This window comes from Leptosomus discolor, chromosome 5, assembly GCF_034619465.1.
Source record: "Leptosomus discolor isolate bLepDis1 chromosome 5, bLepDis1.hap2, whole genome shotgun sequence".
Lineage (NCBI taxonomy): Eukaryota > Metazoa > Chordata > Aves > Leptosomiformes > Leptosomidae > Leptosomus > Leptosomus discolor.
The window spans coordinates 2,973,800-3,114,669 of record NC_141395.1 but is presented as its reverse complement, the minus strand read 5'-3'; the positions used below and the strand labels follow the sequence as shown (position 1 = coordinate 3,114,669).

The 140,870-nt window shown below is 42.9% G+C and overlaps 1 protein-coding gene and 1 long non-coding RNA gene across 6 annotated transcripts; both read left to right on the top strand.

The window, feature by feature from the left end:
* The first annotated feature begins 72,378 nt into the window (after positions 1–72,378).
* Positions 72,379–85,601, top strand: LOC147415443 (uncharacterized). Its single transcript, XR_015183498.1, has 3 exons — positions 72,379–72,564; positions 77,176–77,233; positions 85,576–85,601. It is a non-coding gene; the product is annotated as an uncharacterized LOC147415443 (long non-coding RNA).
* Positions 85,602–85,681: 80 nt separating this feature from the next.
* MBD5 (methyl-CpG binding domain protein 5) lies at positions 85,682–131,954 on the top strand. Of its 5 annotated transcripts, XM_086465330.1 has the most exons (11): positions 85,682–85,693; positions 86,123–86,257; positions 90,987–91,089; positions 91,759–91,939; positions 95,008–97,146; positions 112,039–113,070; positions 114,774–114,985; positions 116,693–117,901; positions 123,254–123,366; positions 128,853–128,928; positions 131,048–131,954. In XM_086465330.1, the coding sequence occupies exons 2-11, from the start codon at positions 86,145–86,147 to the stop codon at positions 131,117–131,119; spliced, it is 5,250 nt and encodes a 1,749-aa protein (XP_086321456.1). In that variant the 5' UTR covers positions 85,682–85,693; positions 86,123–86,144; the 3' UTR covers positions 131,120–131,954. The 5 variants fall into 5 exon arrangements, with proteins under 5 accessions (XP_086321456.1, XP_009946493.1, XP_086321459.1 ...); XM_009948191.2 differs by lacking the exon at positions 85,682–85,693 and having other exon boundaries at positions 86,105–86,257; positions 112,039–112,365; positions 123,293–123,366; XM_086465333.1 differs by lacking the exon at positions 85,682–85,693 and having other exon boundaries at positions 86,105–86,257; positions 112,039–112,365.
* Positions 131,955–140,870: the final 8,916 nt, after the last annotated feature.

Genomic DNA, 140,870 nt, shown 5'->3' with positions numbered 1-140,870 from the left:
TTAGGCTACAAATAGGGCACAGAAGAAAGTTGTAGATTATTAAATCTTTTCAAGGAGAAAAGGAAGTAGTTCAATGTGCTCACAGAGGTTCCTGTGTCAGCATTTGAGAAGCCTGGAAGAGATTATCTTCAGCCAACAGTAGGTAAGGAAGGACAGGATGTGAAGGGAACACCGAACGACCAGCGTGAAGGAAATTTGAGATATTAGCCTGTTTCAGAACTGGTTTTGCTTTAGGTGTCGTCTTGAGTTCTTGAGCTACAGTGTGAGAGAGAGTTTTGAGCACACAGATTAGAAAGTGAATGCTAATGTCTTGAAATAGACATTTTAATAGGCTTTTGGCTTTTTTTTGGTGTGAATTTATCATTAAGGAGAAATGACAGCAACGGAACAGATAAATGGGACCAATTTAACACTTCACTCACCTGTTTGGTTTGGAGGCTGTTTTCCCTCTCCGTACTGCTATCCACCTCCAGGTGCATTTAACTGAGAATTGGCCCCTCTCTCGAAGGCACGGGCAGTATTAACAGAATTAGTGAAGGGTCATTTGGCCAAAGGGTTCATGTCCTAATCTGTCAGCTCAGTTCTCTCTGGCAGGTGAGTTGGGTGTTGAGGCGTGCGTATCGCCCCACCTGTGGCGCTGGTGTTCTGCTCTGCACCCCACTGAGATTTCCCAGCTGGATTTTACTTCATCTCCAGCTGTGAATTTGTCAACATTTTTAAAAAAAAAAAAAAAAATAGATTTTCGCTGTCCTCCCAGCCCTGTGAGTTGGTAAGGCTTGTGGAACGTACCCCGGCCAACGTGGGGTGTGTGCGTGTTGCCAAGCAGAGCAGGTGGAGCCAGGTAAGCCGCGCTGAAGCCGTCAAGTCTGTCAGAACAGTCGTGTCCTCGCCAGTCGAGGCTTGTGTTGGACTCGCACGTATTGTGAGCCTAATCCTCTCCTCTGATGTCATTCTCACAGAAAATGACTCGTTGTTTTTTGTGGATGGGATTGGCCTGGCTGGGTGCTCGAGTGGTACCGACCCTCTCTGATCATGGGGGCCGGTATCAGCCTATACTAACGTTACGGAAAGTGCCCCGTGCAAGGACTTGCACAAGTGTGAGCGCGGATGGAGCCTGCCTGCAGAGCCCAACGCCTTAGCAGGGCTGTCTGTAGCCCGGATGCCTGTAGCTGGATCTTGCAGTTGTGCTTTATTGTTGCTGCCTTTCCAAAGCAGCCAGCCTCTGGATCGTTAGGCTGTGAGAGAGTGTGTTTGTCCTCCTCGAGCCCTCTTGCGCGACTGCCGTCGCCTTTTTTAGGCTGAGGTACAGCTGATTCGATTGTGTTCTTCGCTTCTGCCTTCTCCCAGCCAGTGCCCAGCCCTGCTTCTGCCACCGTGGGCTGGGCTGCAGCGCTTGGGGCTGAACTGTTGTCTCAGCCGAGATTTTGAGAGAATGACGGACAGCTTTCCACCGACCCCTTCTGGCTTCTGGGAGGCACTGGCTTCTCTCAGAGGGCAGTTGATCTGGCAGGCTGGAGAGCTGTGTAGTTTCTGTAGCTGGCTTCTGATGCACGGCAGTTGAAACAAGATGAAATCATACAGGTAGGAGTACTTGAGAACTTTTTATAAAGTCAGACAGTCGTATGTGGGACTTTTCCAAGAGTATGCCACTTGTCCTTTGTCTAGCCAGGGAAATGAGAAATATTACAACAGCCTGAACGCAGGTGAACGTTATCCCGACTGCAATAGCTTGGGAAGCGGACGTGTGTTTTGGGAACTTGTCTGCAGTCGTGGAGATGCTCATTAAATATGTCATTTGAGATGCAATTTGTTGAGCAGTTTGCTGATAAATGATGAAGAAAACAAATGTATCTTGAGTGATAGCTGGTTTTGGAGAGGGTGGTCTTCCCTGGATTAATCGTGTTCATATCTGTTCATGGAGATTTCACTTGTGAAGATTACTGCCTGATAGCACAGGTCTTGGTTAGCCATAGTAACTCTTCCAGTACACAGCTGGGAAGAGCTGCCGTTGATTTCTTTAGGCAAGGGTGGGCCTATAGTTTCTGTCCAAGGTGATTTTTAAGAGGAATAATGGAATCGGCGGTGTCGCAGAAGATTTTGCCCGCTTAACGCTCACAGGAGTACCACAGAATTCCTGGTGTGGCCGTGCTGTAGTTGCAAACCCAGCAGTTACAGGACTTGAAGGTAAAAACCTGCCATTTGGCGCTCGTCGGTGTGGCCGTGTCATGCTGTGCTCTGCACCACGGAAAGGGGGGGTGTGATTGTTTGAAGTGGACAGAAGATGCTGCTGTAGGCAGGCACGTTTCAAAGGGGTGCAGCTGTCCCAGTACGAGCTAGGTCCAGGTGAGCAAGGAACACTGCTCTAGGATAGTGTCTTTGCCTTGTGTGAAGATGTAGAAGGAGAACTCCCAGTGTGGTGATGAGGGGAATGTGCTGTTCTCCAGTATAGAGTTTGGTTTATTTTTTTTATGCACTGGTATTACAAACCCTTAGACCTTTCAGTAATGACATGAGAAGTTTGGGTGCAGTTTGCTGATTCTTCTTCCAAAACTTAAAATGACATTGTATTTTCCAAAAAGCCAACTGAAATATACCAAAGCATTAAACTTGCCAAAAGTACACAGAAGAGTATTCCGGTTTCTCGTCCACTGGTAAGTTCATAATTAGAACAGCGTAGTAAAACAGAAATGGATGTAAAATTGTGCCCTTGGAGAAATTCTACAAGGAGTCCAGAATAGTGACTTTTCTGCACTGAGACTTCCACTAGATTTATATATTCTACAGCTTTTCTAACACAGATAAAAGGGCCCAGATCAATGATACAATCTACCGATTTAGACCTTAGTTTCTATTTTTAAGTAAGTGATATCTTAAATTTTTGCCATAGGGGTTTGGGAGCGTCTTGTGAAGGAACATTTGTCCTCTGACCAATTTTGATTATAAGGCCAGAATAAATACGGAAGGGAGAGCATACCGAATTTATAAAAAAATCAATCTGAGCAGAACAAAAGGATTCTTTTTATCTCCTAACTGAAAAATACTCGGATTCTTCCCCACCCCCACCAGAAGGAATAAATGAACAAAGAGTTCAACTGAACTAAGACATCAACAGAGGCAGAAAAGGTGAAAAGCCACAACCAGTGAGGGAAGACGAAAAGGAGGGTCATAAATGATCTGTTGTGTGGTACACTGGTTGTTAATGCTGTTAATGATTGAACTGTTTATTGGGGATTACAAAGGGTTAGTAAACTGCTCAGGAATTTCACTGAATCTGACAGAAATGAGCAAAACTGAGGTTAGCAGGATGCTGAACTCTAGGACTCGGAGGTTTGCCAGCAGAAGTCGTTCTCCCTGCTGAAGCTTCCCCCAGCCTGGCGAGGCCGCCCAGGGTGAGGAGCCCAAACACAGGCGGCTTCAGGGTCCTTCTTCGCTTAATTCGGTGACTGGCCGTATTCAGACCGAGGTGCTCCTCCAACACTAATAACTATATAGCACTGTTAAGTTGCCAGCGTGATAGAGTTGCAAGGAGCGTGGAAGTTTACAGAAATATGCAGTAATACTCGCTAGACCTGTAAATCTAGTTTGGGGGTTGGGTATTTTTGGGTTTTGTTTTCTAGGGCTTTTTAATAAGTGCGAACTTCCGAAAATCAACTGGTAGTTACGCACTTGGTATTTGCCCTTGCTTGGGTTGCTACAGAGAGGATCAGGAAAATAGTGTGCAAATACCTTTGCAGTTAAGGACATCCGACTGGTTACTTATACAGTCCCTCATAACCGTAACGTTAGGGTTTAAAAACTGGAAGTCGCTTCCCCTATCTCACCCCGTCGTAATAAAGATTACAGCTACCACTGACTCAGTTGCAGCGCTGGCTGCTTCTCTTCTGGTTGTTCTTTAGGCTCACTGACTCAGATTCTTGGGTTGTGTCCCCACGGGTGGTGACCTTAAAGACGACTCGGAGGAGTACTGTGACTTGTTCTGTGGTTTGTTTTGCTATTCCAGTCTGAAATCATACTGCTTCGGTTCATAAACCTATCATGCAGAATCTGATCATGAGGTCTATATTTAGAAAACAAGGAGGAACCTTTCAAACTCCCTGTAGTAGAGATGGGAAGAGGAGGAACATCCAGACTTGTCATTTCCCCACAGAAGCAGCTCTTCAGTTTCTGGAAACGTTTCTGGTGTCATACAGCAGTGTGATCAGCCTGTACCTGTGTTTGTGTTTGAAGTAAACAAATATGTATTTCTGATGTTTCTCCCAAAGTCATAGACTTTACTCTTAATAGCTCTTGGACGTGATATTCTCTGACTGGCTGTAGAATAGACAGTTGGGTTCAGCTGGCGCGTATAGACCATGCAAAATGGTGAAAAGGAGCGTTGAAGCAGTGCTAGTTTTCAGCGTTAGATTTAGGGGAATAATGAGCAGATAGGAAAGCTGGAACATCTTGGCCATTGTAGGAATACTTTAACGTATCAGGTTACACACTCGCCCCGTTTGTGCAAAAATCCTTAATCCAAACCACGTGTTTGTACGTGATTTCGTTTTACCTATTGGTGGTGGGAAGTCTGGGACAAAACGTGCCTACGAGTAAAACGATTGGCATATTCTGAGTGGGAATTCAACCACGGGTGATGTAGCGGGTTAGGATAATCTACATTAATTAGCAAAATTCATCGACTGCAAATCAAACTACCTGGAGCTCCACTTTTGGCTGTAAATTCGTGCTTACTGGGGCTAACCCGAGTGCCGTAACTCGAGTGGAGGGACTGCGAGCCGCTGCTCAGCGTTGCAGTCATTTGAGCTGACTCTTGCTGTGAAGGTAAGCGGTTGCTTGCAAGGAAGCTCCCGACACCTGGAAGTTGTTCCTGCAGCAAACTGGGACCGTACTTGGTATGCGTGCTCGCTGCTCTTGACATCTTCTGGGGCTGCTTTGCTCTTCTTAATATAATGTGCAGTATAGTAAATACAGAAGTGCAGGGATACAGCGATGAATCCGTCAGTTAAGGTTAGATGTCACTTGGTTTGGTTTTTTTCCTCACAAGTTGTTCAAAAATTGCATTAAAATGTACGAAAGCAGAGATCAGCGTGCCACTTTGCTGTGTAAGTTTAGATTCATCTGTAAACGGGATTTTGGAGAAAGGATACTTACCTTCTCCCTTCCCCCAGAGGGGGGGAAAAAAAAAAACAACCAAAAAACCAGAAATCTGCTTCTAAAAACTTTTGAATTTTTGCAGCTGGTTTTGGACACTGGGAAGAAGGGGAAGTGAATGTGGTTGAATTATATCTAGTTTTTCGAGGTATCGTTTAGGAGTATTTGTTCTGCGAAAGTCATGGTGTCCATACTTGTAAATAATTTGTGCTTTTTCTGAACCGTCCTGCTTCGGAGCCTGCCTTGTTAGCAGCAAGGTCGGAGTGAAACCTCACGTGATAAACTTGGGTTTAGCAGTTGGTTGAGGAGCAGCTGGGTTAGGAGCTGTGTCCTCCCTGAACCAGCCTTTCTCCATCCACCAGCTCCTAGGGAAAGCGGTCTCCACGTTGCGGCCATGCGTCTCAAACCAGGCACTGCAGGAACCTCCCTGGTACTTCTCCCTGCAGCTGCTCTGTACTGCTGGACATCCTTAGCCTGCTTCAGAAGACAGCCAACGCTTTTGGCCTGTCTCACCACTCAGCGGGGTGCAAGGAAGGTGCCCTGGGCTGCTTTGGACCGAGAAGAACGTGCTGTGTTAGCAGGTACCCAGAATAACAGACCTTACCAGGGTCACCCAAACACCTCCTGGGCTTCAGCAATCAAGCTGGAGAGTGTCTGTACTGTCCGAGTCATGGAGGAGATGAGTGAGAGTATCACGTTTTCATGCTTTATGGGTATTTACAGGCAGTAGATTACTCAGCTCTGCCTTTTTTTTTGTGCACTGAAGGAAGTTTTTTCTGGCATTGAAGTAAGTTGTCTTAATTTGGGTTTTTTCCTTCTAAAACCAAAGCTTTTTACTGCAAAAGAAATGTTAGGGAAAAGTTTTCTTAAATGGGGTTGCATGTACAAAATGATGGCTGGGAACCCGCCCACAGCTTAAAAGATTGCTACCGATGGTAGTACTGTTCGGGTACAGCAGAATAGTTGTGTAGATATTGCAAGGGGCACAAAGTTGCTGTTGCTTCTCCTGGGAAAGTGCAGAGGAGAACGAATGCCTGACTTCAGATTAGAACTTGAACTGCAAACTACTGAGGAAGCAGGATGGAAGTTCTCGAGGCTACACTGGTATTTGTTGCCCAGGGTACGTGTTTGTGTTATTCTCTTGAGGAGGCTCTGCAAGACTGAAGTTCACCTGCCGATTAGAAGTTTTTAGTGCTCTCTGTAGAGGACGAAGTAGGTTCTTCTGACTCATGATGGCTGTAAATTCAGGGGTAAAGAAGGCTTAGCTTTCTGTCTCGGTCGGGCTTGCATAAGGAGTTTGAAAAGCGCGTCTCGGTGAAGGCTGACGTTGCAGAGGACACGCCAGCGGGCTGTGCTCCGGCTCCGTGAGGAGCACGGACACGTTACGGGTGCCGCACGGTATCCTGCGTGCGTCGCCTTTTCTTCAGGCACTGTGGGTGCCACAGGGCTGCCATCCAGCCACCCGAGCCCCCTCCCGGCCTTTCCCCAGCAAAGCCTGGATCCAAACATGGCACGGTGTTGTTGCGGTTGGTAACTAACTTCACCTTTATGACCACCTCGAGTCAGAAAGTCATGTCACTGCCTGACAAGATCCACGGAGATCCTGACAAGACTTTTCAGTTGCCAGTCGCGCGTTCAGTACTCTGTAACGCACAAATGTGAGTTTGTCATGAAGCCCCAACAGTTTGGAAAGGAAACGAACGTTGCAAGTGTGTCTGGAAGATGAGTTTGTAAAGCCAGGGAAGTTTTGTGCCAGAACCTTTCCGAAACTGAAGGTACGGCAGCTGCTTTTTGTTACCTGGTGTGTCTGACTCTCAGCCATAGCCACCCTTCTAGTTAAAAAAACTAAGAAGTAGTTGCTTGGTATCATGCTGGGGTCCCTTATTAAGCTGGAAACCTGCCACTGGGTGAACGACTGAATGCGGACTTTTTGCAAGTAGAGCTGACGCTGAGATTAGGTATAACTGGGCAGGTTTCCCTTGTCTCTGTAAGGACTGTCGTTGGAGGGGGTTTGCTGTTTGGTAGTTTGTTTCTTTTCCTTTTGGAGGAAGAGTTCAGACATGTTGATGAAGTAATCCTCATGGATCCACCTTCTGGGTTTTGTTAAATACCTTACGAAAATTCCTCTGGATGACTTATTTACCTAGAGCTGTCTTTTTTAGGCTGCTCAAATGGATTCTGCCATCGTTACTGGAGTCGAGTGTCCTTTCTCTCGTGTGCTGCTACGGCAAGTGCTTCTTCAGACCATGGGGACAAGAATCGGTCCTGGTTTTATGAAGCATTTACTTGAAACCGGGCGTGTTCCCCTAGTTCTGCATATTGCCAGCTGGTTAACGTGGCTGTTCCCTGTCAGTCGATCGCGCAACTGTAATCTCAGATTTGGCCCACGTGAAATTTCTTCTGGCTGTCGTAACCTGAGAGAGAGATGCCCCAGACAGACACAATCCTCAAGGCTTCGGTGTAAAAGCACAGCAGCCCGTTCGGGGGTTTTTCCATGGGAGTGTTAAGATGACAGAACATGTAAACTGGGAGAGCTTTGTCCCAGCCAACCAACAACGTCTTCGGCAACAGAGAAGTTTGCGTTGTGCTAATTTTAATTTTCCCTGTATAAACTTACAAACTTTCAAGGGAGAAGAGGGCTTTTTCCTTCCCTGTTACCTTTCCTTCTCTTAGTTGCTTGACTTCCCTGGCCCAGAAACTTTGACGTTGTGCTAATACTTTAAAGAAAGGGCTTAAGCACCTTGGCCTTGTTTAACGCCTGTCAGTACACAGCTCATCAGTAGGAGACAGCAATTACATGTTTCGTGCATGGGATCATTGCTGGGGATGGGGGAGAAGAAGGAAATAAAAAAGCTGCCAGTTGCTTTCTGCTTTTGTCAGTGCTCTTGCTAGTTCGTGGAGAGCAGAGCCACGTCTTGAAAGGAGATAGGAAGAGAAGAGCTCTGACACGAGCCCTTGGGAGACAGCTCTCTATTTTCAGCCGAGTGCTCAAGTGACTCTGTGAGCAGCATGCCGGCTTGGGCACGTGTGGCTTGCCAGAAGTCCACCTCTGCTGCCTTTCTGTGGGGTGTTTCTTTCTTCAATGGTCACCTGGTTCTCGGGAGGAGAGACGGCACCAGGTATTCAGTTGTGGGCCTTGAAGGTGTGAGCGCGGCGTATTTAGGCGGACACGAACTAGCTCGGGTACAGAAAGCAGTAAACCTGCGGCAGAACAGGCTTCAACACGCTCCGGCAGCTCTCACGGGCGCTTTGGCTTCTGCCTTTTTCGTTGCAGTTTGTACCCAAGCTCGTGAGATGAAAACTAGGTCATGTCTGTCCGTCTGTCTGCAGTTACACCCTTGTGCTAGCAGCGGAGGCACACCTGAAGTTTGATCTCCTCTCCCCAGCGCGTCGTCCCTCTTCGCCTTCCCCACCCCGCCCCAAAGAAGGGAGAGTAAACGTGGAGCCGGAGCGTTAGATCAGAGGAAGAGGCTTTTTGCTGCTTTGTCTGGTAGCGCTAGGAATTTATTGCTGTGATTCTTTCTCCAGTTTAGCAAGTAGACAAAATTCCTGGTTTTAGTAAACTGGAAAATTAGCACGAATGCTAAATTTCATAAAATATTTCATTACAAGCTGTCAATGATGCCATTGCTTTAGCCTAGGTAGATTTGTCTGAAAGCCTCAGCTGTCCTGGGTTACATGGTCAGGATCGTTCTATCCCCACATGGACTTCTCTGAAGGCAAGTCCCAAGCCTAAGAATGCATTTCTCATGCTCACGTGTATAATCCAGAGTAATTCTAAGCTATGGTAATTATGTCCTAAAAAGAAAAAAACATTTCTAGGCAAAAATAACTTAAGTTTTACTGAAGTCCATTCATATTCACAGTGGCAAATATCCAGTCATCCTTCTTTTTGCCTACTTCCTTTCCCATCCTCCAGCCTGCACAGTTGGTTTTTTTTCCCTTAAAGAAAATAAACTTTCACTTCCAGATTCAAATGCATTTCTATTGCTGTAAATCTCAAAATAAACGAATGGGAAGGGGAGACCTTCAGGTAAAAATCATAACCTGAAACCTAACTCTGTCCTGTTTGGGGCATTCATTGCTTGTTTGCATCTGCAGTTTAAAATGCAGAAATATATCCTTTTTTCTGCTAAAGCTGCTTCACGGAGGAACTGTCTGAGCAGAGGTGTTTTTTACCTGTATAGGGTTTTTTATGTGGAACTCAGTATAGCTGTAAGATGTTTTAAACAGATAGGAATTTTGAAAATGTATAGGTCTTTCAGGAATGCATAATTCATGTTGTCATAATTTTTCAACTTACCACTATCCAAACTTTGCTTTACGTAATGCAAGCCAGATGGGTTATTGTTAGTTTTGTACTCTTATATTTGTATTTAAGAGTTTTTAATGATTTGTCCTAATACTGCTGAGGCAGTATGCATTATATAATAATGATTAAGGATTTTTTTGTTGTTACTTGTGGTTTTGTTTGTTTTTCAATGTTAGTTAAGGATCAGGTGTTAAACTTGATTATTTTGTGGTTTTTTAGGAAAAAGGTTGCTTAAAAGAGGGTTTCTGGTATGCTTTGGAAGAAAGAGGAGTAGCAGTTTACAGAAATGCAATAAATAAATAAATAAATCTAGAAAAATGTATGCGAGTACAATACTGCAGGAAACATGAGACAGCATAAAACCAGCCTTCTTTGCAGAAATATTTGATCGAGTATGCTTCCTCCCTGGGAAGTCAAATTCGGATTAATAATTGTGACAGTTGTCAGCTTCTAAATATGATCAATTCTATAAGCTCAGTTACAATTTATTTTCTTTGTAGATCATAATTTCAGATAAATATCTCTGAAAGGTAACTCTGAGCTGAAGAGACAAAGGCAATGAAATTCTACATTAATTTGTTTACCAGTGTCACATGGAGTAAATCGCCTGGAAGTTTTTATAGATTGTCTAGATGTGCCAGTATGGGAATAATTTTGTAGAATATTGGAATGGGGAAATCTGGATTCTTTTCTATAGTCATGTGTTTAATGAAACATTATGTAAATGATACTTTATATGACAAAAATCATATTGGCCAAATTATATTGGGATGCCACGGCTGTCTTGTCCATCCAGAAGCAAGACATGGGGCAAGGGAAGCAGGGGCAGGTGAGTAGAAGCTCTGTGAGCAGAAGCTCAAAACCAGTGCTTGCTTATTCCCCGTTTTCAAACAGCGGAACTTCTCGTGATCACAAGCCCCATCCGTGAAGGCGTGCAGATTAGCTTGAAAAGATCCGTTTTCAACTCTTTTGCTTTTAAAGGTAACCGTTAAAATGGTGAGCCAAGGCAATGTGGAGTTTCCAGGAGTACAAACAGAATCATTGCTTCTGCTTCAAACCTCACTGAAAGGAAAAGCAACAGCAGAAGAAAAGAATTGTAACAGTTTTGGGGGTTTTCTGTCTTCATCAGGGCACTGCAGGCAGCATGAGATCTAAGACAAACATCTCAAATTTATACTGTTTGGAAAATCTATGAGCAGGAATAGCAGCTTCACTGCCTCAGCGCTTGATGCCTTTTCTAGATTTCGTTATTTTTGCTAGTATTTTAAGACAGATGATAGAATTGTAGAATATCCTGAGTTGGAAGGGATACACGAGGATTGTAGAGTCCAACTCCTGACTCCACTCAGGGCAACCCAAAAGTTAAACCGTGTGTCTGAGAGTGTTCTTGAGCACAGGCAGACTTGGGGCCACGACCATTTCCCTGAGGAGCTTGCTCCAGTGCTTCACTGGACCAGGTCGGGTGTTAGTTGCTAGTGTTGCCCGTAATACCTTGCTTGTAAGTATTTCTTACGCTTAACTCTTTAGATCTTTTGTCTTCTATACTATATTTTTGGCCGAAATGAGAAGCAGCTTCCATGTTTTCTGTCATTTATAATGGGTTTCTCTTTGTTACCTGGAAAAATATAGATAAAGGTTTGTCCCTAGTGTTAGCTGTGATGGCCAAACATGCTCACTTGGGTCTTTTTTTTTTATTTTTAAGCACAAATACAAGGTGGCAACAGCGATTCAAGTCTGGTTTATGCATTTTCTTCCAGTTCTGTCCTGATATGCTTAGGTTGTTATCCTTTGCTGTAATTCTTTTATTTTATGATACCTTCAAAGCACCTAATTTGTTTATCTTTTATAGTTTGGTGGGTTTTTTTTAATGAATTCAAAGCTGAATCTATTGCTGCATGCTCATAGTGTCTTAAGAGTCAAAGAAACATATAATATGACAAGTGGCAGCTGAGAGAGGTTAAATAACTCGCTCAAGTCAGTGTCAGAGTTGGGATTAGAAGTCTGTTCCTGGTGTAGTCTCTGAACAGTAGATTATGTTGTTATTTCTGTCCCGAATTATAGTCTAATAAAAGAGATTTTAGAAGGTACTGTGGTAAGTGTCCTCTTGCCGTTATTCTAATTTGATTTTTGAAGAGCGGTATTTAACACCCGTGTCTAGCCTCTGAATAATCACCCTTGGTTGTTCATCAATTAAACACTCTTTTTTGGTGTATGTAGCAACTGTATAAAGATAGCAGCTTAAAAAAATATTTAAATAATTGCCATATACCTATTTTCACTTTGGGATTGGTTACCTGACTGAAGGAGTGGATGTTGTCTGCGTGCAGTGAGAAATAATGTACTCAAGAGAGGGAGCAAATGGTCTGAGCTCTCTTAAAACTTTCCGTTGATATTCTCGTACTGATACGGACAGGGAGCACAACCAGGCTGCGCTCCCGGGGAGCTATCAGTGAGCATGGCCTAACCACAGCTAGAAGATAAATTGGAAAGAATACGAGCGTGTGGCTTGGAGAAGCATTTCCAACTTTATTAGCAGTAGCAGCTCTCCCGCTGTGCCACGGTCATGGAAGAGATTCCTGCTCTTTTGGTAGGGATTCGTGCGTGCCGGGAAGAGGACGTTGGCAGAAGAAAGAAACAGGAACATGTAGATTAATTCAGTGGGAATTTTGAAATGGATTTAGGAGGTAGCAGGATCATACCCGTGTTGTTTGGTGGGTTTATCGTATATTCCGGTCGTGGATGAAATGGTGAACTTAGCACATGGAAACTACCTTGTCGGAGCTGAAAGGGCAAACGTGAATTGGGCTCATAAAGGTGAGGGTGAATTTTTGTTGCCATTCTTTATGTAGAGCCATGAACTTGGGCTCAACACCATTTTAAATGAAGATGTTAGGCAAGTACCTACACCGTAATTCTGCACGTCCCTGTGTTCATGAGAGGTATTAACAGCAGAAAATCGGAAGGGTAACTTTGCTGCTCTGTCATTTGTGTGCTACAAATAGAATAAAGAAGGACAATGCAGGAGACTTTTTATTTTTTTTAACGAACAGGATCTAAATCTAAGGAAAATAATTTTACAGCAGAATGTGTTTCTCATGGTTATCGTTGTGCTGCCTAAATAATATCAGATATCAACATAGTTTGGAAAAAAAAAAAACTCTCAAAGATTATTTAGCATCTCTGGAAATGAATGATTTAATGAATACTACTTTTTTTTTGATACTTAGAACACTGAATTAGACTGCTGGGTTTTGATGTATTTTAAATGCTGGTCTTCACCGTGTAGAACTAAGCTTGTAGGCAAACAAGTACAGCTCCGTGAAAAAGACGAAAGTATGAAATCAACACTCTTCAATTAAAAAATTAAAAAAAAACCCAAACCAAACAAACCAAAAGCCAAACCCAACTCAAATGCCTGTTGTTTTAAGTTTTCAATGGATAGAGAATTGGTAATTTCTTGAATGGACTTTGGGTTTGTCAGAAGAGAGAATGGTCATCAGATGAAGAACTTCAGTCTCCGCGGGTTTGCCTGCCTGCCTTTCAGAGCAGTGCTAATCGTTACCCTCCGTTAGATAATAAAACACATCTGTTCTTTAAAAGGAAAAAAATAAAATTCTGCCGTTTCTTCAAGTCTTCAGAGTCGACTCATCCTTTACAAATACCTTTTATTATTTGGGTTCCCTGTTCTGTACAGGTGAGTGTTACGCATGCTTATCCTAGCATGAGAATAACTTTTGTAAAAACCCAAAAACTTATCGCCTGAATGTCTGGTGGCTGCACCTCACCTAGAGGGCAATGGATCCCTGTCATCTCCAGGAGTTTCTAGGAGTAACAGAGCCATCAGCCGTCCTTTGGAGAGGGACGGAAATTCTTTTTCTGTGATTCTTCGTGAAAGCCTTCCCGATGGCCCAGGGGGCAAGAGCACGCCAGCGGTCCTGAGCAGAGGGCAGCGTGCAAGAGGAACGGTGTTTCGTGGTGTTGAAGGTCCGGAGGAGTTAATGCGAGAGATAACGATGCAAATTCCGTCTGAACATTTTCCCCCATGTTAGAATCACAGAATCAGAATCCTTTTGGTTGGGAAAGACTGTTAAGATCATCAAGTCCAACTGTTAACCCAGCACTGCCAAGCCCACCACTAAACCATGTCCCCAAGTGCTGTATCTCCACATCTTTTAAATACCTCCAGGGCTGGGGACTCAACCCCTTCCCTGGGCAGCCTGTTCCAGCGCTTGCCAGCCCTTTTGGTGAAGAAATCCTTCCTAATGTCCAATCTAAACCTCCCCTGGTGTTGCTGCAACCCACAGGCTTGACTGGATCTTCCAGAGGGAAGAGCTGTTTTTTGAGCTTTCAGTCTTTTTCTTCAGTGCGTCATTAACAGCCATCAGGGGTCTGTGACCACTTTTCTCATGTTTGTGTGGCTAATTGAAGGAAAAAAAAAAAAAAAAGGAGGTGTGTTTGGAGCAGTCTGGCTAAACAAAATTAGTGTGGGAAAAGGTTGTCTGGTTGTTAAAGACGTGTTGGGATGCCAGGGGAGCATATGGTCTATGGTGAAAGGTCCGGGGCTCAAATGGCTGAGCTGTATTCTCAGCGCTGTCACTTGCTTCCTCTGTGCTGTTGTATTGATCACACTCCTCTGCATCTGTGCTTTAAAAAGTGACTGATGGTAGCCTTGCGTCACTCTTAATATAATGTTAAATTTATTCATGTTGGTAGAGGGCTCAGGATTACAGTAACTGAATGCATGAGGAAGCTGAAAACAAGTATTCCTGACAAGGTTTATGGTAGTATAATTTCGAAGTTATTTAGTGAAATTTCAGCCATGTAAATGCTGCCTGACTCATGCTCACAGTATTCAAAGTCAGCTTTTAAAATACACTTTTCAAAGTTTTCCGTGTTGCATATGCACTGTTGAGGCAAAGAGGAGAACATACGAGTAATAAACAGAAGATTAGCAGGCTTGGAGCATTCTTGGCAGTTGTGTAACTCCAATATAAATTTGCATGCCTTTATTTTGTTTTGCTTTTAAGTGGTCTTTTCATGGTATCTTTACTTTGCCCATTTATAATGAGGGGAAAATTGACTGCTATCGGAGCTAAAATGTGCCAAAAAGGGTAGAAGCTTATCGCTTTTGAACTTGCATAATGATTTTTCCATCATATTCTGTGTGTATTGCAGAAGTTCATCATTGCAAATACCAAAAATGTCACAGGAAAAATTTTGTGTTTGATTATGTAGTTAGAGAAGCCCCAACATGATTTGTTTGGGGTGTGTTGGGGATGGTTTGGGTTTTTTTTTAGATTCGAGGAAGACAAGGTTCAATGATGATCTGACTTTGAGAAGAACGATTTGTCCTCCAGCTCTGGATATAAAATAGATATGATTATTTGCAAATAGTAAATTGTCTCCATGTTAGCGTGCAGCAGTCCCCTGTCACGTTTGTTCAGAGGACCAGTAACCTGGTAGCCGAGACCTGCGCAACGCTGGGAAGAACGGAGAGAAGGAAGGAGATATTTCACTGCTGTCAGCCTCACATCTACCGAAAACTCGGCTGCCTTCCCCCAGCCTGTCCCCGGCGTCGGGTGCCGCTCGGCCCCGTGACAGGTGGCCTCTGAATCTGCTCGTGGCAGCCTAGCACAGCATGTGCAAAACGCTTCCTGCCTTCTGGCCTGCCTGTGTGGGAGCCCTTTTGGTGCTACCCTGTCAGAAGCCGCGGCAACAGATGTGTGCAGAAAAGGCAAGAGCTTGCGTTTCATTCAGTGCCGTTCCACGTTTTCACAGGACCATATGGTTTCTATAGATGTTTTGTATACATCTGATCTAGCAGATGATTAGAAGTTAAGGATTAAATGCGGAATCTGTGTAAAGTGACGTTATCAAAAACACGATCGAGCCCTAAAAGTGGCTGACCTGCCCAGACATCTTTGTGGGGGAGAATACAGAGGTAAATGCCCATTCAGACGTACTTTAATACGGTATTTAAGATGATTTAGCTCTTGCACGCCACTTTGAGTTTCTATCACCGAAATATTAGCTTTTCTTTTCAAAATTATTGTGGCACACAAAGGGGAAAAAAAAGACGTTTTGCTTAGGTAGCGGGATACAGAATTGCAAGATGGATGCAGGTGCCGGGTTGTAGGCAGGTAGTGCTTTCTGATGGCTGTCTCCTGCCTGGCCTCCAGTTGCTGCTCCGTGTGGGTTTTGATGGGTATTTGTGAGGCAGGCGCAGCAGAGATCCTTACATTTAGGCTGAACCCCACCCTGAGCACTTGTGATACGCTTAAAGGTGAGAAGGAATGGTTATCACCGCTGGGATACTGAACTGGGCCTTGTCCAGCACTGAAAGTTGTTTCTTGAATGCAGGATTCAGGGCTTTGTCTAAGATGTCTCCATTATCATAGTATGTTGTAATTTTAGAGAAGACTGGTGGGTTAAAAAAAAAAAAAAAAGGGAGCAAAGTATGAATATACTGAATTTCTGTAATTTTATATGCACTCTAGTTGAATTGAGAAAAAGGCTTAAGAAACCAAACTATTCCAGGTGCAAATATAGAACAGAAAAGTTTACTCAAATTGAGTGTACAGCCCAAACAGTTATTTTTGTAGTTTCACTTAGTGCTAATGATAAAGCATCATTAAAAATAGCGCTTTTTTCCCTTCCATTTTGAGAACGTTCAGCTTTCTGTGCAGTTTTAATTGAGCAGATATAAAAGGGATGTGGGAACTTAGTATGGGAAATTGAAATGGGATCCTATTTAGATTGAGTAGCTTCAGAATTGAGCAGCCCTTAGAATTTAGAAAGCATGTTTGTATCTTGAAATAAATGATACATGTGTAAGTCAAATTTCCTTAAAAAAACATTAGTGTCTTCATGCAGGCAGCAATCACAGGACCGTGGAATACCAGTTAAAGGCCTCTCTGTTTCAGGTGTCTGAAATGGGCCGCCTCAAGTCTGAAACCATGGCCTGGAGGGGACAAAATAGAAAATGTTGTTTGAGTCTGTTAACATTTAGCATTATCTGAGTGTCCAACCAATAGGACAGAATAAAATAAAGGGAGATAGAAACCCAAGTAGAACCCAGGAGTATTCAGATTATGGGGTTTGTTGCTAGGTTTACCCATGGTAAAGGTAGAAACGCCACCCGTGTGTGTGATGATGTGGTCGTCGGTTGTGGAACCCAAGTTGCAGTGATGTGTGGTGTTGAGGGGTTTTACCTCCCGTTTGTCAGAGGCGGAGCACAGGACCGGTGTCCGGGAGGGTGACGTTGCGTAGCTGCGGCAGCCGAGCTGCAGAGACAGCAGCAGAAAGAAGCGTGCCGTCCACGGCCCTTTCTTACCCCGCGTTGTCCGAAGACTGCGTTTTCCTTCCAGCTCCTCCTCAGGATGCTCGGACAATTAAAATGGGGCATGTTCCAGAACTCATTGGTGATTTAATCAAACCTGTTAAGCTATACCTTTATATAATGAGTGTCCATCCCAGCTCAGGGCAGAAAGCCCAGTCAGCACTCAGCAGGCCAAGAGAGATTTAGCCTACAGATACCACCTCACTTCTCCTGCTTAACATGCTGTTAAAAGTAATTAAAATAGTCAATGATAAAAGAAAAATCTGTAATTAAAATCATAGGGCTGCATCCAGCCATCGACGAGGCAGAACCACTCATGTCCTTCCATTGCCTGATACAAAACCACGGTACTTCGGGGGGAGGGAGTCTTGGGCAGTGGTTGAGTTTTGACCCATAGTATTACGATGGGATATATTTTTAGTTCCACAGGAGCTGCATCCTTTTCTGGAAAAACTAAAATGTGAGCCTTCATATTTTTATGTGAATGCTGTTCTGCTTCGGAATTGAATGATTTTGAACTGTGGTTTAATATCAAAGTAAATGGTATATGATGCATCTGTGTAAACGTCATTTCCATTTTTATAGATATGAATCAGTGTTTCTTTCATGTTTATAGTAACTGTGCCCTTAATTTCTCACATACGATGACATTTGAAAAGTGGCAACGTTCAAGAGTATAGGAGCAATTTAGTTAAAGACATTTGAGGTATATAAATATGGTCAAATGACTTTGTTCATACACTTTAAAAAAAAAAAAAAAAGGCAAAACAAAAACGAAACCAAAAACCCCAAACCAACCCTTTGACTGCCTTTTTTTTGTATTTGAGACTGAACATTGGGAAGTTAAACAGAATATTGTGTTCACAGAATTGAAGGTGTATTGATGCAGAAAAGAGTATATCTGGGTTAGTTTCTAAGTGGCTTTTGAAAGCGAGATTGTTTTCCTGCAGAATGGAAATAATGTTTTGCCAATCACGAATTAATTACGAATAAATTTCAAATATTTACTTAGAAGAAGTTTATTTGTTAATTCATTGAATTTCTCGTTGACTAAAGTCAAGAATTCTTGTATAACCGAAGCATTTTTAGATTAATTTTTAAATTTTATAATTTAATAAGCTTTAGAAACAAGATAATTCCCTATATTATGATATTTCTGGTATTAGGTTATGAATATGCTAATATAAATTAGTATATTCTGACATTTGCAAATGTGAGAGATTGCATTTAAATAAAGTACAAGGAGTCACTCCATCTGCATTCTCTACAAACTTGCCTTCTCAGGGTAATGAGCTCTCTTTATACTTCCCTCCACGTGTAAATGATGCTGAGATTGCTGATAGGAGATCCTTCAGACGGTCTCATAAAATCTTCTGCAAATAAGGAATAGCTGCCAATTACTGCTACTAGCAGTCTTGGTTTTCGTTAAAAGTTTCAGATTTTTTTTCAGAACAACTAGGGACTCTGACGACGTAGATCAAAAGTTCTCCGAGTGCTCTCTCTTGCACAAAACTATTACGGTACTGAATAATAGGAATGTTGATGAATGAAAATTCCCCGTCTCCTGTAGGCGCATAGGCTCTTGCCCAGATATATCTGCTTTCCCTTCATGCAGAACCGCTTCGGATGCGCTGTTGTGCAGCTTCCAGCCGCCTTAGCCTGGTCGAAGCTATAATTTATTTAAATGCTATGAAAGTGATGTTCTGCTCCTCCCGAGAGCTTGCAGTGACTGATCTCTCGGTGTGATCTCGAAGTGGCACAAACCGCAGCTCAAGGTGGAACTACAGTTACCAGCGTTCACTTGGTGGCACCGGAGGGTTTCTGAGTGAAAGGATCTCCAAGGTGCACGGGGTGGGTCATCGTCAGTCGAAATCCCCGCCCGTCAGACAGCAGTTCTGCCATCCCGTGTGCCCATCTAGGGTCAGCAGCAGATGGTAGAAGTTCGCTGCATATTCTCTGGTTTCTTTTGATGCAATCGTCATGGACTGTGACTTCAGGAGTTTAACTCCTGTTGAAAACCAGCAGTAGTGGAAGTGCAATGGAAGTTGCACTGTCATCCCTTGGAAGTTGTCTTAACAGAGACTAGTGGTTCTTTGTGTGTGACATCCCATGGGGGTTTATCCCTGGAGCTCATGTTTTGGCGTTTTCTTAGGAAACTCTTCTGAAGAGCAGTTCTGTTTCTAAGGTTTCAGCTGTTTTTCAGCCGTTCATGAATGATCTGTGATTTTTTGGTTTGGGGAATGTTTGCCTTTTTCCTGATGCCTTCTTTCCTGCCGTGCATGTTCTTGCAGCCTTTTGTGAAACTTCTTTGTTCGTTTTGGTACTACAGCTTCTTCTCGTTGAAAAGCCCTTTTTTAAGGTATCTCGTGCTTGTGCAGCATCTGCGTGTAGTCTCTGAAGTTTTTGTAAATATAATAAATACTTACTCTGCCTAGCCTTGTAAGTCACTTGTGCTTCTGCGCTCTCCAGTCAGTATCACTACTAGATAATCTGTCTTGTTGCCTGTTTGTAACTTTTCTCCTCATTTATCCACTGTGTTACACTCACTTTATGTTCAAAGCCATGACATTGAACGTACTTCCCAATGTTTTCAACAGCTCAGTTACATTTATTTTTTCACCTATTCTTTGCTATACCAGGTAATACTAATAAATATATTTGTCTTTGTTTCCATTAATCTGCTTTCTTATTTACAAGTTCAAGCACACATTTACAGTGTACATATTTGCATATTTTAAAAAACTCTTAAGATGTGTTATCACTCAAAATACTAATTAATGCAATTATTAGCCCACATAATTACCCTAAAAGTTGTAACAAGTCCTTTCTTTACCATTTTTTAATCTTGTGGACTGTAATTTATGTTTACACCAGAATTTATTTTAGCATTTACTATTTACACTGATTTTAAACAGTGATGGAAATGGAGATTCTTTTCTCAAATGCGGCAGTAGTTTCTGGTAACCACACTGTCAGATATCGCTGAAAGAGGGATTCTGGAAGCGTTAATCAACTTTAAAATAGTACTTGTGGGATCTAAACTTTGCGTCTACTTTTCTCTAGTCTTTGGTTTTTTGCTTCCCTTAAAACTGTTTGAGTTTAACTGAGGGAATAGTTCAGACTGAGGTTGAAGTTTGTGTCTCCATCTTGAGATGAATGAAACTTGTTAAGTGACAGTAGTAACTATGCTGTGCTCTGCACAGGAGTGATTTTGACCTGCGAGTGTTTCACTTGTGTTGAATGGTTTTACACTTTACGCACATAATGTGTAGCTGTAAAGTTTTCATTTCAGCTTTTATTATTCTGTGTCTTGTTTGTTTCTCTGGGATTTAGTCAGCCTTACGGGAATGCTGGTGTTGATTGAAGGATGACTGTCAAATTTTGAGGTGGAACAGAACCTTCAAAGCGCTATGACATTCTTGGGCTTGCTGTCTCAAAACTTCTTCTGTTCTATCAGGGAGTAGGGGGTAATTCATGAGCTAAGCTTCTGCCTATTAAAACTTTAAAAATAGCCCGCTGTTTCTTGAACATTAACATTTTTTCCTTTTTAGAGTATTTTCTGTTCTTTGTTTATAGCTGGGGTCAAGGCTTTCTTTCATCATCCATCAATCTCAGCTTCGCAGAATTTCTGCCAGCTAGCGTACAGACCTGCGACTAAGCAGTGCTGAAGTTACCACTGAAAGAGTTTTATTCTTCTGAGCAATATTTGCCAAACGCTTTGCCTCAGAGATTAAAATAAGCGTGTGAAGGAACATTTGGCTGAAAGATTTGCAGGCAGGCAATCTTACGGGCTTGAACTGTACCGGCCGTTCGGGCTTTGTCCCTGCGGTGGACTGAGTGTGTCACATTCTTTGGTTTGGTCTTTCGCAGTTGCTTGTCACACTTTCTGCGAGAACCCGGTGCCTGTTGGATGCGAGCTTGCCCACAATTTTGGGGAAGAAAATAAATATCGTACCTATTATGTTGATGTGCAAGAGTAGGGATGGAGCGTACTTCAGCTTTTCCACCGGTGGCACAACAGGTGAAGCGTAGAGAAGATGAAAGTCAGAAGATATAATCACATCGGACATGAGAACTGAAAGTGCATTAGGCCAAGAGGTTCCTAATGTGAGGAACTATTACCAGACTAAAATGAGATAGTCCTATTTTTAGTTTATGAGATTGTTATTGATGTAAAATAAGAAAATAAGGGATGATGAGGAGCACTCGCATCAGTAGAGAGAATACACAGGTGGATATGGATGTGATTTAATTTGGGGGATGAGCGGATGAAGAAATTGCAGGAGCCCCAACAACTGCGGTCAGAGATGAGAGATCAGCTTGGGGCTGCAGTGGCAGAAAAGCAAAGCTTGCAGAAGTGGGAGGAGCCTAGGGAGAAAAGTCCTAAAAATTAATTAATAACGCTTCTAGTTTTTTAAACATAAACAAAAATTTCAGTCTCACGTTGTCGGCCTTTGTGGCTGAACTCAGGTTCGTGTGGAGGAGAGGAGGCAGCAGCCTGTGTTTCTCCTTGCTCTCCTGTGGCCTGAAGAGGTCGGTTATTCCCTCCGGGAGAGCCGTGCAGGGTCGGTTCTGTGGCCCTTCTGTGGCTCTTACCGTATCCCGTCCATGGCAACGGGTGGCGCAGGGGCATAGCAAAAGTGGGTGCACAGAGATAGATTTCACTGGTGAGCAGAACGTCAGATACCGTCAGGCATCTAGAGATGAAGCTTGGACTCGCACCGTGTGTTTTTAACGGTTACTGATGGATCTGTAGTCCGTAACTATTTCCTCTTCCAAGGCATTTGTGCTTCGGTCCTCCACAGCCTCCTGTGGCAGCATTAGGGATGCTCTGATCACTCAGTGCATTGCTAGGAACATCTTCCTCTTTATATTCCATAGGTGACACGGGAGGTTTTGGGTACACAGACACGTGTGTCCGAAAACCCTTCGTACAGGAGGCCAAGCCTGGCAGGCTCTGTGCTTGTGGTTGCTCCTGCCTTCTCCTGCCTCCCACCGTCACACACAGCCCTGCGTGATATCCTGCTAGAGCCACCACACGGTCTGGAAGGATAAATCGATATCCTTGAGACAGTCAGGATTTACCCACTGGGAAGTGCTGGGGAGAGAGGCATTCCGGGAACCTGGAGCGGGTTCAGTATGTGCTGGTGATGTAGAAGGAAGCAGATGAGAGCACCCAGGGAGAGAAGTGAGGGATTTACATCTTGGAGCTATTTTAGACCCTGGTATTCTCCGTGGGGAATTCCCATTCAGCTAAGAATGGTGCCATTCTTGTAAAGTGTTTCAGTGAAGCTTTGTGATACAATTTTGTATTAGAAACTATAGTTAAGCTGCAGAATGTAGAAAATACTACAAGAATTATCCACCTCATCAAGGCTTTTAAAAATAAATGACTGTTAGTATTGCAGAAAGGGGAGCTGTCAAGGTAGCATGAAGTTAACACAGGAGTTTAACGACAGCCTTAACACTTGATTTTAAGCGTTTGTATTAATGATTTTGAATGGCAGCTCATCCAAAGGTGTTTGAATGAGACTCTGTCAGGCCAGCTGCCCTTTGAGAGGGAGAGAGGTGCCCAAACCAGGTCTGGATGCCCAAACCAGGTCTGGATGCCCAAACCAGGTCTGGATGCCCAAACCAGGTCTGGATGCCCAAACCAGGTCTGGATGCCCAAACCAGGTCTGGATGCCCAAACCAGGTCTGGATGCCCAAACCAGGTCTGGATGCCCAAACCAGGTCTGGATGCCCAAACCAGGTCTGGTGCCCAGCTGGCTGGCGATCACTAGAGACCAGCTAAGTACGATAACTGGCAAGAGCCTCGTAATACGGAGGAAATCAAGGTGGTGATTTGCGGTTGCAGGGTAAGTGGAGAGGGAGAGAAAAAGAATATTGTTTTCTGTTGCTGCAGTCTGCTGCAAAGCAGCCGATATTTGGGAACATATGTACTTCTGTAGGGTTTTTTTTTTCCCCTCCCTAGTAAGGAAGCAACTTCACCTCTAATCATATTAAAAACAAAGATTATGATGAAATTATAACATTATTTACAGTAAGTGGCAGAAGACCTAAGAAATCCATAGCATCTCTACCTTTTGCTAATGACAACAACAAATTGACATTGTAACCTCGGCTGCCTAAAAGGACCCAACTTACTTTCCAAAATATTTCCTTATGTTTCAAAAGAAAACAATGGAAAACTTGCTGAGGTATTGAGATTTGTAGGCAGTATCTCTTGCTCTTACAGTACACAGAATTCAGAGTATCTCAGACCTTGACAACCAAGAAATGAAAAGTTATGGTGCAAGAAAATCCGGATTTAAATCTTCCCCTGCTGAGCTGGCAGTAGCAACTGAAAATTATTTGCATGCTAAGGTGTAGTTGCACTCAATAGTGGAAGGAGCAGTTGAAATATCAGAATGGAGCTGTTGATTGGATTTAAGGAGATTTATTAAAATTTCCCTGTTCACCTCATGTACAGTCTTTCTCTGTGTTTATGCTTCATTTCTGCAGTAAGTGGGGCCCATTTTCTGTCTGTGAGATGAACAGGAGATAGACTTGTGGGTTTACTGGTATTTAGTCAAAGTACAGAGTTGGTTGTCATCCAGGGAGGGGGAATGATAAAAGTGCATTTCTACCTGTTGGAGGGTATGGAGAAGGCAGAGGCAGACTTGTCCTGGAGGTGCACAGCGAGAGGCAATGGACACAAGTTGGAGAAAAGCAGATGTAAGGAACATTAAATCACCGTGAAGGTGGCTGGTTACTGGAGAGGTTGTAGAATCTGTGTCTTCAGAGGAATGTCAAACTTGATTGCTCGATGCCGTGAGCATCCTGATCTTGTTGGACCTCCTCTGAGCAAGAGGTTGAACCAAAGACCTCCTGAAGTCCTTTCCAACCGGCTCTAACCTAGAGTAAGCGTGGGTTTTTCTGTGAAATAAGTGAAACGTGAGGTTACAGGCCAGGTCAACATACATTGAGTGTGGGTAACTCTGGCTTGTGACCATGATGAGTCCAGTATTTACAGGCATATACCTCTGTTCTGCAGTGCTCCATGTGGTCTTACCTCTGTGTGGCCATCTTCTTGTGCTCTGCTTGTGATAAACTACTAAAAGAAGCTCATTTCTAGTACCATGTTGTCACAGCCTGCCTTTTGCCGGCACAAGTGTTTGTAGGATTAGTTATATCAAGACATTAATTCAAATTATAATACTACAGGAAGAAAACAGTTTTTTTTCTGTCAGCTCCTGGTGCAGTTGGTTGTGTTAGTGCTAGGGGAAGGGTGAGGTCTAGGGCAGAAACAGATAAAAGGGCAGAAAAAGTAGGACTGCTTCCTTCAGCAGTTGAAAGTGCAGAAATCTGGTATCAATTTCTGATAGATCATAAAGTTACATTTACTCCGTGTAAATTATTTTTTTTTTTCTTGATCCAAAACATTGGGTTTATTGCTGTAACGCCGTTTTCAAAATGGTAAATATATGAACATACAGACGTTTATCTAGGTTGATTTCATCTAAAACCATGTCACTGTATATTTACTTTGCACAGCAAAAATGGTTAGAATTTCTGTGAATAGGGTTTTGGTTTGGGGTTTTTTTTTGTTTGATTATATTATTTTGTGTATATTTTGATGTTTGCATATGTTTTCTGTACATGGGTTACCAAAATTGGGGTGATTTCAGGAAATACCTCGTTTCTTAGAAGTTGAGTACCAGAGGCTCATAGATCATGATGTGAGAGAACTAGACACAAATATCAAATTTTAGGACCTCGGTGCAATCCGCTGAAAAGGATGTGGCTGGTTGCTTGACTTACAGCCGTGTCTGCATGGACACTCACTCCAAGGGATTCCAGCCAGATGATTTAGTGTTACTTCTTCTGGGCTAAAATGGTGGTTTGCCTTATTTATGGAAGACACCTGAACGTGCCTTTGCCTGATCTCTTAAGAAAGTGACGTTATGGAAAGACTAAGAGAAGAGAACAGGCAAGACAAGGCTTAACAGCCTACGTATATCTAAAATTGTAAACAACTGAAGATAAAAAGGAAATACTCGGGCTAGCGTAGGGGCTTATGGCTAGAAATAAAGCAGTGGAATGAAGAAAGAGAAGATTAAGGCTAAATGTCATGAAAGAGCATTCTGCAACAGTAGTGGTTTTTTAGATGACTCTTCCAAAGAAAGCAAAGAGAAAAATCTGAGGACAAAGGCCCCCTTTTTTTTTTCTTCTTTTTTTTTTTTAAATTTCTTTTCCTGTTTCTTTCCTTCAGCTTAACCGCTCAATGTAAAAGAATCTCATATGAGTATATAAAAGAATGTATTAAATTTTTGAGGCATGAATGTGAATCTCTGCCTCCTTGGGAGCTGCTGTGATGATGCCTGAACGCTGCACAGCTTTACAGAGCTGAAGGCGCCGTCTTTGCCGTCGGGGTTCTGATCTTGTGAACGAGTCGATGGTGGTAGGTCTGCGCACAGGGCACGTCCCTGCCTTCCTGGGACTGTAGGAACGGAGGGATCCCGGTAGCGGAGGTTTGAGTTTTAGATACGTTGAAAAAAGGGAGTAGAAGCTGTTTGGGGTGAAGTGGGTAGAGATGAAAGGGGGAAGATAGGAAGAAAACGTGAAACTTTTATAGGGTTTTTTTGAGTTCTTTTTGGGCTCACATGAACGCTGCTGCTTTCTTTACAGTCACTAGGACCTAGATGGCAATTCTACTAGTAAGTTGTAGTATTTAATTTGAGGTTAGAATCAATCTAAAAGAGCAAAAAGGGGGTATCTATTTGTGGTCCATTAACCACCAACGGGAGGTAAAGAACTAACAAACCAAAATCTTGAATTTAAATTGTTAAATGGGTTCAATAGATGGCAGTTTATAACAATACCATTATTTTGACATAGGTAAGCTTTTGAAAGCTGGTGATGTCTTTCCTTAAAACACTTCTGGTGTTATCTCCAGTGTCTTAAAATTCTTGCAGATCAGAATTGCTTTGGTGGTTTAAACTGGTGCTTTAAACTGGCATTAGCAACACCGCCACGAAAAGGGTACTTTGCAGTTTTCTCCAGCTTCCTCTCGGCCAGGCATTCCTTCTCCACATGAAGGTTTTCTCCCGTTTTTCACTTGCACCAGTGAGAGTGCTTGTGGTGGTGTACCTGTGGGCTAATGACATGGTGCAGAGAAATTATTTATGTGTTTTTATGGGGAGGGGGGAAGGTGGTTAGCTGGATTCTGCAACATTTCCTCCAATAGGTTCAATTTTTGTTTCTTTGGGTTGGTTTGTTTGTTTGTTTTATTTGTGTGTTGTTTGCTGTAAGCCCAAATAATGTCAGTGCTGTGGTTTTCAGTGTGGCTCTGCAAATGTTTGTCTCGGCGGTTGTAGCGCTGTAAGGGCCGGGTGGGAAACATGCAGCCAAGGACCAAGCGGTGACTCTGTAACAGGCTTGATTCTAGAGAAGATACACGTACAAAAGTGCCCTTGGATTCTTCTTTTTCCTACATTTATGTTTCCAGTCTTCTGCATATCCCATATAACCGTTAGAAACTGATTAAGAAATCTGTTGAAATACACAGTGCTTCAAAGAAACTTCTAAGTGCTGCAGCTGAAGATGAAAGTTGTTTCTAAAATGGTTTGAAATTATTAGAGCTATCAACATCACCTTATTCTCATTTTCAATGATGTAACTTGGGTGTTTTTCCTTTACTTTCTGCTCTTCTCCGAATTGGAGCGGTGTTCCAGCTGAGGGCTGAAATCTGACAGCCGTCGCTTCCAACCTCGTCATGAAGCGTCGCCTGGGTGAAACTGGAGACTAGCCTGGCTCCAGACCTCTCACAGATCTGCTCCGTATTTAAAGAAGAGTTGTTATGTGATATTTTGTCCAATGTAGCACAAATAGTTAAATCTCTCCTTAAGATTTAAAACACAACTTTTCCTTGGGCTCCAATACTTCCTTGCTGCCCCAAGAGGGTCTTCTTGAAATGCAGACACTCCATCTTTCCCTTTCTTAGGGAGCAACCTGTCTTATCAATTACTTCCATAAAAGAGCATTTACTACAAATACCGTTTCTGCTGTTAGACTGTGAAGAGACAAGCTGCATACCTGATACGTCTGGATACTAAGGAAGTTCAGCAACACAATCCTTGTAATTCCTCCTGACGACTGTGAAGCAGGCATGTGATGATGATGGTTCTCCTGGGAAATGCCTTAAAAAATTAACAGGGTCATTTTCTTAACAAAAATTTCCAAACCTCATTTCAACCGAGTAGAAAGGGAATACTGCTTTTATCTGCTTCTGACTTAATTGTCCATGCGCCTGTTGTGGAGATGTCATCGTGAGATAGTGGTGCTGCTAACGCAGAGAGGTGCCTCTCAAACCCCTGGGAGGAAGAAGGCAGTTTCCTTGAAAGATTTTCTTTTAGGGAAGATAAGATGCGAGGAGTAATGATGGAGACAAAACTGATAAAGGCAGAAATATCAGAAGGAATGGCAGGCTACAGCCAGAATTTTTAAAGCTGCGTTAGATGCGTCTTCAGAGCTGGGAAGGCTGTTCAGAAGTTCCCTGCATCACCAAGTCCTTTAAGAGCAGATGATCTTTTCTCTGCAGAAGAATAAAGCACTGAGTTCTTAACTGCATGTGTCTTAAACGGTGATGTCTGGCACCGAGTCGGGTTGGCCCCCTGAGCTCTGGAGAAGCTCTGGATACAGGAGAACCGCTGAGGCTGGATACAGGATTCGAGAGCCGTACGGAAAGAAGCGCTCCCTCCCCGACGCCCAAGTCCACTTGGTTAATAGCACAAAATTACAATTGGACTAAGATGATTAAATGGCACAGTAGATTTGTCACACAGAAACAATGTTGTTAATCTGGTAGCCAAATATATTGGAGGGGAAATGAGGTAGGAAAAAAATTACAAAGTCCATCCAGAATTACAGTTTTCCTTTTTTAAAAAAAAAAACTAAAAAATTAAAAGGCAAGAACCTACCAGGGCTTTTCTTTTTTTCACCTAGAAAGTCTGCTTTTCAAGACGGGAGCGCAGTGAACTGGGAGGAAATAGGGTTTTATTTTTTATTTAACCTTGGAAGGAATACAGGCGTAACTTCAACAAAATTTGCTGGTTAAAGAAAAAAAAAAAATTACAGGATTACAGTTGAGGAGTATTCTGAAGTTTCTTGGAGTGATTTGCAGGTTCCACGGGCCTGATCTGTATGTACTGTGCACGTAGTTGAAAAGGGAGATAAATTCCTGTCTGTTAGCAATACAGTCATCTCGCAAGGTATTTTTTTTATTAAATTAGACTTGCATAGCTAAATTGCTTCTGATGCCTTTTGTGGATGCTCCTAAATCATCAGCTAAATGGCTACTCTAAGTTTGGCAAAAGGCAGAAATGAAGTTTTGGAAGATTATATTCATTGTTCTGGATGGTAATCAATCAGAATTTGATACTTGTATATGGTCTTGGTTTAAAAGCATCGTAATTGTGGCAGTGCTACAAATCTTACGTTAATGGAGGAGGGGGAAAAAAAAAGTAAATATGACCCATACTTGGAGCTTAAACATTCTGTGGATGTTACTTGCAGAACGAGTGCCGTTTCCCTTGAGGTAGACAGCAGGATTAAAAAGATCCGTTTCCCCACTGTTTTCTAGTATCATTAGGAGCAAAAGCAAAGCATGTACTGGTTTACCTGACCGGTTGTTTTCTTCTGTTAGTTCCTGTTTAATTCATGCTTTGGATAATGTCTTTAGAAAAACCTTTCCTGTGTTCTAGGGGTCTTCTTCAAAGCAATGCTCAGACAATGAGACATGTTGGTATTTAGGGCATGTCCCCAGCTTTCATCTGCTTTTCCTTATCTTTCATGTTTGTTTTTTCCCACTGTCAGAACCTGCGGTGCCTCCTCTTCGGTATCCCTAGCAGCGGCCGGCTGGGGAGTTGTGTCAGGAGGTGGGTGGCCCTTCTGTCCTGCTCTTCCTCCAGGCACCAGGGCGAGGGAAGGCAGGTCGAGCAATAGATATACGTGAATGTAGAGCCTGAAGAAGTGGGTGTCAGGCTTGTGTATTCAGATACATGCATTAAAAACATTTTAATCTTCCATAAGAAATTTTACTAGGTTTCAGTTTGGTGGTGAACATGGACTGCTAATATAAAGAGATATTCCTCTGTTAAATCTTGTGGGATTTGGGGGCCCTTGTGAATTAATTTGTTTCTAGGAGTTCCATCAAAAGAGAAATCCTTTGTAAAACTACAGACGTTAAAGTGCAAAAAAAAAAAATGCCTCTTGTTCTGGGAAGTTATATGCGGTTATTAGCGGTTGAATATTGAAATGAAAATGCAGAAAAGACCCCTGAAACCGAACAACTATGATTTTAAGATTTCAGAGAAACTCTTTTCCTAGACCTTTTTTCTGGTTCCTTTCCTTAAAAATAAATAAGATATTTGTGAATTCACGGAAATACCCATATAGTTTTACTTACAGTTTCACCAAGACTTATTACTTAAACATAAATAGAAGCAAATCACAGCGACCAGGAGAACATGGACTAGTGCAGCCCCAGGGGAAGCCCCCAGCCCTGGTAGAACCCGTAACCAGGCAGAACAGCTCGCCCTTTCCTACTGCTATTACACTTGGAAATCCAGCTGTGCCATAGGAGTCTTCGTTTTCAGTCTTCTCCCTAAAATGACTTTTGAGGATTTAGCGCTCTTCCGAATCCCCTGCCGCCCGTCAGGAGCTCTGTACCCACGCAGACATTCCCACCCTGCCCCAGCATCCCATTTCTTGCAGCACCACGACCCCGTATGCCTGTGTGTGGGTTTTTGGTGGTGTTTGGGTTTTTTTTTCCATCAGGTGGGAACGTCATCTGGCACAACAGGATATTGAACTCTCCTGAGGGTCTGGCCAGAGGATAAAAAAAAAAGACTATTGCTGTACCGAATGGCACACGTAATTGGTGCTGCCGGGCACGTGGGTAACCTGGTACCTGATGTGGAGGTACGGGTCGTTGGACAGGTAGCAGGCTCTGGTGGTGGCCCTGTGTCCTTCCTCTTTTGGTACCGGTTTTCTCCAAAGCAGGAGCAGCCTGCCTACTGGTATTTGAAACGGGGTATAAAACTATGCGGTTTGTGCTGAATAATTACGCTTTTCGCTAAATGAATGGAAAAATTCCGTTGAATGGAAACCGTCACAAGATCAGGCAATTAATACAGTTTTTCTGTTGCATTTGATTGCCTTTTCTGTTCTTTAAAGAAGACAGAAAATAAACCAAGAGGCGTGTCTGAAGAGATGTATTTTTTTCTTTTGCTGTGTAATCATCACAAATTCATACGTTTTTAAACTTACAGCATTTGGTGCTTCCTAAATGTTTCTAATTTAATTTTGGAGGAGACGAATATTTCCTCAAACAATTGAGGCTCAACGCTGCCATTTTTTTCCATTTTAAAAGAAAGTCTCTGAAGAGATACCAGTGTTTTATCTGCTGTGTAGTGTCCTCTTTTCAGTTTTTGATTCAGCATCATGATTTCTGGTATTCGGTGTTTGAACGCACAAGAACACTTAATTATTTTGTAATAGTAAATGTCAGCGTGCAGTTTTCTCAAAATCATCCAAAAATAGAACTTTAGTCCAACTTGTAACATCCTTGCTGGTCTTCAAGGCAAGTGTTGATAGGAAATAGCCATTCAGAAACTCAAGCTTTGCATCTACAGTTCTGTAATGCAGTTCCTTTAGTCTTTAGTTCTATGTTTAGAAAAATGATTACTATGAAATCAGCTCTCTACAGATTTGTTATAGATGTAGACTGCCCTGGAGCTATAAAATGCTGTTAGGGTGATAGCAACTGCCACAAATCAGAGGTGAGTATTTTTGGAGCCATCTAAACATAAGAGGAAGAATATCGTGTTATAAAGCACAGTGATACGTGCACAGTTACAAAAATATCTTTCTTTTTTCTTTCTTCAATCCCAAAATAACCAATAGGTAGTATTGCTAAACTTTTCATTCATTTTTCCCGATGTACACATTTTTACGTTTTCAAAAGAATTTCAACGATCTTTGCAGTGTTGTAACCACGAGATCACAGTGGACAGAAATTTTGTATTTTGTTTCCAACTGTGTCGCCAAGATACCAAGAATTTGAGAAGGTCACTACAAATCGCTCGGCCGCAGTTTTCTCTTAGTAGAGTAAGAACTCTGTCATTGTCACGTGACTTTGGAAATTTAATTACATTTGAGAGTGTGTTTTTAGCTACATTAGATGTTTGGATGAATGGCAGTATAGATGCAAAGTGTTTTCTTTTGTATATGGAGATTTTTAAAAGGTCAAAACCATCTTTTTTTTGAGACAGATTGTTCAAATTTGCTGATGCATCATCTTCACTGAAAGGTGAGGTATGTGTGACTGGTCATTTAGTGGTTATTTTAATTAGTCTGAATTCAAAAGAGTAGTTGGCTGAAATGTCAGTAAATCTCATTACTTTGACAGTGGTTGCTTAACTGCAAAGAAAGTATATATTTAGTAAACCCTGCTCACTTGTATGACCTAGTTTGCTGTGGATAATAAGTTTCTTAGGACAGCACTGGGCTTACTCCCCCCCCTTTCCCCTGTTTAATTTACCTGAATGAGGGATTCTTCCCATCTCTCATCTTAATTTCTGGGCTGCTCCTAGCAAGGCAAGGCTCTTCCCACTGATGTCCGTAACAACTCCTGGTTCCATGGAAGCGCTCAGAGTTTCCCGGTTCATCGTTCCTCTCTGATAAACTACTAGCAGAGTTTCAAACTCAAAATTAGAGTTCGAACCCCGCGTTCTTCAGCCTCCTGTGGCGGCAGGCGGGAGAGATACCGGTGGGGCAGCCGGATTCAAAGACCACCTGAGATGTGAAAGAAATTGATGCAAAAGCTTGGTTGAAGGAGCCGTGACTTCTGTCCTCGGGTGAAGCGCTCTGGCTTGACGAGCGTGCTGTAGGACCGAGGGGGCATCAAGGATGGGAGGATGAGAAAGAAGAGTTTAGGTGCCGAGTTCACGTGTCGGTGAGTGACGTTGGGGCAGAACGTAATGCGTGGTGGGGACTGGAGTGAGGGGAGCACCCGCCTTTAGTGGCTGGGTTGATCGGGGATTTTGGGGGAGGTTTAGGGGGTGGGGGTGTTTGTCTTGGGTTTTTTTTTCTCTTTTGCTTTGTTCTACCCCTTATGTAGGCTCACGTATAGTTTTAATTTCCTGAGGTGTACAGCCTGAAGTCCTTCCCATCACACTCCAAGAGATGCTTGCACGTTAGACCATCTCCGTGGAGAATTTTGCTTTTGCTAATTGTAGGGGTTAGGCTGTTCAGCTTTAGCTGCCACAAAAGTGTTTAGAAGTAACCCAGAAAGGAAGGAAATGTAGATATTCAGGTTTGGAAGAGAAATGGGATTTCTTTATGATGTAGTTTGTGGCATATTGAGGGCTGGTTTTTTAATTCCAGAACTATTGTTTTGTTTCTCAGGACTTTTAATAGTACTGGGATTTTGATTATATTAAAAAATAAAGTATCAGTTCTCTATATACATAAAGAAAATACATTTTTGTGTCTTATGTATGCTTATAAATACAGTATTTATATGTGTGCACATATGGTTTAGACTTAAACATTGCAAAAAAAAAAAAAAATTCTATCTAGGCAAGTATCTGTTACAGAACCACTGCCCAAATCGAAGCAGCCCCACACCCCAGCGTTCTGCCCCGAGGACTGCGGTGAGCTGCTTCACCACGTCCCGCTTTGCCGAGGGGAGGTTCGCTAACGCCCCGGGCCCGAGTGCCGCTGGAGGGTGCCTGAGATCCACAGGGACTGGCCTTCACCAGCGTTCCAGTGATAAAAATCAGCGAGGCTTCCATACTTTTAGTTAAAACGTCGTCTTTTTTCTTAATGCTGATTAGGAAGTTCCGTGGTGTTGGTGTCAATAAAATGGCAAGTAGCAGTTAAAAGCCGGGTGAAGTTCTTCCTTAGAAAAGTATCGGAGCAGAGTCATCTGTCATGCGAGCTCATTAGCTCTTGCTTGCTCGTCTGACAAAAACAAGACAGACCTGGTTTCTTTATTTCTCACTTAAAACTATTAATTTAAAAAAAATACTGAGGCTGCCTTTTCCGCATTGTTGCGGAACTGAAAAAAGAAAACCACGGGTTTTTTCTCCTAATTCTTTTTCCAGCGGTAGCCTTTGCAACCGAGTTGAATCATCTGGTGGATTCTAAAGCCAGAGGAGAACGTAGCCGTGGCACGGGTCGCGGTGTGTTCTGGGCAGCGCTGAGAACTGCTGCTTCCTTCCTCTGCCGCTGCGAGCGGCGGGTGTGATCACCAGGACGCGACGTAGGTGTGCGCTTGTGGGTGTGAAAATAGCAGGCTGGAAAACAAAGATTCCCCTCAGTGTTTTTCAAATCTCCTTGTCCTTTAAATTTGTCACTAAAAAAACATTCAGAAAAGACTTTGTTACCCTTGTGTAGCTGCACGCAGATATCCTGTTACGCGAACTCACATTTCTCACGTTTTCCGGGTACATTTATCTTAGTGTGAAATAATCTTCATACGACCGTAAGGTTTTTTTCTGTGGTTTTTTTTTTTTTCTCACAACTAAGACAAACATACCTCCCGGAGGCAAATGACTGATGGAGATTGCAAAGGCTTTGTAGTATTTCTGCCTCTAACGTACATTCCCTTATCTCAAAGAAAATGGTCTGAGATTTTGCACCTGTCCAAGCTAATGGGTTTCTCTTAGTACCTAAACGTCCCTCTGAAGCTCAGGCGTGTTTTTCACCCGTGTGATTTAACGTAACACGTGTAACTTCATCCGAGTTACTTTTGATTTAGGCCTGTGCAGAAGCTGGCTCTTTCAGGAAGCTAATTTGCTGAAACTAATGCAAATATTTAATTCCTGAGGTTGGAGTGTCTTTTGTTTGCGTTTGTGATATTCTAATGGAAAGCGAACGCCCAGGGTGGGGTGGATGAGGACAGTTGCCACAGCTCCCGGAGAAGCCGGGTTTCACCATCGGAGCTCTGGACTGGAGACTCCAGTCGTGGGTCAGGGTGGTCTGTGCTGCATCATTTTCCACATTCGAGTTGTTTTTGTGACATTTTTGACCAATACTTTGTGCTGTTGGGTCAGTAACAGCGGAAAATCTACATTATCCCAAATAATAGAAAAATAACAGCACAAGAGCTATTTACAGTGGGAACAAATGGAAAGCTAATGACATTGGAAAAACGTATTGATGTTTTTGCATAGCTATGCAATAAAATATTTAGATTAAAAATAAATCTGATGGGTTTAAGATTTAGTAGCACCCACGAGCATAAAAAATAATGTCTAAAACCAATTTATTATTTTTCCCCAATGATTTTTTTGAGCATTTACTTTGAATGATTATTGTCATGTGTTCAGACAGTTTAGCTTCTTCAAAGTTGCTGTTTGGGAATAAATTAACAAAAATATATTTGGGATTTAGAAAGTTTCACATTTCAGAAGATACTAAATGTTGAGTTGTATCTAAATAAATGTTTTGTCCCCAGTCCAGGAAGAAATTTAAAAAATCAAAACAGATTCTTACATTTGAGCAGAGACATATGTTTTGTGGGTTGGCACCAGACTAGGATGCAGAATCTTGTAGAACCAACTCTTCATACTCTGGGATATTTAGAGGAACAACATTCAAAACAAGGTGCTAGAGAATTTTTTAAAAAAAAGGAAAAAAAAAAAAAAACAAAACAGAAAATATAGATTTTCTGTAAGACGGAAGATGTCTGTTTTGAGTCCCTTTATGACTGTCCCTTTTTTCCCAGTGGCATGTAACAGTGTCGTTTTGGTGTCAGAGTCAAATGACGTCCTGGAATCAGAGATTGTAAATAAGAAAATGTGTTAGTAGAAAGAAAACATTTTAATTTTATTGGGAAATTCACGTTAATTGAAGATGAGCTCATAGTGACTCCTTCTGGCTGTTAGGATGATGATCATAAAATCATATGAAGAAAAAAATAACAGAATGCTTGGGTGATCTTCAGCAAAATGAACAGGTCCCAAGAGATTTAGAAGGTTCCCCTGAATCGTATGGTTTAACACAGAAGAAACTTTTTCCCTGGGATGCGGCACCCAAACTCTTTCCAGAAGGCTTAGAGGTTTTGAGAACAAAATTAACGATGCCCTTACAATTACTGCAGTTGTTATGTATGAGAGAAAGATGATTAAATCTGATGAGAAATAACATCTGCAGTGGGAGCAGAGTTTAAATACCTGGATTTTGGTTGTGCAGCTCAGTGCCAACAAAAAAAGATGTCGTCATCTATTAACACAAAAGGCAAAGTGAGAATGATTTACTTGTCAGGCAAGAAAATGAAAAATCTTTTTAGTGGCACTTTAAAAAAATGTGAGGAGATTTGGGTCCGATTCAACTTCTTAAGAAAACTGAATGTGAAGTTTGAAGGGCGGTTGATAGAAAGCCTCAACACTGAATTACACGTGCAAAGTCCCATTTGGAGGAAACAAGTCACGGGCTCTGAACCACGGTGAAGAATAACTGTTGAAAATGGCACCACGACCTGTTGCGTTCGTTCCCCTGCAGTTGCTCCGTGTTATATGTTCTCCCCTTTAAAAAAACCCCCACGTTTTTCCATGCAGTTCTCAGCGCATCTTCAGTTTTAAGATCTCCTTGTCAGCAGGTGTGCGTTCTGGTTTGTAACCACTGATGGGCATCTTCCGTGCTGAACTTATTAAACAAATCTGTTGATAGATTCTGCTTTGGCTTCCCTACCCCTTTATTCCTCTGACTTTATTGGTTTGGCTTATAAAACAAGTGAAGTACAGCCAAAGCAGAGCTGTAGCTGACAAAAGAAGCGTATGTCATGGCTGCACAAGATGTAGCCCTGGTGAATTCAGGGGGTTTGGTCGGGGTGTGACGTTCACGCGGCGCACCTTGATGCAGCAGCCTTCGGTATCTTAGCTCAGGTTGTTTAGTGATTCGGAGCAGCTTATCAGCAGAACTTGTGTGCCTGTTTGTTGTTTGAAACGCTTTTTTCCCCGTTCTTCTCCTGCCCCTCAACCCTCTCTTGCGCCATGTCTGCAAACGCAGTGGCCGTCTGCTGGGGCAGCCTCGCTTTCGGTTCCTACGCAGCGGCTTTTTAATGCTTTCATAGGGTCGGTTTGTATCTGGAATTTTTCCCCCGTACTGATGCATCAGCTCACGGTTTGGCAAGCATCAAGGCACACTGTACATCCAATTTCTTTTTCAGGTTTTTCATTAGAAAAAAAAGAGAGTGAGCATAATCGTGGTATAGCCCATGCAATTGTATTTCCGAGACTGATCTGGCAGTTGTTTCTTCTACAAGGATTTTAATTTCTTAATTAAGAGCAGAGTATCCATTTCAGCATTCCGTAACTTGCTATTTTGCAGAAGTTGATTTGAAAGGTGTTTGTTCTCAGGTGACGGAAGTTGGGGGTGAGTGGGATTGACTTCAGACGAAACAAACGTGGACAATTTGGGTAAAGCGTTATCATAAAGCTGAGATGACGTAACTTTTTTGCGTTGATATAGGCAAACTGCAAAAACTTGGTGTTGTTGCTGTTAGAGGTATTTAACTATTATGGCTTTAAGGAGCAGTTACTTGTCCAGAGACCTTGCTAAGTGGTTGATCACCTTTCCACGCGTCCTGACTGCTGGCAGTCAGATGTCCCAGGCCCGCAAATAAATAAATGCTTAAATAGATAAGTCATGTTTTAAAAAAAAATATATATTCAAGATGAATGACGTGCTTGCGTCAACCCAAGCTGGGTTGCTGCTGTGGCTGTACCCCGTCAGCATTCCTTTGCTCTGAGTCGGATTCCTCCGTGACCTGAGAGAGACTAAACCAAGTGCAGTTGATGGAGCGGAGGGGAAGGTTGTTTACGAGATGAAAGCTTTCTGACTTGATTAGTCTTCTAGTTAATTGCATCTGCTGCTAAATGAGGACTGAAAGATTTCAAAAGTGTGTAGGTTATATGAGTACCAACGGGGCTTCGTTTTGTAGATACCATCGAGCGTGTGCGTAAGGGTTGGTTATACCGGCTTCAGCCTGGTGCCAGGCTTGGTGTCTCCTGGGACACCCCTGGGCTTTGAAGGGCCTTCGTTAAGGAAACGTTCTCCAGAGCAGAGGCTGTCAGGGCCTTCTGGGCATCAGGAAACAGCTTTTTCCTGTGAGGGTGGTTGGCCACTGGACCAGGTTGCCCAGAGCGGCTGTGGAGTCTCCATCCATGGCGATGTTCAGAGTCCAGCTGGGCGCAGTCCTGGGCCACCAGCTGTAAGTGGTCCTGCTTGAGCAGTCAGGCTGGACCACGTGTTCTCCAGAGGTCCCTGGCAACCTCAGCTACTCGGTGGAAATTTTGTTGTGGTTCTGATAGACAAATGGTTTCTCTATCAAGGAAAGACTTGCAAAAAAAGTCGGGCATTTTAGCGTGAGTGGATTCCAAAGGAAGGATGTATCTAAACTGGTTCCTTCGATGCTGACCTTACCGTGAGCATAGTAATATTTTTTTTTTAATTCATCTTTCTACAGTTGCAGTACTGAAATATGAAAACAGAACTAATAAATTATACTGTATGTTTATACTGTTCAGTAATAATTTACTTTTTTTTTTAGAAACCATAAGTGGCATTTTTAGGGACGTTGTCTTAAAGTTGCTTTTAATTTGGCTTTTCACAGTTTAGGGAGGTGGTTTAACTTTTCATAATCCATTAGTGCTTAGGATATAACACACTTCAATAGTAATTTGTAATTCTGTCTTTTCTAACCTTTAACTCACGGGATGATTGCTGGTGTTGTTATTTTGGTATGGTAACAGTGAGCTTCCCAAGCTTGGAGTATTTAGTCTTAAATTGTTATATGCCTCGGGTAGATAAGTGCCTTCCCATGCAATGGCTCTGGTGCTTGTCTGTTGGTTTGTAACAGCACCTAGTAAATTCATGTATTGTGTGAAATGCCCAAGTTTACTTTGTGCCTTCTTAATAAATAAAATATTTTAAATCCTCAGTGTAGTTGCCACTAACCTGGCTAATGTACTGTTCTGTGGTGTTTTTCCTCAGATCCTTACTGACGATGGTGGTCATTGGAGGCATAACTATTGAAGAATATATCATTTACAGACAAGATCTTTGAAATCCTTTTCCTTCAGACAGCAAAGGTAAGTAAAATAATCTATATTATGCGTTTGTATATAAGTAATAAGTTAATTTTTGACCTCAAAAATAACCAGAATTGAACAGCAGCCGAAGTGCAGGAGCCTGACTACACTTCCAAAAGTTTTGACCTTTTTTTTAGTAAGTTTATTCATCCTAATGTGAAAAATAGGCTATGTGGAAGGAGCTTGGTTTCTTTTCCTCCTTTGAGTTACGATAATATGAGTCCTTATCTTGGTTTTTTCTGCATTTAATGTTATTCCTTATTCTTTTCTTTCTTTCTCACGAGTTTTTCGAACTACAGATCATTTGCAATATCTGTGTGTGATACTGATGAGAACCAGAAACACTTTAGATGTTAAAATCTGAAGAGTAGTCGGGCATGGGGTTTACTGCTCAAAAAGGCAAAAGTTATGTGGAAAAGGAATAGCCCCCAACACACAAAGTGAAGTAGTGGTCAATCTCTTGAAGATTCCTATAGAAGTTTAGAAATGGGACTTCTTTTTTATTAAATATTAGAGACACGAGTCTGAAGTGCCCTCTGCTTGTGCTATTTGTTTTGAACGTGGACGCTTCTCATCAAGATAAATGTTAGATATTCAGGAGAGTTTTGTTTGTGAAATATTTTTTTCTGTTTTGAAACTAACTATGTAAAACACTCTAGGTAATATGGGAAGAATTTTTTTCTGTTATGGAAATAGAGCTAATTTTCCCACTCATTATCTGCTGTTAATTTAATGTGTGGCAGTATCTGAAATTTCGTGATGATTATATGGCAGTAGATTTTTGGTTAGCTGTGCGGCACATCTATGAGCAAACCAATTAAGACATAATTTCAGAACATAATTGAACTCCTAATGGGGCACTTTTAATTCACTAGACATTTACATATTTGCTTTTCTTTGGTGTAGTAGCCAGGTCCAAAACGAGGGTCCGTTTAGGACAGCTTCATTTGTGAACTTCTGAATACACCAACTTCATCTGAGACTTTTAAAACGAAGCACGTAAAATGCTGTTGAGTAAGAGGATGGATAAGTTCAGGAATAAGCTACTTAGTTCTCAAATCTGAACTTTGACTAGCTCTCGTTAGCTGTTTATTTGAAGAATAAAACTTCTTGTGTTGTTAGGATGCTGTGGCCCTGTTGACACCCTTTTCACCTGCAGCGCCGCAAAAACCGATCTGCTCAGTACAAAGTTTGTTCGGTGTTCAGAGCTGATTTTCTTCCTTCGGGCAGGTCTGGGCAGCCTTGATCTGCTGGGAAAGGGCTCGTTCTGCAGATCTTCAGAACTGATTTTTCAAGCAGGATGAACAGAAAATTCTCGGAGCTGCGTGGTTAGGCCAGCCACGCAGGGTCAGAGTTGTCTTGCTTTGGTGTTAGAAATGGAAGTACCTCATTTCTGTAGCGTTTGTAATGCATTTCTGGTTTAATGCCTCTTCAGTACATTTTTACACAAGTCAGAGCTTTCTATGAAACACCCTTTTTACCTTTTTGAGGTTTTTTGCAGCCCAAGTATAACTGCAAGGGCACTGCAACGTTACATTGCTCGTGTATGTCGCCGTAAGCTCTGGACACGGGCAGATGTACCTGGGCGAACGCAGCCCTGGTTCCCCAAAACCATTGGGGTTTGCATCATTGTAGGTTTTCTCAGCTCCCAGATGATGCTGTAAGAGAACAGCAGATAGGAAAGGGTTAAAACGTGCACCACACAGAACTGACTTACATGACCTAAAATAAGGAAACAAACAGTAGTTGTTTGTTAGAGGAAAGCTCAAATTAAGAAATGGAGGCAGTTCTCTTTTCTTTTATTTCCTTTTTCCTTTTTTTTTTTTTTTTTACCCCCAGAATGGGAAGACCTTTTTCATTCAGAAGATAACCTCTCTCAGCTCAGTCGTGTTTATTTATACCTCTGCCACATTACGGTTACATTTTTGGATTTGGGTGGTTGTTTCTGTTTCCTTCAAGGATAGACCTTTGTGTGTGTTTCTGTTTGTTCTAAAATGGGCACCTACAACATTTGGTAAAGGAAAACCAAATACTTTGGGAGAATAATTATCAAAGTTTGCATTTGGGTTAAGAAGAAACATTATTTTGTATGTGAAAAACTGGGACAAGGGAAGTATTACTTCCTGTAAGCTTAATGTTTTACTGGTTATTTCCTTAAAGGTTTGATATGTACATGTGGATAAACCTCAGAATGCTTCTATGAAGTGCAAAAAAACATAGAGCTCTCATTTTTGACATCTTACCTTTTGTTTTGAACTCTTTGTCTACTGATAACGAAAATGTTCACAGCTGTATAGGTATGTGCAGACACTGTTTCTATTCCATTTGATCTATTTTTAAATGCAAGGGCTTTTTGTGTTTAATACGCATTACTGTGCTTGCAGTCTAATACTTCAAAACCTTAGTGACCTTGGTTCACCCACTTGTACCTTGTACATTATCATGCAGTCTTTAATTGTATGATAACATGCCATTTTTCTCCATAGAAGGAAATCCTTGCATTAAATAGATGACATTTAATCAGTATGCCGCTATCTAGTATTTTTAATTGTTTAGTGTGTGGTTCCAGATCTTCTGTACTGTGTGGTTTTCAAACTGGGCGCTGCAGATAGCATTAAGAATTTGCCTTTAAGCTGTACCTTTTAGCGACAGGTTTTCTGTAAGACTGTCTGGCAAACCCCAATCTCTGAAGCCCAGGTTATTTTGCAGAAACAAAAATTCTAGGAGCTTCCCTTGCCAGCTCTTTCGGTGGGCTGCTGGGGTTTGTATACGCCTTGCAGTAGCTGCAGAACTGGGGTGCTCCCTCCATGAAGAATCTTTCAAGCCAGAAAAGCAAGAGCAGTGATCCTCCAGGTTGTTGGCCTAGGCATCTTTTTTTGAAGTCATCATTTCATTCGTCTTGGTTCTCAGTTTCACATTCAGCCGTTATTACTTGTGTCCTAGTTCCTTGGATGTCTCCTGTCCTGCGTTCTCCCTCATCCAAGTAATTCCTGCTGTTAGCTGGTTTCTATTTCAAGTTCATTATCCATTCTCACACGGTACCACTCTTCCCTCGTTTCACTTATTTTCCAGAATTATGGTTCTCTTCTAGCTCCAGATTTGCCCCTCTCTTTCGCAGGGTGACTCTGCGCAGATGGGTGGTGAAGGCGGCACATCTTCCTCCCCATGCTCTGAGTCAGCCCCTGCCAGTCAGGTTCAGGACACAACAGCCCCGTAGCTGCTTTGGTGTGACCGTGAAGTGCCACGGAGCAGCCACGGCTGCCTCTGCGCTGTGCTAGGCAGGTTACTCACCGCTGTCAGGCAAGGATCAGCCGTCTGCCGAATGGGGGCCTTGCTACAGCGCCCGTGTGCGTGGAAATTTTCCATTTCCAACACCCTGTGTTTTAAAAAGCTTTACGTTGTGTCTTAGAAAAGAGTTTGGACTTGATTTTTGATATGCATATAGCAGTTTTAGCGTGAAGGCTGTGGATTTTCCTTGTCTGTAAACTGCGGTGGCACTTATTGATTTGTATTATTTATTTCAGCGTGTGAAAGAAACCAGGACAATACAAGTCCTCATAATATTTTTTTCTTGTTAACCACTTAGAAGGGTGCAAAAATATCTCGGAGAAATATAGCGTTAATAAACCAGCAAACGGGTTATGCAGACTTAAGGAGGATGAGTGAGGTTTCTTGTGGTTTATCTCTTTAAACAGCATGTGGAAAATTCTGGTAGCTAGACAGAACTTTATACTGTGCGATAAAATTATAGACTTGTTTAGTCCCCTGTGCCATCTCCAGCTGCAAGCCATGTGGTCTGAGAACTTTCTGAACTGCGTAACTCCGGGACCCGTGATAGATCGCAGCACAACGTCAGGCCTCTCCCTCTCCAAACCTCAGAATTTACAAGGCTGTTTAATTGTACTGAAGTATGTAACATCTGACTTGGCGCGGCGTGCGCGGTGCTTCTCTAAATAGTTTGTCTTAAACTGTGTCGTTACTAGTGTTTTGGTTGTAGTTGTTCTAAGACGGAGAAGGAGCAGTGTCGTGGTGTGTCATTTTTCTCCCTCAAGCAGTCTGCAGTCGGATTGACGGACGATTTTTCCTGAATTGTCATTAAAACCGAGCAGCCCAATTGTCTTTTCTGAAGGCCTAATGTTTTTCTGAGAACAGTCAATTTTCTGTCTCTCTCTCATCTTCTAATATGAAAGGGTTGTTTTTCTGTGAAATCCCAAGTTACTTTCTCTAATGCAAGATAAAAAATAATTCTGTCTTCTTAAATTTAATAAAGGGAAACATACTTTATTTGAAAGTTGCTTCTACATAAATTATTTAAAGGACTTGGGAGGGGGGGGGAGATAGTCCTCTAATGTTGCTTTACAATATCACTACTTCTAGGTACATTTTAGAGGCAAGTTTTAGGGTACATTTCAAATATAATAGATGGGGTAGGTCGTTCTCTGCTGTAGCAGAACATTTCGTACCTCTTCTGCCAAGTTTTTTCACATTTCACCAGAGCAAGAAGTTTGTTTTCAATGGTCCCCAGTTCTTTTCCAGCTGGTCCTTCTGAAAGCATTTTCAAATAAAATATGGGCTGACTTTTTGAACTTCTTCTGGAAGCAGATACTGTAAATAAATATTGCAAACCCCAAGGGCTCTCCATTTTGAAAAACTGGAAGAGCGGGCACCCTGAACAAAAGTCAGTATTCCCAATGCTTTTTTATTGTTACCAAAGTAATCAAGCTCAGTGGATTAATTCTAATTTCAAAGTTAAATATTTAAGCAATGCAAAAATGTGTGATACTGCAGTGCATCTCTCTCTTTAAAATTAATAACGTCGTAGAAAAACTGTGTTAAAATTCATCTTTTTTAATATATAATTTTCCTTAGCGAAACTAGGCGTACATGCAGACAGCTTCTGAATTAGCCTAAGGGCTGGCTTCCTACAACCACAGTAATCTGGATATCTCCAGAAATTTCGAGGGGAGGGGTTATTATTTCAGTCTGTGATGTTACAAAGTTTTATAAATATCCATCCTTATGTTCTCCTGTAATACATCAAGAAATCTCTGTGAAGCAAAAGCCACATCATCTTTGTTATCCCTTACAGAGCTATGGGTTTAAAATAACAGGTGAGAGCTACTGTCATTATTTGTTAATTACTCAAACCATTTAAAGAAGGAACGTTGTTAAAACGCAGTGTCTAAGATAACCTGTATTATTCCTTTCTGTTGTAACTCCAAACCAAATTCAGATCTTCAGTTTCTGTTTTCAGAGTTCCTTCTGAAAAGAAACAATGCTCTAAAAGGAATCCCAGGGGTAGCAAATAACGAAAGCCTAAGAAACCATTGTTTTCCTTTGCATGAAGGTGGTCTGATAGGTTGTGGAGGTGTTTTTTTCTGTTTTGCTATTTAATTTTGTTTTATTTTCCCCTTACTATAAATTCCCATCCTTGGAGGCTCGCTATCATGATAAAAATCTCTTGAAACAGTCAAGGAAAGTGAAGATACCAAAAAAAAAAAAAAAAAAAAAAAAAAAAAGATGTCTGTGCTGTGGTTCACCAGCCGGTGGTTGGTTTGGATAGCTGGTCCTGGTGCTTCTGACCAGTGGGTGCTTGTCCCACAGCAAAGTCTTGGCCAAGTTGGCCTTTTTCCTTGTTTCTGTCCTCATTATAATGTGCGAGGAGAGGGCGCAGGAGCTTTCCTTGTCTCTCTGTTGAGCTGTTTGCAGTCCTCTCCAGTTAAGGAAGACTTTGGTTCTCTAAAGGGACTGGAGGGAAGGGCTGGACTCGTGGCACTCCCACAGCTTTGCTTGCAGCCCTGGTTTGGAGTTGGCTGTTCAGCTTGCATCACCAGCACTTATCCACATCTGATCATCTGGCCTTGTACCACCAGGAGCTGCAATTTATCTGTTCCAAGTATAGGCACAACAGCTTTCCTACAATGAGAAAGAAGAGCTTTGAAATTAAACTAATTCTTGCTTTTCTTGGTTTATCTTCGAAGGAGGCATCGTCATTTTTCAGACTCTTAGCTGGCCTCTATCAGCGTATCTCGGCTGAAGGGAGATCCCTACCCCAGTTAGTTTCTGCCGATCCAGCTCGGTCAATCTCAGACATCTCTGTCTCTCCTCCTAGAAGGATCCCAGTTAGGTGAAACGCTTTTAAATTAAAACCAGCGATGCTTTTAAACTCAAGCTCACACAAAGTTTCTGAAGAAAAGAGCCACTCTTCCTCTGAAAACCTGTGGTGATACTCCAAGGCTGTCATTGAAAACAGAATGTTTATTTTTTACCGCATTCCTGACCAATACTGACAAGGTAAGATTTTCACCAAGATGGTTCAGTAATTACCACAGTTGGCTTTAACTTGGTCTTCCAGAGTAAGATTACATCCCTTAAAAGGATTCATTAAATTTCTTTTGGGTTTCATCCTCAGCGTATGAAAGTTTGTAGGTACCATTCTGAGAGTGAGGGCAAAAATACTTGACCATAGGAAAAGGATAGGTGAACTAAACTTCCAGTTTGAAAGCTATCCTGAAAAGTTAAAATATCTCATCTTGTTTGATCAGCTCCATCCGTCTGTTGAGTCCTTAATACAGGAACTAAAACTGGGACGTGGATCCCAGCATGAATTTTCCAAAATAACTGTCGTGTATGGGATGTGCCTGTTGTTTGGATGTTAGAAGACAAACCGCTATTATTTTTATACTATTGATACATAAATGGAAGTGTTCATTATTGAACCTTGTGTACAGTTTGATAGTACTTTATGAGAGGGTGGCTACGTGACAGAATTCTCATTTGACAAAAGGAACTGGAAATGGAGAAGGAAAACTGGCCGCAGGCGCACGTCAATAAAAGCAGAACAACCAAAACTGTCTGATTTATGTGTATTACAGTGTCTGTCATTTAACCTCACCTAAATAATTCTAACACAGCTTTTTTGCTTATGCTACTAATTCTTGTTTGGAAGTTTTATATATTTTCTAGTGTAGACATTTATATTGGTTCAGGTATATATGTCTTTTTTTCCTTTAATTTTCTTTTCATCTCAAGCATAGTGTAAGTATTTGAGTGACAGCAAGTGACATTTTCATAGGATCGATTCTGTAGGCAAATGAACAGTTGACAGTAGGCATAATGGCAGCCTGGAATAGTCTGACACGTAGGTGTTCTGACTGGAAGGAACTCATTGCGTTGAATGAAGCTCTCATAGAGTAGCTTTCAGTTTATATTGTATTCCCATAGTATAGAATTAAATATATACCCATGACACATATGCTTCAGATGGTTTCTTTACACAGTTTCATCTCTTGAAGAAGAAACAGTATTCCAGTAGTCCAAAAGGAAATTCAACAGGCAGACATTGGCATTAGTCAAAGTCCTTGGCTTTTGCATTCTGTAGGTGTGAGAGAGTGAGGTGTCTTCCCGAGTGTATAAATACAGTGTTAGTCCCCATCAAACATCTGTGTGATTAGTGAAGGACAACACAGAATAAAGGACTTTGCTTTTTTAGAAACTAGAAGGGAGCACTTGGTCATTAGTTGCGTGCCAGCTTTTGGCCTCTCTGTGGACTTACAAACCCCAAATACTGGTATTCAAGCAATCTTGGTGAAGTTACCGAGTACCTTGTGTGTAGCATGAAACTTCACAGCTGAAGAAAGTGAGGAAACTTCATCTGATTAAAGCTTAATGGCAGTATTTCCATTGACTTGCAGAAGAGTAGATGACTGCTGCTAGCTGGAAAACACGATTAATTCAACATTAACATAGCTACTAGTATTATTTTGTCTGTACGGAAGACTGATCAGTAGATCATTTTACTCAAATACCATTCTAACTGTTATAATACTATTCAAAGTGTAAAAATCTTAGTAAACTGTCTTTAACTTGCTATATCAACAGAAACTTATGTACATGCCTTGATCAAGTTAATACTTTTTAAAACTGGTTGTGATCTTTGGAAAACAATTATTTGAAACTGGTGACGCTAGAAAAAAGCGCTGTAAAACGCTGCAAAGGGGCGTTTTAAAACACATTGCAAATTCATTCATATTATGCAACTGCAAAACTTCTCTGTTCCAGCCCAGCAAGTTAGCAAATGGCTGGTTCAGGTGAGGTCACTTTGAAAATGCCACGTTACCGATATTTAGCCAATTTTGCCATCTGTCATGAATGATATTAAGACTATGGATAGCCCTGATACCTTATCTGCATACCTCAAGTCCTGTAAAAACCACTTGGTTTACCGTGTCAGAGATTGAGAAGAGTAAAAACTGAGCCAGGCACCTTCCTCAGCATGATCATAGCGCTGGTTGCTACCAAAGGCGTTTCCATAATTCAGTTGGGTTGGTCTGTTTGCTTTGTGCTTAAAAGACTTTAACATCTTTCCAGTGGAAATTATTATGAAGCAGCACACACATAAAAATGATGATTTTCATGATTTTTCTTAAATTGGGTTTTGTTAAGGATCTAGAATTTGAAATACATTTCAGGTCTCTCAAAATTCTGTTTCAAGTGATGGAAAAAACCCCCTTTTTGCTGTCTTGTTTAAGGTGGTGGCAGTACCATCCTGAACACACCTATTTTTATTAACTCCCTTTAAAAAAAAAAAAAAAAAAGGATAAAAAGAGGCAGCCTTCGCAGTATGAGCAGAATATTGACGTTTCATTTTGGGGGCACAAAAGATCTTGGGCAATGGTGTCTTTTTTTGCACTCCTAGGACATAAGAGAGATCTTTCTAGGTTCTTGTTGGCGAAATGGGTCACTGCTTTAGGATGATCTGCTGGCCCGTTTTGCCAAAAAGCTTGCCATTCCCAGTTCAAGTGAAGAAACACCGGTTAGATGTCCACTCTGACAACTGTGTGGGAGTCTGTCATTCTTCTGTAAGACAGTGTTTTGAAATCCTCTCTCTCATGTGAGAGGACAAGTCGCTGGTTTGACACAGATGTTTCCAAAGGAGGTTTGATGCCCTCAGATTACATTATCACGATTGTCCCATCTAAACATATAAAATTACAGATTCTTTGTGAGTAGTTTTGATTTGAGCGGCAGGAATGCAAAGCTGAAGTTCCATCTGAGGCAGTAAAAGATGGTTTATCCTTACAAATGAGCCAGCCTGGCTGCAGCTGCAGGGAGGAGGGTAGGGAACAAGCTGATGGGACCAAAGCAGCGGCGTCTGGAGACATGGACCACACACGGCACGAGATGGGGCTCATTTGGGAAGCAGGGTGAAGAGAGACAAGCTGCATTTCCCGTAGCCGCCACCTGTTTCCCCGGCGAAGCAGACTCTCTGGACGTGGGCTTAATGCACAACGTTATATTTAAGTACTTTTGCAAAAGAGTGAAGTGCAGCTGATCAATGATAAAATGCTTTCAAACTAGAGATTCTCCCTGTAAAAGCATATCTTCGAGTGAAGATGGGAGTGGTGCCTTCAATTGGACATACACATTTCTTTATCTCTGTCTTCCATCTGTACATCTGCTCTGCTTATTTTACTTTCCTGCCCAAGACAGGTCATGTTTTTTGGTTGTTTTTTTTTTTTTCCCCCTAGGCATCTAAGGGGGAGAGTAGGGGGATTTAAAAACCCAGAGGCAGAAGAGACCACAGTGACTGTTTTCTGGCTTCCTTCAGCGTGCAGACTATCACTTTTTGCAGAACCTGGATTAAAGGCTGCCTATTCAAAAGCTACCTGACCTTGTTTCGAAGCCTGGAAGTGATCATGAGCTCACCATTTCACCTAGACAACCCTTTCCATATTTAATTACCTATAATAGTAAGAAATTGCATTTTATATAAAACACTGCTCTACCGTTCGCCTGGAAGGACTTAAATATTTTCTCTTTGTTTATACGTACTAAATATTTCATAATTGTGTTGTTGCTTGCGGTGGTTGTGGTGTGCTACACTTCCCTCGTCTCCCTTCGCTGTACACGTGCTTAGGCATTTTCCTGCACTACCTGCAAAAGGGAAAAATGATGCCAATTGGGAAAAGTTTGTGACAGCCACCTAGGTGACAGTGGTCTGCCAAACAGTGTGTTCAGAAACACAGCCTGGCTTACTTTTGCTGTGGCTCTCTAGCATAAAATCGATACATACTGTACTAAGTTTGCAGCTATGCTGCCAACATGCCTTATTGCTGTGTGCCCGAAATTGCTGATAGAAACAATGTGGTAGATGTTAATAAGAATTCAGAGGTTTTGTGGAGGCTAAAACATTTATTAAGGCTAGTGCTGCCCCAAATATATAGTTAAACACAGATTTCTGTGATAGGGAGAAATGGCATTGCCGTGTGTTTAGAGCCTACGCTCCAGGTATGACTTACATAGAATCCCTCGGGGCTGTGTGACCAGCATGGTGTGTCCTTTCCCGGTACGGAGCTCTTCTGGAGGAGCAGCTACATCCGTCAGTGGCGTTTGGGTTTGGGTCTAGGGGTTACATTTTTGACTGGATGGAAAGAAGGGTCTGACCTCCTCCTCCGTGATCAATGCCTGATTCCATAGAATCACAGAGTGGTTTGGGCTGGAAGGGACCTTTAGAGGCCATCCAGTCCAACCCCCTGCAGGGAGCAGGGACACCTTCAGCTGGATGAGGTTGCTCAGAGCCCCGTCCAACCTGACCTGGAATGTTTCCAGGGACGGGGCTTCTACCACCTCTCTGGGCAGCCTGTGCCAGTGTTCCACCACCCTCGTTGTAAAAAAATTCTTCCTTATATCTGATCTAAATCTCCTCACTTTCAGTTTGGAACCGTTACCCCTCATCCTGTCACCGCACCCCCTGATCCAGAGTCCCTCCCCACCTCTCCTGCAGCCCCTTTCAGCACTGAAGGCCGCTCTAAGGTCTCCCCAGAGCCTTCTCTTCTCCAGGCTGAACCACCCCAGCTCCCTCAGCCTGTCCTCACAGGGGAGCTGCTCCAGCCCCCTGGTCCACAACCAAGTACTTAAGAAGCTAAAACCAGTTTAGCCCCTCAGGCTGGGAACTGAACTTGCTGGCAAGCGGGCTGAAAGGAAGGGAGGCAAGGAGAAGGTGCAGGGGCTGTAGGCCCTCCTTGTGTGTTGGAATAGCAGAGCTGCGTTCCTTAAAAGTTTTAGCTTAGATTCAAGTTCATACAATGTTTACAATAATGGGATGTTTTCACTGAAAAAGGGGTGGAGGAGGGAACAAACCCCAACGTACAGAATGCCTACCGGACTGACACAGCAGTACATTAGTTTAGGTAGAAATAGAAATTTATAAAACACAAATCTAGGCTTGAACTATGTGTTTTGGCATTGAACTGAGCGTGGTCATTTAGTGATGATTAAAAGGTGATTTTTAAGCAGACAGATTTGAGGATACGGTGGTTGTTCACATGCAGTTGCTGAAGTCTGAGTTAGGTCTTGGCTCCGTGGAAGTCGATGGCGGAACTGAAAAAGCGTTTCAGTTATCTTCTCAGGGTACGGCGCTGAATTGATTGAAGTGTGTTTCATTGCTACCTTCTGGGTGGGCATCTCATTGGAAATACCTGGCCCTTCCTCTGGATTTGACACATTTAGGTATTCTTGCAGCATGTTTTGTAATACGACCTCTAGGCTAGACTTTCCGTATCAGTTGATTTTTTTTCTTATCTGTCCTTGAAGTCATCTAGTATTTTGTCCCATCTAAAAACTGTTCATTGGCAACATTCAGGGACGCTGTCTGAAGGCTGAAGCCAACTCTGTCGTTCGTTTCCTTGATTCTTTTGCTCTAATAAAAGGTAAAAAAGAAAGGTTTCGGAGGAGTATTGGAGGTGTTTCTAATGAGGTTCTCCTGTGAAGATTTTTCTAGAGAAAAAACATGGATGATTATTTTTTTAGTAGATTTTTCCACATCTTCTGCAACTTGGTGATTTAAGTTCAATGAATTACCAGATTCAGGGTTTGGCCAACAGGTGTCAATGGTGGGGTAACCTCTGACACATCTGAATTTGTCCAGATCTGTGTTGTATGCATTTGTTGTGTGCTTCTCAAAGTTCCCTTCCTGTGTCTGGTGAAGAAGAGCTCTCCAGAAATCGATATCTGAGCATGCAGTTGCCCACGTAAGATCTTTAAAGAGCACGCAGACAGTCCTTTGCCCCTAGGTACTTCAAGCACACATTTTCAGGTAGGTTCCCCCTGTCTTCATGCACTGCTCCCTCCTGACCAGTCGCCCCTATGGGGGCAGCATACCCTGAGCTTGTCCTTGTCCGCTGCAGTTCAAGCAAAACAAAATACAGGAGTATTTCGGAAAGCTCAAAGCAGAGAACGGTGAGATAATACTTTCAAGACTTTGAAGCAAGAGTACAATAAAAACCCAAACCTAATCTGTGCTTCTAAAGAAAATATGCTAAAATAGCTAAAAATGCGTTACACCTTCAAGGCGGTCTTTGAACTTTAGAAGAACTTGCATTTTATCTAATTTTCACTCGCCTCATCCTCAAATACATGATCTTGGTGTAGTTTCAAATGCAAATGTCGGTGATCTCCAGAGCTTGCATGCTTTTTACCCTTGACATTTCAGAACTATGTAATAAAGAGTGGTAGGGCTAGCTGTCTCCCTAATTAGGTTGATTTAATCTTTTAACAGGCAGCTTTCGATAGATTTCACATATGATGTCTTTGAATGTATTTTGACAGGAGTACAAGATTTAAGGCCTTTGGACAGTCCTCTTCAGGAATCAAACTGTCTCTTCATCTGTTGTTGTTTCAGTGATTCGTGTATCCAAGTCCAAAAATGGCTTTAGAGATTTGGGATGCAGGAGGAGAGCTTTCCTGCATGTCTGTTAATTTACTGTGATCCGTATTGGTGCCAAGAAAAAGAAAAAGAACCAAAAACAATCGGAAAAAAAAAAAATCCTGGTGCCTCCCCAGGAGGAGGTTTCCATCCTATATGAAGTACTGTTTGGGTGTTTCACTAGCGTGGTGGTGAGTAGAGCATTTGATAGTAGGGCATCAGGAGCTAATGTGTTTATGGTGGACCCTTGCATGCTGTGGGCAGTGGTTCTTAATGCTTTAAGTCCCAGATTATGCTGAGGCTTTTGACAGAAACTCCGTTTCCATTGGGCAATATATCAGTGTGTATCCAGGAGCAGATAAAACTTGATTAAACCAGTTTGGGAAAAATTGTAATCGTTAGGTGTTTAAAAAATACCAGTTTTTGCAACGTTCCAAAGAATGGTTCCAGAAAGAAGCTTTATAGCTGATAATGTCACCCCATTAAAGGAAGGACACCTCAACAGTTGGGTATCCATAGGTCATCCCCCTCTGCTCTGTCCTGGTGAGGCCACACCTGGAGTACTGTGTCCAGTTCTGGGCCCCCCAGTTCAAGAGAGACAGGAGGCTACTGGAGGGAGTCCAGTGGAGGGCTACAAAGATGATGAGAGGACTGGAGCATCTCTCTTATGAGGAAAAGCTGAGAGTCCCGGGGCTCTTCAGCCTGGAGAAGAGAAGACTGAGAGGGGACCTTATCGATGCTCATAAATATCTAAAGGGCGGGTGTCAAGAGGACGGGGCCAGGCTCTTCTCAGTGGTGCCCAGCGACAAGACAAGGGGCAACGGGCACAAACTGGAGCACGGGAAGTTCTGCCTCAACATGAGGAAAAACTTCGTGTTGAGGGTGGCAGAGCACTGGAACAGGCTGCCCAGGGGGGGCTGTGGAGTCTCCTTCCCTGGAGATACTCAGAACCCGCCTGGATGCAGTGCTGCTCTGGGTGCTTTAGCAGGGGGTTGGCCTAGACGATCTCCAGAGGTCCCTTCCAACCCCTAGCAGCCTGTGATGCTGTGCATGGCACAATCAGAGAGGCAGGAGGAAGTGTCACGCCTGGTCCGCAGAACTCTCGAGTGACTTCTTAGATTGGACATTAGGAAAAATTTCTTTACTGAAAGAGTGGTCCAGCGCTGGAACAGGCTGCCCAGGGAGGTGGTGGAGTCACCAGCCCTGGAGGTGTTCAAAAAACATGTTGATGTGGCACTTTGGGACGTGGTTTAGTGGGGCATGGTGGTATTAGGTCAACAGTTGGACTTGATGATCTTAGAGGTCTATTCCAACCTGATGGTTCTGTGATTCCTGCCCAGTCATAACAGCACGTGGTGAGTTTTAGATAATACGTGTGACGCTAAAGCAAGGAAATTACTGATGACTAAGTTAGAAGTAATAGATTTTCAGCTAATTTTCCATGGTTTGAAGAATTGTTTCCTATGCTGAGGGAGATGGCACTGGCAGCAGGGAGAGCAGGAGGAGAGGGAATGAGCCCTTACTGAGGAGCATAGAGAAATCTGATGTATTACACAGGTACTTACAAAATATTTTACTTTAGCCTCATATTCTGTCAGTTCTGCTTGCTTTCATGATTTCATCCTGCTTTCTGATTTGGTAAACTATTTATGCTTAACATGTTTCTGTTGAAATAAAATTCACATTACAGAAAGCTCTCTGGTAGCCGTTAGTATGCAACTGAACAGCAGAATCACTTTTTGCACAAAAAAAAAATGGAAGAATATGTTTAGCATTGTTGCTAAACCAAAAGATACAAAAATACATTGGATGCCTGCTTCCTTTTATCTCTTCTCAAAAACCGAAACTAAGCCCAGAGTTATGTTATATCCTTGGTACTCTATTAAATCCAAAAATATAACAGCTAGAACAAAAAAAGGCAATTCAGAGAATGTCTAAGTTGGTAATTAGAAAACAAAAAAAAAAGCCCCTGCTAAACAGCATCAGGCATCTGAGGTTGCACAGCCGTGCAAAGAGCAGATAGTTTGTCCTCAGTGCAGTCCCTTGGCTTTCGGTGTGCTCTGAGGGGTGTGGAACTGCTGGTAAACACAGTCCATCCTTGGGGAGAGCAGTGAAGGAGAGATGTCTTCAGGGACTGGGACAGTGGAGTGAGTCCTGGTGTCCCACGTTTACAGTTCAATCTCAAGATGGGGGTTTGTCTGCAGAGATGATCTTGGGTGCAGCAGGTTTAACCGGACAGAAAGCTGGTCCCTCTCATATCCAAAATATGTGCCTGTCCTTGTACAGTACTCACAGTGCTTTCTCACAGGTTCACATGCTGCTTCTTTTCTTTCTTTCTCTTTCATCATTTTCTATGAATAGTATTTTTAAATCACTCTTCTTTGGCCATGTTTTTGGTTGGGCAGAGGTGCAGATCATTTGGTCTCAGCCATAAAGGAAAAACTTGAGGAAAAACTTCTTTACTCTGAGGATGACAGAGCGCTGGAACAGGCTGCCCAGGGAGGGTTGTGGAGTCTCCTTCTCTGGAGAGATTCAAACCCGCCTGGATGTGATCCTGTGTGACCTCCTCTGGGTGAACCTGCTCTAGCAGGGGGTTGGACTGGATGATCTCCAGAGGTCCCTTCCAACCCCGACCAGTCTGTCATTCTGTGACAAAGTTGATCAGCACCTCATAGAATCATTTAGATTGGAAAAGACCTTTTAAGATCAAGTCCAACCATTGACCCAAGTCCACCGCTAAACCATGTCCCTAACACCTACACATCTTTTGGATCCCTCCAGGGATGAGGACTCCACCGCTTCCCTGGGCAGCTCTTAGTGCTTCAGCTTTACTCCAGGGTGCTGGTGGCCATAAAAGCTCAGACCTGAGCAGTGGTCTGAGAGCTGCCATGCTGGGGGGCCTGGAGAAGCGAAAGAGGTTTTGAAACCTTCTGTACTTTCCAGCACCCAGAAAGAAATGTTGTGCTTTGCCGTGGAGAAATCCTGGGGTATCTGTGCTTAGGGTGTGTATGGGGTAGAGAGGAGAGGATGCACACCGCCTCTAGGAAGTGCTGTTACACTTTTTGGTGATTTGAGAGAAAGGGAGAATCGCTTTAGTATATAGTGGAAAGAGGAAAATGAGCCTTGCTCTAGGGTGCTGGAAATCCAACAGTTAATAGCACAGGAAATCTTTATGGCCCTCTTGTAGATTGTGCTCAGTTAAAGGGAACGTGACAATTTTATATCAGCTGTCCCAGGAAATCAACACTGGTTTTAAATGTGTGCAAACTGAAAAAAAAAACTGTGCCAGACTTTCTTGTGCTAATGCCAGCTAAAAAGAAGAAAGAAAGAAAAATTCAAAGTGATAGGTTTCAAAAATGATAATTGTGCTTAAGTGGTGTGCCTGTAAATCACTGAATAACTTCTCCGTTGACATAACAGTTACTGAATGTGAATGTACGTGTAGTGCCTTTGCAACGATACAAAATACCTGAAATCCTGAATTCCTTGATAAGCTTGCAGCCTTGCAGTTCCTAAAATACAACCTGATGCAACGTGCTGCCATTCGGCTTAACCTGAGGTGATTCCATGAATGTCAAATAACATAATGCTAAGGATATTCAAAATTCGTGCGAAACATGATGTCAGGATGTCAGTATGTGTGACCTCAGCTCCATAGTAGCATAACGTGTTAAATTATCTTGCTATAGTTCCAAAAAGCTTCATGAATTAAGTTTCTTGAAAGTGCTCCTCTTTCACAGTGGGGAAAAAAAAAATTACCTCTTCAGCTTTTCAGTTTACCTTAGCTTCTCCAAACTCCTGTATCTCCAACTGTCATTATGGTGTGACAGTCCCTGCCTATGTCTCTTGGTCGTTTTGGGTAGAGAAAATCTTTGCTCTGAAGGTGTGTTGGATCTGCTTCTCACTATGACTCTTCACACCTAGTTGCATGCATGGCAGTCTCCAAGTCGTCTGCTGTGGCTGATCGCAGAAAAGTTTGAAAGCAAAGATTAAAATAAGCTTCTATTCGTTTTTATTGGGTTTATGTGTGACTTTTCTCCTCATAAATGGCATCTGGAAAACATGCTACAAAAACGCATTTCTGTAATGGGGAGGGTGGTGATAGGACGAGGGGTAACGGTTTCAAACTGAAAGAGGGGAAATTTCAATGAGATGTTAGGAAGAAATTCTTCACCATGAGGGCGGTGAGGCCCTGGCACAGGCTGCCCAGAGAGGCTGTGGCTGCCCCCTCCCTGGCAGGGCTCAAGGCCAGGCTGGATGGGGCTGGGAGCGACCTGCTCCGGTGGGAGGTGTCCCTGCCCAGGGCAGGGGGGTGGAACTGGATGGTCTTTAAGGTCCCTTCCAGCCCAAACTGTTCTGTAATTCCATGATTCTATGATATCAGCAAAATTTATACAGAGATGCTAAATAGTCTGCAATTAGTAAAGTTCAGGTCTGTGGGGTTCAGCTGAGAAGAACTAGTGTGAAATGTAGCTGCTTCGAGAGACTTGTGCTCTTTAGTCCTTGTATTTTCAGCTTTGAGGCCTGTTTTGCAAGGCCCCAGGCCACCGTTGAGTGTACAACTGCGACAAACGTAGAGTTTGCTGTGGGATTTGTGTTTGGGCTAAGACAAGGAGTGAAACTGATAAAGCAGAAAGGTTAGTTTACTCAGTGCTGTCACATTAACACTGCTGCAGAATGACTTGGTTACATCGAGTAAGCAACCTGGTCTGGTGGAAGGTGTCCCTGCCCATGGCAGGGGGCTGGAACTAGATTGTCTCTAAGGTCCCTTCCAACCCAAACCATTCCGTGATTCTATGAAGTGGGAAGAAATAAATATTATTTTTGATAGAAATTTTTGGTATATGGCTATAACCATGGTTCTTGTTGATAATATGAAGAATGCTAGGGTACAGTATTGTTTCACAGAATCACAGACTGGCAGGGGTTGGAAGGGACCTCTGGAGATGGTCTAGGCCAACCCCCTGCTAAAGCAGGATCACCTACAGCAGGTCACACAGGATCACATCCAGGTGGGTTTGAATATCTCCAGGGAAGGAGACCCCACAACCCCCCCTGGGCAGCCTGTTCCAGTGCTCTGCCACCCTCAACATAAAGAAGTTTTTCCTCATGTTGAGGCAGAACTTCCCGTGCTCCAGTTTGTGCCCGTTGCCCCTTGCCCTGTCACTGGGCACCACTGAGAAGAGCCCGGCCCCGTCCTCTTGACACCCACCCTTTAGATATTTATGAGCATCAATAAGGTCCCCTCTCAGCCTTCTCTTCTCCAGGCTGAAGAGCCCCAGGTCTCTCAGCCTTTACTCATAAGAGAGATGCTCCAGCCCCCTCATCATCTTTGTAGCCCTCTGCTGGACTCTCTCCAGTAGTTCCTTGTCTCTCTTGAACTGGGGGCCCAGAACTGGACACAGCACTCCAGGCGTGGCCTCACCAGGGCAGAGCAGAGGGGGAGAATAACCTCCCTCGACCTGCTGGCCACACTCTTCTCAATGCACCCCGGGACACCATTGGCCATCTCGACCACAAGGGCCCGTTGCTGGCTCGAGGGTAACTGCCCGCCACAACCCCCAGGTCCTTCTCCGCAGAGCTGCTCTCCAGCAGGTCGATCCCCAGCCTGGACTGGTGCAGGGGGTTCTTCCTCCCCAGGCGCAGGACCTTACACCTGCCCTTATTGAACCTCATTTGGTTCCTCTCTGCCCAGCTCTCCAGCCTGCCCAGGTCGTTTCTGTGTAGGTAAAATCATATTTTCTGTATTTAAGGTTTCTTTGGAAAAAGTAGTCTAGTTAATGAAAAGCCTTGTTTTAAACTGCTCATTTTTATCTGCTGCCTAAAACACTTGAAGGTGCTGAAGTAGAAACTTCTTTTACCCTACTGTATTTACCGTAGCGTGCTTCATTGGGCTGACATACAGCAGTTACAGACAAATAATTTGACTTCCCGTTTACTACAGTTTCGTCTATGTTTTAGGATAAATTCTTATCTTGAGTAAATTCACACTGCTGTGTAGTGAAGCCCTGGTTTGCAAGATGAGGATCTAGCTGCATGAGTAGATTCTTAATTTTGGTAGTTCAGCAGAGGACATGTTTATGGTTCAAAAAATGAATAATTCAGAAGACTCTATCTGGTTTGTGTTGACTATTTGGAGAACCCTACTTAAAAGTTACAAATTCAGTCATTCCATTTAGTAACAGCCAGCTATTACCTACATGAACTTTTAGAGCATTATGACTTTTTTAGTGATGTTCGTATTCTGCGTTGGGGTTTGTTTGAGCATTTCACGTTGTAACAACGTACTTGGAGGCCAGTTTTAGTAGTGCTTGTGTTGACTTTTTGAAAGTGCATCAGGCTTTCTTTCTAAATCTCCTCTGAAACTGTTGTTCAGTGTGTAAGGTGAGTCATGTTCTCTATCTAGCCTCGACACGTTTGATGTGGTACACGTTACTAGAAGTATTTGAGAACGTAACCTTCAAAAAGATGTTGCTGCTGGAGTTGAGGAAAGATGGAACACTGTTATTTATACCTGCTAATGCAAATTGTCAGGAAGAATATGCTTATGTTTTCCCCCACTTAATATATTCTGAGGGTACTAGAAACTTTGGATGATGCTGTAGAGCAGAAAACCCTTTCAGCTGTTTAAAATCTTATCACTAGTGATTGGGGTGTTAAACTAGCCACATTAGATTGCACAGATCTCAGTTTGCTGAGAAGTAAAGGCATTCTTACCTGTCTTTCAGGCTGTCTTGATGTTATTAAAAAATTATTGAATTATTAAGAAATAAGTGTTGCCCAAACTTTAAATGTTTCCGTTTATTCTCTGAAATTGGGCAGTAGCTAAAGTAGGTGTTTCCTGATGCGCTAGTGCACATTGCCATTCCACACAACAGCTTGATTTTGTGTCTTTCTGTACCACCATGTTTTGTTGACATCCTCTTTACGCTGAGACTGCAAGTCTTCAGTTCCTCGAGTCCTGTTCATCACACTTGTTGATCACCTTGTTAATCCAAAGCGAGGGCGAAAGGAGAATTTTACGTGGTTATTTTAGGTCCCAGCTTTTGGTTAGGTGTGTTTGCCACATGTTCCTTCGTTCACATGCTCAAAAAAGCTGACCAAAAGTTTCTCCATTGCCATAGCTACGTACTGCCATCCCCCGAAAGGTATTTGTAAAACCTAATGGAATTCTTTGTGCGTGCAGTTACTTTCAGCCATGAGTGCTTTTTGAAGGCGGGGGAACCCTTCCGTTACTTTAAGTCAGGCATGCCCCTGCGTGGTCTGGACCGGTTTTTAGTAGCCCGAGCTCAGAAATACTGCGATACAGGGGCGCTGTCTCAAGGAGCATCAACTCACATGTGTCGTAAGGAAGAAGTTTCTGCATCAAGCACATGGCCCAACATCTGCAGTTTGTTGCCCTGGGGAGGGAGGCAGCCTGTAGTCCCACTAGGTGCCTGAAGTCCCAGCTGGCGGACTCGGCTGTCGCACCGCTCCGCTCCCCGCACGGCTTTGGGTGCAGGCACTTGGCAGATCAGGCAGTCTGAAGAGCTAGGCCTGGCGTGTCTGGCTTGTTACGTGTCAGACCGAGGCCACTGAGCGCTGCTTCCGAAAATTTGGGAAGTGTACTCTTACAGCTGTCAAGTTTCAAGCAAGTTTGCGTTGAGGTGAGGATGAGCTTTGCCCGTGGGCTTCAGCTCGCTGCTGGGTTCCAATAGAAATCTTTTTCTCTACCAGATTAGAAGTTGCCAGGGGATCTGATTGTCCCATCAATTTCGGTCTAGCGTAATTCAGTAGGGATTTAAAGTTTTTCTCCTTGAATGGATCTCTGGTGCTCTCTTTGGGAAAGGAATTTGGTCATCTGGAGGCTCCCATTAACCCCTTCCTGCCAGCCGCCGTACCTTTGAATTAGGGAAGTTTGCCAAAACAAAAATTTCCGGGGTCAGAAACTTTCTCTTGGATTAAGCCTAAATCCAAATAGTGTAAAAACCTGCGAAGAATGAAGGAACTGGGAACCTTAGCTTGTGGTTTCTGTGAAGAAGGAGAAAATCCAGTCATTCAGTTAGACCAGTTGACACTGTGTAATTCGCTGTCCTTGGATCCGTACAAAATTGTCGGCCTATGCTGCTGTTACACTTAGGTTTTTTAATTATTAAATTAAGATAACTTGCAAAGCAATTAAAAGTGTTTAACTGCTTGTTAATGACTGGAGGCCTTAAACAATTGAAGTCTTTTGCATGGTGTATTAGATGTTTCTTTGGCTTGAAAGGGGTTTTTTTGGTGGTAGAAGATTTTACATAAAGTCTTGTAATAAAAAAACAAACTTAAGTGTAACCAAGTTGTCCGTTGACTATTGCTGAAAGTCTTGGTCTCGGATCCTTTTTCTCTGTGTGCTCTGCTGATGTGACAAGCTGGTTGACGTGAAGCTAGCCAGCTTCGGTTGTCAGCTGCTCTAAGGCGTGAAACACTTCTCTTGGTCTCTGTACGACGGCATTAATACAGCCGGTCGTTGAACCGCTTCCCTGAAAACTTTTTAGAAGCAGGAAACCAAACACACTTTATATTTTGAATTTAAGATGCAGATTTTGGAATACAACAAACTTAGAGAAAAGAGTTAAATCTGTGATTTTTTTTTTTTTTTTAAGGATTTGTTGTTGTTGTTGCATTCGCTTTCTGTCTTTAATCCTTCAACACGTATTTGTGTATTTCACTTAAAAAATCTGGGTTTTACCTGCTCCTATTGCTGATTTACTGTAAAACACCTTGACAACTTTAAATGCTTGTTTTTACTGTCCCCTTTTTTTCTTGTCTAGTAATGCTTGTAGAGCGGGTGTGGGATAAAAATTTGCATCTAGGTTTGTGGAAGTGTTGAGGAGAGGAGTGTGTTTTCATAGGGGGGCGGTTCTTTCTAGTTTTATTTTCGCCTTCTTCCCCCAGAAGCTATTTGCTTATATCAATAAGCTAAAGGGATGGTAAATTTATGATGGTGTGTAATAAGTTTTTTCTGAAAAATCCTTACAAGCTTTTAAAGACGTGATGTTTCCTCTGGTTTTTCATTTGCAGTTTGACTTGCTGACACTTTGTCAGACACATTGGCAGCTTTGACTTTTAGCTTGGGAACCCGCCTTGTTCTTCCCTGTTGGTGAATTGCTGAGGATAAAAACGACATGATATTTTATCAAATAAAAATTACCATTTCCGTTTTGCATCATAAAGTGTGCAAACCAGACCAATAAACCAGTTACATGCCTCTGTCCGCTCGTTGTTCTTGAGGCTGCGTAATTCTGTACTGCAAAGTACTGCATTAAAACAGGAATTGGAAGCTATAAAACTTTTTATCTGTAGTGCTCTGCAAATCGAAAAAAGTTAAAAACCAGTCAAAACAGCTGGTTGGGAGTGCAAAGGTATCGGCCGCCATTTCTGTGATGGTCTGGGAATTACTCTTTTGTTGTTGTTGTTGTTTTTTCTTCCCTGTGGTTAAGATCTGTGTTGCAAAGGTTCTTCCTGCCTCCCCGGTGGCTTTACAGCACCTCTCTTTCAGTATCGCAAATGCTGAGTACACACCCGAGTATCTTTGTTGGAATATCGAGCTAAGTATCAGAATCTAATTAACTTGCTGCTATCGGATGACTGTTATGATCAACTTGCTGTAGGAGATGTTTAATGTAATGCTTTGTCTATGTCAGCTGGAGCTGATGCTGCCACTGTCGTCCCTGAATTGGACGTTTTTCCCAGTTACAACCACTGCAGCAAGACAGCCTGCCAGAAAGCGGGGTGGCCTGGTGTGGCACAAAGCGCCACGGATGCTGAAGTCCCAAGGCAGCCCTAACTGCTGCCTCCCGACAACTTAGTAGTACTTACAACCTCGCAGCTCACCACATCACAGCGGGATGACGTCCTGCTTGAGGAGATAGGCTTGGTTTTGGTCATCCTCATTTTTGTGACATCAGGAAATCAGACCAGTGACCCAGACTCCGTCTGCCAGCGAGACCCTTGGGGATGGCTTGGTGGTTTGCTTGGAAATACCCTTTCATGTGGCTGAAATCTTACCTCTCGGGAGGGGGTTCTCAGTGTTAACGGGGATGCTTCTGGCCGCGGGAAGGCCGTGGGACTGCTGAGGTCCAGCCCGCTTCTGGGGAGAACAGTTCCTTAGTGCCAGCCTGGAAAGAATCAGGGAGTAGGTGTGGATTAGGAGAACTCACTTTACATGCACGAACTACCAGCTTAAGTAATTGTCTATTTTTGGGTTCTTAACTGAAAAATAGAAATGCTTCCATATCCATCACTTGCTTAAACTGGCCTATGATGACCATACCAGTCAGTGATGTTCTCCACCAGCTGCAGCTCTCCCTAGTTTGCTCACACACCTCCCTGGAGCAAGACGTGTGCTCCCATTGTGCTTCTCTAATCAAGGTAAGGGCTGAGGGAAATACACTGGGACAGGTTTTCGCCTGACGAGACTCACAGAGCGGTACTAAAGAATGGAGAATCCCATCTGGGGTGGAGCAGCAAGAGAGGGAGTTCCGCTGGTGTCAGGATCAGGTATGTTTAGGTTTAGGAGAGGACTTGAGCAGGAGATGAGGACGAGTTTCTGGACTCTGTTAAGCACAGGTAGTCTGCTTGGTGTGTGGTGGGGATTAGATCCAAGAGGAAGAGGTGGAGGAGCGAGAGGAGTTGTTGGTGAGAGAGTGCAGGGACCAGCTTTCCAGCAAAAGCCCGGAAGGCATCACGGCTTCTTCTGCCAGAGGGGTAGAAGGGGAGTCGTGCAGGAGGATTTGTGCTTTACGCCTACGTCAGAAGCAAACCAGAGGAACTGAGGTTTGCCCACCGAGCTCGATGGCTTCTCCAGACATCCCTTCATCACGTGCTGGAGAGCAATGTGGCTTTCGGGGCCTGGCCAGCACGACATTCTCCAAGTCAGAAGCTGAAAGGATTCCCTTCTGAGGGCACTCCGGAGTTTTATGAGTGGCTTTCTCATTGACCTTAGAGTGTTTCTGTGCGCTGTAGTCATAGGCTCTTGTCAAATCACTTTTCTGAGGATAAAAAGTTAGACATTTGTGCTTTAGTAGTAATCAGATTCAAGTCATGATTGCCTCTTGCCAGCTTTCTGTGCCTTTATATTTGATTCTTGGATTAGGATTTTTATTTTGTGGAATTATATAATGTGCATATTGTATCTTTATATAAAATACTATCTAGATACTAATATTTTTAGATTTCAGTATGGATTGATGTTCAAAATGTAGTTTCAGGGAAAATTTGGCGCTCTCAAATTCTGCAGCAAGGATGTTATTTTTATGCTCCCAGCAGTGGCCGGAACAATACATGATGTGTGTATCAATAATTGCCCAAAATCGCCGTAAAGCTTCCAAATTAGTAAAGACGTTAAGACATCGTGAGGTCTTAGGTATGTTTATATATTAACTATTGTCTGAGGCATGTGTCTCATCTCTGGCTTTTCCACAAATTCGTAGGGCTTCAGAAAACCTTGCAACAAAGAAGTGAGGTTTATTACCTTCTCAAGAGGACGGGGACATTACTTTTTCCAATGACATTTGCTACATTTGTCATTAAAGCAGCTTAATATTATTTCACGTGTCTGTTTGGCCTTAATGCTACTTGCAGCGGGTGGTAGATCTTTCTAAAAATCAGGGGAATGTTTGATGATTTAGTACCATGGTACTTAGAAATACCTTAAAAACAGACTTCATAAAATCTATCGAAGCTTTCTGAAAAATCATTCAATCCTAGGGCAAAATTTTAGAGAATTTTCATCTCTAAATAAATAAGATAGGTATTTTTAAAATGATCAAACAGATTCAAATAGTAGGGCGTTTTATATAAATATAGACTCAGTAGTGATCCAGTGTGAATTATATTAAACTCAGTGGGGAAACTGTCTATTAACCTTAGAATAGAATTAGAATCCCAGAAATGGAATTCTGCTTTAGGAGTCCTGTGTCAGGGGATTATTGAAATACCATCCTGATACTTTATGAATGAATTGGACAACTAATAGTACTAATTAGCAGCAACGTCAGTTTGAAAGAACTACTTAGAAGAAGCGCAATGATGAATATTCCTCGACGGTGAAGGAGGCGGCTTGGTACGTGCTGGGCAGTGAAAGGAAGTTCCTTCGCTGCGTAAATTTATTTTGAACTTTCTCAGCCTGTCCAGTTTCAGGCAGGGTACTGGCGGTAGCACACACTCTCCAGGCTTCTCTGTAGCGTGACAACACCTTAGAGTCACCGAATCATTAGGTTGGAAAAGACCTCCAAGATCATCAAGTCCAACCTTGTAAGGTGCTGCGGAGATATTAAGTAATGAAATTTGTGTGTGTGATGGCTTTGGTTATTATTTTACTGGGAGATTAACAGCCTCTAGCCATAGAGGGATGATAGAAGCAAAGAATATGGAATGTGTGAGTGCTACAGCGATGAAGTTTCTTCTAGGACAAGAAGAAATGGCCTCAAGTTGTGCCAGGGGAGGTTTAGATTGGGCATTAGGAAAAATTTCTTTACTGAAAGAGTGGTCAAACATTGGCACAGGCTGCCCAGGGAAGTCATGGAGTCACCGTCCCTGGAGGTGTTCAAATGTTGATGTGGCACTTTGGGACATGGTTTAGTGGGCATCGTGGGGTTGGGTTGACGGTTGGACTTGATGATCTTAAGAGATCTTTTCCAACCTAATGATTCTGTGATTCTAAGTTGGGCCCATCACTAAGTAAGCAAAGAGTAAAATTCAACATGTTAAAACCATTGGCTGTGCAGTCAGCAGTGGGGGAAGCTGTTCCCTGACCTTCCTTAAAGGAATTCCTCTTTAAAAGGTTAATGATGGGAGGATTGTGAAGCAAAAACCTTCCCCCCCCCCCCCCCCCCCCTACTTTTTTCCAGAGTTTCCAATTGTCTCATACCTGTGCATAACAATGAAAAAGCCATTTATGTGTGGTGGTGTTCATGTATCTAGGTGGGGTGGTTCCTTTCTATGTGAACTTCAGATGGACAAGGTAATACTTCAGATTTAGGAGAAAAGAGATTTCTTTGCCACCAGCATTGGTTGCAGCCTGAGTCCAGACCAGAAGAAAATTGATGCAGAGAATCTGTGCTGGCCGTCAGTCACCGAGTCCTCCTCCTGCGAGCTGCCGTGGCGGCATTTGGCCTGCCTGAGAGTTGAAAATAATCAGGATTTGCCAGTTACGGAGAACCGTGCCAAGAATTTTTAATAAGAAATAACACAGTTTAGGAAAGTTTATGTTATTTTCTTTTTGGAGGATTTAATTTTAAACAATGGCATAATGTCATGTCTAAAAGAAGGCACTTTATTATGTGATGATAAAGTGTCATGAGGCAAAAGTATAAACTGTCGGTGTGCTGGCTGCGTTACATTTCTTCTTTTCTAATGAGTTTGAGGCTGTGGGTAACAGTTTAATCTTCAAGTCCAGGTATCCATTTTGTCTGCGGTGGGTCTGTTGATTCAAGTATTTGTACATTGCTTCGGCTGCTTGCGCCGTGTTCGTAGAAGAACAGAAAACCTTACAGTTTTGGTGTCAACAGGAAGATTTTTTTTTATATAAAAGAATCTGACTCCTAACTGGTGGGTTCAGGGAGGCCTTACCTGTGAAAAAGGGGTTCCAGCACGGTGCACGGGCAGCTGGAGGGGCGGCGGGGAAGCTGGGCAGGAGGAAAGGGGTTCCGCTGTTTCAGGCAACAAATATTGTGTGTCCTGCCAAGCGTTGCAAAAAATAACGTACATTCATGTAAATAAAGCGCATATAACATTTGGTTTGGCCTTCAGGCAATTTGTAAATACGCTTCTGAGAGTCTGTTTCTGCGAGTCGTCTGTGTTAGGAGGTACAGGAGAGGTTGGAAGGCGTAATCCGGGACTGGTGACCCCGCTGACAAATTCCCTTCGCTCGTTGCCGACGTCACCGTACGATGTAACAAAGAAATGAAGCAACGTACAAATTCTTTCTTTTCGTATATGGGAAGAATTTTTTATTCCTTTTTTTAATTTTTTTTTTTAAAAGGCTATGACTATTCCCAAGTTTTGCCATGGACCTTTCTTTAGTGGAGGACAGCTGAGTTTGCAGCTGGTCTGGTGGGGACCCTGGGGTGGGAAGAGGCTTGTTTCTCCTGTCGGAGTTACTTTATCGAATGCGTTCAGTTTGGGGTGTTCATTTTTTGTATGTTAAGGCTTTATGTCAGCCAGAGAAATGAAGAAGAAAATGGATTACCATTGTCCTCTCCTCGTTGGAATGGCTCTTGTACTGATGGCTGGCTCTTTTGAAATCCCACTGTGTTTCAGGTAGAGACAACTGCAGAAAGGAATTCGGTTATTTGTTAGTTTACTGTAGTAACGATGAAATATGTTTTTTTTACTAATTCGTTCTTTTGTCCCTCTAACAACATTTGCTCAGGAAACAAAGGAGGGGGAAAAGACAAATTGGTATTATACAGAACTAAAATTATTTGTTTATCATCTCAGTTCTCATCATTTCACAGTTATCTCTATATTAAATTAAAGATCAGTGAAGGAGAAAAGTAGATTACATTTCCATTGTGAGCTAGAAAATAGAAATGCATGTACAACAGGTATGCAAATAGCTAATGGTAATAAATTAGGAGTTTTTAAAGTGCTCTGTTACAGACGAATGGAAATAATTTTTAAATTATTCATTAATTTTTAATTCTGAGTTGTTTTCGCAAAACCCAAATAAATTGGAATGCATGACTGGCTGAGAGAACCTTTACTTTCCCTACCTTACAGGTCCAAATCTTGAGTATTAACTTCATCAAAATACCAAGAACAAGGAAGCAGAAAACATATTACTATTTAATGTACAAAATACAGGCAAATGCTTGCCATAGCAACCAGCAGTTAGGTAAGGCGAGTGCTATGGCACACGGGCTGCGCTGCGCTTACCTCTTTATTACCCGGGGTTGTACATGGGACTGCTTTTCTTGATAGTCAGAAACTGATCTATTTGTCAATTTGATTGTTTTCGTGCAATTTTTGAATTGTGGGGTGAAGATTGCCTGTATGCTCGTTCTGAATAGTAGCGTGCACCTTTCCTGTCAAAACCAAGGCTTTTTATAAAAGAAAAGTCTTTTCCTGGTTGCAAGATACATTATTAGTACTTGTCATTTTCTTTATGAAAGTATCAGATATGCAGGATTTATAGGATTGAGACCATTGACTAAATTGATGTCTCTGATTTTCTCCTCTTGCAAATTAATGCTCCATTTCTTTTTTTTTTTTTCCCCTGTAACTGGAGACAAAAAAATAGATAGTATCCCTTCTTCCATCTTCTCTGTTCAAAGCTCCATCCACTCAAATGACACCGTAGCCAAACCTGTGAAAAATGTTAGTAAGTTAGCCTTATAGCTATATATCACATACGTAAAACAAATATGTTAGTATGTTAGCCTTATAGCTATATATCACATAAGTAAAGCGAATGTGTTAGTATGTTAGCCTTATAGCTGTAGCTGGTTTTTAAATTAGCTTCTCTGAAAGACCTGCCTGTTGTTACTGTATTTCTCTTAGCTTTAATGTTTTTCACTTGGTATATGGTGGTGGTGGGCAATTAAAATGCATTTTTGAAGTTGTATTGATACGGCCATCTTGTTGTCATACAAAAGAACAGTATGTTTGGCAAAGGCCATATGTTCGTGCAAAGGTAATCTTGGAAGGTGGGGTATTTGCTTCTCGTTTTCTTATGTCAGCTGTTACTTTTTAACTTCATTTTCTCCAGATACTGTGTCTAGAAAATACTCAGGTAATAGATGTGAATTCTAATCAGTGAGGAAGCAAGATTATTATTTCCAACAGCTTTACAATGACTTTAGTTCTGACTCAAATCCGAGTTTTTTTAGACGTGCCCACCTGCTCTTTGGTATTAGAACAGTTAAAATTTAGAATCAGGATCACATGTTTTGAATATGTAGACACTAAGTATTACTTCTGTTTAATCAATGAAATACACTGAGGTCTTCCTATGAAAACGGGAGATGAGAAGATATTTCCAATACTGCAGTACTCTCAAATAAAATAAAAGAGCAAACATTGAATTTCCCTAAGCACTTTGGACTGGCAGGAGCCAAATTCACTGCTGCCCTTTCCGCTTCGAGTTGCTCGTTCCTGTACACGTGCCACTCCTTCCTAAGCGTCTAGTCCAGCACGAGCATTCCTCCAGCCACAGAGATTAGGGAACCGATCTAGGTTAAGACTAATCCAGCAGAAATACACAAATCGGCTCCCTTATCTGATTCACCGGAGCAACGTTAGCCTCTGCGGAGGAGAGGGAGCAGCACTGAACTGCAGCGCCTCAACCAGAGGGTTGAGTTGTGCCCTCTACCCTGAGTAAGGGGCTACACCTTGGGCATTTCCTCCTCGAGGAGGGTCCCAGGAAAATGGAGACGTAGGGAAAAAAATCTGGTGACCCCATAATTTTCAAGCTTTCTGCTGAGGAGCCAACAGAGCCCTGATTTAAGCCAGGTCTTCTGGACTGAGCAAGGTTCCAGGTCTACATTGGGGAAACCTGAAAATCCTGTCATCCCTGTAGTTAGTCCAGGCATAATCATGCAGAGATGTTTTCACCGACTGTTTGTGCTGGTTGTAAGAATAAAATTAAATACAAGGCTCTGGTTGGGCTGAGTTTATGATTCTCCAACAGATGTTCAAGTCACAGAATTCGTTGTAGCTGTCTTTGTTTTAGGCGAAAAATATACAAGGCATTTTAGGGAAAAATGCCTACAAGTCTAAAATCTGCTTTCCGTGGTATCTAAGCTACTTTGGGGTTTTTGTGTTAATTTATACGTATGTGTATGTGTGTGAACATAGAGAGAGAGAAGTGTGTATATAAATTAGATATAAATAAGCAAAACTGGGCATCTTTTTTACAGTTTTACTTCTCTGAAGTTTTATGGTAGATCTTCTCAAGAATATCTCGTTAAAAAGTCCTTTTATCCATTCTCCAGCTGTGTGGGCTCTATTTCCATAGCCTTGAATTCTGTGGAAGTGTAAAGCGGTGGAGGGTGTAGCCAGAGATGGACCCAGCCCTTGGACAGCAGGGTGCTCTTCTGCTTTTGCATTTATGGTCAGTGAAGAAGGGAGAGATCCTTCTAGAGGGCAGTGCAGAGTGCAGCTGTATTTAGGATCAGATTAGATTCATTAATTTAAAATCACACTTTGGACTCTGTCTTTCTTCACTGACTACTTAAGAGTGCTTGGGTAAACTCACCAGTTTTGCTCAACGTTTGCTTTCCCGAATGCGCCCGTGGTTTTTGGGTGGTGAAGCAGTCTTTTAGAGAAGCCGTGCGGCCTACGTGAAGCGCAGCCAATGATAACGTGGCTTTCTGCAAATCCTGTTTTAGTACAACGTGTGTTTCATTGCAGGAAGAAGAGGCTTTGTCACAACAAAACGGGCAAAGAAACTTAAAGACTCGAAGAAACAGCAGCTCTCTCATTCTTTCCGAAAGTTCAGAGACCCACCAAAACGTGGTGGATTACTGCCACCAGTCTTCCTGCTCTGAGGTAGGGGAGTGCTCTCTTTGCCACTCTTTTCTCCTCCTGTCACCTCTGTATGGATAAGGAAGCACAGTGATTTCGAATTTTGAAACCATTTCTTCTGTTTTCCGTGATGTGTCGGAAAATAACAGTGGGCTCGCAGCAGGCTGGTGTTCTAGGCAGTGTTGTTTATCTGGTGGTAATCTAGTGCCACCACTAGAAATTAATGATATTTTTAGTATTATGGAAGATGATGCAATTACGAAATACAGTTTTGTGTGACTTTTCCACTTGACAAAATAATAATTCTAGAAAATAAAATCAGACCGGATGCTTGTAACCAGGTTTCTAAGCTTTTGCCAGTATTTTCCAGCATGGAGCCCCTGGCTCTGCTGTGGAATTAACTCTTTTGGAGGAGCATTTTTCAGTTATGCCACAGGGTAAGTGGGAAGAATAACCTGAGAAACAGCCAATAATCAAGTTGATTGGTTTAGGAGAAATAAATTTAAATAAAACCTGAAGGAAAAAAGAGAACTGGCTGACTGCCATTCTCTTTCTCTCCTCCTTTGTGAGAGAGCACAATTGAGTTTGTTGCGGTTACTGGAAGGTCTTTTTTTGGTGTTTTTCATTTTTTCTGGTGAAAAGTGGAGTATCTTTAATTTTGGATGCATCAAATAGCATAGTTGTAAGAAAATTGTATGTATCTCAAGAGATTAGATGGGGACAGGATTTTTTTAATCTGTTAGCACAGACTTGTTATGTAAATAGAAAGCTCACAAAGCAAACGAGACAGCAAAAACAGATGTCTCTTCCCCAGAAATACATTCACCATTAGATTCCTGCAACTTGGTGAGAACTCATTGGGAAGTTTATTGTTACGGATACGTATGCAATCGGAAAGTAAACATATTGTAGTCACTGTGTAAGTCCTGTGCTTACCTCAGGATGATAAACTGGACTTTTGACGCGTGGTGCAGTGCTATTTAATAACAGCCAGGACAGTCTGTGACAGTCACTGTCTTACATTAAATAGCAGACTCAGAAGGACATGTCAATGTCAAGAATGTCAAGCATCCAATTTTTTAATTGGGGGAAAAAAAAAAAAAATCCTTTGCAGTTTTTTTTACAAACACTTATTTTGAATGCTTTATCACAAAACCTGGTAGTTCCCTAGCAGGCAAAGCAAGACAGGCGGGCTGGTTAAAAGGAGAATGAGAACAAGATTTTCAGGAGGGGAAAAGCAACGCAGAGCCTATTGAATTAGCCACAAAACTTCTCTTGGCTCGCCGTGCAGGAGCCTTTTGATCATCGCCGGTAGTCTGTGCTTACTAGTTATAAAAGGCTATTCTGTAGCTGGTCACCTGTCTCCATGGTGCTAGTATTTTGATACAGTAAGTTTGTAAATGGCATATGCATAATTAAGGTAATGTCTGTTTTTACAGCAGGAGCTTTAATTACATCTTTTCTTACACATTTCCATTTCCGTGTGCTCAGTATGGGCAATTTTTTATCATTAATTTAGTGTTACTATTTTATTTAGGTATTATAAGTTAAAAATCAGGTTATTTATTTGAATTCATTTTAATAATGCTTTTCTGTAGATTTCTCGAGGCTTTTATTAGAAGCTTCTTGTACTGATGCTACTTCAATCTTCAGTGCTGTCCACATGACCTAGTTATTTTAAGCCCTAGTATGACTTAGGTTTCATTCTTGGGCTATTTCATCCATCTATTGAAATTGTTTCCAGTAAATTAGTTTTACAGTGTTTGCTGTGATTAGCATTATGCGCTCAAGGGAAGTTCTTCATAAAAATGTCTCTTATCAATACCTTTCAAAGTGTTTAAACATTAATAAATAATTTTATGTGAAGAATGTAATATCCATAGTGAAATTACGACCTCAAATATATTTGCATGCAAATTCTTTAATGGTAGGTTATATCAGCTTTCTATTTGTTTTGTTACTGTAAAGATAAGCTATGTATTCTTATTTATTACTGTAAAGAAGCCACGGATTCTTACTTACCTATAATTTTATGAATAACCTATTTGAAAATGTTCATTCTTTGAACTATTTCATGCAGCTTGTATACAGCAGAAACAAGTTAAAAAATTCTGTCTTTTCTGCAATTGAAGAAGAAATTCTTAGGTTCTATATAGATCTTTAAGATTTTGAATTTCTGGAGTAATTTAGAAAACGCTGGCATTCAGTTTCTTGAGAAGCTGAAGCTAGTCGCTGAGGCCCGTTGGTCAGAGCCCAGCCTTGTGAGTCCTCTGGGTGCTTCACAGGAGAAGGTTCAGTGTGTCTCAAACTCCGTGAGCTTTGTGTCGTCCTCCTCTCCCACTATGCCTGACTCTGTTGTGAGTAACCTTCACTGCAGCCCTGCCCACTGAATACCCAATTCTTCACCTCCTAAAATGCGGTATTTTTTAATCAGTCATATATATTCGGTATTTAGAGCCCTGTGGCTCCTTGCATGTATAAACTCCCAGTTTTGTTTGTGCCACAAAGTTGTTTATCCTTTTCAACTAAGAGGAAGAGGCTTTGTTTTATTAGTAGCAATAATCTTAGTTTTGTTGTTGTGTATGTTTTATTATTGTTTTTATTTTAATCATTTTAATAGTATCTATGGACTTGGATGTACCTTGTTAGTACCCTAGGTACATAAACACCTTCAGTATTAAGAACAGGTGAGCCCTGTAATGGTCAGAAGCTTTAAACATATAGTGCTTAAACATGGAGGCTGTCTAGCGCCCCAGTCTTTAAGAAAATCTAAACAAGTATTCATAATTTTATAGAGGGATAATTTTTAAAGTGATACAGGTTGGGGAAGAACTTTAGCGAGTTGTTAATTTGGCTTCAAAGTAGTTTGCACATGACAAAACTGTTCACAAAGGCACCACTGGGTTGGTAACTGCAGTGTGAAACCACCAAGGCCCTCTGGTACCCCTTTTTACAAAATGCTGTGCCCCAGTTTTGCCCTTGAATTGGGAAGATGCTGGTCAACTGATAACTCAGTTGAATTAATGGTACTAATAAAGTCCATGAAAGCCGAACAGCAGGTCGTCACCAGGAAAGCAAAACCATTTTGCTTATAAACTAAACTGTTTTGATAATCACAGTAAATACCGTGGAATTTTCAGCCGGTGTAGTTTATGTGACTTACATGCTTGTACCCGGTTTGGCTTATCTGAATTTTTTTTTTTCACCTTTTATATCAATGGGTTTCTGTTAGGGGAGGAGGCTTTAACAACAACCAAGACCTTTACTGTGATGACAAATGGCTTCAAAAGAGATTCCAAATACATGATCTGTAATTCGGAACAAATTCATCAGACTTTCTGTGGGATTCAAAAAGCATTGATTGGCTAGGTTCCATCTATTTTAATCAAAGATTTATTTAAAAAAAATAATAAAATCCCCAGTAATTCTGAATTTGTTAAATATGTATTTCTAATCCCTAACTGTGCCCTTACTGAGTCCTCGGGCTTCCCAGTGTAGTGTTTCAAAGGCCTACGTTAACTCTTTGGGAGATGCCTTTAACCTAATGAGCTCCAATCCATTTCACCTCGAAGAGAACTAATTAATTGATTTAAAGTCCCGCAAAGACTGTTAACTCCTTTCAGTGTCAGAGAAATTGGAACTGGCACGCTCGAGGCCGAAGTCGCTCTGCGCCGGTGGAGGACTGCAGGTGCGATTTGGTGGTGATGCTGGGAAAACCCTCGGTCCCAGGCGGGTGTTGGGGGATAACCCAGGTGCTGGTTCAGCTGCGGGTTCACCAGTAGCTGTGGACCTGGGCAAAGGTTCATTTAATGGTTCACCAGCAGCACTGGTGGGACCTTTTCCAAAGCCAAGGCCATTTGGGGTACTGTAACTCGTTAAAGCCTGGACTTCTTGCCTTTGTAGTGGAGGGGTTTTAGCATGCAGCGGTACAACTCCGGCTGTGTGAAGAAGTGACCTTTTTTGTATGCGTACTAGTTCCATCATAAAAATCCATATACTCATTTTAATAGATATCTACTCACTCTTCTGGACAGTGAACCACCATAATGTACCAAAAGGTAATTTTTTTTTTTTTTAAATCAGTTCCAGTCAGAGCCCTCCTGCCCTTCTTTAAGAGCAAATATTATTACAGTTTATACTACAGAGTAATTGGATAAGGGCTTACAAAGCAATCAAGAAAAGTGAAGTAAAAACATTTGGCTCTTCCTTTAATTTAAATAATGCGACTTTCTCAACAGATGTAACGTGGGGTGCCAGAGTTCCTCAGATGAGGGGTGTAGCAAGAGAAGGAGCCAGCCTCGATGGACATAGCCCATGATCGAGATCTGAACAGGAGACTAAAGCAAAGCTGAAAGCTCATCAAGAATTTTAAGAAGCCTAAAGATCCCCAAGGTAACTAGAAGCAAGACCATGAGGAATAATGTAGGTGAGTATTCCCAAGTAAATCAGTGCATTTAGTAAGCCGAGAAACTTTTGATTTTATTTTGATAGTTTTATGCCGCAGTACTAAAGTTTGTTACAAAATGTATTTCGAGTAGTAGAGTACAAAAGATTTGAGCCAATATTAAAAAAAAAAAAAAAATTAAACAGCAAACATCTTCAACATTTAAAGGTGCTGAAGTATTAAATTAAACAATTTAGCAATTCGTGTCTTTGTGCAAGATAGACAGTGCACCCATACGTGGACCTTTTTGATAACAGCACAAAGAAGAAAGAAGCGTTCTTGACCTAGATTTAGCAGATTGTATTGAAACAGCATATGAAGCACAGTATTTTAGTGGTAAGAAAACTACCGTTTTGTGACAGTGTGATTCATATGGAGTATTAGTCATAATTGGTAGTAATATATTTTGACATAATTAAACAATAGAACTCCAGTTATCTGTATCAGAAAATATGCAGCACCACTCTTGACCTAGATTGTGTTGTAGTAGCGAAGAGTAGCTGCCTTGCCCCGAGATGAAGCCAGAACTTTACAATAAAATGAAAAACAAAATGCTCTTATTCTTATACGTTTTCATAATCAAAATATAAGGTTATACCATGTCAACAACCAGCAGATGGAGAAAAAGCATGTCCTAGGAAGCTCAAAGAACACGCTAGGAAACCGAGCTATAAATACCAGGCTAATTCCATAGCTTTAAGATTTCTCCAAAGCTTTTTTAAATCCCTCCAGAAAAGACTGAAGAGATCCCTAATCTGAAGTGTCCCAGTTGAAGAAATGTGTACATTTTTATTTTTAAAGAAAATTATGTTAATCTACAAGAGATAGTTTGGACATCTTAGTGAGTCAGTGTAGTGTTTGTACTATATTTGTTGCATCGAAATAAGGTTTTTAAACACGTCAGTACATTTTCATTCTAATCAGTACTTTCTTCTTCAGAGAAAATACAGAATTCTGTCTGATCACCTCCGAACCAATATGTATAGTATTCCCTCAGAATACTTGATGTTCACAACTCATTTTGAATCTGTTTTTTGGAAAGCTGTCCATTTCAGTAGAGAGAGCTAACAGAAGAGCAATCTTCTTTGGTACGATTTTATGAAAATTTGGAAGATCTTTTGATATTTTTTTCCTTTGCATTTGTAAATCGTACCTATGGAACCTAACGTTGTGGCTGTATTTAGAAATACTTATTTTTCTGGCTTCCGTACTTAATATTCTAAATTCTTGAAAGCAGGCTTTCAGATTTCATGGCATTCCGAGGAGGATGTTGTTCTCCTGTTGTTATTCAGTTTGGTGAATCTGCGATGCGAACAGGTTCTGAGACAAGTGTCTGTAAGAAAACCTGGACTGTGAGATAAGTGAAGTGTTGAGTGTATAAGAAAAGGAGTTCTTTTCTCCATAACGTTGGATGAAAAGCTGTGTACACTTGTATTACTGAGGCGCTGTGTAGTGTGTCCTGTTGAAGTTAGCAGAACCAGTAGCTGGAGGTGTCATGAGACAGAATTATCGTGTAACCGTAGAGTGCTGTCAGTTGGAAGGGATATCTGGAGGTCACACAGAACAGCTGAGGTTGGAAGGCACCTCTGGAAGTTGTCTTGTCCAACTCCTTGGTAGAGCAGGTTGCCCAGGGTCATGTCCAGGCAGATTTTGAATATGTCCACGGATGGAGACTCCACCACCACCTCTCCGGGCAACTTGGGCCAGGGTTTTGTCACCCTCACAGTAAAAACGTGTTTCCTGATGTTCAGATGGGACACCTTGTGTTTCCATCTCTTGGCCTGGGCACCACTGAAAAGCGGCTGGCCCCACCTTCTTTGCACCCTTCTTTCAGGTATTCATACGCATTGAGAAGTTCCCCCCCAGAGCCTTAATTTTCCTAGAACGTATTGAAAACTTCCCACGTTGCACGTGTCTGCTGCTGAACTGTGGATGTCAGAGGAGATTGTGGCCCCATCTTCTCCTTAACCACACGGTAGTTAGTTGAAGACAGCAGTAAGATCTAAACCTTCTCTTCTTGAGCTTCTCCTTCCGTAAGGATCTGTTCACCACTTAAAAAAAGTCTCTTACTTTCTGCACTCATGTTTTGCTTGAGAAAATGCAGTAAAAATAATGCCTTTTTCAGAAACTTTGAGTTTCCATTGTCTGTTCCCTCAGTAAATGGAAGACGATTGAAAAGCTTGGGAGGGAGCACAAATCTTCATTCCTAGAGCACTGAAAATTTCTACGGTGGGTAGTACCAGTGTCTGACACAAGACTCAGTACGTGTTCAGTGGCAGTGTGAGACCTGAGGTAGAAAGCGTTCAGCAGTGCTGGACATTGCCCTTTAAAGAAAATTTGTATTAGCCAGAAGAAGGCAAAGCAGAGCAACAAGCTTGTGACAGATTTAGAAAGCAGGACTGTTAAAGAACAGCTGAAAGGATTTGGTTTGTTTATTCTAGATAAAAAGAGAACACTGTAGGATGGGCATAAGGCTTTAAAAAGATAAGAGGTTTTTATAAAAGCAATGGTGGCAGTTGCTCTGTAGATTTAAAAAAAAAAAAAGAAAAAGAGAGGCAAGTTCAGTTTGCACAAAGGATAATTTAGGCTAGATGTAAAAAGAAAATAGTCCAAGCTTTTTTGTTTTACCTCCTATCTGACTGCAAATATGGATGAAAACCTGGGATATTTTACCTATAACTGTCATGAAATCTGTGATAGGAAATTTGTTAAATTTCCTATTTAAAGCAGCAGCTTTCAGAGACGATCTTGGTAATTTTGCCCTTCCACCACTGGCAGTGGGCTGAGCAGATTGCTCTCCTGAGATCCCTCTTCAGCTCCTCAGTTTCTGTAATTCTGTTAACTTAATTGTGGAATTGGCTTTGTTTTGTTTCCCTTCAAACTTTTTCAATTACTGCTAATATACTTGAGTTTAAGGTATGTGGTATTTAAAGCCTTTATGTGTGGCAGTTTTCATTACAAAAAAAATGAGCCAAAGGGTCTTTTTTTCTTAAATAGAATGCTTTGAAAAGCTCTTGTTTAAAATGGAGTGAAATTCAGGTTCAGCAGACTTTAGAAGTTTACCCCTGGCTTCCTTGAATTCAGATTTCCATTGAGATGGTAGGCTGGAGTGTACCATAAGAAATAAATAAATGCAAAACAAACGTGGGGAGCTGTCGTACCTGTTGGTAGCTTGAATTTATATTACTTAGTTTTTTCTGCCCAGAGTTTATGGCATTTGTTAATGACACTAATGGCTTTGTTTATGGAGGGGGTTTTGTGACAGAACATACTTGGCATTACTAAATGAATTTCTTCTGATCCAGCTTTAACTGTGTTGTGATGAAGAGCTGACTACACGGTTCTTCACCTACATTTTTTCCAATATCTCGCTTTTTTGGAGCAGGGTGCCCGAACATGCTAAACATCCCTGTGTTACGTCCCTGCCGTCTGCATTTCCAGAGACATTTTTCAAACCCATTCATTCAGAGAATAAAGGACTGTTTGAGTTTTAAGTTAGCATCTGGCACACCACTTTGTCCTTCGACTGGGATGAAGTACTGCATTTCCTAGGTCTCATCTTTTTTGGAGCTTTGTTCTTAAACTCTTGGACATGCTGCATCCTTCAAGGGACACGTGGCTTGGATTTCGGGGTGCCTGTGGTCCTTCTTCTCATTTTTCTTTGCTTTGACATGCTGGTGGAATTCTCTTATCCTTGTCAAGCTTGAATGTGATTCACCCTTTTGTTTAGTTCCTGCTGAAGAGAATCAGACCTTTTCATCTGACTTACTGTATGTGCAGTCTATCGCAGTAAAATCAGGTTTTACAGTGCATCAGGTGGGCAAAGCCAGGAGTGCCTGGCAGGGCAGAGTTGAGCATCGTTCCCAGGTACCATCTTGCTCTATATGAGACCTAACGATGTCGTGTTGGGCTGGCAAGACACCTCCAAGGAGAGTTTCACAACCCCTGTACTGAAGTGGAGAATAGAATGCTTTTTATTATAAAAACAAGTGTTTCATTTTCTAAAAGCCAGACTGCAATCTTCACAGTTTATTGGACAATGAAATTTATCCTTATTAAGGTGTCAGTGTGAATAGATCTGATAACTGTTATATAAAAGTTCCACCCAAAAATAAAATTTGCTCATTTTAGTCGGCTAAAAATACCTTGGTTTTCTTAAAAATAAATCTCTGAGTGAAGGGGGTGGGACGGCCGGACAGGAAAGAGATTTTTCACTCATGAAGCACAAAATCTTGTTTGAAACCGCTGGTGTGTATACAGTTGAGAACTTTATCATCTCTGTTGCCAGAATACAGATTAAACTTCAGTTGAATAGATTTTTTTAAAAAGAAGTTGTACATTAGCAATTTCTTAAATATTGGAATCATTTTTTTCTGTGCTCGTGGTGTTCTATGGAAATGGAGTGTGTACAAAATACGAAATGGAAACAGTTGTTTCAGAGTTTCAAAGGAGAAATAATATTCCAAGAAATCTCTCTGATTAAGTGCTTATAAATATGAAGAAGTCATTAAGAATCGTTGAATATTGAAATCTTGACATCAGAAATGGACTGCATTGCTTATCTTCTGTTTCAACTGATCTTTTATTTTTCAGCCTGGAATGAACAAGATGAACATATCCACCTTCAGTCTGAAGCTTAACGAGGAAAAAGGTCAGGCTTTTTTTTTTTTTTTTTTTTTTTTAATCCTGTGCCCTACTGCTAATTAGGGCCTTATATTTGCATTACTTATTTCGTAGATCTTAAATAACAAAACAAATGTGATGTTTTAATATGAGGGTGAGAGAGAGTATTTTTAAATCGAATGGTATATTCATAAAGCAGCTGACTCAGACCAGTGTAAGTAGAAAAAGAAGCTATAGAAGGAAAGGTCATGTATACAAATCTTCATAGGGATTCATTTAAAAATGATTAAGCTTATAATTAATGGATCTCTTGTGTGTCAAGGAAGAAATATTTGTCATGATTTTCATGGAGTGAAAGCATTTAAAAGGATTAAAATCAAACCCCCCCCTTTTTTTTTAATATCCTTGAACTCCTGAGTCGTCTTTTAGAAAACAGAGAGAACTTCTAGCTCGTCCATAAAACATCGGGGCCAAATTCTCCACATACTTACACATTCAATTAGTGTGTCACTGGAAGGTGGGAAGTAATAATCGTACCAGTGCTAACGATTCATCTGTTGTGTTGTACAGGTTTGTAGCACACCAGATTTCAGAGAGGCAGCCCAAGCTCTCGAACACTGTCACGTTCATGCCAGATAAGGCTGTAGAGTTTGCATTAAGGTGTCTGAATGGCTGGGGTTTATGTTATTTATTTTTTTTTTTATAATATCTTAGGAGTATTTTCATTAGGGAAATTGCTGAGTAGAGTTACAGTAAACAATTTAAAAAATAACGCTCAGAGAAGAAATTCCATGTGTCTAAAAATAGGATAGTCATGTGATTTCTTGCTTTGGCACAAAAGCATAATTTACAGGTTTAATTTGCAATCCTACGATGTTTCTGACATTCTCTTGCACAGAAACTCGGTCTGAATTATTCAAATGATTTAAATATTGCTGTGTCCTGAACTTCAGGTGCATAATACAAAGGAGGTTTATATAGTTTATTGACACCTCTGCATTTAAGATATGCAAGTATGATTTTCATTTTTACTATTTATTGCTTAATTTTTGATATCGCAATGCACAGATACCGGAGATGTGGGGCTAATTCGGTAATTGTTATGCCACCAGCTCGGAGCTTTTCACCGTATTTCCAGCAATCTGATTTTTTTTTTCCTTTTTTTAACTGCTTATCTAAAATCTAATCGACTTTTCATGCTCAGGTTTTGAAATAGTTACATTTAAATATTCTTTTAATAGTTACATTTAAATAGTCTTTTCTTCTAAAATTAACTTCTTTGGGTTTACAAATTTGTATTTCCTTAGTAACCGGTAAGTCCATGATGTACAGCAAAGCTGTCAAGTAGAACTGAACACTTACAAACAGTTATTACCTATTTATTTTCTGCATCTATTTATTATATACTTTCAGAACATTCTGTACAAATGTTCCTGAAATTAATATAATCTTCATTATAAAACTATATTTAATAATTTCAGATTTTTGGAAGCCTGAAACATGAGAATTGTAAGAAGTTTGGGTTTTGTTTGTGCCTGTGCTGGGATCTCCTTTTGAAGTAATTTTAACTTTGGTCTGAAACTGTAAAATATTTATAGCTAAATCATTTCATAACAATCGGCGTGTTGCTATTAGAGTTTCAATTTTATGTTAATTCTAGCTTCCTTATTTTGGACAAACATGAATGTCTGCAGTGGTCATTTTCTAATGAAACTGTGTGTTGTGTTAGCGAGAGCGATCTATTAATATCTCTATTAATATCCTCTTCTGTTGTGGCAGTTGGTCTCGGAAGGTCTGAATTCTCTGTCTTGTAGGTGCAGATTCTTCTTTTTTTTCCACATTTTGCAGTCACCTTTTTTCCTTGACATGGAGTCACGCTAACTTTCCCTGATAGGCTCTTCTAGAGCTCGACAGCTCCTTTTAGAGCCAACAGAATAACAACAGGTATAGAAAAGTTCCGGTGTTATAACCAGGAAAGATACCAGAAGCCACAGAGAATTAAGATTCATTCGTGCATGTTCCAAAATACTAAATTCCACAAAATCAAAATACTTTAAGAATTGTGGCTTTCTTATGGCAAGATGGGGTTTGGGGGAGATAGAAATTCCTCTTTGAAACTTAAAGGGGACCTGGAAAAAGGGACCTTCCCAGTTGCAGAACTGATGTGTACTGCTGATGTATCATCACTGTGTGATGGAGAAAGAAGGAAAAGAACTGAAGAAAAGCTGTTCAGAAAAAAAGAGTTCCAATGTAATTTCTCTTTATACTGTAGAAAGCCTAGTCCTTCAGAATCTTCAGCTGGGAACGTTGCTTTGCAGTTCTTCTCTGCTATGGAATACTTTACTTGCTGTCTTGGTTCAGAGAATAAAAAAGTTTGTGTGAGATTGTTAGAGCTTTATGCCTGCAGATTGAAACAAGACCACTGAGAAGTAAATGTAGGAATGGCTTTTGGCCATGAGAGAGAGAGACTGTCCAAGTGCCGGTTTGCTTTTCCTGGATTTGTAGGTTGCTGAAGATGGACACCATATATATCCTACAAGTGCCTCGTTTCGTTATACGAGTTCCCCTAAAATGACAAAGTGGATGTAATAACGTTTCTTCACTTCTTATTAACATATAGGTTAGTCATATTCTATTTCATAAAATTCCCCAAGAAAGGTTTTGATAATGGTGACATGATTCTTATCTACGGAATTACTTGGTTGATTTAAATTGCATACCAAGTATTAGTCTTAATTTCTTAAAAATCTGAGTGCTTACATTATTTTGACAGTAAAGTAGGCCTGTCTCACATGCACACAGTTTTGACCTATTTCCCTTATAAAGCAAAAAATTAATGTGGTGGAAGGCCTGAAAGGGCATTACGGCTCTTCTGTATTCTTCTGCGGACCCTGTCGGGTGGCGGTTGTATTTATTAAATTCTTACTGAGTAGGCAGAGCTGAGGTTTAAAAAGCAAATCCTGTTGTTCCCTGCTGTCTTTTTTGTTTCATTGTCGTGCAGCTCACTTGAGCTTTTTGTCAACACCCGTTCAGGGATGCGATGGGTGCGCGTACCTGCGCCTGTGCGCACAACGGGTGAACGTTCTCCGTTCTTCACGGGAAGGGAAAACCTCGGTTGCTCCCGACTGGGAGTCACACAGGTAGAAGTGTTGAAAGGCAGAAAGTGTCAGGGTTCCGTGCTGTACATAAATAATTTATTAATTGTTAAATAAATAAATATTTTTTAATATTTATTAATAGATTGGTATAAAATATTAAATAAATAAATCTTTAGCTGCAGCTAAATAAAGACTGCTAAAAGTGCTCCTTCCCAGTTCAGCCACTGCCTCAGCAAAGCTGAGCCGGGGCATGTCCAGCGGGCTACTGCTAATGGTCGTTGACTGTGGATGTAGAGACAAGTACAGTGGCCTGGACCCTTGGGAGGCTTTTTTTGCTATTTATGACTGAATTCATCCAAATAGCCGTCACTTTACGGAGTGCTTAAATTGGAGTCTTCTGATGCTAAAAAGTTGCACAGCATCAAAAGGAGTATAACTTAGGAGTGCGTGAGTGTTGTGATAGTGCGTTATAAAACTGTCCTTTATACAGGTCAAAAATAATTCAATCCCAAAGGTGGCCGGAGTGGGATAAACTGGTTCAGCACTAGGGCAGTTTAAAATGTATCCTTTTAATTAAGTCATTTGGTGCAGATCAATTTTCTGGTTGTTGCAATGTGCTCTAACACTCTGTATTTACGAGCAAGATGAAGATGTCTTTCTCCAACCCAAGGCCAGAGTATATCATGTATACAACTGCGTTATAGCCCTGGATACCAATACAATGAGATAAGATTGAAGGAAGAAAGGTTTCCTTTATACTTGGGGCACATTTGTTTGTTGAATCACTCGCCTAAAAATAGAGCTTCATAAAGTATTCAATACCAATCTAATTAGTCAAGAGAATGCTCCTTTTCAAAATGGAAAAGCATTCCCAAAAAGTGATGCAACATTTGTATCTAATTAGGTGATACAGGAGAATCCTAACTAATTGCTTTGATAGACTTAAACAGATTAATAATGTGCAAGCGATAACTAAATAATAGCTCATTTGACTCTGCGTGATTTGAAAAAAATGCTTTTTAAGAAGCTGAACTTCCCCTTAGTTGTAAACCCACCGTCTGAAGATGGTGATTTGAGGGCATTTCTATTTCTGAATTTATTTTGTAGGTTTTTCTGTGATAGAAAGGAAAGCCTGGGAAATGAGAGTGCAATTTTTATCTGTAAGCAGTGCGGGGTCTACGTTCTAAGCGTTTCCAAAACTTTATACCCAAAATCCGGGCGTTCCGTGAGTCAGCACTGGGTTTTGTGCATCAGAGAGGCAGTCGTTGGTTGCAGACGCTTATGAGACATGGAATTGTTAGGGCCACTTCAAAGTTTATGTAAGACAAAAGTAAGGGAGCATCTTTGCCACGTCAGACTGTCAAAATTTGTCTTAACTGGCTTTCTGTCCACTTATTAATAAAATAAATGTTTTATTGCTATTCATATCATATGTGATAGATCTGAATCCAGGCTCTCAGTAGCTAATTTAAGTTTCATTTTCCTTTGTACTAAGTTTTCTGTTTCACCCCTTGACTAAAAAATTGTTAAAGTAAACGTTAACAGCTGAGTGTGCAAAGAGGCTTCCTGAAATGCAACATTTCAAAAAGCGAGGCGGTCGCATTAAAGATTGAAAACATACTTTCAGCATATGAAAATTAAGGAGGCATTTTCCATGGGGGGAGGGGGCTAAAGGGGGGGAAAACAATTCAGTGTAGTTTTGCGTGGCTCTCCAATGAAATATTTTGAAGTGCACTGTAATGAAACTGGACTGCAAAACAAATCTAAACGGCATGTCTTGGCGCACAGAAGAAGAGAGAAATCGATTTAGATGTGGGAAGTTGTGTTACCCGTGGTGAGATAACACGAGTTGTCTGGAGTTGTTACGAGATTACAGCAAGGAGGTATTTATTACAGGGGTTGATGAAAATCAGGCCTCTGGATAGAATCCCGTGTCCAAAATACTTTGGATGTGGTCCAAATACTTTCTGTCCCAATCCAAAGTACTTCGGATAGAAAACTTTGATGGAGAAGGGGGAAATGGTACATCAAGACAGACGGGATTTTTCTGCAGTCGAGCTGCAAGGTTCTGGACTGGTAAGAAATGTCGAGGTTCGAGTAGTCAAATGGGTGCTGCGTGTGTCAGAGCTGGGCCCTACTGGGATCGAAATGTCTTTTTTCCGTCACAGGATGCTTTGCCGAACCGAACAGTGCTGCTGTCCCCTCCCCTTGTCCCTTTAGACCTGCAGCTTCTCCTCTAGGCTGCCTTGTCGTATAAAATGTGTTCCAAAAGCAGCCCACACCAGTGGCAGGGTGCAGAAGAGCCAGAGCCAGCCTGGTTGAAGTGACTCTCATCCTCTTTTTCACTGCTGCCTTCCTTAGCTCTGTTTCCTTTCTTTGGCTGGTAACTGGTTATTGGGAAAATGCAGAGGGTGTCCTTTGTTGAATCAGATTTCAGTTTAATTCTTCTTGGAGAGGCCTGTATTACGCTTACCCTTCCTATGGGGTTGTGCAGTTGAAGTAAACACACAGTAACACTGCACGTGCTGTTTAGCGAAGGATTTCGGTACCAAAACATGGGTGGCAACCCCTTACCTTGGCCATTCACACCTGATAGAAAAGTGAAAAGGTTCCCGTACATACTGGGTATTTTCTCGCCTGCAGTTTGTGGAAATCCCCACAGAACTGTGCTGGGGTTTAGTGAAAAAGTCACACTTCCACGAGCTTTTTCCTATAAAACATGGCTAGTTGCACACCGGTTAGCTGTGTACTGCTACCCTTAGCCCTCTTTCCTGTAGTTCATTGCACACAGGCACATCGGTGTGTCCCACAGACCCCACCTTGCATATGAGCACAGTAAATGACAAGATAAAAGGTCAAACTTTGATGATGTGATTAGCATTGTTCACCGTTTCGTGCTTAGGGTGAGCGTGGTGTTTGAAGCGTTTTTGTAGCTGGGGGAGAATGGAAAATAGATCATGATACCTGTGCTCTGATTGATTTTTATTTTTTATATCACTCAGATCCTTGTCTTAGTTTACAGTTCCTTAGTCTGTAGTACTTCTCAAGAAAAAGAATACCCTTTGACTGAAGGTATCTAATTGAAACGGCCGTTTTATCCCAATTCACTGTACTGAGTGAAAATATTTAAATATTTTCCACGGACAGAGCAGTTAAGTTCTTTTGCCTCTTTTAGTACTTTTCGAGCTATGGGCATTGCAGAAAAATGGTTTATGTGATTAGATAATGATAAGTATTACGGTGGTGATAGGATGGGGTGTTAGCTGAGCGTTGCAGAACCAGTAGAAATATAAGGTTACTTCAAAGTGTCTCTTGCTGCTTGTGCAAAAAAGAAATGGATGGCTATTATTTTCTCGTAATGGATCCAGTGCCATTGCCCTAAATAGCAACGTGAGCCACAGCAAGAGTGGGCAAAGAGGTGAGCAGCCTTCCCTGCGCTGTGCGCATCCGGTATTTTAAATACGCGTTTTCTGATTTTACTGTATTACAGAAAGTTAATTTTCATTAAAATAATGGGGGAATTATTTACCTATTTGAGCCTTAGACGGGGCCTCTAATAAAAATGCCAGGGCAGCATTCAGCAGTAGTTACTTGAAGGTAAGTTCTGCCTTGGTTTTGATGAAACGTCGTCTTCTACCTTCTTAATCGGGATAAAGCCAAACACCAGAACTTCTAAACTGAAAACCTGAGAGTCTTGAACTGTTGCCAGGTGCTCTCCCAATCCTATTTCTGTGCACCAGATTTAGAGATTAAAGGATGGATTGTTTTCAGATGAGGGAGATGGCAAGGTGTTCCGTGTGACATTCACTCCGACCTTCGCTCACTGGTGCTCGGTCACCTCTCCACTGTCAGCGAGCAGGATCTCATCAGTCTCCTCATCCCTTCCCCAGTTTTGGCCAGCCAAGGATTACATCCTATTGGAGCGCTCCGGAGTATAGGAAAGTTGAAACAGATCCTTGCAAAACAGTGCCAGGCTATTCTAGAAAAATCACACTTTTTATTCTGAAAATTACACTCTATTTTCTAGGTTTCTGCACCTTTCTCAGGGAGGTATGCCCAGCTGGCTCCTTTCTATTCCACATCCTTCTTGTAAATACCATGGCTATTTTTTTTTTTCTTTATGTAGCATTTTGAACTTTGCATTTATAAGTAGCACATCTGAAGGGAATGTACTTAAGGGAATATTTTCGAGGACAATATTTATGCCTCTGTAGTCTTCCTTTAGTGGTCTTGAAGGAAGGAGCTGCTGTTGCTGTTAAATACAGCTGCAATGTGGTGTTGGTCCTGTTGTTGCAGCAGCGTTGTAGGATCCTAAGTCTTTCTGTTCCATTTCTGCCTCGAAAAACCTTTTCTTGATAGAATCAGTCAGGTCTATGGTAACATTTACTGTGTTTTAAAACGTGAGCGTAACATTAGTGTTAGGAATAAGGCAGAATTGGCGTGTGATTCCCCATCAAACCTGTGAGCGTTGTTACTGCGGCAGTCAGCAGTGCCGGCTTTCCTCTGAGTTCTAGGATTGTTGGGTTTTCTGGCTGTTTGAATCGCGTGCTCCCTGTTGGTCTCACCTTAATGAAACACCCAGCCTCAAGAGTTAAGTCTCACCTGGTCAATTTGAAAAACTATTTTGGGGGAATGACGCCGTTCTTGTCATTCTGAACTTCTTTCACGAAGGTTTGCTCAAACGGTATAATCATACGGGGGGGGGGGGAATTATTACTTAGTGCTATTCAGATTATTTCATAGGTGTGCTGAGATCAGGGCACTGATGCTGGCTTTTCCCTCTTCATTATACAATTTTTTGGTAAGGTGATTATTTTAATTTAGTCTGAATGCAGGGGCTTTCCATTTTTATGGATATTATCAACCCTAGAAGCAGCTTCCTTCACATAAAATTCATTCAGTTTTATAAACCAGTTTTTAAAGGGTACGAATTGAGCTGGTCGTCTGTTGATAACTCTGAACAGGAGCGTATGTGAAACTGTTCAGTTAAAAGATACATCCCTTAATTGACCCAAACTGTACATTAACTGTTTAATGACGGTTGCACTCTCGTAGCTTTTACGATGTAGCTCCGTTGCACCCCCACGTAGATAGAATACGCTAGCAGGAGGGTGTTTACCCTAAGCCTGATTTTGATGGTTTCCATTGACGTTTAAAATGTTGATTCTAAGCTCTTTAAATGGATGCAGCTGTATACATCTTCACGAGTTGCTGGTTGGGCTGAAAGACTGCGGAAAGTGGCTCATGTGTTTTCTATATCTGTATTTTTCAGGCTGTTTCATTGGAGCCAGGGAGTCATGAAAGAAAGTCAAGAAGACAACTTGGATAATGAACGGAAGATAAAAAGAAAACAAAAAGAATGTGGCATATAAAGGGTATAATACCTGGAGGTATTAGATCTGACTCATATTTATAAAAATGAGACGAGCTTTCACAAAATACAAGTTATCTTAGACAGTCATCAAGCTTGGAGCCATGCTGTTGAACTAGAAATTCTCCTTTTCCCCATTCTCCTTTCTGACAGGTAACAAAGGATTGGTGAATTATGATTTTCCCAAGTTGGAAGCACTAATTTTTATCTATATAGTTCATCCTTATGAATATATAAGGAGTTAAACATTGCATATTTAATGTGGATTATAATGGGAAACTGACTCATTAACAAAAATGGCCACTTTTAAGGACTTGGTTTCAAACTGAGCTGGAGCCTCCCAATGCACTTTGTACAATTTGGGGAAAGGTGTACTGAATGGCCTTCTTTGGGAGGCCATGATGACATGTAGTAAAAGGATATCATCTTACTGTTGATATCTTTGAAGACTCATAAACAGAAACAGAAAAATGAATGGTGGAAAGGAGTGTGACGGAGGGGACGCGGATGGAGGGCCACCAGCAGTGCAAGTTCCCGTTGGTTGGCAGCGACGGGTGGACCAAAGCGGAGTGCTCTATATCAGGTAAGGCTATCTGAGGGGGTTACTGGTTGGGGTTGCGTTGTCGTTTTGCCAGTGACTTGGCTAATCTTCTGTACTCAAAAACATCAAGGGCCTGTCCGTTTGGAAGCGCGAGATCGGGGGTTTTTTCCGCGGATATGAGCGGAGTCCACTTATGCCAGTTGTGCCATTTGCACGCCCTTTACGTGCTCTCAGATCTAATACTGCTTGGTCTTGAATATTTGATAATCCTTAATATACATTTTGCTTTAGGCATGAATAGTTCTTTATTACTGATTATTGTCATACGGGTTTGAAAGCTGAGCAGTAGCAGGTTTAACCTTAGTTAATAACTTTGTTATCCAAACCTTTTACAACGCAACTAACCAGAGGTTTAGTTACGTGACACATCCGAGATGATGAGGGCTCTCTGCTGTCTTTTGCCTGCCCCCAGATGCACAGTCATTGCCTTTTCCTTGCACCAGCACGGGCTTTTTCTAAGAGCCTTTGCTGGTCGCATTCAAAGCAGCGGTCAGGCATGCAAACGGTTCATAGCAGGCGAGGCAGAGTGGGACTTTCTCCTTCTGTCAGCGCAAGGCTTCGCCTCAGCTCGTGCAGTGCCACGCAGCTTTATCCTGACATTCTGTAGCTCTTCTTCCCTAAGTCTTTCTGGGCTCGTGTTCCAGATCTCCGTTATACTTTTGAAAGGAAATTAAGTGGTGTAACTACGTAGTAGCTGCAGAAAACATCAGTTTTTATATGCCCTGTGAAGGTTTGGTGTCACTGATGTTCACCAGCAAGATTTGCTTCTATGGAGTCCCCACATTGCTGATGTAGAAAAAACAGGAACACAGTCCTAAATCCAAAGTTTTAAGTATTTTATTTGTTTATTTTGTTAGCCTGTTGGGTTTTTTTTGCTTCACTCTGGAACAGTCTCAAAGAAATGCGTTGAAATTGCAGTTAAATGAATGCGTTCAGACAAACAGACTATAAATTAAATGTTATTGGAAAAAAAAATCAGAGTTGGCTTTAACAAGATACACTACATCAGGTTTACATCACAGAAGTCTAAATGTTTATCAGTCTGTTATTTGCTTAATCTTATTCCACTATTCTGATTAAGATAACCACTTCTTCGCAACATTTTATGTATTACCAATACAAAATTCTTTAATGAGTCAAAGCACACTCCAATTTTACACTAAGCTACCATAAAAGATCAAATGCGTTCCAGGATTTCTTGTTTATATTCTCAATTAGCAGAATAAAAAAAAAAAAATCCATGTCAGTGTTACGCATGTCAAAGACAAATCACCTTCCCCTTGTATTTCTCATTACTGTAGTAATTTACCAGGCCTCGGCCTTAGTTAAAAATCAATGAGAAAAGAAAAAGTTGTGGGTTGGGGTTTTTGGTTCCTATCATCTCTGTATCCAGGCATCGTGGCGTATAATGCTTTAGTATTTTTAAATACCTGACGAGCCTACCTGCTTTTGAACTTCATTTTCTACAGCTATAAGAAACAGGCCACGAAGCTTGTGCTGCTTCTCCAAGCATGTCTTCCGTGTTTGTGAACTAGTAAATTATTCTGCCAGTTATTTACTTTTCTCTCTTCTTTTTCTGTATGTTCAGGGGGACTTTCTTAATGTTTCTGTTCTGAATTGCCTTACACAAAACACTATTTTTATTCTAGTTGGCTCTACTAATCAGTTGCCTTCTTCAGCTTGGGACGCTTGTGTTATTTCTGCCCTATTCCCAAGTCTTGCCCATGTACTTTTTTTCTCTTTAAAACAACGGTTAACTTTCTGGTTGCCTTCTGTAAGCCTTTCATGATTAAGGAAAGGCGCTTCGTGTGGTCCACAGCTCTTACATTCTTGTTTGGTGAAAGGCCCAGAGTAGGCCATGTTGGTTGGAAAGGATGGAAGTCAAGTCATCCAGCCTCCTGCTTGACGGGGAGCGTCCGCAGCACTCGGTCAGGTCAGCCCTTGGTTTCGCCAGCTGCATCTTCAAGGACTGAGTTTCCCCAAGGTCTCTGGGTAACCTGCCCTAGTGCTGCACAGCCCTTCTGAAGGAACAGCCACCCTCAAAGTATGCACAGCATTTACCAAGAGAATGAAGGGTCAAACAATATTGACTCAAAAGCTATCCAAGGGAAAATTAGTGCATATATTAAGATCTGGCATGATTTAACTAGAATAGGTGATCCCAGCTGAATAAGGACTCATTCTGTTTGTGCTTCCTTGCAAAGCACGTGTGCTTTTCTATCAAGTGTCAACAGTTGCTTTGGATTAAATCCGTTCATTCACTAGTTGTTACTACCTGGTGAAAGCAGTGAGTTGAGTCTCAGTGCTTTTCTTAGTCAAACAGTGCTGCTGCCTTAAAGTAGGACCTAAATCTCCTCTTCAGCTCACTGTTTGTGAGGAGTCATCAGTGGAATAAACTGAGAAACGCTCTTTAATAACAGGAACAGGTTTCACAACTGTCAGTAACAGATCATCATATTATTAATATATTTTATAATTTGCTCTTTCTTGTTTCTTTGCGAGGCCTAAAACTTCTGGATGACCTCAGTGCTGTAAAAGAACCTGGTAATTTCGTACACAGCAAGCAGTGGATTATCCTTTGCAGTATAAAAGTGTGAGAAAGTTTGTGCACACGAACGTTACTTTGCAGTTCCATAGGTCTGCCCAGGAACAAGGCAGAAACAAAAAAAAATGGGGCCTTTTTTAAAATTTTGTTGTTTCTTGTGGACAAATAACCATGTGTATACGTGCAGTAGAGATGCTGAATTCCACACGCCACAGCTTGTGAGCTGATCTGTGCCCTCCTGGTGAGCGTGAGGACCCAGACCTGCCTTCACACCCGCGGGTCGTCGGTGCAGTACGTGTGTGCCTGAACTGGGTGTGTGTGCCCAGGTTTCCCGGAGAGACTTGTGTGCCGAGGAAAGTTATTTAAAATTGCTTCATCCCAGAAATAGAAAAAAAAAAAGACGAGCTCTGATGGTATGGCTGTACTCTTGCTGCTTAGCAGGCCTTTTTTAACCAGTGCAAATAAAATGGGATCCTGACTCCGGAGCGAGTTCCCAGGGATGCCTTTTCACGCGGGTTTTTGCGCGTCACAGCGTCATAGAGATGTTGGGCGTAGGTGGGATGGTGTAGGGCAAAGGCCAGTCTGAGTTTCTCCCATGGGAAGCGTCTTCAAGGATGGGCCTCGCCCTGGGGTGAGCAGTTGCTCCTGTGGGCGTAGTCAGGACAGGCTGGGAAAGTCCAAAGCGATGGGCCAGCGCTGGAGATGCGGAGCCGAAGCACAAGTGATGCTCACCGAGTTAAAATGTGATCGTGGTTTTAACCAGTCAAGAGCTGAAATTTAAATAAATACAAATAGTGAGTCATTTCCCCCTGCTCCCCAAGTATTTCAGTTTAGGACAGGGAAGGTTTGGCTTTCTGACCTATCTATCACCTCTCCCCTCTGCCTTCTCTCCTCATGGAAAAGATCTCATGTGGGTTTTATGGTTGTTTTTTCCTATTAAACTGGAAACCTACCATTGACATTATTTTTTAGATTACTCTTTTATCTTACTTGCCCTCAGAGCTGTCCCTGTTACACATATTCGACCTGGGCAGTCCTCTAAAATAATTATTTCAGAGCAAATCTGGCAACTAAATTACTTATTTAAACTGTCAGCGTAACTTTAAATGTCACTTGCAGATGTTGCTTTGCATGCGAGTTAGTTCTTGTGCAGAATTAGGTGTTTATACGTTGGGGTTTAAGTACGAAAGTTTGTCATAGTTCAGAATTTTGTCTCTTGGCAGTTTTCATGATCCAAACTTAAGATATCTTTGTTAAAATAAGGGCTATTTCCAGCTGTCTTTAAGAAGCAGTGGTTTAGACAGTCCTCATAAGTTATTGTATTCTTTCCCTGATAAACAGTTTAGATGGCTAAGTAATGAAGAGCAATCTGGAAGGTAGAGGCTTGTGACATGGGAACTTTTTTCATCTTATGAATTAGTGATTTTGCCGTAACAGGATTTCCAATGTCCTATTTTTGGATACAGAGATAATGATTTTCTGGTGGGAGTTAGAGAAAGCCGAGTGCAGTTTATCAGTCCAACATTGCTGGACTGGCTTCTTGGTGGAGTATTTCTCACTTTCAGTGAGAGGGTTGAAATTTTAGCTGAATGAACCCAAACTACTGTTTGTGCAACTGAGAGACCCAGCCGCAACGGTTTTGTCCCCCCTTTTCTGTGTGGGTTTTCTTGTACTTCTGGAAACACACTTTGGTGTTTTTTAAATTGGGTCCCAGTCCTAAAAAGTGGAGGTGACTGTCCTGCCTGCATGGAACTGCAGTGATGCGGTGGAGGGGCAGGAGGTCCGTGGGCCTGCACTCTGCCTGTGCGTTACACCTCATAGGAGAGAGGAGGGAGAAGAATAATCCTAGTGTAGTTAGGTGGTAGTTAAGGCTTTCAAGCAGGACCGTAATGTGACTAGTAAATACCAGTAATCTCTGTTACTCTCTTTTCTCTGTACTTGCTGTGTTTGTTTTTCTATAGTAAAAATCTTCCTTTAAAATCGGGAGGGGGGAGCTGGTTTTGATAAGTATCATCTTGGTTCTTGGCCAAAAGCAAGAAGTACTATGAAACTGAATATGAAATCTTGGCTCTGTTATTTTAAACACTCTGTGTGAGCTGTACGAATGGTAGATGGAAGTCATGTCCTATCATATAGCTTGTATTCATCGTTTCTGTTCCTTTACAGTCCCAGTGGGTCTTTATTATCCTGCTTGGAGCAGGTGAAGACTTACTTGCTGACTGATGGAACATGCAAGTGTGGCCTAGAATGTCCTCTTGTTCTTCCCAAGGTAAAGAAAAGCGTCATTTTGGATCTCTGTGCTATAATCCTTATGAGCTATGTCAGCTGATGTGCTATGCCATGCCGTGACTTAATCTCTGTGCAGATCATACATATAAAGTGAGCGAAGTGGTATACGCCCGACAATTTACCATAAAACACAACATGAATCTCCCCTCTGCCTTCTCTCCTCATGGAAAAGATCTCCCTTGGGTTTTATGGTTGTTTTTTCCTATTAAACTGGAAACCTACCATTGATAGTGCTGTGTGAATGTGTGAGAATCAGAGCAAGACGCTGACTGACGTGATAGCTTCAGTATCAGCTTCTCAATTTTATCGTCTACACGCAAATCGTAAACTTTTCTTCTTAATTGCAGGGTCATCTCAAACACACATGGTCCTTTCTCCTTCTTTTCTCTGTGCACTTTATACTGAGGAGTGTTGGAGTCCTGTTGCTAGATGACAACTTCCATCACTCTATTTTCCTATAAATATAGTCACTTTTTATTTATACTTTTGAAACGTACTGTAAAGGTAGCTCTTGGGCAGTGTATGAGCAGTCAGATAGCTCTAAGGAACAGAGGCAAATTTAATTCTATGTAAAATTTCTGGTTTAGGAATATTTGGTGAGTTTGCAGCCTATAATCGTTATTTTAAACATTGGAATTTTTCCTCTCAGGTCTTTAATTTTGATCCTGGAGCTGCTGTGAAGCAGAGGACTGCTGAAGATGTTAAAGCGGACGAAGATGTCACCAAACTATGCATACATAAAAGGAAAATTATTGCTGTGGCTACACTTCACAAAAGCATGGAAGCACCACATCCTTCGCTAGTTCTAACTAGTCCTGGTGGTGGAACGAGTGAGTGAAATCATGCAGAATCACTTAATTACCTAATTTTGGATATATACAATTAGTATGCAAAAACACCCCCAAAAGTCTAGTGTATGAGTGCAATAGTAAACAGGTTGAAGGAGAAAACGGGTAGTAATGTGAGAGATGTAGGTAGATAGAAAATGAGCTTAAAAAGCAGGTCATCCAGACTAAGAGCATGATTTTCTTGGAAGAGATATCAGATTGTTCTAGACAAAGAAAATACATTAGCTCTCATCTTTTGGAACTGTAGTAATATGTCTGATATTCTGTCACATGGGAAATTAGAGAAGCAGAATAAAGTGATTATAAAGGGATTAGAATGTGGCTAAGGACTTGACTAAATGGGAAATTGTATTGAGAGGCAGAATACACAGCAAGAGAAGATCTCCACTGTAATTTCTCCAGGATTATTTTGGGGGGCCAACCTGGATTAGCATTTTAATTATCCGTATCAACAAAAAGTGAGGTGGTTTGTTGATGGATAAAGTTGGCAGGTACGATCAAAACAAGAGAAGATCAAAACATGCGGAAAAACTGGGGGATCGTTGAGGCCTGGAGTGAACGAAAAGGTGTAGCAACAAATCCTGTTAATTGTAAGGTTATTCACCTGGGGACTAGTGAAAAAAAGCTATTACTGTAAATTATTGAGAAAGAAACCCTAGATGTAGTAGCTGATCAAAGATGCCTGAGAGCAGTACCAGATGGCAGTATGGTGCAGATCACTGTGACTCTGAGAGGTACAAGTGCTGTTGTGTGCTCGCCGCTTTCCCGGGCCCCTGCTCTCGCTAGCGGCACTCCGGCTGAGACAGAGCAGAGGCTTTTCTCTTAGGGAACTGGAAAACCCATTTTATGGAAGTCTTCGGACAGGGTTTAGCTCGTTCAGCCTGGCAGAATGGTGGCTGAAAGGAGACACAATTGCTGTCAATAAAGGCATGGGGAGAAGCAGCACCAGAAAGCAAAGCTACTTAAGCTAAAGGACAAAGTTAGCACTGAAAGGAGCAGCTGCAAAACCAGAGCTGCACAGAAACTTAAACTGAAAATCGGGTGCTTTCTAAGGATTACAAGAAAAGGTTCTGAAGTAGTCTTAGAAATCCAAGTGGTTAGGGCAAAGGAGTGAAGGGTGCTTTTAAGACGGAGCTCAGGAAGTTTATGGTTGTATATTCTGGTGCATGCAGCTTCTTGCTAATCTGAGAGGTCTTTTGCACCCCTGTATTGCTGTAGCACAGGCTGGCTAATTGCTAACTGCTCTGTAGCTTGACTTCAAAGTGGGAAATTTTTAAGAGTATAAAAATAAATAATAAATTTCAGATACGTGGACAGTGCTAAGATGTCAGTGCTGTTCATAGTGCTGATGTGGGCTTGCGTTTTCAAATGGCTATGTGTGATTTTAGAGCTGTGTTTAGATTGGTTTTTGCAATGTCATTTATGTTTTTAAAACGAACAGTGCAATTTGCCAAATTACTGTGCGTTTTCCTTAATAATTTTTCTTATTCTTTGAGTGGTACTTAAATGACATTTCTATTTTCAAAATATTAGAAAATGAAGGAGGTAAACCCAGCTAAATATTAAAGACACAAGTCACATTTATGTGGTATTACCTTCTCTGTTGATCAGAATTTTGTGCACTAAGGAACAAAGAAAATTTCCCAATAAATTGCCTTTGTAAATGAAATGTCTTTTCAGTTATGCACACTTACACGTGAGCATTTGCTTAGGTCCAGCATTCAAGGTGAGAATTCTCGTGCATATTTCATTTTGCAGTTCAGTCCTGAGATTTGTCCCCTAAATGAGACTTTGGTTGTATTTTGGGAAAGGTAATATGTTTGTTTCTGTCATGATGTAGCTGGTTGAGCAAATAGGATGAAGGCAGGATTGTCAGTGCCATCTGTCTCCTATGGCCAGGCTGAAGGAAAGAAGGGAATTGGTTTCTTGTGAGCAGAGGTATTTAAGGGCACCTCTGAAGGCGAAATCTTTAGCTTATTATTCAGGTTTGCATATTGAGGGGCTGCATGCCAAGCACTCCAAGCTGAATTACAGATTCCCAGAGCAGCAAAACGAGCAGAAAGTCCGCCAGAGCTGCTTGTGATGGTAGTCTTAAAGTAAAACATTAAATTTTTTAAAAAAAAATTATGTTTTTGAATAAAACTGGTATTAGTGAGCAGAAAAGGAAAGTGGTCTTGTGCTTGTAGGAAGGTCTAGTCTCGAAACTGGGATTTACAGGAATTTTTTCCACTGTAGAGGGGTTCACATGTGTGCATATGCAAATATCCCCAGGGCCTTTATCCTGAAACCAACATAGAAGGTTGAGCCCTTTCAATTTAGCATCTTCACCCCAAACAAAACTTGTTCCAGAAGCTGCAGGTAATGCCTTGATTCAGGAGAGTAACACAGGACAGTTTCCAGGAACAGAGTAACTCAGAGGACTGGAACTCGGTGCCCGGGGACCCAGCGAGTGATGCGGAGCAGCGGGAGAAGCTGCGTCCTGCCATGCGCAGCCGTGGTCTCTCAGGTCGCTGCAATTAAGTGCTTGGCTGAACAGAAATTTGGGCCAAAGTCATGGGGCACGGCTTCCCATTCGTCCGCACCAGGGAGAGCATTTAGGGCACGGAGAAATTAGTCTAAACCGTCGTTGGGCTTTGTTCCTCCTGTACTCAATAGATGGTGCCAGAGGCTCCTTTTCCCTGCGACAGTAACAGTCTGCTCCTCTTCTAGCTGTCGCCAAAGTGGTGATGCTGGAGATTCAGGAGGGGAGGACGCTGGAGATGATGGTTAGAAAGAAAAGACAGAAGGGAAGGAAAAAGATTTAAAGTAGTTTAAATTATAATTATGCATTTTTTTATATGGGATATGGAGTTAAGGTCTGTACAGCTGCACTATGTAGCAGGGTAGCGTGCGCCATCCCAGCAGTGATGGTTTCGGTATTATTTCTGTTGAGGCAAAAGTTTGGCCAAAAGGCTTTCTAGCTTTTATGAATATTTTCACGCACAGTAGTTTTGCACAGAAATGCGTGACGTTGGATTTCAAAACAGTAACTGTTGTGTTTTTAATACCAGGTGCAACTCCTGTAGTTCCTACCCGAGCAGCAACTCCAAGATCGATGAGGAATAAATCACATGAAGGAATTACAAATTCTGTGATGCCAGAATGTAAGACTCCTTTCAAGTTGATGATAGGGGCATCTAATGCCATGGGTAGGCTTTATGTGCAAGAAATGGCTGGAAGCCAGCAACAAGAACTTCATTCTGTCTATCCTAGGCAGAGATTGGGTAGTAATGAACTTGGACAGAAGTCTCCGTATCGTGGCAGTCATGGTGGGATGCCCAGTCCAGCTTCATCAGGATCACAGATATACGGAGATGGCTCAATCTCTCCTAGGACTGACCCACTTGGAAGCCCTGATGTCTTCACAAGGAACAATCCTAATTTTCATGGAGCACCCAACTCTAGTCCTATTCACATGAACAGGACACCTCTGTCTCCACCATCAGTAATGCTACATGGTTCTCCCATACAGTCATCCTGTGCAATGGCTGGAAGGACTAATATACCTCTTTCCCCAACCTTGACCACAAAAAGCCCAGTAATGAAAAAACCCATGTGTAATTTTTCAACTGGTATGGAAATACCACGAGCAATGTTTCACCATAAACCCCCCCAAGGTCCACCCCCACCTCCTCCGCCGCCTTCTTGTGCTCTTCAGAAAAAGCCATTAACATCAGAAAAGGATCCACTTGGCATACTTGACCCTATTCCTAGCAAACCGGTGAATCAGAATCCTGTTATCATTAACCCAACTACTTTCCATTCAAATGTCCACTCTCAGGTACCCGTGATGAATGTAAGCATGCCTCCTGCTGTCGTCCCTTTGCCAAGTAATCTTCCTTTGCCAACTGTTAAACCTGGTCACATGAACCATGGAAGTCATGTTCAAAGAGTTCAGCATTCTGCTTCAACCTCCCTCTCTCCTTCGCCAGTGACGTCCCCAGTCCATATGATGGGATCCGGGATTGGAAGGATAGAGGCTTCTCCCCAAAGATCACGTTCTTCTTCCACGTCATCAGACCATGGAAACTTCCTGCTGCCTCCAGTAGGACCACAGTCATCCTGTAGTGGTATTAAAGTTCCTCCCAGGTCCCCAAGGTCAACAATAGGGTCACCGAGACCATCGATGCCATCTAGCCCTTCCACCAAGCACGATGGACTTAATCAATACAAGGACATCCCTAACGCGTTAATTGCTGGAATGAGTAATGTATTAAATCCTCCAAACAATGCAGTTTTTTCTACTGCATCGGCTGGAAGTGGTTCCTTGAAGAGTCAGCCTGGTTTGCTGGGAATGCCTTTAAATCAGATCTTGAACCAGCACAATGCTGCCTCTTTTCCAGCAAGTAGTTTACTCTCAGCAGCAGCCAAAGCACAGCTAGCAAATCAAAATAAACTTGCTGGTAACAACAATAACAGCAGTAGCAATTCTGGACCTGTTGCCAGCGGTGGCAACAACGAAGGACATAGCACTTTAAATACCATGTTCCCTCCTGCTGCCAACGTGCTTCTACCAACGACCGAAGGGCAAAGTGGGCGAGCAGCGCTGAGAGATAAATTGATGTCTCAGCAAAAAGACCCTCTGAGGAAAAGAAAGCAGCCGACCACCACGGTGTTGAGTTTGCTGAGACAGTCTCAGTTGGACAGTTCCGGCGTTTCCAAAGCTGGATCTGATTTGATAAGAAAGCAAAGTCAAAGCTCCTTTCCCATCAGCTCTATGTCCCAGCTACTTCAGTCCATGAGTTGTCAAAGCTCTCACATGAGCAGCAATAGTACCACCAGTTGTGGGAGCTCAAATACTGCTTTACCTTGCTCTGGTAACCAGATGCATTTTGCAGACACCAGTATGAACTCTGGCAGTCTCCAGAACTCGCTGGCACAGAGTTTACCCTTGCGAGGGGAAGGTGTGCACTGCCAGAACACAAACACTAACTTTGTCCACGGTACTAGCCCGGGCACAACCAACCATCTTGCAGGTTTAATAAATCAGATGCAGGCTAGCGGGAGCTGTGGGATGCTCAGTCAGTCAGGAATGGCTTTAGGAAACTCATTACATCCGAACCCACCTCAGTCGAGAATCCAGGCATCCTCCACTCCAGTGATACCAAACAGCATTGTTAGCAGCTGTAATCAAACAAGTCCTGAAGCAGGTACGTTTCCTTCTAAAAGGATACCCCTATGTTTGCCCGCTTGGAAATATATGGTGACTATTTTTAAATGGGTTCCTTTTACGTATCTACTTTCTCAACTTGAGTTTACCGCTATGAAAAGTCTGCCTGTTTCGTGCTGATACCCAGATATTCCAAAAATAAAACAAGTAAGGAAAACCAGCGCTAGGCTAAAATATATCTCCCTTGTTCTGAGCAACATCATCTCGGCCTCCTTCCTGTGACGACTCTTGCTTCTATTAACTTCCACACACTCTGCATCAATAAAATCCGTGCACTTTTATACATACCCAGAGCTTTTGTCACTTACCCAAATAAATTGGGGTGTTTTTTTGCAGCATGCCCTGCGGCTTCAGCGCTAGGATGCTGTGGCTAACCTGGCGGGGTACGTCCAGGCTGTACGCGTGTTCCTTCCTGCTTGCATTAAAGAGCCGGTGCTATCAGAGATTGGAGCAGATACCAGGAGTACAAAAGTTCACAAAATAACCTTTTTTCAGGGACAACGCGGGGGAATGCAGAGTCTGTGTTTGTCTTTCTCACGATAATTTTACTAAGCTGGTAATTAAATGGTTGAATAAACTGTATGTTGGGTCGGAAGAGCGTAGAGAGAGATTTCCTGGTTTATTCATCAGTGAAGACTTGGAGAGGAAGCAGGTACGCTGCTGTTACTGCTCTGGGCTGTTTAAAGGTGGAAGGGAGACAGCTCGAAAATGTGTGTTTTGGTTAACTCCTGCTGGTGGAACAAAGTATGTGGTTTTGAAAGATGGTACTGCGTTAATTTCTGAAGCAGAAGGAAAACCTTCTATGTGATATTTCGGTCTTTCAGCTTGCTTAACTTTCAGAGTGTGTGTTTGATACAGTCAAAGCTAAACTACATCGGGTCAAACGAAGGTGACTGTAAGTGTGCAAGTGGTCTCTGTCATTAACCCAAGAAAGGATGTGATATGTATTCCTGAGCTTCCTCCAAGAGACCTGTTTACTCTTTAAAATACAGAATGGAATTATATAAAAACTGAATTACTTAAAACCAATTTGCTAATATTATACTGGTCACAGTTTCTGATGACTTTTAAGGGTTTCTCTCCATTCCTGGGGAAAAAAAAAAAAAAGGTTTTTTTTCCTTGGCTGTATTGGTGGTTTGTGTCGCAAGCGAGCAGCTATTAATCTTTGCATGGCTGTTTTGCCTTGTCACGCTGACAAAGAGGAGTATTTCCTGATGTAGTCTATCTCTTCTGAGACTTTGTACTCTCTTCTGAACAGAACAAAGGTCTGGTTTTGCCTTAGGAGCTTGCTTCCCTGTCCCACTAAGCGTACTACGAAATCCCTTCAGCAGGAACTCTTGGGGTTTCCACCTCTTGTTAACGGAGTTCAGTGGGGACCACTGGTCTGTACGGGTTCTTCTGAATTGTCGCTGGGCACACAGCTGAAGCAAGCTGTGGTGTTACTGCAGCATTGGACTACGTTCCCGTGCCCTCCAGAGAACACAAAAGACTGGGTGTTATGTGGGATAAGAGCCTGGGCGCCAGCGGTCGCCGTCGGGAAGCCGAACGGTGGCGATTCACCCCGTGTGGGGTAAGGGCTGGGGAAGGCTCACAGTTAATGGGAGTTTTTCATTACGTGAAAGTTATCGATAAAATGTTGCTTAAAGACCATTAAAGTGGGCTCCTAAGAACGAGAATCCACGTTCATTCCCACGCGGGATCTTCTCGTTCCCGCTCCGTCGCGTTGACCCAGCTTTATGCTATGGCCATGGCCTACTTGGGCCTGGTGGTGGCCGGGACCGCCCGTGATGGCTGCCGGCGGGCTGGCGGCACGGCCTGGCGGCTTGCCTGCCTTAGAGCCTTTCTCGTGCCGCCAGGCCTTGTCTTCAGGCGAGCCGAGTTTCCTCCCGAGAAGAGAAATGCGACAGAACAAATCTGTGCGTGTGCCGAAGCGAGGTTTCGCCGTAAACAGCCAGTTCCGTTCTCATCCGTATAGGAACAGCAATATGTATATAACCCACCTGGGAACTCCTGCTCTGCTGTGGTATTGCTGCGGAATTGTATTTCTAATACCCCGGAGACAGCTGATAGAATTAGAGCAATATAATTATTGGGCCTTAAACTGACGCTTTTTCTTATCTAAATGATAAATGGGAGCTCTGTGTAGGCAAAGACTAGAAAGATTGGGATATGTTCTGTTCCTCACTGCTGAAGGGGTTTGTTTCTTTCATTTTGATGCTGGCAAAATACACACAACCTGCATTTAATTATTTTATTAGTATCCGTGATGGCTAGAAGCCTAGAGACGAGTTTTCTTCTTTAAGATGAAATTTCAGATTCTGTTATCTTTGCCTTATTCCCAAGGGCAAGGCCCTAAACCAGTGCATAAACCTTCATCCAGCCTCCTGCCTGAGGCATCACGTGCGGCTCAGGCATAAGGTTTAAATCTGATCCATAGCCTGTGAAAATCCAGACAGGGGCATTTTGGTGTATTTGCAGGAGAATGGAAGCGTTTTTTCCGTGAAGCAAGCTTGAAATGCTGAGTATTTTGCATTAATAGTAACTTTTACGAATAAAAGTTAGTTTCCAGTCTGCATTCAGTTATGCAGGCAAGACTGGTAAGAGGGATGGCGTGAATTATTCTGCACAGAGCGCTGTTCGTTCTGGTGGATGGAGCTGATGTTTGGTGTCAAACGTGCCGTGTGAACCGTGCTTTCAAGAGCAGTTTAGCTGAGTAAGATGTCTTCAGGAAACTCCCGTGTTCGTATTTGAGCTTGTAGCTTTTTTTTTTTTTTTTTTTTTTGCTTTGTTTTTAAGTATTTTAATTGCTAAATCTGTTTTCTGTTTCTATGCCAGCATTCCAAATAGCTACTAATCAGAAAATAGTTCCTGGGAGAAAAAAATGCTGAGAATCACCACAATTAGATAGCTGGTTATTGCCTAAGCTTTTAATTATATTTTAAGCACATGGACCAAGTTTTATTATTCTAGCTTTTGTTTTCTTCTTCCGCAGATAGTATCTTTAGTTTCCAGGTAATTTTTAGTACGAGTGTGATGGAATTAAAAATGAATAAACACAAAAGTAAAAAATTCTATTTATGCAGTAGAAAGCTTTTGCAGTTTTCTAAGTTTGAGCCCTTGAAAACCAGTTATGCTCAATTAATTTTTATTGACCATTTCAGTCTGTCAGTTCTACAGTATTTGGGTGACAAACACTGTTCGGTAACAGCTGCCTTACAGGATGAGGTCTGTATGGGTTAGTTAGGGCTGTTCTTTTTGAGAACAGCTCATTTTCTGCCAGGAGACTGGGTTCTAGACTCATTTTTTTCCTAGTGAGTGGTGGTAATATTTCTGTTAACCTTTGATGCTGTATTCCTCATTGATCAAGCCCTCAGACTTCTGATACAAGCTGAACGTAGAATCCCGTTTGGCAGCGTTAAGGTTTATTCATTAAGCCACCTTGCCTCTCAGAAGTAGTCTTTGTATTTGTCTGGGTTTTTTTTTTTTATATGGAACTATGTCACTGTGTGCTATATTTTATTATATTGTATTGTTCATTTATTTTTTTTCTTGCTGTTAGCCTGTGCTGTTAGTCCAGAAGTTCACAGCGTAGAAAAACCCGTGTGTGCTTGTTCAACATTCAACGTGGAAATCCTGCTAAGGCTGCAACATGCAGAGATGATGAGATAGACGCAAACAAGTGAAAAATATTTGGGAGTAGAAGCTATATACAGCTGATAAGGGAAATCAAGGGCGTTAATACAATAACCACAGCGAACAGAATTGAAGATGATAAGTTGTCTCAAATATCAGAACGTCAGAAATATGAGAAGCTCTAAGTCTGGCAGTTTAGTAGTCACAAATAAAGGGCAGATTGGGCAAACAAAGGCTATATCCCTTCCATAGGCTCAGAACAGCACTTTTTACTGGTGAAATTTGGCATAGAAAATAGTAAAATATAATTAAATAGGGAAGAGCACACAGGAGCAACACCAAACAGTGAGGAGCTTCTATCCCGCTCAAACAGAATTTGTTTTGACCCAGCCGAGCACAGTGCAATGTAGTTGGGAATGGAGCGTTGCCTTGGAAAGCAGTGGTTCAGAGAAGGGGTTTAGGAGGCTTTGATTTAATTGACAGTCAGTGCAGATTGTCAGACCAGTGATGCTGAGGGGGGAAAAAAAAAAGTAAAAAGAGCTGGGTGAATCCTTGGAAACATGAGAACGGGAATTCGCAGTGGAGCTGAGGATGCTCCTGGCTCTGTGAGTACTTGAGAGCACCCGATTTAGGACGTGGCGTTAGTGGTCGCTCCTCGTGAAAGGTACAGAAATCCTAGAGATTTCAAAGGAGGGCCCCCAAACGGAGAGGGGTGGTTGTCGATCAGACCTGGGGTGTGAGCCTAGAGGCAATGCCTGTTCCCTGTCTTACAGGAGATCCTGAAGTCAGGCTCAGCTCCCACACCGCGAGCTTGTCAGCAGACCAGATGCCAGGGAGTCGAGCTGGGTGCGAGGTATTCCAGCGCTTGGGAATTCCCTGGAATCTGCTCTTTCAAAGAAGTAGCCAAGGAATGGTGTCTCTTCCTACAAGTAGTTATTCTTGGGCTCTGTCTGAAGAGGTGGGGGGCTGAATTATTTTTACACTGTTGGCAGACATTCGCTGACAACTTCCAGTGGCCGAGAGCTGGTAGACTCCGCGTCGAAGAAACAAGTGGTTTCCTTCCTGTGAGAATACTAAATAGTCTAGCAGGGGACATGTTGAGTGGATGAACAGAAAGAGCGTTAGAGAAATTTCGCAACCCAAGCGTGGGTAGGATCGTGCTGAATGATGGTGGTGGTCGCTTCTGACCTTCGCATCTGCTCAGCTCCCCTCGTGCTGCCCTCCCGTACTGACCTTGGGGGCACGGAGAACGGCGCTGCTGTCACGCTCCCTGCTGAGAATATTTATACCTCTGGGTTAAACATTGTAATGGAACCTCATTATCAGGATTTCACCCCAAAGGACTCGTGAAAGCTTTTTTTCTGCCGAACTGATGGCTGGCTTGAGCTAGGCAACGTGGAGCAGTCAGGGATTGTCTTCTTGCAGAATCAGAAGCTACTTCGTTGCTGATCGGGTGACAGCTCAGAGAAAAATTATTTTCATATCAGACCGGCCTTTGGGTTTTTTTTTACTTCTTCAGCAGCACGGAGGGGGACAGGTCCCAGTTCTCTGGCATCTGTAAAGCTTTGTTTCCTCTTGCTTCCTGCCTGTAGCACGAAGCTGTGTCTCCTGAGGAGGGAATTGCTTTAGCCTAACGAAAGGATTTGTCCTTAGTCTAGGTGAAAAATACTGATGAAAAGTATTGCTTCAGCTTTTAATTTGTGAACCTCTTTTTCTTTGTAGTCTGGGGGAAGTATTCTCCCATAACTTCTGGGAGAGCTGTGAATGTAAACACTTTAGATGGAAAGGAACGATGCTACAGTCGCGTCCGTGTTTTGATGATGGGAGGAACCTAAAGCATGAAGTGTTACGTGAATAAAAGGTTAAATGTACCGTTGGATGTAGTGGTAGTTATCAGCCTAATGTAGGCCTTTGCTTCTCTGAAGATGGTCTTTCCTATGCGTCAAAGAAGATGCAGTGTTTTAGATTATATGTCACATGAAACACGTACAAAGTGGCATATTCTAGTATGTGAGTCTCTGGTTTTGTTCCCCAAAATTACTTTTATATATCGTAGAATTACAAAATCAGTAGAACTTTTTGACTTTCAATTCAGAAGAGTATATGGCTGGCATCCTTTATGGGGCTTGTTGTGTCTGAGGAAAGTTCCTTATTAAACTGAAATCACCCCTAGAGAGGATACCAACCAGCTACTCCTCTAATTATAAAGCCAGTTGAAATGTTGTATTGATTTGGGGGTTTGGCTTTTCTCCGGTGGGTTTGGGCTGTGATAATAAGGAATCGCTGTTATTTGAATCTGGAGCTACTTTCTACCTTGTTTTCCCGCGTTATTATTTTCAGGAGAAAAAAAAAAAAAGTGATTATTTTTCTAATCAAATGAGAACTGTAAAGAATGGGGGAAATGTTCTCTAAAGAGAATAGGGTTTCCAGATATGAGACATGTATGATAGGTCAGGTCTGCTCCTTACCCTGCCATTGAAATGAATATTCCCATTTGTTTGCTCTTTTTAACTCTTGATAGAAGATTTATGCACAAAACCACTCTCATTCTCTGAACATAAAGGAATTACTGACTTAGGAGGCATCAGCAATGGTGTTAGGTAAAACTTAATTGGTAACATGATAGACTTCTGTACAGTCGGTGTGAGCGTACTTGCTACTGAGAGGTTTACAAGAGAGGAAGAATTTGGAAGTGGAATGGATTTTTCTTTTCAAAATTACCTCTATTTGCGAATGTTTATTGTTAGCAAGTGCTAGCAAATTGGAAAAACGTAGGAATCGGCTCAATCCTTACTTAATTAACTCGGTTGTTTAGTAGAGGGAGCTGAAGTGAGTAAGCTGCTAATTTTAATAGAGGTGGAAAAAGGAAATGGAGTAATAATTTATTTATAGCTGTATCAGGCATGTTATGCTGGTCGAGTTTTGGTGAGTGGAGATCAGAACGGGTGATGCTAACTGAGCGCCGCCTTGTTGAGGGCTGCGATGGGATCACGTACCCCTTCTCCCCCCGTCCTGCGGCACGTGCTCCAAGTGTGAGGCTCTTCCATGAAAGGTGTGCCGTTACGTAGACCTCGGCATTGCTGCTGCATCCCTCGTCCTCCTCTTTGAACTCGATACTGATGTTAGCTGTGCTCCAAAATCTCCGTACCCAGTTTGGGACTTGTAGTGGTGTTACCTCTGAGATCAATACCGAGATTCAAAGTTCGGCTGTGCTGAGCTCCGCTTATCGAGCACGTTGCTTGCTTAGACAGCTTGGAGTTTTCTTGTGTTGTTTTGTTTCTTGTAACTTGAATTTGCTGGTAAGTCAGTCTTCTAGTTAACCAGACTCTTACCTGGTTACTCTTAGAGCTGCCAGACGTTTTTCTGGGAATTGATATCAATAAAAGTTAGAAGATTTGTAAAAAATAATAATAAAATCATGCAGAAAGCTGAGTCTTATTTTATTAAAGCTATGGCTGTGAGGAAACACCAGCTCAATTATGTGAGATTTCCCATGCGTACTTAGCTCTCCACATCTTCTGAAAATATTCTTAAGCAGAACCAGTAGGCAACTCCAAAACTTCCTAGAGGGTGGAGTGGGAGCTGTTGAAAGAAATAATGCTCTTTATTGAATTTTTAGTTTCTCAAATTTGCACTGAAATGTTTTACCTCATCTGCAATGCATCTCCCGCAGCTGTGAATGGGGGAGTGCTACAGGACGAGATCAGACTAAGTGCCAACGCCGAGAAAATGCTGAAAGACTCTTCCTTCATTTGTATGCAGTTGTCTTGACAGATTTTTACTAGAAGACTGCTGCTGCTTTCTGTTAACAGCTAAGCACGTAAGAGTAGTTTTCCCAAAGTCATTTCAAAAACAGCAGCGATGGTGAAATGCAGAAGTCAGAAGAGACAGGGGCAAGGAGAAGAGTCAAGACCAAAATTCAGTCAGTTTTTTTTTTTTTTAAAAAAAAAAAAGGCATTTCTGTTCTCCTAGAAAACTGCTTTGGGCTTTTTGCCCTTCCCTCAGAACTCTGACAGACCCATTCTTGGCGAAGTCACTTTTCAGAAGATGCAGAGACTGCCCTGATTTTCTTCCTTAAAATAATCTCTTAAAGCAAGACTTTGAAAACCGCTGTTAAGAGCGGGGCCAGCATTACAGCTGTTTTGTTGTAAGTACAAAACCAAACCAGGATCACGCAACAGCGTGCCGTGGGCAGTCACAGTGATGCGCTCCGCGGCCACGGTGAGGAGCGTGGTATTATGGATAGGCCCTTAAATCTGGTTCACAGAGGAGCCCATTCTGTGCGGACGGAGTGCTGTATAGGAGGGGAGTCCACGTTTTTAACTGGTTCTGCTGGGCTGAGAAGGGTGTTTTATTTATTGGTTCGTGGTTCACGATTTGCTGTTGTCTCAAGGGAGTGCGTGATCTCGATAAGGGGGACAACTGACGGTAGTTTGTGGGTGACTGCTGAGTTATGGTTTGTTAGGGATTGAATGTGCTGTAGTAAATGTGATACCAGATAAATATCTTCAATGTTTTCCATTCCAAAAAGAAAATGGAAAATATAATTATAAAAACGTATAGCTCTTGGTTCTAGGTTTATAGGTAAGGGGTGGAATATGTAGCTAAAGCGAGAACATGTTGTCTCAAATTTTTAAGGAATATGAGGTCGTATCGTTTCCATCCGCGATGATACTTCTGTGGAAGTTAAGCCTCTTAAAATCGCTTATTTAACAATATTGCCTCTGATGCAAACGATGTGTTCATATCTCTTAAGTCAATATTACTTCTTATTTCATATTAGTGTTGCAGGAGCTTCTGGAGGCCTCGAGCATGGGCTGGTGACCCTGCACGGTAGACGTTGCACAAACCACTTGAGATAGAGCAGTAATCACAGTGCCTAAGTGGTCTTTTGTACTTTCACACCAGGGTAAGGCGTGCAGGGAAACTTCCCTCTCTCCACTCTCTCTGGATCTTTTTGAAAGAATTGTGCAGATTTATTCTGCAAGAGCTACTGAGCTGTCCCCTAGGAGAGGATGGAAGCGGTGGAGGGTTTAGCAAGAAGCTCGTTACATGACCAAGGAGTTAAACGTGAGTTTTTGACAAGGGCTTCAAAAACTTGAAGTGTTCTGAATTAAAAAAGCAATAAAGAAAATATCAAATATAAAATAAAGCTCGCTGCATTTTTCTTGAATATGCAGAAAAGCAAGAATTGACAAAGTGATATCTGTAACATTTGTTCTCAACTCTTAAAATGTTTTAGGTGTTAGTGGCTAATGAGCAAGTTCTGCGCTTGTAGTTTCCCGAGTACTTAATACACCTGTTTTATCAGTTATTTTTATTCTGCAGATTCCCGCAGTGTACTGTACTGTTGAGGCTGTTGATTCACAGAATGGTGATACTGAAATATTAGAATACATAACAGATAGTTTGTCTTACAGAGAGATGCGTTGTCAAATATTACTTGCATTATCTTCTCTAACTGATATACTTTAATGCAGGTCTTCAGGAAAATACATATATAGTTAATGTTCTTGGATTTGGTAGAAATAACTTTTCAGCATCTGTGAAGACTGCAGTAGTTGTTTGCTTTCGGTTGGAATTGTCTGGTTTATAAGGAAGCTGAGCATTACTCACATGGGTGAAGTCGGTACTGTTCCTACATATTTTTTACGCAGACACAGTTCTTCTTCCCCTGCAGAAATGATGTATGTTTTTTGACTCTCCTTTAGTTTGAAAGCAATAACTCAGACCCCAACTTCTCTTTCCGAGCACAGCCATTGAAGCTTGCTGTACAAGTCTTCATGCTGTTCAAATCTTAATGTTGTTTGAAAGCCAGGACTCAAAATCAGATTGACTTTGACTGTATCCTGCCACCCCAACAGCATATGTGTACGTATGTGTTCCTGTCTTTTCATGGTAGGACAATGCTGAGATATTGATGATAAATACCTTCTACTCTAATTTCTTTATTTTAAGTGAGCAGGAAGAGTGGATCTTCCGGAACTCAAACTGATTTCATAATACCCATTACTTCATTGCATCTGCTTAAGAATACCTGTCAAGCATTACTTTAAAAAAAATAAAAGAACACAGATAAGATTCACACAGGAAGATAAACCTGTTTTCAAAAGAAAAGAAAATAAAAATGCTTGTAAATAAAATACTGTAGCCCACAAAGTCATAATTTAAAGAATGTCTATCCTATTTAATTTCCGTTTACTTACTCCAAAAACATTTATTTGACCCTCTAAGTGAACAATAGATCTGCTTTTTCATCATTCTGGATATTTCTTCTCGCTGCATGACAAAGACTGTTCCCTTTTCTCCACAACTGGCAAAAGAACTTCTGGCAGACGTCTCTTGTCTGCAGGAGCTGGAAGCTGGCGCTTGTCTTAGGCTTTTATGGCTTTTAGTCTTTTTTTTCGTTCTAGTTTTACTGTTAAGAGCTTCTCATAGGTAAGGCCTGTTGTTTACTGAGCTAACATGTACGATGCCTTGGGTTTCTGGGATTCGAAATACCAGGGATTTAGGAAACTTGGAATCAAACTTGTGATTTCCTTTTAGCTTTGTGATTTCCTTTTAGCTTTCAATTCCCACTCGCATTTCTCATCAAAAGCCTCCGAGCTGTCACCTGGGAGCCTGGATACAGCGATAACGAGCCGTTTCATACCGGAGTTTTGGGCGAGCTAGCGCACTGTCAAAACTCACTGATGCTGGGCTGCCTCTTCCTTCCTTCTGGCCATCATCCTTCTCCAGGCCTGAAGGAGACACAAGCGGTCAGAGCTGCAGTCCTGTTTTCCTCACAGCGCTGCTGGCCAAGGCAGCTTGTTTGCCTAGGGATCTGTTTTCAGCCGACATCCACCATCTGCTTTCCACCGCATCCTGCCCTCTTTGAAAATCCTAATAAATACAATGTACGAGCCAAGATACCGCTGGAAATTAAAGACAGACCTCAAAGGACATCCAGAGACAGTTGCAGATCGCCGCTGCTACGCTTTGGTGCTGCTGCCTCGTTTGGAAGGACAGCCCTTTTATTAAAACTTTTCTCTCGTGCTCGTGGTGTAGCTGCCACCGTTGCTTTGGTGAGGCCTGGTACTTTTTCCCGTGCCGTTCCAGAGAACTCTTCGCATCTTCACGCTGCCGATGCTGGGCGCCGCTGTCACCTCAGGCGTCAAAAAGACAGGACTGCTCACGTTTGTGAAGATTTCGGTTTGAACCCGGGGAAGGGCGGTGCAGAGGGCTCTCCGAGGGCTCCTGTGGTCCTCCCAGAGGAAGGTGGCCTTCGGCACCTTGTTGATGCGGCGCCATCGATCGCCGTTCTGGAAGTTATACATGTTTTAGGAAGGGGAAGATAATAATTCAGGTGTTGTCTTTTGGATTGGGGCCAAACGTTCAGAAGAAGTCTAGCAGCACTGTATGTTAAAGAGAAGGGGTGTGCATGCATTTCTTCATCTGGAATGTTGACTTGTTGGAGATGGTATTTGGGAAGCGATCCAGAAATCGTATTGTGGCAATTCAGTCTGTTGCTGGAGATAGATTTGTCCCAGAATGTGACTGTAAATGTTGTATTAGCTACTACCCAGCTCAGGACTTTTCTACACCAATTCCCGCTGTGGCTTTCTGGACGGCAGGTTCAGCAGAAGCTGAGGGGGATATTTGCCCGTTTTGTTTCCTTGCTGAAGTCTGGCTGCTCGTCGCCTCTTCCACTCCCAAACTTCTCAAGTCTGGATTGAAATACGGACACATTTTCTTCCTCCTACTCAGAATCCATCGAGATGTTTGGAGTTTTTTTCCCCCAGTAGCAATTAATTAATTGCCTAATTAATCTGGAGAAAGGGCAAGTGTTGGATGCACTCTAGTCCTCTCCAGTTAGATCTCCAGAAGCGGTGTTTGATGCGGGTTAGAAGAAAGAGCAGTGTTTGACAAAAACCTAGCAACAATTTTACAAGTTTGAGATTTACTTCACACCAAATACTCTTCCATGTGGCCATTTACCTGATTGGAATGGAAGATAGGATCGTAAAGAAATGAAGTCCACTGGAAAATACCAAAATTAGGTTTTAGATTCATGAGAGCTCTACATATAGAATAGTTTCCTCATGCCTGAATTAAAAATCTGTCTGTGTGCTGCTTAACACGTTGGATATGATTTCTGCTAGTGAGGGAAGCCTTTCTTAGCTACCGAGGAAAAAGCCTGCGTATCCTATTGTGGGAGTGACGAGGTTCCAAAAAAACATAAAAAATAAATACTGCCTGAAACGAACTCATGCCTTCGAAAGCCCAGTACATCGGACTGTTCCTGCAGGTCAGGCTGCGCTGATGGTAGCCTGGTTTTACCTAGCTGGCACTACGATTTTATGTGGAAGGTGGTTTACGAGTGGGAGGAATAGCCTTCTGAAGATGTTCGGGTATTATCTGGCCATCTTAAACTAGATTACAACTGGAGAGACCCCCGTTAAGTACGCCTCAAAGTGCTGTGACAGTCTTGGTTCAGTGAGCAGTTTTTCAACACTATTTAAGAGGCCCTGCGTATTTTTAAGTACAGTCGGCGTCCGTCTCGTGTCGTTTGAGTGGTACAGCTGTTAAACCCGGGTGGTAATGGTATTTCTTCAGTTTGTGGTTTGGTCTTTGGGACTTCTTCTGTGTAAATCCTTGGAGTGTCAGTTCTGGATACTGATTTAAACAAAACAAAAGCAAAAAAAAATGGAAAATTTCCTTTTTTGTGAGCAAACACATACCTGGGAGTTTATAAAGAGTATCGCTGTGGGCTCTGTGACATACTGATCCATTACAAGCCTGGCGTGAGAGTTTGAAACTGTCATAAATGGGTGTGTTTCCTTTTCTCTGGTGGAACAACAAGAATTTGCTTTTAGCCACAAAGTTTGTAAAGGCTTTTCTATTACGTTTCTAAAAACGCGGTTAAAAATATTTCAGAGATTAGTAACAAAAGGAAGATGTGCAGTTACAGTTTAGTTTAGGTTGTCTGGGATTTGTGTGGTTGAATTTGAGTAGCCAGAGTTTACAGCTGTGTGTTAAAAATAAACAGTAAGTTGAATTCCGTTCTACGTGATGCCGCTCATTTGGATGGACTGTGTTTTCCTGTTGGCTTCTTTGCAAAACCAGCAAAATACTGAAAGGAAAAAAGGTGCACACACATGAAAAAATCTTCGCCACGTCATCTCAGTAGGTCACATACGCCCTGACGTGTAAACACATGCTTGAGCGAGTCTTTTTTCTGTTAACGTTCCATTTTGGAGGCATTGCCAGAGGTGGCCGCTCTCCAGAATCAGGTAGCCGGTGGTCGGACCGACACCTCGGCAGAAAACGAGCTTCCTTGCCGTAGCTGTGGCTTTCATTCATCTCTACCAATAGTTTGCTGTTCCTGGCTTCATCTGAGCGTTGAGTAATTTCTGAGCAACTTGTGTGATGAGCAGCTTTTCATGGCCTTTTGTTGGGAAGGGGTCTGTCATTTGGAGGTCTGTATTTCGGAGCTAGAAAGCCAGGCAGGGCGTGGGTGCCAGTTTCTCAGTAGGTATGAGGCGTTTGCCAGGCCTGGGGGTCTCAGGCTATGGAGCATTTGCTATTCCTGCCTAATCTGAAATGTTAAACACAGAACCGTAAGGGGAAATCCAACGGGACATATGTTCTCGGAGCATGATTGGGGTTTTGTTCCTCAAGTGCCTGTCTGTTTTTTTGTTCCAAACTGCTGCCTAGATAAATGTGCTTGTCATGAAACTGCTTTTATTGCTTTGTTAACGTGTTTCTCATCACAGCAGAATGGGGTGTCCTCTGCTTCGTGATGACAATTCGTTCGTACTTCATCTTTTGTTAATTTATTATTTAATTTCTGTACTGAAATGTGATCATGGTACCTGGGAGAGAGGGTGTGATCTTTCTTCTCATGAATTCAGTGCAGCGCCTCGTGTGCTGTCTTAGTTTTGTGCCTTTTTGAGTTGTCACGACATTACAGTGCTTGAAAAATGGTGTTTTAAGTTACAGATTATGTAAAGCTTTAATTCTGTTCTTGCCAGTTAACGGCATAGGTGCACATCCCTTTTCAAATGGTATTTTGTTTAGAAAAGTTATAATTGATACTTTCTGATAATCATAGAATCGTATGGATCATAATTGATACCTTCTGATCTCTATATATGAGCTATATTTGCAGGGCAGTTGAGAATGGAACATTATTGCATCAAAACCGTAGTTAAATACATTTATAATTATACAGTATTATATGTGTGCAGTATATAATTTTAATGCTCGAATGTTCTTCAGTGAATTGCAGTGAATAAAGTAGAAAGGCATAGTTCAAGGCAATTTCACTTGCTGTAATTCTCCTAGTCTCCTCTCATGTTTTTTGTGTATGACCACTGTCAATTCAAGACTCTCCCTTAAGTGAGAGACAATGAATAATTCATTTTATACTTCAGCTTTGGTAAAGAGGAATAGATAACCAGATAAACTTGGTTATTCTCTCACTCTTTCTGTGTAAAACCCTCACAGTAAAGCTACCCTGTTAGTCTTTCTTTTCATGCTGAGTGATGGATATGACTAGACCACCCCAATTTATATTTTTTTCTTTATCACTTGTTGGGGGGTTTTGAATGCAAACCTCCCTTGACCATGAGGTGTTTTGCTCGTTAGATTTTTGTCGTAGGCGTCATTGTGGCATGTAGTCGTCATCATTGTATTTTTTCTTCGGGAGTCCAAAATAATACTTTAAATAATCATTCCTCAAAGCCCCTTTAATGGAGTAGAGCTGAAAGTAGAAGGGCATAAGGTTCACGTCTACGTTTAGATCGTGTACTCAATCTTTCACCCGCCTGCACACGCAGCTCTTTCACTCTTGCACCTCATTCATGTCTCCCATCGATGCTTCTTCCTAGTAGTTAGTTTCATCCTGGCCCACGACTAACTGCATCAAGTTATGGTTGCTTTTAGGTTTATGCTAATCTGAATATGTAAGGAATGAAAGCGTGTTACATCCCCACTCAAAGAAATTTAAGGGAAATAAATACGAGTGTGTAGTTAAATACTTTCTGCTGAGCTGTAGCACAGCACATAGTATCTGAAGTGGCTGGTGGCAGATACATTCATGTTTTAAAAATACTCCAGTCTGGATGCTCAAACATTTCCTTTCCTGTGCATGAGTATCCAACATTACTGGTTTGGATTAACCTAAGTTACTTTATAACTGATGATTGTCTCCCCGCAGGCAGTATCCTGTTAGTAATTTTGTTCTTTCATGTTGCAGGGGGTTCAGGACCGTCATCGTCAATAGCCATAGCTGGCACCAGCCAACCTGCCATCACAAAGACAACATCTGTGCTTCAAGATGGTGTTATAGTCACTACTGCAGCTGGAAACCCACTTCAGAACCAGCTGCCCATCGGGAGCGACTTCCCTTTTCCCGGCCACGAACACTCGCTTCATTTTCCGCAGAACAACTCTTCAAACAACAATCTTCCACATTCTTTGAATCAAAACCTCCTCAATTCTCTACCTATCTCTTTGCCAGTGAATCAGCAACATCTCCTAAACCAGAATCTATTAAATATACTCCAGCCTTCGGCAGGAGAAGGCAAGTCTGAGGTCAACCTCAACCCTTTAGGTTTTCTCAACCCGAATGTAAATGCTGCTTTAGCTTTTCTCTCCAGTGACGTGGATGGGCAGGTATTACAACCTGTTCATTTTCAGCTTCTAGCGACCCTCCTTCAGAACCAAGCCCAAGCAGCTGCCATGCTTCCCCTACCATCTTTCAATCTGACCATCTCAGATTTGTTGCAACAGCAAAATAACCCTTTACCCTCAGTAACACAGATGACAGCCCCGCCTGACCATTTGCCAAGCAATCAGGCAGAAAGCAACAGGGTGGAGACCCTTTTAACCAACCCCCTGGGCAACCCTATACCAAGCTTTTCGGGCACTGACACTACTACTTCTAACCCCCTGCTCCTCCCAGCTGTCTCTGGGGCCTCAGCATTAATGGCCTTGAATCCCCAGCTGGTGGGAGGTGTCCTGAACTCCGCGTCGGGCAACACCGCTAATCATCCAGAGGTTTCCATAGCCACCTCCTCCCAAGCCACCACTACCACAACCACTACATCATCAGCAGTGGCAGCACTGTCTGTCTCAACCCTGGGTGGTGGGACAGCAGTGGTGTCAATGGCAGAAACATTGCTGAACATATCTAATAATGCTGGGAATGCATCTGGTCCAGCTAAACTCAACAATAACTCTGTGGTGCCACAGCTACTTAACCCTCTACTGGGGACAGGTCTGCTTGGTAAGTTCAATTTCTTCACAGATATAAAAGGAAAAAAAAAAAAAAAAAAGAAAAAAAAGGAAGAGGGTTGGGGAGGGGGAATTTCGGATTCTAGTTTCTATTTTTAAAGATTCCACTCTATCATACTTTATTTTTTTTTTTTTTTGGTAAGGCTTTTGTATGTTACAGCTTGTTTATTTCTATTGAGAAAAACGTAACTGTTATTGTAAGAAATTTAAAACACATTCTCATTTAATTCAGTAACGTTTAATACTGGTTTTGGAAGTTCCTTTACATTCCATCCTTAATTCTGATGCCACCTAGACCTACTATATACACCTTAAAATTCTGTAAGCAATTGGACTTGTTTCAGTTTTCAAGTAGTAAAAGCACAGGTGCATCTCTGGGATGCAGCGTTGCGTTTCAAGTGCGTGTGGCATCACAGGGTTAGTACGAGTAGCTGTGCAGTAGGTGAAGAATGGCCAAGTGCATTTTTCCAACTGAATCCAAAGTGCCAAAACCATAAACCCGCTCCCCGTAAAGTAATCCGTAAAGCACTCGATGTAGGGCCGTGCACAAGTTCAAAGAGGGAGGTTGCCCTTCGAGCCCGTGATTGTGTATTTATATTTTCTCATTTCTCTGATTTTTTTTTTTTTTTTTTTTTGCTTTAGCTCCTAGTTTAGAAACCCAGGGTATCTCACTTGACAAACACCTACGTCCCGAAAGAAGTGATTAAAAAGCCCTTAAATGCAAATTTTTTTCTCCTGTGCCTTTTGATAATTTTTACCATGAATCTGGGATGCAGTCAGTACTCCTCTGCTGTTTGGACTACGTAATCTAATAAATAGACTAGTAGGAGGAATTAAAGAGTGGCAAAGAGCTGATAAGTATTTAACCTACTACTTCATGCTTACCTACTAAAGGGCTATCGTGAACTCAACGCTGCTTTACATTTTCGATGTAAAATACGACTAACCAATGATTCTGCAAATGGAAATTTTAAGAAAAACATCAGCTTTTAATTAAAAAAAGCAAACTAATGAAAAAAAAACCCTAGGAAATGGATATATTTTTAAGCTTTCTTATTCCATAAAGTCAGGTTTAACAGCGTATTTAACTAGAACTAGAATTTTCCTGTAAAGTGAGATTTTCATATAATACAGAACATTAATACAATTGTTTCTCTAGAATATTAAAAAAAAAAATTGTTTGGAGTGTTGGCTGACATGTCAGTGAGCCAAAAAGCCTTTGCTCATTTGCAGTTAGCTCACGTTATTTTGTCATAGTTAATGAAAAACTAGTTTTGTTGGGGTTTTTAAATCGTTTTCTCTTCCCCTCTCTCTCCCCTCCTCCCCCCCTCACCACCCCAGTACTGTTTGGAGCAGTCGCTCTTTGGAAACTAAGAGTAAGATGCCAGGACGCCGAATATCATAGGAGCTCATTCTGCTCTAGCTGGCTGTGCGCCGTTCCAAAGGCGGCGACAGCCGTGTCAGAAACCTTTAGAAAGAGCCCAGGTAGATGGGACGTGCAGAAGAAGCAATACTGACGAAACAAAGGACTGAAGAGTAGGAGACACATGCCTTGAGGACCATTCCTCAATGACTGAAGGGGAAAAGTGTTGTTTCACAGATTGGCTTAGCAGTCAGTTAAAATTTGAGTCAAGGAAATTCCTCCCGAGTGTTGAAAACCGTGCTGACTTCTGTTTCCCTGTGTTTGAATTACAGGTGACATGTCATCTATAAACACTACTTTGAATAACCATCAGCTGAGTCATCTCCAGTCGCTATTAAACAACAATCAGATGTTTCCTTCAAATCAGCAGCAACAGCACCTTCTCCAGGGCTATCAGAGCATGCAGGGCTTTCAAGGCCAGCCCCCAATTCCTGGCCCGGCTAACAACCCAAACCCCATGGCATGTCTGTTCCAAAACTTCCAGGTAGAAAGCAAAATGAAATCAATGTTCAAACGAATGTGCAGCTGTTAGTAGGTGAAATTATATCCTCCATAGTTGGAATTTGGTGGGGGGTTTTTTGCTGAGTGATTAAGACACATGGTATATACAACTGCCTGCCTCTTTCAGTGGTCTTGGGTTTTGCAAATCAGTAACATTTGTTACTGACATTTTATACCTTCTTCCTTAGAAATGGGGCATAGTTTCTTTGGGAAGAGTTATGCTGCGTGTATTGGGGAAAAAAATAGGCTATGACAATTACTGTACTTTTTAGCAAAACTATTTTCCATTCCACAGAAACAATCATAAATTCCTGCTTAGACCACTCTAGCAGTTCAGTGCTGAGAAACAGATATTGATAGCACTTTACAGTCATTAGAAACTCAATAAATTATGGTAGGTGACTGTGTGTACCAGTCCTATTCCCACTGAAATTGAGTGGAAGAGCTGGCTGCGATGTGGGTTGCATAGAGCGAAGGAAACAAGCATTAGAGTGAATATACAATGACAGACGGTGTGAAAATGATGCCTCCCTGCTCCCCGCCTAAATAGGCACTTCTTCATGCTGCAAGTTGTTGAACTAATGTACTGACAGGAGGCCTAGCAACCAACGTGGGTAATAAAGCCAGAGTTAAAATAACGTGTTTATTATTATTCAGTATTACTGTGGCTGCTGCAGAACTCAGGACAGGAAGACAGCAGCGTGCAGGTAGTGCCAGAAAGTGCTTTTACCCTTTAAGAAGGAAAAAGGAGACGTGTCATTTTCTCCGTCTCGATGTGCAAAATCACAGCCCTCTAACTGCCTATTGTCTGTCTTTGGTTTTGTATGGATTTCGGTGGCTTTATCTCAGTATTTTTGGCTTCAGCCTCTCAGTTATAGAAATAGAAAGTATTTAAAGGAGCTTTTGGAAATACTTTACCCTCGTTTTTTGTTAGAGCGCTATTATTGACGCCGTCTTCGCTGCCTGCGTCTGTGACAAGGAACACAAAAAGCGCAGTTACTTTAATCTGGAGGTTACAGTTTACTGTGGCGGCGCCTGCCATGACAGCTGCCATTCAAAGGGGTGCAGCCGTGGTTTACGGGGGACTGAAGTGAAAAGACCTCCCACGAGAGAAGCTCGTAACCGAAAGGGGAAAAAATAGAAAGGTTAGCCAAACGGACAAGTGGTGGCCTGCAGTCCCGAAATGGAGTGAGGAGCATAGAGGGAGCCCAGAACGGTCGGTAGGGAGGAAAGAAGCAAAATTAGGGTCTGGGAAGGGACGAAAGAGACTAGGTGAGACCAGAAATACTGACCTTGGTGGTGTTGTTTAGGACTTGAGAGAACAAAGGGGGGTGCTGTAGTTCCATCAGAAGAGGAAATCCCTGAAAAGACTCTGAAAGAGATGATAATGTAGTCTCGGCAGCGCATGGTGGGTTGTATCGTTTCATGCAAGGCATCTGTTTTGATCCATGAGGCAAAGTCTTAAGAGCCAGTGGGTTTCTTTCCTCTAAATTATGCTTTTTCTGGTTTCTGTCTAGCTTGTTCACCGTTCGTAACTGATGTATAATCAAAAGAAAATGATGTACTGTCGCAAACAGTCACCCTGGCCGCCGTCCTGAATTTTTTTATTAAAATGAAACAAAGTTTTTGTCTGTTGAAATGGAACTTCAGGCAGAACAGCAACTTCCATCTTTTTCTCTGCTTTTCCCAGGTGAGAATGCAGGAAGATGCTGCTGTCCTAAACAAAAGAATGATCACACAAATGGGAATGGCACCAGTTCCTGAGAGCTCCAACGCTATGCTTCCTCCTTTCCAAGAAACATCTTGTGACTTGCAGCAAAGAACTGACCCATCTCTTGGACAACAGGCGAAGGATAACCTCAGTGTCGCTGCTCAGGGTGATACCTCGGTGGACGCGATCTACAAAGCAGTTGTAGATGCTGCAAGCAAAGGAATGCAAGTAGTAATCACCACTGCCGTTAGCAGTACAACACAAATGAGTCCCATTCCAGCTTTGAGTGCCATGAGTGCCTTCACAGCCTCAATTGGTGACCCATTAAACCTTTCTAGTGCTGTCAGTGCAGTAATCCATGGAAGAAACATTGCCGTTTCTGATCATGAAGGTAGGATAAGGAACACTAGAGGGACACGAATACTGAAGAATTCAGAGCACGGTAAAAATTCCAGTGAAGGGGATGGGTATGAATATTACAAATCAGCGAGTTGTAACACACCCAAAAAACAGTGGGAAGGGGAGCAAAGCCCTGTCAGTGAGATAAATAGATGGAAATGTGATGAGTTTCTAGACCACTCTACCCATATCCATAGTAGTCCTTGTCACGAAAGGCCCAATAACATCTCCACGCTGCCGTTGTTACAAGGCGAGCAGCATCAGATACTGTTATCACAGCGAAACTGTCAAAGTGATAAAATGTTGGAGGAGAATTTCAGGTATAACAGTTACAAAAGAACTATGATGAGTTTTAAGGAAAGACTGGAGAACACTGTGGAACGATGTGCACACATAAACGGAAATCGGCCTCAGCAGAACAGAGGATTTGGGGAGTTGCTGAACACTTCTAAACAAGACCTGATTCTGGAGGAGCAATCTCCAAGTTCCTCGAATAGCTTGGAAAGTTCGTTAGTTAAAGACTATATCCATTACAATGGAGATTTTAATGCCAAAAGCATTAATGGGTGTGTGCCTAGCCCTTCAGATGCTAAAAGCATCAGTAGTGAAGATGACCTAAGGAACCCAGATTCCCCTTCTTCAAATGAGCTGATACATTACAGGCCGAGGACGTTTAATGTTGGCGACTTGGTCTGGGGCCAAATCAAAGGACTGACTTCATGGCCTGGGAAACTAGTAAGAGAAGAAGAAGTTCACAATTCATGTCAACAAAACGCTGAGGAGGGGAAGGTATATTTATATATCTATGCACATATCTCTCTCTATACACGTGTACATATGCTCATACAAATGTTTATCAAAACTCTCTCGGTCCATTCTTTATTTTATTCTTTGTCTCTTATTTTAGTAGTGCAAATTGCTTTTTTTTCCTAACTATACCTTGCAGAACGGAATTTTTCCCGTGGTTGCCTCACGAGAAACTTGTACCAATGCCGTGAAACACGTTATGTTTTGGCCTGGTTGTGCTTTACTAACTAGTTTGTGCCCCGAAGACTTGCTACACAAAAAATGCTGTTAACAAAAAATGGGTTACGTTGTGTGTTTAGTCAGACTTCTGGCTGTGTCCACAGAAACCGATATGGAGATCTCTAAAAGTGTTGAAAACTGCAAAAAAGGAAGAGTGATCTAATCAGACTGAGGAGTCTGTGATGGGCAAAAGCTTGCTGATTGACACATAACGCTCTTTAAGAGGAAATGCAGGCGCATTTTCACCTTGAGAGGAGATTTTGACCATCTTTTAGTAGTGAGGAAAGCATTCCCGTTTGCTCTTTCGTACTAAAATCCATTTTTCTTTGTTGACAAATCATTTGCTTCTTGGGGAGTATATAGAAAATACTGTTATCAAGGCGTTATTGGTTACTTTATTATGATAAATATTTCAAATTCTGGTCCCCACTACTTGTTGAACTATATGTTTCTGTAGTTCTTATATATATATATAAATATGTCACATCCTCCATATATAATTTTTTAAGTGGCGTTTTATAAAACGCAACTTTTAAAAATACGTAAGCAGAAAGGAAAGATCTAGTGAAATAACATTCTACCTCTCGCACAAAGAAATCAAACCACTTAAAAATTGTACCTTTTTTCCCCATATACCTGCCTAGCACGTGGCACAACAGCCGTAAGAAGGGTGATAGGGGCTTGGACCACAGTATTCCTTTCGCCAAAATTTGGCCGACAGCAGGTACCCAGGGTACAGGAACATGTTGAGGAGCGCTGCTTCACCAACGGCCTCTGACTCCCACCAGTGGATAGCTCGGGAGCTTCTGGAGCTGGTGCCTCCGTAGCGTAACCCCTGCTGGTCTTCCCGTGGTTCGTAGTTGCAGAGTTCTCTGAGGCTGATGTGCCAATGTAATTTTCCCCAAACGGCCCAGCAGGCCTTGGGTGCTGTGAATAACTGGGGTGATGTTTGGCCGGAATGGTTTTAACCCCAGTTCAAGAGGCCTTCAGTCTCTCTTTACAGGTGGCCTCTCTGCTGATCTCCTTAGCCACGGAGGTGTCGCAGAGCTCCCGTCTGAGTACGCTGAACAGAAGTGTTTACTTAATAGAGAAGCCAGCGTGCTTTAGTAACGCTATTTGAATGCTTCGGAGCTCGTTCCTCAGAAGCGTTAGCTCCCCGAGTGACAAGGCGGTTGGTAAAGTACAGGCAAACGAGAGAGGCCGCAAGCTGGAAGAGATGAAACGAAACTGGAAAAATCAGGAGGCGTACGCCGTCACTGTCCCCATACAGTCCTCACCCCGCCCGTGTGTTCCGAGTATGCATTTCTGTGCTAACCTCGCAGAGTCGTGTATCCGTATCTGTATGACTGGTTTGATACATTTTAAGAACTTATTTTTTATAACTTCTGTAAAGAGGTAACGTTTCTTCCGTTTGCATTCCTTAGCGGTTTTATACGTTTTCCTCCCCAGTTGGTGGTTACAGAATGTAGAGTTGCTTCGGTGCAAACCCGCCTGCTTTCGGTCTGCGTCTCTTCTGTGCGTTCTGTCGGGGCGGTGTAATGGTCTGTTGGGCGGCGCGGGTTTTATCGGGTGCTGAAGCACAAACAACAGGGAAGCAAACGGTGGAAATGCGTCCTCGTCGAGGCAGCAAGAGAGACTGCTCGGAGTTCTTCGTCAAGAAGTCCCACGTGATGGATCACCTCTCACAGCAGAAGATCTTTAATTTAATAATGATAATTTGAAGTTTTAAAAAAACCCAAACCCAACTATGTCTGATTTTCTCCAACAAGAAGTACAGAGTGAATGGCCGTCGCAAGGGTCAGGGGTTGAGGTTGAGAGGTGGGGTGCAGGGGAGCGGGAAGGAGATGAAGACGTGCACGGGCTGTCTGACGGTTCTGTTTCTCCTTGAAAATGAGCAGGAACTCCCCCGCGCAGTCGCAGCGTAGACGCATATTCAGACGTTCCTGTAACGTGTTGTACAGCCACAGTCTTCGGGTGTTTGGGCAGCCTGGGCTGATTAAAAAGAAAAAAAAAAAATAAATAACAAAACACACCAAACCAAAAAAAAAAAAAAAAGAAAGAAAAAAAAACACCTTGAAAACCAAATAGTCTTCAGAAATTCTGCGCATCAAGAAATCCTGAAAGGTTATGGTGGGGGTCACTAACAGCAGTTGTGAAAATTGTATATTCTGGGGAGCTTTCTTAAAACATCTTTTAAAGTATTTGTATAATGCAGCGTCAACCTCCTGTACTGTAACGTTAGTTTTGCTGTGCTGTTGGGATTTGGTGGTGCTCTGTATGTTCTCTGTTCTTTATATCGTACGTAATGTGATTTTTGTTTCCGTTTAAAACACTTTGGGTATTAAATGTAATAATGCTTCTGTTTGAAGAGCAGCTAGCATGGTGTTTCCCTGACAGGAGAAGGGGGGAATATTGCACCTTTGTTTCCCGATGAACACTTGCTTTTCAGCTATTGGAAAATTAATGAGGAACCCAGGGGAGGCGCAGCAGTAGCAGCAGAAATTTCTGAAAAGGAAAAGGAGCAAGCCTGAACCTACATTCCTCCTAAAGCGGAGGATACGTGGTTTATTAAGTAATTCATTTGATTATTATCCAGAGCAAATCACCTAAACAGGAGCAAGGCCTTGAGAGCAACAAGGTGGAAGTCAAGGGGTCTGTGTGAGCAGGAGTTGCCTGTTGTCACTGCATTTCACGGTGGTTCTTACGGGGCAAGTCTTGTTCTCAGTGGGCTTCCCGTCAGTCAAGCTAGGTTTTTGTAAACTGAGCTTTTGTAGTTCTGCAGATGATAGGTGTGATTGATCAGTGCCCTGAACATCCCATCCCTACGTGTTATTTGGTGGTGGTGGCTTACTGTAAGTGAAGGCACACGGTACTGTACCGTTCAAGTGTGTCCGTCACCGTTGCTTCCAACACCCCGCCGCTGTGACAGGGATACTTCCTCAGAAGAGTGCTGGCAGGTAGCGTGCTGCTCCGCCGCCACGAATTCCAGTAACGAAGCTGCCGCTTTCTTTTTGTCACTTAAGTTCCTTGCGACCCAGACGTGGTACTGGCTCTTCATAAAAATACTTAACCCGTGGGCTTCGTTGGGTGTCCAGCGGCAGGCACGTACAACCCTGGCAGAGCTGTTCCCTGTGTACACGCACCTGTAGCGTGGGTACAGGTAACGGAGAATTTCCCATTCCTGACAACTCCGCCGCGTAGTGAAGTGGCGAAGGATCCGGACGATTATGTTGTTGCCTTTTCCTTCCATTCAGTGTGAAAAATACAAGTTTCTTCTTTAGCTGTCGGTCAAACCTGCTCTAAAACGAAGGCTTGAGCTGCGCCGTGTTGCGGGCGGAGTGACGTTGCCTCCGGTCACGCCGCTTCAGCGGAGGAGATGTCACGTGTGAGCTTCTGAGGGCGGTTTGCTTCAGGTTCAGCTCCGCAGGTGTCCAATAGATCGTGTTTCCTATGTATTCATCCCAAGTCCGATTAGGAGAGGAATTATTTGAAGTATTTGCAGTCTTGCATTAAAAGTAAGCGCAGCTTTAAGGGAAAAGCGCTACAATCCATGGCATAATGGAATCTGTTGCGTGAGAATAGAAATCTTGCCTCCCCACGCGTAGATTGCACCATTAATGACTCTTGTAAGTCCCTGAAACGGCAGTATTCCCCAATTCCATGGTCAGAGGGGTAAGACACGTGAGATAAGACCCATAAGGTCAAAACATGTGAAGTTTGGTCTAAACATGTATTATGTTGGGCTTTATTTCTAGAGATTTTGACAACTTGCTCACTCATTAATTTCACATTGTCACGTCTGAAAATCAGTTTCATTGTGAATATAAATTATTTAGTAATTGAAAGGCTGGGTTTAGAGGGAATTTGCATTTAAATTTCTTTTTCAGATTGTATATAGGCGTGCTTAATAAATTTGTATTTATAGAATTAATTTTCCTCGTGTCAGAATACAAGCTGTACTTCTTAATGAAACAAATGCTGTATAACGTTCTTGTCAAGTTATGCAAAGCTTAAAGAATGAGTCAAGCAAAATGTAGCAATACTGACAAAGGAATTCATCCATTCATTTTCTTTAAATTGATGTGTTTTAAATACCTTATTTTGTTTTTACAAGCAGAAATGTCTGAACCAAATCAAAATAACATGCAGAGTTAAGTGGACTAATGTGTTGAGAATGCAAATGGTAAAACGATGTAGAGAATGTAATTCATTTTCTTCTTGCTTGTGTGGTTATACCAGTACTAACGGGCTCCTGCGCAGTGGTGCCAGTGATTACGTGCAGTGGTTTATATACAGATTGCTTACAAGATTATCATTCTGGCTGGTTTCAAGAGAATTTAACTTTCCAGCTAAAATACTTTAAAGACCAGCTCAGCAGCCCGGTTGAGCACGTGCTCAAATTCATTCCTGACTCCGCAGATCCCTAAAGTATGTGCTTAAGTTTGAAAAATAAATAAATAAATAAATTTAAAAAGGCCTTTCTCAGGACCACTAGATTAGCTGGCTACAGCGAGCTGTAGTTAAGCCTCCTGGATTCATAGTGCGTCAATAAAGCTTGTCGCCCTGCCCACCCTCCTCCTGAGGCCTTCAGCCGTTTAACGTGAGCACGTGCTGTGGGCCTTGGGGATGAATTTGGCCCTGCCCTTAGCAGCGTTGTTCAACCGGGGCCTTCAATGCTCGATCCAGAGATTTGAGGTGCTGTGTTGGTGGCATCTGGAAGAACTGTGTCGCGTGTTCTAGGCAACTTGGTATTTTAATGCGTTCCAGGTGATCTCAAAGGTGTAAAGTACAGTTGTCAAATGTGAGTGCGGACCACGAGACTCTAACGGCAGCGTTCGTATTAATAACATAAGGACAAACGAGGTTTTAAAAATATTCTCCTTCTTAGTTTCGTTTTCGTGAGTGTCATGCTTTTGGTTTCTGTATTTCTATTGCTAGTGGTGCGGACATCTAGAGAAATCATAATGTGTACGTACGTGTACGAGGGGGTGTATATAGCCAGGCATTAATTTATTCTTTGCTGGGAAGTTTGGTGTCTTATGGATGCAGTGAAAATTAGGCTCCATAGTAATGCATGTCTAGCAGTGAAGTAAAAGCAGTGTTTAATAATTGCAGGTCTGGGTAATGTGGTTTGGTGTTCATACCTTCACTCAGGTGGAGCCAGAGAAGTTGAAGACACTAACAGAAGGTCTAGAAGCTTACAACCGAGCCAGAAAAAGGAACAGAAAGTAAGTAAATGCTCATTTATTTACTAGTGAAATGGAATAAGCAGATCCTTTTCTTTCCTAAGGCTCTCATTTTGGGGAGCTTAGCAGACTGGCCAGACTGAAGAGTTAATTTTCCGAATTCCTCGTGTCAGTTACGATAATCATCCGCGATCTTTGATATCTGCATTTTTGTGGCATCTTCTGATATTTACAGTAGCCTTTGTAAAATGTCAGCCTACTTGTTTGAGCTTTCATGTGTAGGATTTCTAATTTACAGCCCAAAAAAAAAAGTTATTACATCAGAACTGTTCTGACCAAATACGCTTTTGGACAAGATCTGCCTTTCTTATCTCTTCCCTCTCCCTCTGGCCGCTGCTGCTGCAGGCAGAGCACAGGTTTATTCCGTTAAATTCAGTTTATTTCCCGTTGCTGTTTCAGAATTGGTGAAGTCTGATTGTATTTAACCAGACAAGGGGCTCAGTGCAAAGCTTTCCTTACGCTCTTTGGTCTTATCTTGCCTTTTAGCTTTGACTTGCGAACACACAAGGATAGAAAGACCATGAAACAGTATTGGGGCAGGAAGCATCAGCATAGACAAAAAGAGGAAAATGGTTGACTTCAGGAGAAAAACAAAAATCTGGGCAGCTGTAAGAGGATAGAACAGGAGAAGCTGTACTGCGACTGGATTTGTTCTGGGATGCTGCTGCTTATTTACTGTTGGCGGTGAAAATACATTGCTTTGAAGCCACGTGAGAATTTGAAGTCAGCTTGCAATACTTGTCTGTGGCACAATAAACACGGGCTTAAGAGAATTAAATAATTATTTGTCTTCAACTCCTTTTAAGGTGGAAGCTTTTCTTCTATTTATATGTCACGCGGCGCTTAAGAGAAATATTTTTTTATGACGATGAGGCAGTGTTGGTGGTTGTTTTCTCCAAGGCCATCCTCGAAATATCTTGCTGGAGTTTAAGGGTGTGTGGTGAGAACATAGAAGGGCTTTTGGCATCTCCCCAGTTCCTTGCTCGTGTCCCTGAAGCGAAATCCGTGACTCGAGTAAAGTGACACCGGGAGCAAATTTAAAGAGGTGCTAAAGTTGAAATAAGCCGTGTAACTTAAGAAAAACCCCCGTCTTCTGAGTCACGTTTGCACATTTAGCAGAGTGCAGGGGTTCTCTGCAGTTCCGCTGAATCCAGTGGCCGTTTCTTGTGGCCCCTCTGGTTCTGCCCCGTTGCTTGCCCGTAAGGAGACAGGAGGTACCGATATCCCGGCCAGCCTGGGGCACCCGGTTGCCCCTTCCATAGGGCTGATTTACAGCCCTGACAAGCTTTTTTTCTCCGTATTTGTACTTGTACTTACTTCGTAGTTTAAATCTTCTGGTATTTCTTCATGGGCCCTTCCTCTTTTTTGCTGTGTGCTCGTGTAAATTTATCTGAAAAAGCTACAAGTCTCCTTTCTGATATATGGCTCTGTAATATCTCAGTACACACGGGTCCAGATTTTTCCAAGCATTTAGCATTCGATACAATTGCTACCTGTAGAACACTCCGATTTCTGGTTCCTACCTGTGTAAGTACTCAGCACTGACATGTGTGACCGTGTGCATCCACGGATCACGTACTTCACCTCTAGAGGCAGGAGACCCAGGACACGTGTGGTGAGGGGGCACAGACTAGCATCACGTAGGTCCAGTGAGTTTAGCCGAGCAGGGTTAGTGTCCAGATCCTCCAAATGACGTTCAGATACCTTAACTCTGCAAATTATCCTTCCTGTTCCTACAGTTCTTGTCTCAACCTTAGTGTATTTTCCGATTTTTTCCTTCACCGCACAGTCTGGACATAATCACCAATAAAATATATTGATGCTATATATTAAATATAAAATTACTGAAGCTAAATTAGAGGAAAGGTGTCTGCAAAGCTAAAACCTGAGCTGTAATAGGGATGTGATAGGATGCAATTCTCGTCGCACCCGAAATCCAGTGTTTGTGAGCTGTAAATCTTAATCTAACCTTCAGTGTCAGTTTGTAAAGTGGCAGTGTTTCGTGTTCAGTCTCTAAACAAGACGCCAGAACAAAATGCCGTTGCAGCGCATTCCACCGGCACAGTCAGATGTGTTCGCTCTGTTGCACAGAGCTTTGTAACTTCGACTAAGAAAGCGTTTTCTGGAGAAAAAAAAAAATAAATGGTTTGGGTGGGGATGTCCGAGAGGCACGGTGTGTCTCCTGGACCGCCGTCGTTACCCTGGGCCCTGTAGGAAGGTGCACTCCGGTACAGGCTGCGGAGCCATCCCCACCTGTCTCAGTCCCGTCTCGGCCGTCCCGTTCTTATTTGAGCCACATCCCTTCTTGCTTCCAGCAGGTCTTGACGTAGCAGCTTCCTCACCGGTCTGTCATCTCCAGAAGACTGTCTCCTGGAGGTCTTCCCTTACCAAAGCCTCGTCTGAGCCAAACTTTCTTCTTCCCAAGCTTTAGTTACCTTCACTAGCGTTCTCCTGTCACCATGCGTGCCAAGCACCTTCCAAGGGTCGTCGCCCAATACCAGCGTCTCCTCCTCCTGTGGTTTCCCGTTCCTCGCTGTGTTATCTCCCACACCAGGCATCTCCTCTGTCAGGACTGTGCCATTTACTGCCCCTACCATTTGCCGCCCCTACCATCCGTCCTCACTTACTTCAAAGTGACGTTCGAGCGGTGGTTTCGTAGCGTTGAGCAGTCACGTCGCTGATGTCCCTCCTGTTGGACATGGGCTCAGAGTTGAGCAGGACTCCTGTAAGGGAAGAGCTAACACATCTTTCCGCATCTTTCCGCATCTTTCCGCTGCCTTTCCAACCCCCAGCTCCAATCACTCTCCATCCTGACACGGCCTTAAGTCTCTCTGTCTTCTCTAGGTGTGAGTCTGGTAGCGGCTTGTTGGAGTCGAGCAAGGTGGGCGCGCTCGGACGTCCCCTCTTCTCGCCCCAGGAGCTGCCCAGAGGCAGCAGTCGCAGGTGAAGTCTGCAGGATGTCCGCTGTGGGAGGGAACTTCAGCTCCGAGCACGCTCAGACTTCGTTTTGATGATGCCATTTGAACGGGCCCAGCAGGGAGGAGGAGGGTGAAAAGCCCACTTCTGACAAAAAGGCTGTCCTCCCTTTCCGAGGGAAGGAATTTAAATCCTGCTCCAGAGCTGTTGGCCACGAGGGGCTTTCTAAGAGATGATGTGCTGCTTTTTAATGAGAGGAACAAACTGTCGCTAGCGTCTTGTAAATGTAATTTGGCAAAAATTGTCACGTTGACGGGTTGGTTTGCATCACCCGACGCACAGGTTTATCTGATGTCACCTTCCCAGGTTTTTAGCTGCAGTGCTTTCGCTGCAGTAGATGGATATTTCAGTGATGGTGCTCAGGCGCAGATCAGCATCTTCACAGCAAAGGGAACGTAACAGACTACAGCGCAAATGATCGTTTGTGCCTTAAATACTTTCAAGTGGCTGTTTTGACGAACAGCGGTAATTTCGTAGGTACCGCAATACGGGTGGGTTGCTGATAGAGCATAATGTTGATTAAATAACTTGGCGTCTGAGATCTGCTTCTAGATGACATGTAAGTCAGCAGCGTTGCCAGTTATTAAGAGACCTGCGTTATAAATAGAGTCGTGTTACCTGCATAGGACGTTCTGTTGCCACTGGAGGGGCACGACAGCTTGTCACTTACAGTTCCTGGGGGTGCCTTCGCTTGCCCAGGTTGTGCAGCTTCAGCTTGGTTTTGCAAGCAGCCCGGGCTCAAGCAGGTGAGGAGACCCAAGTGGGCACGGCAAGCTTTGGATGCAAATACTTATTTCGGTTTGTCTTCGTTTCTGGGGTTGACTTAAGCTACATCAGGAGACGTGGTCTTGCAGTTTGGCCCTGTTGCGTTTCGTTCAGAGCCTTAGGTAGTGCCGTGCAGCTTCAGGCGGGGGTGGAGCCCGCTTCCCCGGTCAGGAAGGTTCCTGGCTGTGTTGGTTGTTCGTGCGCTTCGCGCCCTGGCGCGGCACGGGGGACCGATGCGAAATGGTGGCGGGGAGTATCTTATTTGAATAATGAACAACAGACCCTCAGATCTCTTATTGTCGCTCTCCCAGCTCTACTGACGGGTATGGAAATCATTTTGCCAAACTAGGGGGGGGTGGAAGCGCCGTACGGCAGCGCTGGTCTGACAGCTCATCTGTGCTCCTTCCTTGTCATCTTCTGCCGATGCTTTTAGTGGCTATACACAACTTTGAGTCCCATCCAGGGAAGGATGTCCCAGCTGACGTGAAGAGCTTGCTTTCTTGAAAGAGAAGGGGTTTTTCAGAAAGTGGCTCCTTCTGTGAGGGACCCAACCATCCGTGCCAGCTCGGGACCCCTCTCTGCCATAATCTTCCCTCGTGCCGGCTCTCTTCCTCCTCCCTCATCCCTGCATCTCCAAAGCAGGGCTCACCGTACCTCGTCACCGCCTGAGGCTGTTGTGGTGGCTGCTCCTAACTGTCCCTCACCTCCAGCTCCTGTTCAGCCGTTTCTCCTCGTGTTCATCGCTCTTCTAAACGTACTTGGTTGAAGTCACGAATGAACCAGCTTATAGATGTAGGTGAATACGGATCGACCTGCTTTTAAGCACAGGTCCTCAGCCAGCTGTCGACCAGCGATAGTGACGTGCTCAGGTACCGTTCCCTAGCTTGAAACTCCTGAGGCGTGAACACGGAGCCGCAGAAGTGTGACCTGTCGTGCAGAGCGTGGTGTTCAAGTGGGAAAGGAAGAAAGATACGTAAATCAAAGAAGCCGCCGTGAAGTTAGATGGGTGTGGGGCTGCCCCGTGGCTTGGGGGCACTTTGGGGCTGGAAGAAGAAAGTCTTCTCCTTCCCTTTCCCATAGCCCTCGGTTTGGGGGTAAAACTGGCAGCGTTTTAGAGGACTAATACGACTCCTTTTCCTCTGGCTATTTAAAGTTAGAAGGGATATTTCACTTTGTGCTGTGGGTGAGGGGAAGGTCTTCAGAGCTCACGCCGTGGTTTGTCAAGAAGACGGCAGCGCACGTCGCCCTTCCCAAACACATTAACCACCTCTACAAAGGAGATGCCGCCTGTAACGTGGAGGGGGAAGCTGCCTCAAGGGTCGGTAACACTTGAAGTCTTTAAGGAAGCCCAGAGCAGCTGGAGTTACTCCTCTCCTGCTCCTCATCGACACCCGTGAGAGCCTGGCCCTTCGCGAAGGGTTTAGAAACAAGATTGAGGGAAATGCCCCGTTCCCGTGAGGTCCTCTTGCTGTTTATCCCTGGATATCCCCCGTCATGTGGCTGTTGTCCCTCGCCCTGCAGCTCCCCGAAGGGCTGGCTTTGCTTTTCGTTCTGTAATTACACGTAATACCGTATATGGGTCTGACCTCACTGTTCGTGCTGCGGCAAGCTGGGAGGCTCCGCGGTTGGTAGAATGTGTCCAACGAGTCAACGTGTTTATTACTAATTATTTTAACGTATTTTTCTGTTGCTGACAATTACTGATGGCGTTATTTTTTTCTCCCTAGAAGCGGAAAGCTAAATAACCATTTAGAAGCTGCTATACACGAGGCCATGAGCGAACTAGACAAAATGTCTGGGAATGTAAGTTTTTCTTTTCACCTTTGTGATAATCTTCTTTATTTCTGCACGTGTGTCAGTCGAAGGCTGGGAGTGTTGGTTTGGGTTGCTTTCTAACATACACTTTGTTTCTATTTTCTTAAATACTGTGGAACTTTCAGTATCTCTCCCGCGTTAAAAACCCTTCGCAAACATCTAATCATTCTGAAAAACGGGAAGGGTTGTAGAAATTTCAGTTGTGTGGCCAATTACATGATTTTTCCACAAAGGTAGATTCCTGGACATACTTAGACACATTCAGCCTGATAATATCTGGATCAGTTCCGGTCCTGCTCACGTTCCGTGGGTTTTCTCTGACTAGACACACAAAATCAGGCTCATTTGTTTTTCAAGCAAGATACTGAAGCCACATTTGAAAGCATCGTTCTTTTGAATGTAAAACTCTTTGAATAAACTTTTCCTCCGGTGAAATGAAAGATGCTGTCATGAAAGGTGAGTTTAAAACCAAGAGTATTCCTAATGTCGAATCACACGGTGTTCTTTCTGCAGCAATTACACTGTTAGTTTGGAAGCCCAGGATGTTTCTGGTTTTAAATTTATGTAGTTTACTCATCTTCACGTTTAAAACGTGGCACGCTGGAGCACACTTAGAAGTGCAAATGTCACAGCGCGTGTAACCTCCCGTGTCTTATCATTGGTAATTATTCAAATTATTAATTGTAAAACGTTTGAATACAGAAAAAAAAAAAAAAGTCTTGTCCTTGATACTCAGTGCCGTGTGCGTGTTTAGAAGTAGCGGTAAAACTTCGGGGGAGCTTCTGGGGTGTGTAAAAGGAAAGGAATACAGACCTGCAGGCTTGGGGCAGATTTCAGAACCACCGAGAAATACTCAATAAGTTACTCGGTAGCCTTTGATGGCTGCTGTAATGACAAAATCAAATCTTGTGTTTAAACTTCTCGATTTTACCAAATGAGATTAAGTTTTGACTGGAAAGGCCTGTTTGCCTCCTGCCTTTGGAAGGAAAAGGAAAGCAGGGTCTGACCGTGGGGCAGTAACTGCAGGGGGGCGTTCGGCCCACGCATCGCCTCCGTCGGTTACGCCACCGCTTACGTGCTTGGACTGGACCAGTCCGCTGATAACTTTGGTTTCACTGGTAAATCCAGTCAAACTCTACGCTGGGTGCGTTTTAACTGGGACATCAGCTGGCTCCGGGGGGGAAACCGCTGTAACCGGGTTTGCTGATCCGGTTGTTCCCTGATGCGGCCGAGCTGAGGCACCAGCCTGCACGTCGTCCCATGGTCTTCGTTCAGGTTCTCACGGTCCGATCGCAGGATTTGCGCTTGGGGTTTATTTCCAGGTTCCTACAGACACTCCCAGGGAACCGACGGGTCTCTTTTTAGTGACTTGCGGTTTTTTCACCCTCTGCCGTCCAGGCATCAGTCACATTTTAAATGAAAAGCAAGAGAGCGAGCTCCAAGAATCATTTCTGCCCCCAAATCCATAGTCAATGTTAACAGTGTGGAGGAATTCAGGGAATAATTCGGGTTTGCTGGCGTTGGGAAGCTGCTGCTCCCGCCGGCAGACGGGGCTGGCATCCCGCGCCGTCACCGCGCTCTTCCCTTACGGCCTGGCTTTTCCCGAGCAGGCAGTGCCGACAACCTGTTCCACACTCAGACTCATCTTGCGTTTAGCTCGAAACCGAGCGTTTCCTTTTCCTAACGAGACGAGGGCAGGTGGCTGAGCGCCGCTTGGGCCCCGGTGGCGCTGCCGCAGACCCGCGTTCGGCTGCTCGGGTTTCTCCCCGTCAGCCGCGTGCTCTCGCCTCCCGCTTCCCTGCTCTCCCCACGACGGAGCGGGAAGGTTTGGCTCTGGGAATCCGGCGTGGCCGCAGCTCGGGGCTTGGCTCCCGCTGACGCCATTTCACCGGGGCCGGTGCCTCTCTCCAGGCGCACAGGGTGCGAACCTTTTTCTCCCCAGCGCCTTCAAGTTCTTGAAGTTCCTTTTAATTCGGGCTTCCCTGTAGACGTGGAGTGACAGGAGGTGTTTCCTAACAGCGCCTCCAGCCCCGCTGTAGCTCGTGTCTTGCTGGCTGGTTACTTTGACCCATAATCTTTGCTAACTTCTAAATATACTTGTTTTTAGGTCCACCAAATCCCACAGGGAGACAGACAAGTGAAGCCTCCAAAACCCAAGAGGAGGAAGATCTCTAGATAACATTGAATGTCTTTGTTACTGGTCCAGTACTTCTCCAAGTGAACGTGCACATAAGTCTATATGTAGGTATTGATATAGGCGTGGTTATATCAATATTTATATGAAGACAGACAGACACCATCGCAGGGTGCTACGCGGATTAGTGGTACACTATTTTTGATGCTTAGGAGGGATAGCGGTTGCTGGATAAGCCAATCAGAAATCTGGAAAGGTTGCGGTAACGATGTCAGATGATTACTGAAATTTTTTTTCTATGATACTAAAATTGTGATTATAAGAAATAGTCCAAATGTTTCTGAGAAATTTTCATTGTGTATATAGATAATACAGGATTTCATGGTGATATCTGAAATGTAAATATTGTACAATATTGTCATGTACAAGCGTACCTAATGCACACTTTATCTTTTATTGTACAAAAAATAGTGTACAAAATTCTTTGGTTTCTATTGAGTACACATACAAGAGACTACCAGTGTAAAGTGATAAATAAAAATACAGCCTAAATGCTTTTATATGATAATGTAAAAGATGCTGTTTTTGTATTTAACAGCAGAGAGAAGGCATGATTATGTAATACCTTAATTATGACATACACTTCACGCCACTGAGTGTTCATTGATACTGTCTGTCTGGAATGAACCTTGCCTGGAAGTGCTGTACTCCATCGCAGGTCCCTGCAGGAGAGCGCAGCCTTGCAGGTTCCTAACGGGATGTGGGATCACAGCTCTAATTAACAGTTCAGAGGCTGCAACTGGCGGTTGCGTTTTTAGTTCCTTAGCTTTTAAAGTAGAATGCTGTAGATTTTATTAAAAAAGGAAAAAAAGTAGACGGACTATTTTAGTCAACCGTTTCTGTAGTTAAAGTTTCATAGCCACCTGGTAAACAGTTTATATCCCCCGTAACGTCGACCCCCCTCCCCCGCCCCCCTCCCCAACCCCCCTAGATTTATTAGCTTGAATTAGCTAACCTCATTAACCCTCGTGTTTCCTTGGAAGGGGGCAGAGGCCCTGCTTTAACAGCGTGATCAGGATTGATTGCGGTTTGGTTTCGCAGGAGAGCGAAAGGGCACGCTCCGCAGCGTCCGCAGAAGTAATTCCCAGTATCCATCTCGCAGTGTTGACACACCAAAAACCTAAGGGTGGCTTACAAAACTATTAGCAACAGTAATTTTTATCAGTATTATGTAACATATCAGATTTATTTTATTTAAAAAGAATTATTTATACCATTAACAGATTCTTATATATATTAATGTGGCTGAAATGTGCAGGTTAAAATCTATTAACCAAATTATTTATGTTATATTGAGTGAGAAATGTGAAACATATGTAGAAAAACTTAATACACTACAGATTTAAAAGTCTAAAGCTATGAGCCATGATAAAATTAACGAACGGAAGTGTAGCACAACATTATTTCCATTTTATTTCATTTCTCTTTCTCACACGGATGGTGGTGGTGGCGGTGATGGAAGCAATGACATCCTCTGTCGTCAAGGCTTCCCGAAGTAACTCTCGGTTCACCGTCCCCGGTCCTGGGGTAGAATCCGTAACCCCCCACCTCTTCATCCGGGACCACCACGTACCTCAGATTTCCATCCCCCCCCCCCCCTCCCCCCAAATTCCCAAACCTCACTCCCCGGCCGAGGCCTGGCCCTGACCGGCATCCTGAGGAGCTGGCGGCACCGCCGCTCCCCAGCCCCCCGGCGCCAGGACCCCCGGCCATCGCTCCCCGCCTCGCCTCGGCCCCCCCAAACTCCTCTCTCTGAAGGACGTGGCCGAGACCGGCCGTCCCCGAGGACGACGGGACCCCGGCGCCTTTCCCGGCCTCGGCTCTCGTGTGCCAGAGCACGCGGCGCTACCTCGGGGCTCCCTCCTGCCCGCCCCGAGGGTCCCCTGCCCCCCGCGGGGCAGGTGAGGTTCTCGTGTCCGTAACGCCACCGTCCTCCACCCAAGCTCACGTGAAGTGGTTGATTTGAGGAAAAAACTTAATTTTTTTTTTTTTTTTTTTTTGGGGGGGGGGGGGGGAGGGGGGGCGGGTGGGGAGGGAGGTGGGGTGGGGAGGGAGGTGGGGAGGGGGTGTAGTTGAGCTCACCCGTTGGTGTTCCGAGTCGCTGTGCCCGTGGCGAGAGCCGACGCTGCCCGTTCTCCCCTCCCTGCGTGTCAGCGCCCGTCGCCTTTCTTCCCGCCCCGGGACCGAGTCGGGACGGAGCGCGACCCTCCCCTGGGCGTTTGGGCTCCTTAGGGCTGCGCTTGCTCCCCCGCTGCCCGCTTTACGTCGGGCGGCCACGTAAAGCGTTCTCGTGCACTTGAGCTCCTTGGTTAATAATGGCGTTGATGTGGGTGCTAGGAGTAGCTTGTTCCAGTCCATACCGATTCTTTTTTTTTTTTTTTTTTTGCTCTTTTAGAGGTTTTTATGGTTTCATGTAAGCAGTCGATGTAAATATTGTGAGCGTTACAGGTCATGCGGTGTTGTAACATTTTAAAAAATGTTGCACCTACTTTACGATTAAAAAAGCTGGTCACTCGTACTTGAATTTTGCCCATAGAGCCATTTCTTTCTCTTTGCATTAAAGCATAATATACTTTTTTGATGGAGGCCCAACCCTTCTTTCTACCTTATTATTTTTTGTTTAATAAATCTATATTTTTTCTAATAGAAGACTTAAAAAATGAAAATTTAAAAAGTACTTTTTGCCTACTTTCTAATTTAAGAGAGAATTCCTATATTTAAAAGGTGGAAAAAGAGAAATACTCCATTGTGGAAAGTGGAACGACACTTTTGTTTGTCATTAACATGGCACAATCACACGAAACCGAACCGGCTGAGTAAAGCGAGCCCACGACGTCCATCAGTGTCTCGGTAGATTAGGGAGCTACGTGATTCTTTGAGGATGTAAAGTGTTGCGTGTTCTTGTCTATTTATTTATTTATTTATTGTGCTTTCTTTTGCTAAGTGGGTGACAATGTGGTTGAGTCATTCAGATGACATTCCGATTAAAGGAAATATTCCTCTTTCTATTATGGTGCATTTTGTGAACACCATAAAAAAAAAATAATAATAATATTTTCATTTATTTCAATGGATTTTCTTCCTATTTTCACTTCTGACAGCAAACGTTTGGCTGGTATCAGCTGCAAAAATAATATCCACGTAGTTTAAAAAAAAAAAAAAAAATCAAAAAAAACCCCTAACCAAACCCCAACCCCACCTCTGATGTCCCAGGTCTGTTATCCTCACAGTCTAAGGTGTTAGGGGTTGAAAAGAACTTAAAATTTAAAGGTATTTCCTAACTCAGTTTCGCAGGAGGTTCGTAAGTGATGTGATATCCTTTCGGAGTCCCTGAGTTCGACGGTGTAGAGGTGTTAGAGGGCTCGTGGTCGACTGAATTACCTTAGGACTGCTACCTTTCTTAGCCACAGTTTGTATTTTGCTATGTAGGGTTGTAATGTGAGAACTCCAGAAGAGCAGTAGCATAAAAGTGCTTTTCTATTTTTTAAAAAAAAAAAAAAAAAAAACAAACCCATTCTAGTCTTACGAAGAATTAGAGATTTTTTTAATATCAGTTTTGTAATTTTTGATAAAGTTGTCAATATTATGATTAAATCACCAGAAAAACAAGTTCCTGTGATGTTCTCTTCGGGGCAGGGACTGTCTCCCTCTCTGTTTGTCAGATGCCGCCCTGGGATGCCCAGCCTTAAACGGGGCCACGGGCACCGCTGTCAGGTTCCACAGCCACCAGCGACGTCGAGGGCGATTTAAGCGCGTGAAAGCCGAGGGAGGGCGCGGCTCGCCCCGCTCCCTGGCCTCGCCTCCGCGCCCTCCCGCCACGGCACCGGCTGCGGCGTCCGACGGGTAAGTCGAGGAAGCCGGCGGCTTGGCGGAGCTTCTGCTCGCGCGCCTCGAGACCGCCTCATCCACGCCAACACCGAGCCGCTCCATCAAGGCAGCCCTCGGCCCCCTCCCGCTCTCTGCTGGTTTTACTGGTGCTGACTGAGCAGCTCGAGCTCCGCCCTTAAGGGTTGCCCGAAAAATACCGTTAACCCAGCGGTTTGAGCCCGTTCCTGAGCGACAGAATCCCAAACACATAAACGGATCGTTCCGTTCCAAATGCCCTGCCAGCACAGTCCACGCCGGTGTCGAATCGGTTCTTAGAAAACCGCTTTGAAATGTCAAAAAAAAGAAAATCCTATTAAAATAATAAATTGTCTACCCCCAGGACACGAGGCCGGGGGTTTCCTGGGACCCCCCAGGACCTGCAGCCCGCCACCAGTTCCTTCCCTGCTGCCGGTCATCCTGCTCTGGGGGTTTCCTGGGAGCGAGCGAGCCCACCCGCGCCCCCCCCCTCTTTCCTCCAGTCACGCTGAAACGCGGCGGCTGCGGCAGGGGCTGGTTGGTTTGGCGGGAGGAAAGGCCGCCCGAGCACCCGTCCCCCGAAAAGTCGCGCCGGCCTCGCGCGCCCCCCGCCTTGCAGGCCGTGGCTTCCGCTGGGAGGGGAAGGCCGCGTGGTGGCTTTGCAGGTGAAGGCTCAGCAGCGGGAATTCAGGCCTCCGCTTCTCGCCGCCGGGTTGGTTTTACAATTTCGTTATTGGCTGCGAAGACTTAAAAGCAATTGTTGTTGTTGCTTTTCAAAAAAAGAAAAGTTTGGTTTGAAATTTCCCCTGCGAGAGCACCTTGTGGGGCGGTTTCGTCTCTCACGTTTTTACCTGCTGCGAGATAAGTGTTTGTTGGTAACTGAGCGCTGTCCCCACAGAAGATGAGGGGTTAGGATTCAGAACAGGAAAAAAACCAAAACCGCCATATATCTATATATATCTACAGACTAGTTCTTTCTGGAAATTCCAATTTTGGAAAAGAGATGGGAAGTGGGAAGGGTTTTGACACGCTTCCCCTGGACGAAGGCCGAGTGAGAGCATCCCCCCCTATGCCCGTGTACAGACCCCAGGCGGGCGCCGGCGCAGGTTGCCGCAGCCGCGGGGAGCGCCCGTGCCGTGGCGGCCGCGGGCTCCAGGCAGGAATCGGTAGTGATGAGCCAGCTGGGTCTGGGCCGCGGTTCGAGTCCGGCTTTGAGCGATGCTAAAGCAGCTCGGGGAGGGGCGGGAGAGCGAAGTCTCCGTTGCAGCCACGTCCGCAGCCCGGCCCGGTGGGGCAGGACACCTGCAGGTGAGTCCTCCTGCGGGCGCGGGTGGTTTCGCTTGGCTGGTGGCATTCGTACCCGTTAACTGGTGCTTAAGGCCAGCGCGGGCGAGAGACCGACTGTGCAGAGAGGGAAAAACAAGCGTTCTCGCCCTGAGGAAATGTCACGGTACCAGAATTAAGGCTGCAATGCCGAGAAGCCAAAGGAAGAGTATCCTAAAGATACGGAAGAATAAATGCTTTTGATTAAAAGAAAAAATATTCATCTTCTACTCAGCTGATTTCTGCTTCGTGTGTGCCTATAGCATGTGAACGTCTGGGGGTGGGGGGCGGTGCAGAGTCTGTGCTGTGAGGACCCACCAACTTTTCAGACAGAAAACGGGTTTATAGAACAGACTTTTTTTTAATCCTACTGCAGAAGTTTCCATCACATCAGATCACGACCATTTGGGCCTTTTTGAAAGAGAAGCAATTCTTAACTCCTGGTACAAATACCGCTCGTTGGCAGTTCCAGGAAAATCATTTGCTGCTCTCACTGATTTTTCTCTAGGAAGAGAAAAAAAAAAAAAATCATAAAAATAACAAAAAGTATTGGGGTTTGCTCTTATCTGTTCACAATCGTGGGAGCTGCTCTCTGCTTCTGAGGAACAAAGCGAAAGTTTGCCCCTAAAAAATAAGAGACAACTCCTATTCCTATTCTATTCTGTTCTATTCTATCCTATCCTATCCTATCCTATCCTATCCTATCCTATCCTATCCTATCCTATCCTATCCTATACTATCCTATCCTATTCTTCATTTGTTTAATTGTGAGCAAAAGGAGAATCTGTAGTTCCCCAACTTGGTCTCATAGACCTTGAGTTTCATGAACAAACAGAACAAACAGGAGAGCTTGTAATTCTTCCTGCCGGTATCGCTAAGGACGGGCATCCAGAACTCCAACCCGACAGAGCAAAATTATTTCCCTGGCCACAAAGGTGTCATCCCAGTAGTCCAAACCGGGTTATCCCAGTGGCACGCCTGCTCCGTTGCCCAGTTACTCGCGGCCATGCCAGTCACCTCCGGCCTGCTCTTCGTTTTTCAGACATCCAGAAATTTATTTTACAAATCAGTGAAGTTAATACAAATTAGGAAATTTGAGGCTTAGGGCCCTTCAGCTGCTGTGATGACAGCCGTTCTGTTAATCTGCTTTTCAGGTGATGAGGGAAGATCTTGTAACCGCCTGAGCCAGGGATTGACGTCCGTCTGGCTCTCCTGAGGGGCAGGAACCTCCGCCATCAGTGCGGCAGCAGCGAGGAGCCTCGCTGCCGCCCTCCCCTGCTCCAGTTATTGCACCTTCCGTTTTTACGTTCCCGCCCCACGGGCCCGAGGTCGCGTCGTCGCACGCTCTGCGAGGACGTCGTTTTGAGTAATAAAACCCGATCCTCTGCGTCGTGTTTTAAGTGGCAGTTGAAACAAAAGCAGAATAAACCATGTAGAACAGAAAAGAGAGATTTAGATTGAAAAATAAAAAATAACTAAGCCAAACAAAACGCTGTTGAAAGACTTTTTAGATAGCTGTGCTTTGAGTTCGGGGGTATCGATCGATCAGGCGGAGGCTTTGGGGGTATGACGCGGAACAGGGCTCCGTCTTCAGGTGAGGGAAGCAAGCTTGTCCGCTGGTGAGGAAAAAGATTAAATTAATTAAAAAAAAAAGAAAGTTTTTTGGCCCTTCAGCGTGTGCTATAGCGGTGAAATTAGTTTGTGTTGCGCTCTTTGAGCCGTTAGTCTGGACGGACGGACTAAAGAAAGGGCAGGGACGTGGCTGACAGCAGCAGAGCCCGCGGGTCCACGTGGGCATCGCTTGCTCCTCTCGCGATTGCAGAGAAGTGCCAGGAAAAACCTGATGCTGCCTAAACCTTTGTAACTCATGACGTGGTCATGGTGGAATAATTAAAATAGAAAATGAAGCGTTAGGATTAAAATTTGGGTTTTAAAGTTTTAGGAGATGAATGAAAGTCCGAGCGTGGTGTTTGCCACCCCGGCACCTGCAGCGGGGCGAGAGCTTTTTCGGAAATGGAGTGTGAAGTCCTGCTTCAGCGCCCACTTGGACGCGTTTCTGTGCAGCTGCTGAATCCAGATGTATCCTCGGACGCCTCTCGTCCTCGGGTCAGCGAGCGGTGGGAGCCGAACGGCTGGGAAGGGAGAAGGTCTCCGCAGCTTGGTGGAAGAGCCCTGACAGCAGCCTCATTTGCATCCGTACAAAGCCTGAGGTGGAATGAGTTTGTCTTAAAATGAGACGCATGTAGGCATGGAAACACACGTCCGAACTACATGTGATTCTTGTTAAAATACTTGGAATAGTTGTGGGAGAATTAGGCTGAAGCCCAGCAATGGTGCGAATTAAATCGGAACAGAGCACTTCTATTATAGGCAAAGAGTCCTCGCTGGGGAAGCTTTAGCTAAATACGTGTTCACGTTTTACAGAGGAACAACAAAATATCTGCCTTTGTGAGAACTGATCTCCTTCGCTAACAGCAGAGCTAATATTAGGACTATAAGAAAGGCAGCAAAGCACAGCAAGCAACAAATTATGAATTATTCAATTCAAATGTCAAGTTTTAGTCGTGAGTGTAGATGTAGGTCTTTTTTTTTTGAAAGGCTAAACGTTGCCATTAAGCGAGTCCATATGACGCTGCATCTGTTGGATTTCTTTTATATTTATATCGTTTTATTTTTGTGTATGCTGGGGAAAAGTATTGGGAATTTCCACATTAGGATTTTAATAACATCATTTCCCCAGCTGCTGTTGTCTGTCGATTTAATGTTGGATGAAGGGATGATTTTTCTGGCAGAGGTTAAATGCGTTACCCCTTCGTTAACTACCCGAGCCACACGTCTTCAAATCAAAATTTGCTTTTGCGGAGAAATTTTCGTTTGCCACATACTGAACCCAAGAAGTCGGATAGATTTAACCAGCTGCCATTTCCAGAGCATCGCCTCCTGATCTGGCGCTTTTAAGCGATCTTACACCGGGTATCTTTTTGAGTTGCTCCCCAAAGAACTCTTCCGCCTGTGGGGGCAAATGCAGGCTGGATCGAAATCTGCTGAATCAAATCAGAAATGACTGGTGCCTCCAAATTTGTGTTTGGAATTGCGTCGCCCTTGCCCATGTAAGCCACGGGCACTTCCACCCGGTTTATGTGCTCTCTTCTGTGCTGCTTTATTTCAGCGTTGTCATGTTTGTCCCCCAGCAGCTGCATTCGGACGAAGCCAGTTGAATTTCTTGCGAAGACGGGGAGCAGAAAAGTGAGGAGGCATCCGTTACTCTGCAAAGCCTGTGCCGGGGGACTCCTATCTACTCGATGGAATCAAGCTGTCCAAGTATTTCTATAGCTCTCATTATCCTGCGTGCCTCCAGGATAAGAAGCTGAGAACAATTGCCCATTGTCAGTTTATGAAGCAACTTTTTCATCTTCCTTCCCTAAAGACTAAATACTTAATTAAGTAAATTAAAATTAATTACGGAATCTGTACAAGATGTTATCACGTCTGTCCCCCAAACTGAGCTCTCTCCGCTGCTCCTGCACGCTCACCCTCCTACTCATAGAATCATAGAGTCGTTGGGTTGGAAGGGACCTCCGAGGATCATCCAGTCCAACCCCCCTGCAGGCAGCAGGGACATCTTCAGCTGGATGAGGTTGCTCAGAGCCCCAACCAGCCTGACCTTGAATGTCTCCAGGGACGGGGCTTCTACCACTTCTCAGGGAAGCTTGTGCCAGTGTTTCACCACCCTCGTTGTAAAAAAATTTCTTCTTTACATCTAGTCTGAATCTACTCCCAGATGGGAGGTGCCCAGCGGAGCAGCTCAGAGTGCAGGTGGCTTTGTTGAGCAGATCCCACCTGGGGATGGGATCCCACCTGGAGAGGGGACTGTTCCCACCCCCTGGCCAGGGCCTCAGCCTCGTGACAACATCTCTGCGTGGTGAAGGTGAAGCGCTGTGAAGCGGGGGGCGTGATCAAAACCACGTGTTCGCCTTCCAGAGCTGAGGCCGAAGGGCTTTCACTTCTGACGCGATCGTTTCCTATTGAGCGCTACCTGAGCATACAACGGGCAAAGTGCATTTCTAACGAACCTCAAAGCATCGCTGCGTATTTTTTAACGATTTCTTGTGCTTCGTTAGCAAGAGGTTTAAACTGAGCCAAATTCCAAAGGACACGAATGTTGCGTTTCTATTAATTAGTTTTCAGAGGAAGCTGTTGCCATTAGCTATCTGCAGCAATCCCCTTATTAACTGTCTGAGAAGGGTGACTGAAGAACCTGACAAAATAATGGATTGAACGGCAAGAGTGGATGAAGTGTATCACGAGGATAGTTGAGCCTGCAGCAAAATGAACACAATTATTTACCAGATGAAAGGGAAGTGTAATAGGTTTCTTGATCTTCATCTTAAAACTTTTAGGAGATGAACATCTTGAAGTTGTCAAGTATTTTTAGAAGAGCAAATGCACCCGTTCCATAAGCTGGAGAGAACCAGGAGAAGGCTTCTCAGCAGAGTGTGCGAGCGCAAGCTGGGCCAGGCCAAGGCGGGACCGTCCCCACCCTGAGGAAGGCGGGTGGAGAGCAAGTAGA

Coding starts and splice junctions, on each gene's coding strand:
- MBD5 (XM_086465330.1), top strand. CDS start 86,145: ATGAATGGTGGAAAGGAGTGTGACGGAGGGGACGCGGATGGAGGGCCA. Junction 91,940..95,007: donor TAGTCCTGGTGGTGGAACGA/GTGAGTGAAATC, acceptor TTTTAATACCAG/GTGCAACTCCTGTAGTTCCT. Junction 123,367..128,852: donor GCCAGAAAAAGGAACAGAAA/GTAAGTAAATGC, acceptor TTTTCTCCCTAG/AAGCGGAAAGCTAAATAACC.